The 144179-nt window shown below is 44.9% G+C and overlaps 1 protein-coding gene across 3 annotated transcripts; it reads left to right on the forward strand.

Moving 5' to 3' along the window:
* Positions 1–2154: 2154 nt before the first annotated feature.
* Positions 2155–118487, forward strand: USPL1 (ubiquitin specific peptidase like 1). 3 transcript variants are annotated; one of them, XM_073583167.1, is made up of 19 exons: positions 2155–2388; positions 59007–59038; positions 60606–60650; positions 60834–60872; positions 61726–61772; positions 62088–62391; positions 63813–63854; positions 68697–68738; positions 68929–68994; positions 70412–70450; positions 70701–70758; positions 86618–86786; positions 89982–90110; positions 90227–92828; positions 101963–102052; positions 104834–104963; positions 111451–111576; positions 113369–113523; positions 113773–118487. In XM_073583167.1, exons 10-19 carry the CDS (start codon positions 70420–70422, stop codon positions 115353–115355), a joined length of 5073 nt encoding a protein of 1690 aa, XP_073439268.1. In that variant the 5' UTR covers positions 2155–2388; positions 59007–59038; positions 60606–60650; positions 60834–60872; positions 61726–61772; positions 62088–62391; positions 63813–63854; positions 68697–68738; positions 68929–68994; positions 70412–70419; the 3' UTR covers positions 115356–118487. The 3 variants fall into 3 exon arrangements, with proteins under 3 accessions (XP_073439268.1, XP_073439269.1, XP_073439270.1); XM_073583168.1 differs by lacking the exons at positions 2155–2388; positions 59007–59038; positions 60606–60650; ... (6 more) ...; positions 70412–70450; positions 70701–70758 and adding an exon at positions 80152–80287; XM_073583169.1 differs by lacking the exons at positions 2155–2388; positions 59007–59038; positions 60606–60650; ... (7 more) ...; positions 70701–70758; positions 86618–86786 and adding an exon at positions 80159–80287.
* Positions 118488–144179: the final 25692 nt, after the last annotated feature.

Genomic DNA, 144179 nt, shown 5'->3' on the forward strand with positions numbered 1-144179 from the left:
CTAAAGTCGGCGTTTTTTGAATTTGACCGACCCGTTTTGCTCAACTCTACTGATGACCTCTTAACATACTTAGGCTTGCGGTTTACAAAAAATATTAAATCCATGATTCCCACAAATTTAGAAATCCTTTCTACTACCATAAATAAAGTCTTAAATGCCCTGAAAGATAGAGACTTATCATTGTGGGGAAGGATCGTGACTGTAAAATCATATATTCTACCAAAAATCTTATATGTGCTCAGGTCGCTCCCACTGAAAATCTCCTCCTCATTCCTGACCAGTTTGCAAAGCTCACTTAATCATTTTATTTGGGGTAGGAAAAAAGCCAGAGTTGCTCAAAATGTTCTTTATAATCATAAACTTTATGGTGGAGTTGGACAACCTCACATTTCGGCTTATTACTCTGCTTATTACTCTGCTAATCTGATCAAACAGAGCCGTTTTTGGTGGCCTCATATGTTCCGGCCTGGTACGATTTAGAACTCTTTTTAAACAACAACAAACCTCCCCATTTGTTAGTATTAGGTTTTCTCTTAACACAAGCAAATTCTTTCTAGTTCGCACCCAATTCTCCAGCCCTCCATTGAGGCCTGGAAAAGGCTTGCTAAACCAAAAAAGGGTTGTGATAAACTCCATATCCTCAAGAATATTCCATTATCTCTTATCCATGAATCTAGGGGATTGGTTTTGGGACCCTCTCTGGCTCAAATTGGGTATTAAAAAACTGGGAGATATCTACGATGGTTCTAAATTCTATTATTTTATTAAACAACATTTCCCTTCATCCTCCCTATCCTTTTTTCACTATGTTATTCTCAAGGAACAAACTAATGTCTTCCTGCACGTGCGCCCTTGGATTTTTGAATCGGTTTTAAATTTACTTTGCAACTTAGATCATAACATTTTTTGGAGTCTTAACTACATTTACCAGTGGTTTAACCACAGCACGCAGTTGGTCAAAACACAAAACATGGTTAAATGGGAGACGGAACTTCATTTAACATTTGACCACTCTGAATGGGAATATGCATGTAGCTTTCCTATGCATCTTGTCTCTCTATAGCCCTTCAAGAATCATACCACAAACTCCTCACAAGGTGGTATTTTACTCCTGCTAGATTATCTAAAATTAACAAAATTCACTCACCTAATTGCTGGAGAAACTGGTCGTTATGGTAATCTCCTACACATTTTCTGGCAATGCCCCAAAATCCGTCCCCTCTGGAAGAAAGTTTCGGGTCTTATTAATGCCACCACTTCTAAACAAATTCTACTACCACCTCAATTGGCCCTTTTCACATTACTGAAAAAATTGACCCACATTTGAGATTATTAATAGTCCACATAATATTGGTAACCAAAAACAGCATTGCTCTCTACTGGACAAAATCAGAGTCACCCTGTTTTCAAGACATTGTTGATAAAATCACACTTCATAAATCGTTGGAATATAAACTAGCATTGGTTAATAACCACTGCGATAAATTCTTCAAAAAATGGTCCAAATGGATGGAATTGTTTCCCTAATATATGAAATGTACTTGTCTGTTTTCTTTCTTATTAGTTCATTTTATGTTATGAACTTTGTCACTAGTGTACTCCTTCACCCCTTTCCTGCTTTTTCCTTTCCCTTTCCCTTCCTTATTCCCTATTGTTTCCCTTCCCGTCCTTGAAAATTTGAAAACTTGAATAAAATTATTGGAAAACAACATCAATAATACCACTTCATCTTCACTGCCCGTGCTGGCTTTGCTTAGATTTTTGGTCTTCCAATGTTTGCAGTTTAATATATGGTTCCGTGCTCACCATCTACCAGGAGTTAAAAATGTTTGTGCTGATGCCCTTTCATGTTTTTGCTGTCAGGATTTTCATCACCTTATGGCAAAGGCTTCCAAAGAAAGCAGGACATGACCCCCCGATTCCGATGAACTCATGATGTCGTTGGTTCGTTCAGTAGCTCCATCCACATGGAATAATTTTGGTAAGGCGTGGTGTCAGGATCCTAGGACTTTCCGGTCTGTTTTGAATGAACTTTTGCCCTTGGTTAAGATGGAGTTTTCGGTCCTGTCGCATCACTTCCTCTTAGCTGCCCTTAGTTAAGATGGAGTTTTCGTTTACATCACTTCCTCCCCAGCTGCATAAAAACCCGCCCCTAAGCACAAGCAAATCGCTTGAGTATATTGATTCCTGGTGTGCTCCTGCCTTGCCACTCTCCCAGATCTTGTGACTCTGGAACAACCCTGCTTCCTGCTTGAGACTTCACCTCTCTGGACTTCTGGCTACCGTACCCGGTTAGTGTTTGTGCCCACTGAAGGTCCCCTTACTGGATCTCCACCGGACTCATCATACCAGAGGCTCGCTACAACTGGGCTTCTGTTTGCTATACTGGTTAGTAGCTGTTACCCGGTGCCCGCTGAACATTATCCTGCTGGACATTTGTTATACTCTGGTCTTTGCCTGCAATACCCGGTTATATTCCGTACTCAGTGACTCTTAATAACTTACCATCCTTGCTGAACCTTTTGCTATGTGCTGCTGTATGTCTGTGCTCTGAACCCGTTACGTATTTCCACGTTTGTTGTGCACAATTGTATATAAATCACTTGCTTCACTAAGCGTGTCTCTGCCGTCATTGCCCTACGCCATTGAAGTCCTTATACCATACATAAGTATTATACCCACTTTGTACCTCTCCCCGCGTTACCATCTGCTGAAACCCTGGCCCACTTATTTATGCAGCATATAATTCGGTTGCATGGAGTGCCTATGAATGTGGTGTCTGACAGAGGGGTACAGTTTGTAGCCAGGTTCTGGAGGGCTTTTTGCAAAAAGCTGGGGATTTCGTTGTCCTTCTCCTCTGCCTACCACACAGAGTCTAATGGACAGACGGAGTGCACGAACCAATCGTTGGAGCAGATCCTGAGATGCTTGGCCTCTTCCAGGCAGGAGGCCTGGTGTGAGGTATTGCCCATGGCAGAGTTTGCATTCAACGGTCATGTGAGTCAATCTACTGGGAAGTCTCCCTTTCAGATCAACTATGGGTTTAACCCACATTTTGGAGAGTTTTCCCGCATGGATTCAGGTTGTCCTAGAGCTGAGGGTGCGACACAACGTCTTAGAATTCTTTGGAGGGAGGTTCAGAGGAATATTTCCAAGGCCCAGGAAAACTATAAGCGGTTTGCTGACAGGAGGAGGGGGCCAGGTCCAGCATTTGCAGTAGGGGAGAAGGTGTGGCTATCCACCCGCAATATCAAGCTTAAGATACCATCTAAAAAGCTGGGCCCCAAGTTTATTGGCCCATACAAAGTTGTGGAGGTTGTTAACCCAGTAGCCTACCGACTGCAGCTGCCCACCTCCTTTAAAATTTCTGATGTCTTCCACAGGTCCCTGTTAAAGCCTGTGGGGACGGTGAGAGAGGATCCCTCATCAAATGCTCCGCCAGTGCTGGTAGAGGGGCAGCTGGAGTATGAAGTAGGGTGCATTGTTGACACCCGGTGGGTGTGCCGGAGACTCCAGTATCTGATACACTGGAAGGGGTACTCTCTGGAGGATTGGTCATAGGTTCCGGCCAGTTCGGTGCATGCCAATCGTCTGGTGCGGGCTTTCCACGCCAGATACCCAGACAAGCCTGGGGGTCCAGTGGCCCCGTTAAGAGGGGGGTACTGTCATGGTTTGAACAGGGTTCTTGCTCTGCACTCACAGGGTTAAGTGTTCGTGGCCTCTTTTTGGATCTGGGAGGGGTATTTATACTCACTCTTTACCAGGGATCTCTGTCAGCTATACTGTTGTTCTGGTGTGTCTGACTCCTGGTGTGTGTGTACTCCCGTGCTTCCCGTGTATGACCCGGCCTGTTCCCTCACTCTGTACTCCGTCTCTCATTTTGGTACTTTTGTCTTTTCCGGTTCTGACTTCCTGGCTTGGCTATCGTTACTCCATTACAGTTTGTCCCTATTGTACTATCTATTGCCCGTTCTGGTTTTCTGATCTATTGCTACGTCCTGACTATCCATTCTGTCTAACACTTTGGTACTGTATTGCTATCTTGTGCTTTGACCCTGGCTTGATCTGGCTTCTGTCTCTGTCTATGCCCATTGGTAACACTGTCCTGTAGTTACCTTTCTAGGAATTTCCCTGCAGCTCCTAGCTCTGTGGAGCCAGAGGCGTATCTAGGCTCTCTGGCACCCGGGGCAAGAATTCGGCTCGGCGCCCCCCCCCCCCCCAAGTACATATGCGACTTGCACACTTAGCCATGTACCCACGAGCTGCTCCTCCTAATGCTCTCAATGTTCAGTAAAAAACTGAGAGAAGCAGGAAGAGAAGCTCGTTGTCAAGTATGAAAATCGCACATGAGTGAAGTGTCCATGTGATGACTACTGGAACCTGCAGCGCTGAATCCTGACATTGCAGCTTCTGAATTCTCACAACGAATGCACTGCACACATTTAGGATTCTCCCTTGCCGATGTACAGTCATGTCAGCACAAGTATGTGATTTATATACTTCTGGCCACATTCCGACTAGACGTGCCCGGCCTCGCTCCGTTCACTTTCATTGAGTGAGGCCACACATGTCTAGTCAGCATGTGACCGCATGGATGTAAATTACCGGCATGAGAGAATCCTGACAGTGTGCAGTGAGCACTGTGAGAATTCAGACGTCTGCAGTCACATAGAATGACTGCAGACTCCGTACAAACCTGGACAACCCCTTTAATGTTCCTAACAAATAAAAACATGAGAATTAGTCAGTATCACAAATAACATTTACATCCAGGTACCTTATAGATGACGTCGTCTCTGCAGTCAGTCTCCTTTTCTTCTAGACCCCATGATGAGTTTTCTCATCCACAGCCGTCTCTGTAGACTTCCATCTTCTCCGGTCTTCTGCAGCAAATCTCCACACGACACCCTTAAAGATAGAAGTGTCATTATAATGCTCATAAATAAAAAATGTCTGCAATATACTGTCCCCTCACACTATTCCCCTCCCTCCTCATACTGTCTCCTCTAACATCCCACCTGTTCACCATACTGTCTCCTCATATATTTACCCCCTCACTCTCTATACTGTCTGCTCACACATATCCCCGACTCCCCATACTGTGTCCACTCACATTAACCCATTCGCTCCCCATACTGTCTGCACCAATCCCCCATACTGTTTCCTCATACATACCCTTTATTTGGTGTCCTCAAATCTCCCCACACATTAAATCCCCCCATCCCCAATCCCCCACATACATTAAGTACCCCCATCCCCATTCCAAATCCCCCCACATTAACCCAATCCCCACTCATTAACCCCCATCAGCACTCCAAATACCCCCACACATTAACCCCAACCCCACTCATTAACGCCCCCATACATTAACCCCCATCCCCATTCATTAACCCCAGCACACATTAACCCAATCCCCACTCATTAACCCCATCACCACTCCAAATCCCCCAAACATTAAATAACCATCTGCACTCCAAATACCCCCACACATTAACCCCCATCCCCATTCATTAACCCCCACACACATTAACCCCCATCCCCACTCATTAACGCCCCCACACATTAATCCCCATCCCCATTCATTAACCCCCGCACACATTAACCCAATCCCCGCTCATTAACCCCCGCACACATTAACCCAATCCCCACTCATTAACCCCCATCACATTAAATAACCCCCATCTCCACTCCAAATCCCCCCACACATTAACCCCATGGCATCCCCACTCATTAACCCCCATCCCCACTCTAAATACCCCCACACATTAACCCCATGGCATCCCCACTCATTAACCCCCATCCCCACTCTAAATACCCCCACACATTAACCGCCATCCCCTCTACAAATCCCCCCCATCTCCACTCATTAACTCCCCCTCATCTCCCATCTTCGGTGGTTCTTCAGCTCCACAGTGGAGCACACTTACCACCAGCGTTTGCTTTGGGCGCCGGGGAGTGACGTCAGCAGCGTGATCACATGACATGATCACACTGCTGACGTCGCTCTGGCCCGGCGGTCAGAGCTTCAATTGTACAGGCGTCTGTATAGACGCCAGTACAATTGCTCCCTGGGAGCCGGCACGGCCTCCTTCTCTGCGCCGGCTGTCAGCTTAACAGCTGACACAGAGAACCGCCGACTCTCAGGCGGGGGGCGGCAGAACGCAGCCACCAGGGAGGACACTGCGGACCGCTGCATTAGGCGGCCCGACTGCGCCCCCCTGCTGGCTGCGCCCGGGGCAACTGCCCCGACTGCCCCCCCCCTAGATACGCCACTGTGTGGAGCTTAGGCCACGCCCCCAGCAGTCACGTGCTTCAGGTCCTGATAGTCTGAAGCACGCATCGTCACCGCTGCTGCCCTGCTCCAAAGGTATCTTTGAGCACTGTTTTTGTACTCAGGACACATGCACTGGCTCAGTGAGCAAGTGCAGTAAGAGGTACCTGACACATGTGTCTGTTTTGCGTTATAACATGTAATTTAGCAGCATTTTATTTGCTATTTCAACATATTTTAATGGGAGAAAAGAATTGACATGCTGCGCCTTGGCAAAAAAACCCAGCAGAGCTTAAAATAAGTGCAGAAAATAAACGCAGCGTGTGCTTGAGATTTTAGAAATCTCATTATTATGCCAGTGATGTAAAACAAACCGTAATGCAATACGTAAAATACACAGCAAAATCGCCATGTGTGAACATACTCTTCTACATTAAATACCAATAAATTATACATCTAATTGTGTAAGCTTATTAGCCATTATCAAGATGATGAACAGAACAGTACTGCTAGATACATCTAAGAAGATGACTTCATACAATGCTGTCATGAGTGGTATAAGACAACCATTACGAAAACCACAACTAATCAAAGAATTGCATTTCTAAGCAACAAAGAGGTCCTCAGCAAATACCCCAGAGAAATCGATAATGAGTCTGACATGTATAACAAGTAATCAATGACAAGGTCCTTATAATATACTGGAAAAGCAGAAATGTGACATATACTAGTGCCACCATCTGTTCATCTAAGAAACTACTAGCCACATTTTCTATGATTTTTTTTTCCATATGTATTTACAGTAGAAGTTGCATTTACAGTGAGTCATGAGTAGTCCTATATTGGTACACCATCATGCATTTTTTAAATTATTAGCTGAAACAAATGTAAATGTCGTACATGTTGGTCTGATCTACAGTATAAAGCCGGGGTCACACTTGTGAGAAACTCGCACAAGTGTCGTGTCCCAATACCCGGCACTGCCGACGGCACTCGGACCGGAGCACTCAGCAGCACAGAAATACATGTAGCTGCACACTCCGGTCCCGAGTGTCAGCGGCAGTGCCGGGTATTGAGGTGCGAGACTCATGCGAGTTTCTCGCAAGTGTGACCCCGGCCTAATAAAGAAAATTCAGTGAGCACCTGTCCTTAGATACCATAATGTCCTGTGTGAAGCAATACATGGTGCCATGTGAATGGCTACTTTTGTTGATCTTATACTATACCTCCTGAGTGTTTTAACGATTAAAGGGACCTTCCTAAGTTTTTTTAAAGACAACTTTTTAAATCTTTTTTCATCTTTTTGCGCCAAGTTCATCAAAATGGAGCACATGGTTTATGACTTTTGTGCAGTCATAAACGGTGTTTTATTTTGTTTTTCACCATTTTTGTAATGTTTTAGAGCCAAAAGTCGCAGATTTTGCAAAATGTCGCGAAAAATGTTGGAAAATTTTGTTTGTACATAAAATAACTCTAGTGGGAAGTGGAGTACATTTGCAACAAATTTTGCAAATGATGAACTGAGGAAAAACATCTGGAAACCCTAAACTCCCGCCTATAGTGGTGGACTAAAAAAAAGATTAAAAAAAAACAAGAGAACACAAATAAAATAGACTTAAAAAAAAGTAGATGGAAAGATGAATTTGGTGCAAACCAAAAATAAGGGGCAAAACACCAAAGACTTGAAAAAAACACAGACACAAATGCAATAATGGATCGGGCCCTATGTGTCTCAATACCATTATGAATCGGCTAGATTAGTAATCTGTGATGTCTGGATGGGATGCCTGCAAATTGCCTTACCTCCCGGTATCCATTATGATTAACGGGGCTGGCACAACGTCAACATTGTGATGTGACACATGCACAACGCCTCACCAGCCCGGCTAATTAAGAAAACAGCTGAGAATGGCAGGAGGTAAGGAGATTCGTGGGAGTCCTTTCCCAAAAAATAATACTTGACAAATAAGTTTTTTTTGTATATTAAAGGCAAGGGAAAACATATAGCAATATATTTGCCGTACATTTAACAGACTAGTAGTAAAAGTTTACACACAAATTTTAACCTTCCATAAAAACGCAACCTTCTTCCAGTCTTTCAAAACTTTGTTCTCTTATTTATTTACTGTACAGACATCACAATCTCGGTCCCCATTGGGACTGACTAACAAAACTCCCTACTGTTATGTTTTTGGTGTATGGCAGGAAACTGGAGAACCCGGAGGAAATCCACGCAAATAAGGGGAGAACATACACACTCCTTGTAGATGTTGTCCTTGGTGGGATCTTAACCTAGGACCCAGCACTGTAAAGCAACAGTGCTATAACCACTGAGCCACTCACAAAAAATGTATACATTTAGAAAACAACCAAAAATGAATGACTATTAAAGAATACGTTTTGAATTAAAAATGTATTAGAAATCACACAGGGAGGTTTGTCTGGCTTACTGTATATATACAGGACTATCATTATGCATTTTGCTCAAGGTACCTTGATTGTTAAAGGGCCAGTATGCACATAATTTTTCCGCCACTAGGGAAAACATGAAATGCAACAAAATTAAAAAAAAACTAGAATAACCAGTTACATCACTTGGCTTAAATAACTGAAGCTCTTTAACCTCTTCACAACCAGGCTATTTTTGCACTATTGTCTTTCACTCTCTTTCTTACAAGGGCCATTACTTTTAATACTTTTAAAATAAATTTTATGTCCACAGCGCCAACATATTCCACAGCACAACTTTTTAATTTCTCCTTCTACATTCACATATGCATTTAGTTCGAGTGAAACTTTTCAATGACACCATCCATTTTATTATGTAATACACTAGAAAAAGAAAAAAAAATCCACATGTGGCGAAAATTGTGAAAAAGTGCAATACCGCCATTTTGGGGGGGGGATTTCATTTTACACCATACATTATAAGGTAAAAATAACCGGGTAATATAATTCTACAGGTCAATATGATTATGTTGATACCAAACTTGCACAGTTTTTTTAAATGGTGTGATAGATCGGCTCCCTCGGCTGTTTAACAAGAATGCTTCTAGTTTAAATTTTCAACTGGTTTATTAAAACAGGATTCATAAAACCAGTCCAAACAAAAGAAACTGACAAATTCAGTCTTCTTGACATAAACCAAACAGCATTCACTCACTATAGTTCTTATAACTGCAGGATTTGCCCGCACAGGAAAACAGGATTCAGCTCTGTTCGCCAAGAGTCCAGCTCTGGAGGTCTACTCCCCTCCACAGTACATAGAACATTCATTAAGTCCACCTAGGGAGGAGATATGGTGAACAGCTGCACTGCCCACCTCTTCAGGTGTTCATAATAGACCTAGCCCTGTCATGACCGTTTAACCTCTCTCAGCACATAACATGCTGGAGCAAAACTTCCAGGTTTATATCACTGAAGATAATAACTTCAGTGAAACATATCTCCCCTCCAGCAAATTACCAGTCATCCTCTTACAGTTTTTTTTTCATTTGCATGTCGCCATTTTTTTGAGAATTGGGAAGTTTTGAATATTTAATCAATGGATCCGTGATACGGCTTTAATTTTGTGCCCAGTACTTACATTTTTATTGATATACCATTGAAACATGGCATGGGGCGGTAGCTGTGGGCGAGCCACTCGTCTCTTATGCCCCGGCAAGTTACATGAAAGTGGAGGTCCTGGCTGGGTGTGTGGACTTGTGCTGTGAGGGCCCTATGCCCGTACAGGCCGCATGTAACTGATGTTGCGGGTTTGCCAGGACCAGATTTTTCACAGTTCAATGACAGAAACCACTATTCAAAAATAAACTCTTTCCTAAACAGGAACTTGGTAGAGAACATATACTGTATAAGGGATAACAGGTACAGTCTTTTGAACGTTTCCATTACAGCTCAAAGCATTTTCACAGTTTCCTTCCTTCTTAGTCTCTAGTGTTCTCTATGTCCACTGTTTCTCATTACTTCACCACAACCAAGCTTAGCATTACAGTCCTGCTGAGCAGAGTCATTTACTTGTCCTGCGGTTCCATGTCCTGTCTTCCCTTTAGGATACCAGTATGGCCAGTAAAGTTGATGCTCTGGAACTCCTTCCTGGGACACTTTACTTGTCCAATGTACTCAGTCCTGTTCAGGCTCATTATCTTTAAGCGTCATAAGCTCGAGGGTCTCATGCCTAGGTGTCCTCTTCTGGGACCCGTTCCTGGAAGATCACTGTCTCTTAGTCTCTTCTGCTCTGGATCTTGCTATCCCTTTTATTTCTGTCTCCTCTCACTTAATAAGGTCACCCCAGAATGCGGCACTGCCTACTTGGACCTTTAGTTCCACTTACTATGCACTCCCTGACAGGAAACAGTCACTTTCCCTGCAACTCAGCCCCACACACTCTGAGGTACTCCCAGACATTAACTCTAGGGCCGGCATCACACTAGCGATGAATACAGACAAGTGATATGTGATAATACATTGCAGTACTCGGACCAGTATTCATCTATGGGGCAGCTCACATCAGCGTTTTTTTTCTTGGCCGTTTTCAACGTGTGAGTGAAATCGAAGCATGCTGCGACTGTCACCAACACTCAGCTGAGTCTCGGCCCATTCGCACCCATACAGTTGTGGCCAAAAGTATTGACACCCCTGCAATTCTGTCAGATAATATTCTTCCTGAAAATGATTGCAAACACAAATTCTTTGGTATTATTATCTTCATTTAATTTGTCTTAAATGAAAAAACACAAAAAGAATTGTCCTAAAGCCAAATTGGATATAATTCCACACCAAACATAAAAAAGAGGGTGGACAAAAGTATTGGCACTGTTCGAAAAATCATGTGATGCTTCTCTAATTTGTGTAATTAACAGTACCTGTAACTTACCTGTGGCACCTAACAGGTGTTGGCAATAACTAAATCACACTTGCAGCCAGTTGACATGGATTAAAGTTGACTCAACCTCTGTCCTGTGTCCTTGTGTGTACCACATTGAGCATGGAGAAAAGAAAGAAGACCAAAGAACTGTCTGAGGACTTGAGAAACCAAATTGTGAGGAAGCATGAGCAATCTCAAGGCTACAAGTCCATCTCCAAAGACCTGAATGTTCCTGTGTCTACCGTGCGCAGTGTCATCAAGAAGTTTAAAGCCCATGGCACTGTGGCTAACCTCCCTAGATGTGGACGGAAAATAAAAATTGACAAGAGATTTCAACGCAAGATTGTGCGGATGTTGGATAAAGAATCTCGACTAACATCCAAACAAGTTCAAGCTGCCCTGCAGTCCGAGGGTACAACAGTGTCAACCCATACTATCCGTCGGCGTCTGAATGAAAAGGGACTGTATGGTAGAAGACCCAGGAAGACCCCACTTCTTACCCCGAGACATAAAAAAGCCAGGCTGGAGTTTGCCAAAACTTACCTGAAAAAGCCTAAAACGTTTTGGAAGAATGTTCTCTGGTCAGATGAGACAAAAGTAGAGCTTTTTGGGCAAAGGCATCAACATAGAGTTTACAGGAGAAAAAAAGAGGCATTCAAAGAAAAAAACACGGTCCCTACAGTCAAACATGGCGGAGGTTCCCTGATGTTTTGGGGTTGCTTTGCTGCCTCTGGCACTGGACTGCTTGACTGTGTGCATGGCATTATGATGTCTGAAGACTACCAACAAATTTTGCAGCATAATGTAGGGCCCAGTGTGAGAAAGCTGGGTCTCCCTCAGAGTTCATGGGTCTTCCAGCAGGACAATGACCCAAAACACACTTCAAAAAGCACTAGAAAATGGTTTGAGAGAAAGCACTGGAGACTTCTAAGGTGGCCAGCAATGAGTCCAGACCTGAATCCCATAGAACACCTGTGGAGAGATCTAAAAATGGCAGTTTGGAGAAGGCACCCTTCAAATATCAGGGACCTGGAGCAGTTTGCCAAAGAAGAATGGTCTAAAATTCCAGCAGAGCATTGTAAGAAACTCATTGATGGTTACCGGAAGCGGTTGGTCGCAGTTATTTTGGCTAAAGGTTGTGCAACCAAGTATTAGGCTGAGGGTGCCAATACTTTTGTCTGGCCCATTTTTGGAGTTTTGTGTGAAATGATCAATGTTTTACTTTTTGCTTCATTCTCTTTTGTGTTTTTTTCATTTAAGACAAATTAAATGAAGATAATAATACCAAAGAATTTGTGTTTGCAATCATTTTCAGGAAGAAACTGAGTATTATCTGACAGAATTGCAGGGGTTTCAATACTTTTGGCCACAACTGTATAAGCCTATGCGTGCGAGTGAGACAACGCACATCACTCAGATATCATCCGAGTGATATGCGATATACGCTGACACCGGCAATGGAGTAGACGGAGAAATTAATTTCTCCGCCTCCTCCACAGCTGTGCTCTGATCCTCTCTGTGCAAGAGGCTCGGAGCACATTCGCATGACACTCGGCTCCCGCTCATAGCAGAGCAAGAGCCGAGGGTCATTAGCATATCGCATCCGATGCCATACGCTAGTCTGACCCCAGCCTAACGGTCCCTACGGTCACACTACACACATAACCTTTAACGCACGTCACAGTTCACATTGCATTTCATAGTACATAACATTACAACTTATTTCATCAAGAGGGTAACATGGACAGCATGTCTCCTTACACCATTTTGGGACAGATACAATGTTTTGATCGGTTCTTAATGCATTTTTTACGGTGTCGCATCAGTCAAAAAAACACAATTCTGGTGTTTAGATTTTTTTTCTTCCTACAGCGTGTACTAATTGGGTTAATTAATTTTATATTTGATGGGAGGCGCGAAATGGCCGTCTTCCACCTTGTTCCACCTTCTTACCGTTATGTTTTATAAGATGAAGCAAAAAAAAGGAACTTTTTTTTTTTTACAAGGAACGGTGGGTGCCACTTTTTTCTACATATGAACATTATTTGGATTGTTGTTTCCATGGTGTGCACCCAAGATTCCAGGGGCAAGGTGATAAACGCTCTCAGCTGCATGTAAGCCACAGGTTTTACAGCGGCGCTGGTCTTTTCTGTTAGGCGTCGGGTTCCTGCAGCGGCTCAACAGGAATCCAGAGCCTCACATTCTGCGGTCTCCCATTATCTATCGACGACAGAGGAGATTGCTCAGCAGTCCCGGCGTTCGAGACGTGCTGCCCAGCCTTGCTCTGTGGGTCTGGCAGTTGCTGCCACCTTTGGGTCAGCAATAGCAATGCAGGCTGCTCAGCAGCAAATCGCTCCAGAGGTTAAGTCCCTCCGTCACTCTACTGGGCATGCTCACGAGACGATCTCCCATTGGAGATCGGGAGTCACATGCCCAGGTCCTTCTCGTGATCTGATTGGTCCATCTCGGGGATCTGGAAGCTTCCGGAAGGTCCTGGCTATAAAAGGTTTGCATGGCCGCTCGGCCATGCGCTAGTATAGACTCTAGTTGCTACTGTGTGAATGATGATGGATGCATGAACCTGCGAATGACTCATTAAGATCCCCTCCCTCTGAATATTACGAGTGTGTATAGGGACTTAGGTTTAGAGTAAGCGCCAGCCAGTGGCAAGCTACTAGCCACATTAGCATCCTCCACAGTGCTAGCGTCCGACAGTGCGCCTGCTAACGGGCATTGTCGATTAGCGGCAGTGTCTGTCGCTGCACTGCAGTCTGCAGCTCCTCTTGGCGTCCGCAGTTGCGACGCCGCACGCACGATAGGTCTAGACCAGGGGTGGGGAACCTTTTTTCTGCCGAGGGCCATTTGGAATTTTATAATAGCGTTCGGGGGCCGCATAAAATTATTAATAATGATGAGCGAGTATACTCGATGCTCGGGTATTCCCGAGCATGCTCAGGTGTCCTCTGAGTATTTTGGCGTGCTCGGAGATTTAGTTTCTGTCGACGCATGTGCATGATTTGCAGCTGCTGGACAGCCTGAATACATGTGGGGATTCCTTAACAAACAGGCATTCCTCACATGTATTCAGGCTGTCCAGCAGCCATAAATCATGCAGCTGTGGCGACGAAAACTAAATCTCCGACCACGCCAAAATACTCGGAGAACACCCGAGCATGCTCAGGAAAGCCCGAGCAACGAGTATACTCGCTCATCACTCATTAATAACTTAAATATTAGCCAACTATATTTGGTCCCCAATAGGCAGGAAAATGTCCCCAATAGGCAGGTAAATGTCCCCATTAGGCAGGTAAATGTCCCAATTAGGCAGCATAAGTCATCATTAGGCAGTATAGGTCCCCAATAGCCAGCATAGGTCCCCATTAGGCAGCACAGGTCCCCTATAGACAGGTAAATGTCACCATTAGGCAGCACAGGTCCCCATTAGGCAGCATAGGTCCCCAATAGACAGGCAAATGTCACCATTAGGCAGCACAGGTCCCCATTAGGCAGCACAGGTCCCCAATAGGCAGGCAAATGTCCTCATTAGGCAGCACAGGTCCCCAATAGGCAGGCAAATGTCCCCATTAGGCAGCACAGGTCCCCAATAGGCAGGCAAATGTCCCCATTAGGCAGCACAGGTCCCCAATAGGCAGGCAAATGTCCCCATTAGGCAGCACAGGTCCCCAATAGACAGGCAAATGTCACCATTAGGCAGAACAGGTCCCCAATAGGCAGGAAAATGTCCCCAATAGGCAGGTAAATGTCACCATTAGGCAGCACAGGTCCCCATTAGGCAGCACAGGTCCCCAATAGGCAGGCAAATGTCCCCATTAGGCAGCACAGGTCCCCAATAGGCAGGAAAATGTCCCCAATAGGCAGGTAAATGTCACCATTAGGCAGCACAGGTCCCTAATAGACAGGCAAATGTCACCATTAGGCAGCACAGGTCCCCAATAGGCAGGCAGCACAGGTCCCCATTAGGCAGCACATACTGATCTGGTGTTGGAGTGGTCCAGTGAGTACACAGTGACGGAAGTCCCGCTGACCAGGCCTCCTGGATAGCCCCCAGGCCCCACACCACACACACAGCAGCACACGGTCACCACCGCACCGGTGACCGGGGCGATGAAGAAGGCAGGCCGGGGTGATGAAGAAGGCAGGCCGCAGACAGAGTCCAGCGCAGCTCACACTGGGTAGCGGCGCGTGTTGACTCCTCCAGCTCCAGATACCCATGATTAGCCGGTATCAGTGCGCAGGGCCGCTGGGGTGTGCTTAGTCTCCGTCAGTGCATGCACATATCAGTGCGCGGTATCCGGCGGGCAGGGCTAGGAAGCAGAGCTCGGGTGCTCCTCTGGCTCCTGCAACAAGTTACCAGATCGCGGCTCTGGAGTGGCTGCGGGCTGGATCAGATGATATGGCAGACCGTATACGGCCCGCGGCCCGACGTTCCCCACCCCTGGTCTAGACGGACTCAGACCCTGTGCCTAGGGCCCAGCTCCTGTGACCATATACTGTGCATGCACTCCTCTGAGACCTGTGACGTTAACACGCTCAGCCTTTTGTGTTTAACACTTAGGCGTCTCTGTGAATAAACAGAGATCACTCAGCACACCCCGGGTGACTTCTAACCCGCGTGCGTTATATCGCCTTATTACACGTCCGCCATTATCTAGCAGCAGTGTTTACACCATCTGCACGGTGGACCCCGGGCAGCGAACGCACTTTACGTTATTTAATATTTAGTGCGTTCCGCCGTCCCTAACATTATGCTAGCGCCAGGGTCTGGCTAGTAATGGCGGACCAGCAGCAGCTACTGCAGTACATTTGGCAGCTGGAGGGCAGGTTGGCTACTCTCGAGAGTGCCACCTCAGCTGCGAAGTTTACTGAGGCTGCTGCTCAGGCAGTCGCAGAGGTTGTTTCACGTGTGTCCACTTCCACGCCTGCGCCGACAGTTCCCACCTCCTGTTGCCCGATAAATTTTCTGGTGTCAGCGCCTCCTGCAGGGGTTTCGTGAGCCAGTGCTCTATCCAGCTTGCGTTACTGGCCGCCCGATTCCCTACGGAACGGGCTAAGGTGGGGTTTATCGTTTCCCTTCTGTCGGGTAGGGCATTGGAGTGGGCCACGCCACTGTGGGAGCGTGGTGACCCAGAGGTTCGGACCGTTGCTCAGTTCTTAACATCTCTAAAGCAGGTCATCTTGAGGCCACGGGTCACTCACGACACCTCTCTCCAGCTACTAGCATTAACTCAGGGATCCCTTTTGGTCAGCCAGTACGCCGTCCATTTCCGGACACTGGCTTCCGAGCTGGAATGGTCTGATAAAACCCTCATCTCTGTGTTCTGGAGAGGTTTGGCGGAGCATGTTAAGGATGCTCTATCTACCAGAGAGGTTCCCGTAAGTCTGGAAGCGCTGATTTCCATTTCCACCCGCATCGATCTGCGTTTTTCAGAGTGCGGGCCGGAGCGTGCTCAATCCAGACAGAAGGCTAACTTGGCTCCCAACCTCTTTGAACCTCTAGAACCACCCGAGCTGGAGAGTTTACCTTCAGAGCCCATGGAGGTGTCCCGCACTGGTCTCAAGGCGCGTCCGGCACAAAGCTCCGCACGCTGTTACAAGTGACGACAGTCTGGTCACCTGGCTAACAGGTGTTCGCAGCGGCTGAAAAAACAATCGCGTCCACTGGTAATTGGTGGGGGTCTATCTTCTCCCCCAAACCGGTGCTCCAAGGGACGTTAGATAGCGGTGATTCCTCTTGGGAGGTACAGGTCACAGTGGATTCCGGGGCAGAAGGGAACTTTATGTCTTCGTCCTTCGCCCAACAGCACGCTATCCCGTTGGTACCACTTCCTCACCCAGTGCCCATCAGGGTGGTCAATGGGGCGACCTTATCATCCCAGATTACCCACCAAACAGCACCCCTTAGGCTCTCAATTTCTCCATCTCACCAGGAGACGCTTTCCCTGCTCATTATGCCAGAGGGCATCGATCAGGTGCTCCTCGGGGTTCCCTGGCTCCGTTGCCATTCCCCTCATATAAAGTGGTACTCGGGGAGAATACTGGGATGGAGCAAAAACTGTGTGGGAAGGTGCATGGGGGAAAGCATCCAAGTAGCCTCTGCGGAGGTGCCTGCGGATCTTTCCGAGCCTCCTACTGGGAGTCTGAAGACCGTGGCTCTGGTCGTCCTCGAGTCAGTATCGCCGGGCAAGACCTTTGTCCCGCCTCACTTACGGTCCAAGGTTCTCGCGTGGGCACACGCGTCCAGGGTGGGTGGTCACTTTGGCTACAAGCAGACCACAAAACTCCTGGCAAGATCTTATTGGTGGCCGCACAGGGCTCGGGACACTAAAAAATACATTCAGGCATGCGCCTCTTGTGCTCGGAGCAGCTCCTCTAAACAGAGGCTGGCTGGGTTACTGTATCCCTTGCCGGTGGCAAACCGGGCAGTGGAGGTTCGTGACAGTTTGAGTCGCACCCTACATGCCACTCAAGCCTCTAAAGAGAGAATGAAGACGCCCGTTGACACACATCGGCGCCCCGCTACAACTTCTGCTCCTGGCGACTTAGCCATCCCTGACGCCTTCTACGTGTCCCTTCTCAAACCTGTTCACATGTCCCGGTTTTCTTGTCTTCGGACGAGTCTGAGGCCTATGCCTCTGTGGGACACAAGGTGGTACATGGCAACAAAAATTTTTTTGATGGATTGGAAGGCTCAGGGGGAGGGGGCCCTAGGAGGGGGGGTAATGTTAGGCATTGGGTTCCTGCAGCAGCTCAACAGGAATCCAGAGCCTCACATTCTGCGGTCTCCCATTATCTATCGACGGCAGAGGAGATTGCTCAGCAGTCCCGGCGTCCGAGACGTGCTGCCCAGCCTTGCTCTGTGGGTCTGGCAGTTGCTGCCACCTCTGGGTCAGCAATAGCAATGCAGGCTGCTCAGCAGCAAATCGCTCCAGAGACTAAGTCCCTCCGTCGCTTTACTGGGCATGCTCACGAGACGATCTCCCATTGAAGATCGGGAGTCACATGCCCAGGTCCTTCTCGTGATCTGATTGGTCCATCTCAGGGATCTGGAAGCTTCCGGAAGGTCCCGGCTATAAAAGGTTTGCATGGCCGCTCGGCCATGCGCTAGTATAGTCTCTAGTTGCTTACTGTGTGAATGATGATGGATGCATGAACCTGCGAATGACTCATTAAGATCCCCTCCCTCTGATATTATGAGTGTGTATAGGGACTTAGGTTTAGAGTCAGCGCCAGCCAGTGGCAAGCTACTAGCCACATTAGCATCCTCCACAGTGCTAGCGTCTGACAGTGCGCCTGCTAATGGGCATTGTCGATTAGCGGCAGTGTCTGTCACCACGCTGCAGTCTGCAGCTCCTCTTGGCGTCCGTAGTTGCGACGCCGCACGCACGGTAGGTCTAGTCCGACTCTGACCCTCTGCCTAGGGTCCAGCTCCTGTGACCATATACCGTGTGTGCACTCCTCTAAGACCTGTGACGTTAACAGGCTCAGCCATTTGTGTTTAACACTTAGGCATCTCTGTGAATAAACAGAGATCGCTCAGCGCACCCCGGGTGACTTCTAACCCGCGTACGTTATATCGCCTTATTACACGTCCGCCATTATCTAGCAGCTGTATTTACACCATCTGCACGGTGGACCCTGGCCGGTGAACGCCCTTTACGTTATTTAATATTTAGTGCGTTCCGCCGTCCCTAACATTTTCATTACCTTTTTGGGACACTACTAATAAGTCAGTTCATGAACCTGTGTTAAAGTCAGGAAGCCGATATTGTATATTGTTTAAACAATGTTTAGTGGTAAATCAGGTAAAAACTATTAGAAAAAAAGAATGTCCAATTTCTAAACATGGTAAACTCGACTACACAGACTGAAAATGCAAGAAATTAATCACAGTGTCTCATGCTGAATGAGAAATTTGGCACCTCTTTACACATTTTAATTAACTCTATACTACTTTTAGTTGGCTTACTTTATACTTTACCCATTTTTTATGCTTACATTTTGGCCGAATTTGACACATGTCTCATTTTGTGCCATGGCCCCCTTTCTTTCCAAGCTATGCTCTGTGAAGTGAGCTACATTAAGTGTCTAAAACACATAATAAATACAGTTGGGAAAATAAGTATTTGATGTATTCATTCCCTTTAAAACTGAAAAACTTATGGAAACCACAGTAGCAGCTAAGGACTAACAGGAGATTAGAAACATGAGTAAAAGTTACTGTTTAGCACATTTTCTGCTATTAGATATCTTTTATAAAATCCTGCAAAATTTCTTTTAATAAATTAGATAAGAGGATTCTCCTCAAAAAAAAAGAGGCTGGATAAAAAAGGGGTCAATATTGTCAGGTTAAAATACTGTGAAATCTTGAGATACTCACCCAAAATTGCACTGAAAAAATGGCTTTCTAGGCATGTCATCTTAAAGGGTGTCATGATCCAGACCGGGTTTTGAGTCCTGTTTTACTTTTTTCCCGGTCTGGTCATGTCAAGTGTTAACCTTTCCCAGCCTCAGTCTGGGTTCAGGTTGGCTATGTATCGCCGCCGCTTCCTGCAGGTGATGTCAGTTATAGTTTTTGCCTAGTGCTGCTGTAGCTGACTCTGATTTGTTCTTCTGCGTTTGCTGTCTGAACCCGTGTCTCTGTTTTCCCCTATTCCCGTCTTGACTCGGTGTTTCATTTTAGTGTGCAGACTCCCTGGTTTTGACTTGGCTTGTATCCTGATCTGTTTCTGTCTTTTGACTTATCTTCTCCAGACCGTTACTGACCCCTTGGCTTGTCTTTGACCGTGAGTTTGCTTATTCCTTTGGTACTGCGCTACAGTCTACGATTTGACCCAGCTTTTTTGACTATTCTGGTGCCACCTGTGGTAGCCTCACTGCTGCACTGCAGGCCAGCTCTGTTTAGAGGTGGACCTGCTTCCACTCTACTGCCATCTAGTGAAGCCTGCACCTACCTGCATTGCAGCACCGTGGCAAAGGGTTTGTTTCACAAAATAGGGCGTTACTTCCTGCTTGCAAGGGTCTAATCACTTGGACCCATATTTATCCTGAGAATGGGGCGCTGCAGAGTCCCACCTGAATGGAGCAGAGATCGAGCATTTCCTCTCAATTTATTCTTTTTGAGACTGAGAGTGATGACAAAGCCATATTCTCTCGATTGGTGGGAGTCCTAGTGAATGGACCCCTAGCGATCAAGAAGTTATCTGCCATCCTGTGTATAGGGGATAACCTCCATTTTTGGTACAAAGATTTAAAGTGGTTATTTGAAACTTTTGTATTTTTTTCTTATTGGGCTAAGAACTTACAGACAGGTAGCTGCAAACTACCTGTCTATTCTGCTCAGCACCGATCTCTGCCGGCGATTCTGCTGCGTCATTTGACCTCATGTCCACGGAGTATCTCTTCCTCTTCTGGTCTTCTCTGTCGACAGGGCCTCACTGCCGACATCATAATCATTGACAGGCGGCTCGCCCGATTTACGCAGCGGGGAGCAGGCTGTCAATCAACATGACATTGGCAGTGACACCCCAACAACAAAGCAGAGCAAAAGAGAAGGTACTACTCTGCCGACGTGACATAAACGGAAGCCTCAGAATCACTAGTAGAATCTGTCCATGACCACTAAGAGGTTGCAGAGAATGTTGAAGGGACGAACAGGGAGGTAATTAGCAAATATCTGCCTGTAAGTTCTTAACTCCATAAAAGAAAAATCGAAAAATCCTGGATAACCACTTTTAAAATAAGTTGTCCAGCATGCATATTATATGGTGAAACTGAAAATGTGTTACAATAAATCTAGTGGTGATCTTCTTAACACTTTAATGACCAGAGGTATTTTTGGTTTTGAATTTTCATTTTTTGCTACCCTTCTTCCCAGAGCCATAACTTTTTTATTTTTTGGTCAATATGGCCATGTTAGGGCTTGTATTTTGCGGGCCAAGTTGTACTTTTGAACGACACCATTGATTTTACCATGTTGTGTACTCGAAAAAAATTCCAAGTGTGGTGAAATTGCAAAAAAAGTGCAATCCCACAGTTTTTTTTTACCATGTTTACTAAATGTTAAAACTGACCTACCATTATGATTCTCCAGGTCATTACGAGTTCATAGACACCAAATGTCTAGGTTTTTTTTTATTTAAGTGGTGAAAAAAAAATCCAAAGTTTAAAAAGATAAAAAAAACTTGGACCATTTTCCGATACCCGTAGCGTCTCCATTTTTCATGATCTGGGGTTGAGTGAGGGCTTATTTTTTGCGTGCTGAACTAACTTTTTTATTGATACCATTTTGATGCAGATACGATCTTTTGATCGCCCGTTATTGTATTTTATTGCAATGTAGAGACCAAGAACACATAATTCTGGCATTTTGACTTTTTTCTCGTTACGCCGTTTAGCGATCAGGTTGATTCATTTTCATATTGATAAATCAGATGATTCTGAGCTTGGCGATACCAAATATGTGTATGTCTGATTTTTTTTTGTTTTATTTTGAATGGGGTGAAATGGAGGTGATTTGAACTTTTATATTTTTTATATTTTTACAAAACTTTTTTTACTTTTTGCATATTTCAATAGTCTCCATGCGAGGCTAGAAGCTGCAGTTGTCCAATCGGCTCATCGGTGACCCGTAACGGGGGTCACTGATGGGTGAGATTTCCAGCGCATTTGCCGGAAGCGCGAGTTAAATGCCGCTGTCAGAGTTTGACAGTGGCATTTAACGGGTTAACAGTCGAGGGCGGATTGCGATTCCACCCACGGTTGTTGCGGGCATGTGTCAGCTGTATAGATCAGGGGGAGTCCAACATCGGCATACATTTATGCCCGATGTCAGAAAGGGGTTAAAGAAGTGGTCTTTTGGAGAGTTTCACTGTATGTATGAAATCAATACATAGGAATGGCACATGATTCATTCCGTACAAGTACTGTACAAAGGACCACAATATGTAACATATGAGTGAAATAAAGTTCTTAAAAGTGAAGGAAATGAAACACCAGTAAAGGAAAGGGTTCTTTACAGTTAGAATAGCTGAGTTATAGAATGTTCTAACTCAAACGTTAAGCCAACATTTAAAGTGTAACTACAATTTTGCAAACCTTTTCATACGATAGGGCCTCTTAAAAGTTCTGTTGATCGATGGCTGTCTGTTCTGATACCACCAGAGATTACTTAAACCACAGGTCAGAGGTGTTCTGATAATGCATGAAAGTCTATGGATCAATACACCATGAATGAGCTAGGCACATCTGTCCAGTGGTTGGAGCAATCCTTGGGCATCTCAAGACTCGGACCCTCACTGAACAACCTAAATTTTAAGGGGACATATATAAAGCTTCTCCAAACAGAGTTAACAGGAAGCTCCATGGTGGCTTGTCTTCTCACTTATTCCCTGCTGGTTTTCTCACTGAACCGCACTTAACCAAGAAGTATTTATTACAAGAAGTGACTTGTACTTCCTACTACACACACTCTTTGAACATTGTCTGAAGACAGTATCAAGCAGATACAGTACCTGTCACATGTGAAAATCAGGTATATATTAAACAAGACATTACCATGACAGGCTTTCCTAATATGAGGAAGGGGAACCAATTATATCTTACAATTAAAAGGAATATGTCATGCAATTCATGCTACCCAAACTGTAGGCAGCATGAATCAGAGGCTGACTGCAAAATTTTAGCCAGGTATATTTTTCTCTGAAACACATCGACATTTCAGAAAATATGTAGTTTGGATATCCAGTCGGGGACCATATTCAAAGATGAGATGGGTGATTGACAAATCTCTCGCTATGAGAGAGACCTGTCAATCACCTGGACTAGTCTTGTCTGTGGCTATGGTCCTCCACCAGATCTTTTTTTCTCACTGACAGACACACACAGAAAAATTGGTCATCTAAGCAGTCCTATTGGATAAGATGGGTCAGTGTTCTGTCCTTGTGCTATCCGATCAAAAATCAGACAAGCCCATAAAGTGGAAGCAATGTCTAGGTCATCTAGAACTTAAGTGGTCTGTCAATATCCTGTTGGCTTATCAATTATGGTGGATCTGTAGCAGCCAATTTCAACGAGCTAATACATGAATTGTGACTGTCACAACCCATCAGGTTACGATTTCTTTTTAAACCGGATAAGACCCTATGGAACTCAGTGTCGTTCCAGTTTTACTTCACTCGTATCACTCAAGGGTGACAGTCAGCGTTCAGCTGTAAAGAGAAAGTGATAGGATGCTGATTTGAATAGCACACTATAGGCCAGTTTACGCAATGTAATGAAAAATCACAATGGCCAATCACTTTTTCACACAGAACCCTGTAGGTTTGGATTTCTTTTTCCCTTAATAATAAAGATCTTCATTTAAAAACTGTGTTTTTTGATTACTTGTGTTATCTTTCTTTGTCTAATATTAAGATTGGTTTGGTGATCTGAAACATTTAAGTGTGACAAACATGCAAATGAATCAGGAAGGGGGCAAAAACTTTTTCACACTACTGTATGAGGAAACTGAGCTCCTGAGTGAAGCAAAGAAAATATTTATGCAATCCAATAAATTAAAAAAATCAATTTAGAGAATTATTAACGTTTCAGCCCTGAATCTAAACCTTCATAAGAATGTTGCAGATTGCTGATGTAGCTTCATATGAAAAATATATATACTGCTGTAGTTTATGCAATATGTATGGCTGGATGAATGGCGCTGTCATTCACCCAGAGATGCATGTCGCACCAACCACAGCGGTATATATGTTTTTCATATGCGGCAACCTCAGGAATGCACAACATTCGCTGTAGTCGTGATGACTTCACTGCAGTTGTCAGCAATGACGAGTGGCAGCACTGGAGCATATATCCCTAAGCCTATGTCATGAAAAATTTAATCATTCAGTATTTGGTCAGCAGTTTAAATCTGTATTTGTATGCCAAAATCAGGAGTGGAACAATCAGAGTTAAAGTGAACCTGTCGGCATTTTTGGTGGATATAAGATGCAGCTGCTGCCTTTCAGGGCTTATCTACGGCATTTTATAATGCTATAGATAAGCCCCCGGTCCGTCCTGCAAGATAAGAAAAATAAGTTTTATTATAGTCACCCCGGGGGGGGGTCCGGTCCGATGGGTGTCGCAGGTCCGGGTCTGGTGCCTCACATCTTCTTGTGCAGCCGCCCTCCTGCTTGCTTCATCACTCCCCAGCATCACGTTCCTGCTCAGGCGTACTTATCTGTCCTGTTGAGGACAGAGTAAAGTACTGCAATGCGCAGGCACTGGGCCTCTCTGACCTTTACTGGCTTCTGCGCAAGCTGCATTCTTCATAGGCAGCTTGTCTAGCATAATGTACTCCCCATAGGCAACCTGTATAGTATAATTTACCCCCATAGGCAGCTTGTATAGTATCATGCACCCCCATAGGCAGCCTGTATAGTATACTGCACCCACCCCCATAGACAGCCTCTATAGTATAATGCACCCCCATAGGCAGCCTGTATAGTATAATGCATCCCCATAGGCAGCCTGTATGGTATAATGGACCCCCATAGGCAGCCTGTATAGTATATTGGACCACCACAGGCAGCCTGTATGGTATAATGGACCCCCATAAGCAGCCTGTATAGTATATTGGACCACCATAGGCAGCCTGTATAGTGTAATGCACTCCCCATAGGCAGCCTATATAGTATAATGCACTCAGATAAAAAAATAAATCCAATACTCACCTCTCTTCCTCCTTGCTGTTTCCACGGTGCTCTGAGCGCCTGCTCATCTCCAGACAGTGGGCAACAAGTACTGACATCATCGCGACCCCCTGTCAGTGTCGGTGACTTCAGACACTGAGAGGGGGATGATGGGAGAGGGAGCGTAAAGCTCCTCTCATCAATGCAGTCAGCTGTATTGGCATCTAGCCGATACAGTTGACCCTGCAATAATGAGCAGGAGGCCCACTGGTGGCACAGGGCCCCCCACCGTCTCCTCAGGGGCCCCATAGCGACCGGGTGGCAGAGCAGGGAGATCGATTCTCCCTGCTCTGCCACACAATGTAACTGTATCGGCGCAATGTGCTCACTGATACAGTTACATAGCGTAGCTCTGGGTGGGCCCTCTCAGAGTGCGGGGCCCAGAGCCACTGCCCCTTCTGCCCCCCAGTAGCTATGCTACTGCCCCCCTCCCCAAGACTGTTTTCACTTTCATGACCTGGCCAAATTTAAAAATTCTTACAAGTTTCACTTTATATGAAAATAAACACTTTATGTGGTAATTTTCATAAACCTGCAGAAAGACACAATGATCTGCAGGTGGCACCTCAACCAGAAAACATTTTTTGGCCTCTACTTAGCAAAACAATTTATTGTATTACCAATCTACATATATAAATATCTGTCTATGTTCATCAGCTCTTGAAATACATTTACATTTGACCAGCTTGCTTTTTCTGAAATTGCCTGCGCCCCCGATGACCAATGTGCGAAAATTTTGCACGGGCCAAGCTAGTAGTTAATAAATAACATTTCCCACATGTCTATTTTACATCAGCACACTTATTGAAACATAATTTTTTTTGTTAGCAAGTTTGTTATGAATGGGTCACCGAGGAGGATAGCAGGAACAGGCTAAGCCACCAGAAAACCGGAGAGTTTGGTAACTAAGCGGATTGCAGACCCCTAATCCTATCCATAAAACTAGCAGTAGCCGTGGAGCGTACCTACGATGCCCTAGACGCCTCGGCACAGCCGGAGAGCTAACTAAGTCTAAAGCAAGAAAGGTGAAATCTAAACTGCCCCGGAGCAGACCCCAAAAGAATAGACAGCCCCCAAACATATAGTGTCGGTAAGACAAGATGAAACACAAATGCAGGCAGAAAATAGACTTAGCAAATGATGGGGCCCAAACTGACTAGATAGGATAGGAAAGGAAAGACAATGTCTGCAATCACGCAAAAACCCTGAAAAATCCAACACGTCTGATGTACAAAAAAAACACTGAAGTCTCATGACCTCGCCCCCACTATATCAGCACTCCGGTATAAACTGGAAGCAAAGCAAAACAGACCAATATAACAGGGAACTGAACAAACTGACACAAGCTGTAACATATGGAGCAGTGGTCCAGCACCCCCCAGCAGGGAGCAAGCTGAACCCGCACAACAAGCAGAAAGAGACAAAACCAGATCAAATGCAAAGGATTAGCAAATGCACAACTTAGCTGAACAATGCAGGATCAGGGCAGGAGACATCAGACCTCAGAATGCACAGGAAAGAAATCACCAGCAGGGATTGAAGGAAGTCTGCTGACTTAAATACTCCAATCAGTAACCCCAGATCTCCAATCGTCATGATCATCATCAGGTGGCAGAACTCTGTCAATCCGGCCAGCTCCACTACCTCCAGTAACCACCAGAGGGAGCAGGGGAGCTTCAGCTCAGAAGTCTGAGCCAGGGAGTTCACAACAGAAGTTATAAGGTTTAAAAATTGACCAACGATTTCTCATTTTTCAAGCAAAATTTACAAAACCATTTTTTAGGGACCACATCACATTTGAAGTGATTTTCGGAGGCCTATATGTCAGAAAATACCCAAAAGTGACACCACTCTAAAAGCTGCACCCTTCAAAACCACAAGAAGTTGATTAACCCTTCAGGTGCTTCAAAGGAATTAATGCAATGTGGAAGGAAAAAATTAAGATTTTACTTTTTTTTACCAAAAATTTTAGCCCCAAATTTTTTATATTCACAAGAGTAACAGGAGAAAATGAATAACAAAACTTGTTGTGCAATTTCTCCTGAGCATGACAATACCCCATATGTGGGGGAAAACTACTGTTTCGACACATGGCAAGGCTCGGAATGGAAGGAGCAGCGAAAAATGTTTGGAATCATTAGTGGATGCGAAGCTGCGTTTGGAGAACCTTTGATATGCTTAAACAGTGGAAAACCCCCACAAAGTGACCCCATTTTGGAGACTAGACCCCTAGAGGAATGTATCTAGATGTGTGGTGAGCACCTTGAACCCCCAGGTGCTTCACAGAAGTTTATATGCTGAACTGTGAAAATAAAAAATAATTTTTTTCCCACAAAAATGTTGGTTTTGCCACAAATTTTTAATTTTCACAAAAGTAAAAAGAGCAAAATGGACCATACATTTAGTTGTGCAATTTCTCCTGAGCACTCCGATACCCCACACATGGTCAAAAACTACTTTTGCTGCACAGTGCAAAGCTCAGAAGGGAAGAAATGCTATATTGGAGTTCAGATTTTGCTGGAATGGTTTGAGGGTGCCATGTCACATTGGCAGAGCCCCTAAGGTTACAGAGCTGCAGAAACCCCCCCATAAATGACATCATTTTTACAAACTACACCTCTTAATGAATTCATCTAGGGCTGCAGCGAGCATGTTGACACCACATGTGCCTCACAGACATTTATACCATTGGGCGGTGAAGAAAAATTATTTACATATTTACCACTAAAATGTTGTTTTAGCACCAAATTTTTAAAAGGGCTAATAGGAACAATGGACCTCTTAGTTTGTTGTGCAATTTCTCCTGAGTACGCCAATACCCTACATGTAATCAGGAAATACTTTCCAGGCCCAGAGTAAAGCTCAGATGGGAAGGACCGCCATAATTTAAGGTAGATTTTACTGTTACGGTTGCGGGTGCCATGACTCACTAGGAGAGCCCCTGAGGTGCCAAAACAGCAGAACCCCTCATAAGTGACCCCACTTTACAAACTACACCTCTCAATGAATTCATAAGGGTGAAGTGATCATACTGACACCACAGTGTGTCACAGAATTTTACACCAATGAGCAGTGAAGAAAAAAAATACATTTTTACTACAAAAATGTTGTTTTAGTCCCAGATTTTACATTTTCACAAAGGGAAATGGGTAAAAATGTCAGCCATTTATCCCACAATTTCTGCTGAACGTGGAAATACAGTACTGCTTAGCCATATGGTGAGACTCAGGAGGCACAGAGCGCTATTTGACTCATGAAGAGATTTCCCTAGAATGGTTTGCGGACTCCATATACAGAGACCCTAAGTGCTAGAAGAGCAAAATACGCCCCTCAAGTGACCCCACTTTGGAAATTCTACCCCTTTGGGAATTTACTTACTGGTGTAGTGATGATTTGACTCTATGGGTGTTTTCCAGAAACATTATTTCCGTTAACAGATGACGCACCTGAGTGGGGACTTGTTTTTTTGTGCCATCGAGTTGAAGCTTTTATTGGGAACATATTACATAACATTTGGAATCACATTTATCATGCACTGATATTCATATTCACTGTTGTCCTACTTTTCAGAGGTGTACAAAAGTGATTAAACAAATTGATTCTTCAGGCCGGTGTGATTACAGCGATACCAAAAAGTATGTCAGTTTTTATGTTTGGCTGCTGTCACACACTAAAGGATGCTAGTTTTTGCATGGCCATATTTTGAGAGATATAATTTTTCTATATTTCTGCGGACTAGTGTTTTTTGCAGGACAAGTTTCTGTTTTTATAAGCACATTTTCGGGCACATTTTTTTGTTTAGTATTCCAATTTTTGGAGGCAAAATAAACAGAAACCGGGAATTCAGGAATTGTTTTTTTTTTTAATGCTGGCAGCTTTATTCTTCGGGTCAGTATGATTACAGCGATACCCCATTTATATAATTTTTTTTAAGTTTTGGTGCTTTTACACAATACCTGTTTTCTAGAAAAAATAATTATTTTTGCACCGCTTTATTCTGAGAGCTATAACTTTTTTTTCCTGCCGATAGAGCTGTATGGCAGCTTGCTTTTTGCGGGACAAGATGTCGTTTTCAGTGATACTATTTTAATTTAGATTCGCCCTTTTGATCTCGTTTCATTCCATTTTTTGTTTGGTGGTATGATGATAAAGAATTGCTTTTTGCCTTTTTTATAGTGTTCATTGAAGGGATTAACTAGAGGGACAGTTTTATAGGTTGGGTCATTCCGGACTCAGCTATACCAAATATGTGTACTTTTTTTTATTTATTTTTTTTCATAAAAATATTTATGGGTACAATAGTTTTTTAAAAATTATTTTTATCAACTGTTTTTTTTTACTTAGTCCCTCTATGAAACTTTCACTTTTGGTAGTCTGTTTGCTTTATGAAGCAATGTATGAGCATTGCAATGGTTTGTAACTCAGTGCTGCACTGACACAAGCTAGTTAGACCATGCACTGCGCATAATCTAACTAGCTTGCTAGCCCTTGTGACCTGGATGTCGTCATGATGACATCGGCTCAACATGGCAACGATCGACTCCACGCGATGACGCCGATTGGAGGCGAGATGGAGCCCCCTCCCTGCTTGTAGGTGCTGCAATCAATATCGATTGCAGCATTTAGAGGTTTAAACTACCAAGTGTCAGCTGCACTGAACACCCAGCAGCGATTGCGCGTGCACAGCTTATGAGAGCGCAATATCACCAGGACCTATCCATATGTTGAAATTAAGGAAGTCCGTCCCAACCTGGACGTATGGCTACTTCTAAGGTCGTGAAGGGGGTTAAAAAATGGGCTGGGAAAATAAATTGAGCAGAGGCTCAAGTATTCAATTTACAGCCACTGTCTGCACCAATTACGTCATGTCCATCATTTGTATAAGTGCTCCATCCAATTGTTGTCTAAAGGCCGGGATCACACTTACGAGTCAAACAGTAATTCTTGCATCTATTGCGTATGACTACAGAGGTGAATGACTGGTTGCAGCAGTCACATGAATGATGGATGTGACATCATTGCTAAACACCATAGACAAGTGGATATTGTAATTTACACTGTACAAACATTTTATTCTGGGAAACATAGTTGCATGACAACAGCCTGTCTTCTGTAGCAATTGCTTGGTTGTCCTCACTATAATCACAGGCTGTCGTAGAGAAATGCATCATCCATTTATACAGTGTAGGAGAGTGGCTGGAAAGTACTGGGATCCTGGGTCCAAGTACAATAGTAATACATGCATCTACCCCCACGGTATATTTTTTAGACCATTTATACAATTTAGATAGTCATAAAATGTCTGATACTACAGTGTTATTACATGACCACTTCAGTATTATTTTCAGTGCTGGAGTGGCGTTTTAGATGTAAGCCCACTGCCTGCGGTCATATACTCCACTTCCAGTGTCATCACCGTTTTTTCGGCACAATCGTGTGAGCGCAGCTTCTGAGTGGCCTGAAGGAAGATGCTAAGTCACAAGCTCGCAACGCAAGTCCATAAGAGCCAGAACGATGAACTCATAGACTTGTATTGAAAAGTGACCTCCTGCATGCTCCATGAAACACTGGAGCTGCAGGCAAATAACTTTTCACCAGAGATCGACGGTGAAGGTGGCGGCAGATGAGTATGAGACAGGGCCCAGAATGACAGCTGAGTATATTTCTATGAAGGCGTCACGCTCGGGTCATGAGATGTGTGCACTGAGATCCAACATCGCACTGATTATATTGGACATCTGAAACAACCCTATACACGTATTTTCCAGGCAAATAAAGGCTTTTTAATTATGAGATTTGGGAGAATTTATACACTGAAAATCAATTCCTTTTTAGAAAATTCGGCAAAGTCAGAGAACTAAGATTCAGAAAAAATCTACTCATCTTACCGAAATAAGGAGCCTTGTTATTATTTAGCACAAACCTAATGAACTAGCATTCGCTGTTTTAAATAGTTTGGCAAAAAAATAAGCAAACGAATACAAGACAAAAAGGTTAGCAAGTAAACAAAAAAAATACAATGATGAAAAGGGCACTAAACCCACTGTGGACAGACGCTGTACACGGCCCGGTGACTCTCCCTCTTTCCCATTATTCCCTCTTATGAGGTTTTGTATTTTCCTCACACTTTTATCCCTTTCTTCTCCTCCTCTCACCCACCATAACTACTAATCTTCATCCCTCCATGATGCGACCCTCTGGTTTTTCCTCTTTCCGTGCCTCCTGCATGACTTTCCCTCATTGTCCACCATTCTATCACAGTTACTAGTGATGGACAGTCCGGCTCTTTTTAGTGATATGGCTCTCAAGGCTCACCAAGAAGAGCCGACTCTTTTGAATCCTAAATGGATCCCTATTAAATATGTGTTCACAATAAAATGACGAGAACGTGGCCGAAACTCTGCTCACCCATGACCGAAACCCCGCCCACTTGCAGTCAGCCAATTAAATTGATGAACGGGCAGCGTTTGGGTTGGGCGGGTGGAGTTACGTCCGCCGAACACCGGGATTTTTACGCCCAGTGAGAGTCACTCAGAGAATTCAGTGGCTTTCACTGGGGTGCCGCTTCCCATTGTTCACAGCAGGGAGCTGGCTCTTTGTACTGGATCATTCACAAATGACCCATCACTAATTTGGGCAGCAGCCGAAGGTATGAGTGGTGTGTGATCTGTCTCTCACAAAAGTTCAGGCAAGTGAACCATAGGAATACAAGATTCCATTAAAGAGTGAAGCTGGGCTAACCTCTGTACTGCTAGTAGATGAAGTCTATCAGGAGCAGGAAGAAAAGAACTCAAAGAAATTGTGTCACAGGGATCATCTCCCTCAGCAAACCCTCCACCCCTCCTCCATCTCACTGTGCTAGAATTAATGCTGTGTAATACTGTGCCTTTGTAGAGAGTCTTGATCTGTGCTGAACTGTGCTATCAAAAGAGACTGTTAGTCAATGTGCCGTTAAGAAGCAGCTGTACTGTTTATGAAGCCTGTGCTTAAGAGACTTGAATTGCACTGGATGTGCTGTGATATTAAGCTTCACTGTTCATCTGTTCATGAGGACTCTATCAATTGTGTCTGTGTGAGCAAGTGGATCCATTTTGTGTCTGAGGAAGCTGCAGTACATGTTCGCCCTGAGTAACGATTCCCCGAGAGTTCCAAAGAATTCATGAGATCTGTCCCGCCCCTATCTGAACCTAGTGGCGGGCACGTAACCTCGTCCCCAAATTAAGGAAAAACTTATGAAACTCTGGTTATAAACTGACACACTGACCAAACTCAGATACAGATGCTTCTCACAAAATTAGAATATCATCAAAAAGTTCATTTATTTCAATTCTTCAATACAAAAAGTGAAATTCATATATTATATAGAGTCATTACACACATAGTGATCTATTTCAAGTGTTTATTTCTGTTAATGTTGATGATTATGGCAAACAGCCATTGAAAACCCAAAAGTCTTTATCTCAGTAAATTAGAATAAATAACAAAAAACACCTGCAAAGGCTTCCTAAATATTTAAAAAGATCACTTAGTCTGTTTTAGTAGGTTCCACAATCATGGGGAAGACTGCTGACTTGACAGATGTCCAAAAGGCAGCCACTGACACATTCCGCAAAGAGGGTAAACCACAAAAGGTCATTGCTAAAGAGGCTTGCTGTTCTGTTGTGATTTCTCTCACTGGCTTCCCTCTGGTGATTACTAAAGATAGTGGAGCTGGTCAGATTGAGAGTTCTCTTTCTGGGCTCCTTCTGGTGGTTACTGGAGGTAGTGGAGCTGATCTGATTGACAGAGGCTTGCCACCAGATAATGAGGAAGACATTTGGAGATCTGGGGTTTCTGAGTGGGATTTAAGACAGCTGACTCCCTCTATCATCTTGTCTCACCGACAATATAAGTTTGGGGGCTATCTATTCCTTTGGGGTCTGCTCCGGGGCAGTTTAGATCTCCCCTTTCTTGCTTTAGGCTGTTAGCTCTCCGGCTGTGCCGAGGCGTCTAGGATCATCGTAGGTACGCTACACGGCTACTGCTAGTTGTGTGGACAGGATCAGGGGTCTGCAATCCGCTTAGTTACCAACCTCTCTGGTTTTCTTTGGCTTAGCCTGGCCTGCTATCCTCCTCGGTGACCCATTCATAACAGAATCACCAGCCTAACTGTAGACTCTAGGGTACTCTAAAGAAGGAAAGAATTTAAAAAAAAAAAAAGTGTCAGAATTTTTTTTCATATATTTTTTCCTCTTTTTTTTCTGGGGCTGTAGGAGGATATTTTTTGTCTAAATGGAGACTAAGCAATTGTCTGATCGTGTTGAGCAGCTCGCTGCTGAAGTGTGGGGAATTTCTGCCTATTTCGCTGATGTGTTTTCTGGGGATCAGTCTACATTTTTGAATTTTAAGAATAATTGTAAATAATTTTTTGCTTTGAAACCTAACTCAACGGGGAGATCTGTGCAGCAGGTTAAAATTGTCATCTCCCTGCTACGCGGTGATCCCCAGGATTGGGCCTTTTCTTTGACACCCGGAGATCCTATTCTGGCTAATGTGGATGCGTTTTTTCAAGCCTTGGGCTTGTTGTATGATGAACCTAATGCTATTGATAAACCTGAGAAAACTTAATTGGCAGTGAACCAGGGTCAGGATTCTGCAGAGTTATATTGTCAAAAATTCCGAAAGTGGGCGGTCCTTACTAAATGGATTGATGATGCCCTAGCAGCTCTCTTTAGGAAAGGTCTGGCAGAATCCGTAAAGGATGTTATGGTGGGATTCCCTGTCCCTTCTGGTCTTGACGACTCTGTCATTGGCCATTCAAATTTATCGGCGTTTACGTGAACGTAAAACTACACGAGAGGCGTTGCCGCCTTTCGAACGAACTTCTGAACCCATGCAATGTGATAGGGTTTTGTCTAGGGTGCAACGTCAGGAGTTTAGAAGGCATAATAAGTTGTGTTTTTTCTGTGGGGACGCCTCTCATACTATTGCTGTCTGCCCTAAACGAGAAAAGCGTTTTACTCACACATTTGCGGTGTGCAGTGTACAGCCTAAGTTCCTTTTGGTGATAAACCTGATCTGCTCCTTGTCTACTTTTTCCGCTAAGGCTTTTGTTGATTCAGGAGCAACTTTGAATCTGATGGATTTGGACTTTGCTAAACGTTGTGGTTTTCCCATGATATCCTTGCGGACTCCTATCCCTTTGAGGGGTATTGATGCTACTCCCTTGGGAGAGAATAAACCCCAGTTTTGGACCCAGGTGATAATGCGTGTCGCCCCGGACCACCAAGAAAATTGTAAATTTTTGGTGTTGCACAATTTGGACGATACTATTGTTCTGGGATTCCCTTGGTTGCAAACTCATAATCCTGTTGTCACGGTCACGCGTGACTGGACACAGCGCCTCTAGCAGGGAGGATTTAGATGACACACGTGACCCTGGATACACCGCCTCCAGTTGGGCGAATTTAAATAATAAAACGTGCAGCTGGATACACCGCCTCCAACAGGCGAATTTCGGAAATACAGGTATGTCTGGAAACCCCGCCTCCAGTAAGGCGAATTTAAACAATAAAAGGGGAAACCTGTGTAACAATAACAATGGTGGCCCTGCGATAGGGAACGGGGAAGTGGAGACCTCCTGCACTCCCCTGAGTCAGTGTCTCTACACTCCTAACGTTCCCTAGGCCAGTTCCGCACCGGGCGACGATCAGGAACCTAAAAACCCTGATTCGCCCTGCACCTAAACCCTCACTAGTGAAGTGGACGGTGCGGAAACTAATCCCACCACTGCACTAAAACACACACAAGGAAAAGAGACAAAACAGGGGAACACCACTTAGCTTTGCTCTGTTGCTTACGCTCCCAGCAACAGAGCCCACCACCTGCGTGCATCTTTTCCTCCGACCGGATCCAACACCATAGCGCAGCCTTGGAGCAGAGTCCATCACCTGCGTGCAGCTGTCCAGAAAGAGTCCAGCATATGAGTCCAGCTTTCCTGCAACCGAGTCCAGCATCATGAGTGCAGCTCTACACCATAGCTGCCACTCCACCAAGCCATGCAAGAACTCCTTGCCGACACCTTAGCTGCCACTCCACCAAGCCATGCCAGCCTTCCTCGCAGACACCATAGCTGCCACTCCAGAACTCTCACTGAGCTGCCCGGGACTCTCCTTCAGCTCCATCCTTCACCCAGGCTTGCTTGTAACTGAGGACTATCACCAACAGTGATTACCTGACACTCTTTTATAGAGCAATCAGACCTATTTTATAATTACGTGCACAAAACTAAAGAAACCAAAGTGCAATGACCCTAATGGCCACCGGGGGGAAACTAGAACTGAAACACACAACCAAAGGAAAAAGAAGGTTACTTGTGCATTTTCTCTGTCATATCCAACCTGGATCATGACACCTGTTTTAGATTGGAAATCTGTGTCTGTGGTGAGTTGGGGTTGTCAATGTGTTCTTAGTGACACTCCTGTTTTCTCCACCTCTCCCCAGTCTCATGATATTCCTGACTATTTGGCTGATTTTTCTGATGTATTCAGTGAGAGTAAGTCTGCGTCTTTCCCTCCTCATAGGAGTTATGACTGTGCAATTGAGTTAATGCCCGGGTGTAAATTTCCCAAGGGTCGGCTTTTCAACTTATCAGTCCCCGAACATGATGCTATGCGATCTTATATCAAGGGGTCGCTGGAGAAGGGTCAAATTAGACCATCTTCTTCACCTTTAGATGCTGTTTTTGTTTGTGGCCAAGAAAGATGGTTCAATAAGGCCATGTATTGACTATCGCTCCCTTAACAAAATCACTGTTAAATATCAGTAACCGTTACCCCTGATTTCTAATTTATTTTCCAGAGTTAAAAGTGCCTGTTAGTTTACCAAGCTTGACCTCAGGGGGGCGTATAATCTTATTTGCATCCAGCACGGGGATGAATGGAAGATGGCGTTTAATACTCCGGAGGGACATTTTGAGTACCTGGTGATGCCTTTTGGGCTCACTAATGCCCCTTCTGTCTTCCAGTCTTTTATGAACGATATTTTCAAGGACTTTGTGGATAAGTTTTTGATCATTTATCTGGATGATATTTTGATCTTTTCTAGTGATTGGGATACTCATGTGGAACATGTCCGGACTGTGTTCCGGATTTTGAGGGAAAATTCTCTGTATGTTAAGGGATCGAAGTGCCTCTTTGGTGTACAGAGGATTTCATTTTTGGGATTCATTTTGTCCCCGTCGGCTATTGAAATGGTCCCGGCCAAGATACAGCCCATTTATGATTGAGTTCAGCCCACTTCTTTGAAGGCTCTCCAGAAGTTTTTGGGTTTTGCTAATTTCTACCGTAAATTTATAAGTAATTTTTCTGGTATTGTTAAACCACTGACTGATTTGACCAAAAAGGGCGCTGATGTGGTGAATTGGTCTCCAGAGGCTGTTTCGACATTTCAGGAGCTTAAGTGGAGATTCACTTCTGCTCCGGTTCTACGGCAACCTGATGCCTCACTCCCATTTGGAGGTAGATGCTTCTGAGATTAGTGCAGGAGCCGTTTTGTCCCAAAGAGATCCGGTGACTTCTAAGATGAATCCCTGTGCCTTCTTTTCTCGAAAATTCTCCCCATCTGAACGTAACTATGACGTGGGGAATCGGAAATTGTTGGCCATGAAATGGGCATTTGAAGAGTGGAGACATTGGTTGGAGGGAGCTAGACATCAAGTTGTGGTCCTCACCGACCACAAGAATTTGATTTATCTTGAATCAGCCAAACGCTTGAATCCTAGACAGGCTAGGTGGGCCTTGTTTTGCACGCATTTTAATTTTGTGGTCTCTTTTCTTCCGGGCACTAAGAACGTTGCCCTATGGGAAAATTGTATGTCCCTGACCAGTGGAGGAAAAGAGTAATGTCTGAAATTCATTGCTCCGCGTTGGCTGGTCATCCAGGTATTTTTGGTACCAGAGATTTAGTGAGTCGGTCTTTTTGGTGGCCTGCCTTATCTCGTGATGTCAGGAATTTTGTGCAGTCCTGTGGGACTTGTTCTCGGTCTAAACCCTGTTCTCGTTCTAGTGGGTTGCTGATGCCCCTGCCAGTGCCCAGGAGGCCATAAACTAATATCTCAATGAATTATATTTCTGATCTTCCTGTCTCTCAGAGAATGACTGTTATCTGGGTGATCTGTGACAGATTTTCTAAGATGGTCCATCTTGTACCACTCCCAAAGTTGCCATCTTCCTCTGAGTTGGTGCCCTTGATTTTACAACAGGTGGTTCGGTTGCACGGGATTCCTGAGAACATTGTGTCGGACAGTGGAGCTTTTTGTTCCAAACTGGGAATTCAGTTATCTTTCTCCTCTGCATTTCATCCTCAGACCAATGGGCAGACTGAGAGAACAAACCAGACTTTGGAATCCTATTTGAGATGTTTCATATCTGCTGATCAGTATGACTGGGTCTCATTTTTGCCCTTGGCCGAATTTGCGCTAAACAATAGGGCTAGTTCTGTCACTTTGATGTCGCCCTTTTTCTGTAACTTTTGGATTCACCCTCGATATTCTTCAGGGCAGGAGGAATCTTCGGCCTGCACAAGTGTGGATTCTGTGGTAGAGAGAATGCAGCAGATTTGGGACCAAGTGGTGGATAAATTGTCCCATTCTCAGGAAAAAGCCCAACGGTTTTCCAACCGGCATAGGACCATTGGTCCCCGGTTTAAAGTGGGTGATATGGTTTGGTTGTCTTCAAAGAATATTCCTATGAAGGTTGCGTCTCCAAAATTCAAGCCAAGATTCATTGGACCTTATAAGATTTTGGAAATCCTTAATCCCGTTTCTTTCTGTTTGGCTCTTCCAGTTACGTTTAAGATTCATAACGTGTTCCACAAATCCTTGTTGAAGAGGTTTGTAGAGCCAGTAGTTCCCATGGCAGCGCCTCCTGACCCTGTATTGGTTAAAGGTAATTTGGAGTATGAGGTAGAGAAAATATTGGATTCTCGTTTGGCTAGACGGAGACTCCAGTACCTGGTCAAATGGAAGGGTTATGGCCAGGAGGATAATTCTTTTTTTTAAAATTCGTTTATTGAATCTCAGGGCACAAAGAGTGTACAACATACATATTGGCATATGATAACAAGCAATATACATAGCACACATGTTCCCATCCAATGTAAAATACAATGCAAAGAAGTTGCACACTCTTATAGACAAACAAGACCATATGTACATCCTTCCAAACATAAATAAAGGACAATTGGTTATTCATTTTCCAGCATGTATATCAATCCAGTTTCACAAGCCTTGACGTATCTTTCAGAAATACAGTCTATCTAAAATCAGGAGGATAATTCTTGGGTCTCTGCTTCTGACATTCATGCCGAAAGATTGGTTCGTGCTTTTCACTGGGCTCATCCTGACCGGCCTGGTGGTGTGGATGAGGGTTCGGTGACCCCTCCTCAAGGGGGGGTACTGTTGTGAATTCTCTCTCTGGCCTCCCTCTGGAGATTATTGAAAATAGTGGAGCTGGTCAGATTGAGAGTTCTCTTTCTGGGCTCTCTGGTGGTTACTGGAGGCAGTGGAGCTGATCTGATTGACAGAGGCTTGCCACCTGATAATGAGGAGGACGATTGGAGATCTGGTGTTTGTGATTGGGATTTAAGACAGCTGACTCCCTCTAACCCTGCTGATTTTTTTCCTGTGCCTCCTGAGGTCTGATGTCTCCTGCTCTTTCCCTGCATGTTCAGCTAAGTGGTTCATTTGCTATTCTGTTTGCATTTAATCTGGTTTTGTTTATCTCTGCTTTGTGCGGGTCAGCTAGCTCCGGCTGGGGCTGTGCTGAATTACATGTCACAAGTTATAGCGATATTGCTAGCGATATCTCTTAGTGTGACATGCCCTTTAAAGTCTGCCGGCTATAGCGGTCGGTTCAGAAGTTAGTGACATTTAGGTGGTAAACAAACACTTTTTCATTCCGGCTATACCACTTTGCATTAATTCCTGAAAATCATCTGAAGGGTTAATAAACTTCCTGACAGCAGTTTTCAATATGTCAGGGGGTGCAGTTTTTAAAATGATATCATGTTTGGGGATTTCCAATATGTAGAACCCCTAAAATCACTTCAAACCTGGATAGGTCCCTCAAAAAAATGAATTTTGTAAATTTCCTTGAAAAAATTTAAAATTATTGCTACATTTTTAAACGTCCTAAAAGGCTACAAAATAAATTAGCGTTTTAAAAATGGTGTTAATGTAAAGCAGGCATGTGGGAAATGTTATTTATCAATGCTTTTCTGTGGTATGACTATCTGGATTAAAGGGATAATCATTCAAAGTTTGAAAATTGCAATTTTTTTTTCATTTTTGTCAAGTTTCTGATATTTTTTTATAAATAAACACAAAATATATCAACCTAAATTTACCACTATCATAAATTATAAAGTGCCACGAAAAAACAGTCTCATAATCACTGGGATTTGTTGAAGCATTCCAGAGTTATGACCACATAAAGTGACATTGGTCAGAATTTAAAAAATTGGCCCGGTCACGAAGGGGTTAAAATCATTTTTCAAGCTGTTGTTATAAATTATTCTAATTTACTAAGATAATAACTTTTGGATTTTCATTGGCTGTAAGCTATAATCATCAACATTAACAGAAATAAACACTTGAAATAGATCACTCTGTGTGTAATGACTTTATATAATATATGAGTTTCACCTTTTGTATTGAAGAACGGAAATAAATTAACTTATTGATGATATTCTAATTTTGTGAGAAGCACCTGTGATTTTATGAAAAATGTGCCCACTGTGCATCTAAATACAATGCCGAACTGTGTGGTTTTGGTGCTCTCTTTTCTTCAAAAGTATTCTATGTGGAGCCGATAATAAACGCATGGAAAAAAAAACTTAGTTACTTTTTTTAAGTGCAGAACAAAAGCTTTTCTGTACTATAAAAAAAACCTAAAAAAATTCTGCTCCACATATGCACCGAAAAAGCATAAAATAAGGGTGAAAAGGCATAAAAATTGCAGCAAAAATGCAATAAGCAAAGAAGATTGGGTAGTTTGGTGCAGACACCTGCAGAAAACAAAAAGCACTGTTTATGCAACAAGTCAACATGGCCTTACAGACACAAAAAAAGTCCTTGGTGCTGTGGCTATGAATGAATGAACAAAAATAAATCCTTAAAGCTCCAACTAGAGATGAGGAAGACGCACAGATGATGTCTCATTAGCCCTGGCTAATCAAAAGTTGTGCCGGGGACGCCGGAAGGTAAGAGTTTCACGGCCTACTGTCCAGCCACCTGGTACTAATGACCTGGACTTCTGGAGTGCCGTGAATCAATTTGGCATTTCTAGTCCAAAACATCTTGGATACAGTGGGACAGTCCTGTATTTTGGTCTGCACTCTGAAGACTCGGGTGTCTGCTGAATGTCCCTCACTGCCCCACCACCTCTGACATCTGCTCTGTCAGGACTCTGAACATTTTTACCTTTTTGCATTACTGCCCTTTTCCAAGATGGTGTCCTTGGTCTCATGTGCATTGTGTCCTCCTGCTATAAAACTCCACCACAGCCTTCAGTCTGTGCTTGAGTATTCTGCCTTGCATCCAGCTCCTGACCTCTGATTGCTCCCTGGCTATATACCGTCTCCTGTGAACCTGTGTGGTGATCCTGCTGCTCTGCTCTGAGTTCCTGCTGCATACTCCAGTTTCCAGAACTCTTCTTCCTCTGCTGCTCGTGTTTCACTTCCATCTGCATTTGCTGGACATGTAAGCTGTTCCTGCTCTGCAAGAGCCTGAGACTATTTTCCTGGTCAAGCTAAGATAAGATTTGAACTGCCTTTTAAGCTTAGCTATCTGTGTCTGGACTAAGACAAGGATTTATTCATGCCAAGTATCCTGAAGAAATAACTGTGCTTCATAGACTTTTTGCTTGATTGCATCTTCCTCTGAAGTTCCTATAGACTGCTAAGCTGCTTCTTATATTTTCTCCAAGTGTTATGGACTTGAGTTTCTTTCTGCATCTGTTGTATCACCGTGTGTTAATATAGACTTTATCACTTATAAAGCTGTGTCCTGTAGTCATCTTGTTCCACGCACAGAGTCTCCTGAGTTATCCCCTATAATTATTACAGGATACTCAAGCCATATAAAAAGGAGACTGCTGGAACAATGACTGCAGAAAGCAGACTAGAGCAGGTGTTTTCCATAATTAGATCACTGCAGAAAGATGTGGAAGGTCTACAAAAGAAGTTTGGAAGCTTTGAACAACAAGTGTTTGGACAGACTTTGCAGGACTTAAGCAACCGCATGGCAGCCCAGGAAAACAAACTTGCTGGCATAGAGTCCCAGTATGGACGGGCTTTTCAGGACATAAGCGCGCAAATAGCTGCACAAGTAACTTTACCCGCTGGGCAACCGCCACCAGCTAGCCCACCCAAGTTGCCCCCATTCAGATTTAATGGTGATCGCGACAAATTTCGTGGCTTTGTGAATCAATGTATGCTATATTTTGATGTGCATGCCGACCGTTTTCCTACTGATCGATCCAAGGTATTGTGTGTAATAATGCTACTGACCTCACGAGCGCTCGCCTGGGCGAATCCAATGATTGAGTCTCGTGACCCACGGTTAAATAACTTGGATGATTTCTTGGCCGCTATGGCATTAATGTTTGATGACCCTAATCGCCGTGCAACCGCCGAATCTGCTTTGTTGTCTTTACGCCAGGCTAAACGTTCTGTTATTGAGTATGCCACTGAATTCAGGAGATTAGCGGTAGATACCAATTGGGACAGTTATGCACAATTGCCTATTTTTAAGAGGGGTCTGTCTAGTGTTGTAAAGGATGAACTAGCTCGCTCTGAGTCACCACGCTAGAGACATTTATACAGCATTGTGTGCGCATAGACATTCGCCTTACTGCGTAGGCAGGAGAAATTTGCTGCATATAACCGTATTTCTAACTTTTCTCTTCCTTCCAAAGAGCCTGCAGGTAAAACCTCTCGGGAGGGGGAGGAGGTGCCCATGCAAATTGATTCCGTTCAGAGGCGCGAGAGTAATGAGCGCTGGGAGCATCGCCTTCGTGACAGTCTATGTTTCTACTGCGGTCAGTCTGACCACTTTTTAATCAACTGTCCCAAGTGTCCCAAGCGGCCTAATAAGGTGCTAGCAGCAGTAGGAGAATATGACAACTGTGATGATGAATCTGACATCTCTGAATGTAGCCTGCCTCTACACGCTGTATTTCATTCACTTTCTATGACTTCACCCCCCAAGGAGCTGAAGGAGAAGAACTCTCACTGTTCTCTCCCTATTAAGATCCTGTGTTCAGGAGAGTGGATTTCCAGTGCAGCTATGATTGACTCTGGTGCAGGTGGCAATTTCATGGATATCGCATTTGCCAAGGAACATGGTATTAAAATTCAGCAAAGAGCCTCTCCACTTACCATGGAAACAGTGGATGGGTCACCTCTAATCTCTGGGCCTGTGGATCAGGAGACCGTACCCCTTGAAATTTTGTTGGAGCCTAGTCATCAGGAGCAACTTTCTTTCTTGCTAATTTCTTCTCCTCATTTTCCTGTGATTTTAGGCATTCCTTGGTTGCGTTCTCAGAACCCAAGTATCAACTGGGAAACCAAGGAGATCATCTTTCCAACAAGGAGCAACGCAGCATTAACAGAAGCTGTCCCTGAGTCCATAGCGATAGAACCACATGTACAGGTATTTACTTTACCTTCAGCATATAAAGAGTTCTCTGACATCTGTGACAAGAAGAATGCAGATCAGCTTCCTCCACACAGGCATTATGACTGTCCCATTGAGCTGCTTCCTGGGGCAGCTATTCCTTTTGGTAACGTATACCCTTTGGCGGCACCTGAGCTTCAAGCCTTAAAGGAGTATATTGATGAAAATCTGGCCAAAGGCTTCATACGTCCTTCTTCCTCACCAGCAGGGGCACCTATATTTTTTGTAAAGAAGAAGGATGGGACCATGAGACCCTGTGTTGACTATCGGGAACTTAATAAGGTAACCATACGAAATCGTTACCCTTTGCCTCTGATTCCCGAATTACTGGAAAGAGTCCGCCATGCTAAAGTGTTCTCTAAACTAGATCTTCGTGGGGCTTATAATTTGGTGCGTATTCGTCCAGGGGATGAGTGGAAGACAGCATTCAGATGCCGGTATGGACACTTTGAATATCTTGTGATGCCCTTCGGCCTTTGTAACGCCCCTGCAACGTTTCAACACCTTGCTAACGACATTTTCAGAGATTTGTTGGACCAGTTTGTGGTGATCTATTTGGATGATATACTAATCTTTTCTGACTCTCTACAGGAACATGAAATACATGTCAAGACTGTTTTAAGACGTCTGAAAGAGAACCATCTGTATATTAAGCCGGAGAAATGCGAGTTCCATCGTTCTGAGATACAGTTCTTAGGGTATATCATCTCTCCCCAGGGGCTGAACATGGAATCCGGTAAGATTCAGGCTATCCTTGACTGGCCGGTACCCAAGAACGTTAAGGAGGTCCAACGTTTTATTGGTTTTGCAAATTTCTACAGACGCTTTATTTGAAATTTTTCTGATATTGTCCGTCCCATTACTTCCTTGACAAAGAAGGAAAAGCCCTTTAAGTGGTCATCACAGGCTCAAGAAGCTTTCGATCGGCTTAAGATCTGTTTCACCTCAGCACCACTGTTGATACACCCAGATCCAACACTCTCTTTCATTGTGGAGGTGGACGCTTCCGATAATGCTTTGGGGGCGATTCTCTCCCAAAGGACTGGAGAGAAGGGTCTGCTACATCCTTGTGCTTTCTTTTCCCGTAGACTAACCTCAGCAGAGAAGAATTACGACATGGGAGACAAGGAATTGCTGGCCATTATTGCGGCTTTCAAAGAATGGAGACATCATCTGCAAGGAGCTGCACAACAGATCATAGTGCTAACTGACCATCGCAATTTAGAGTTCCTTAGATCCGCTAGATGTCTTTCTCCTCGTCAGGCTCGTTGGAACTTATTTTTAAACCAATTTAACTTTGTTATCTCGTACCGTCCAGGTTCTCGTAATGGGAAGGCTGATGCTTTATCCCGAATCCATGCTGCGGATTCCGTACCTGGAGCCCCGCCCAAGACCATTCTATCGGATGCCAATTTCATCGGAGTTATCCACGACCAGGACTTGTAGAAGGAGTGCAGGGAGGCTTATGACGGTGATGTATTTCTGGCCAACCCACCAGTGGATATTAATCTTGTCTTTAAGGGTGGCATGTGGTTCAGAGATCGACGTATCTACGTCCCTGAGGTCGTCCGTCTGCAGATCCTCAAGTTGGTACATGACTCCAAGTTGGCTGGTCATAGGGGGGTACAGAAGACACAAGAGTTCCTGAGCCGATTCTTCTGGTGGCCAACGTGCCTGAAGGATACCAAGGACTATGTGCTCTCTTGCGAGGTATGTGCTCGTTACAAGACTCCTCATGTGGCACCTACGGGTCTTCTACAACCATAACCTGTTCCATCTCGCCCTTGGGGGTCTATATCAATGGACTTTATCGTGGAGCTGCCCACATCGGGGGGCATGAATACAATCATGGTGGTAGTTGATCGCCTGACCAAAGCTGCCCATTTTGTTCCGTGCACCGGCCTACCCTCAGCTAAAGATACAGTGAACTTGGTTATACAGAATGTCTTTCGGTTACATGGGGTCCCGGATGAGATCATCTCTGACCGGGGAGTACAGTTCACTTCAAGATTCTGGAAGGGGTTTTGCTCTGCACTCAATATTAAGGTCTGTCTCTCTTCCGCTTACCATCCCCAGACTAATGGTCAGACGGAATGGACCAACCAGACGCTGGAACAATATCTAAGATGCTATGTCAGCCATCTCCAGGATGACTGGTTGGAGTTGCTGCCATTAGCCGAATTTTCATATAACAATTCTCAGAGCGCCTCCACTAAATTTACACCTTTCTTTGCCAATCTGGGTTATCATCCGTGTATCTTACCTAGGTCGCCAATTAATTCTCCGGTTCCGGCAGTGGAGGAAAGACTGACTGCGCTGAGGCAAAATCTGGAAGTTCTGAAGGAATCCCTGACCACAGCTCAAGAACGTTATAAGAAATCGGCTGATAGATTCCGTAAACCTGCACCCATGTTCAAGGTAGGAGATTCCGTGTGGTTAGCAACTAAGAATCTGAAGTTAAACGTTCCTTCACAGAAACTTGGACAGAAATTCATTGGCCCTTTCAAGATCAACGGTATTGTGAGCTCTGTGGCCTGCCGGCTGAAGCTGCCTAGGACTATGAAGGTACACCCAGTTTTTCATGTATCTTTACTAAAGCCTGTATCTCCTAATACCTTCCAGGGACGTGTTGTGCCACCTCCGCAGCCTGTGGTGATTGGTGACCAAGAACAATTTGTGGTGGAGGAAATTAGTGATTCCAGGATTCGCAGGAATCGGCTCCAATATCTGATAAGATGGCAGGGATATTCCCCTGAGGAAGACTCTTGGGAACCTGTGGAAAACATCAATGCCCAACAGAAGATTTCTCATTTTCATCGGAGATTCCCTGACAAACCAGGTCCAGGATCGTCCTGAGGCCGCTTCTAAGGAGGGAGTAATGTCAGGACTCTGAACATTTTTACCTTTTTGCATTACTGCCCTTTTCCAAGATGGTGTCCTTGGTCTCATGTGCATTGTGTCCTCCTGCTATAAAACTCCACCCCAGCCTTCAGTCTGTGCTTGAGTATTCTGCCTTGCATCCAGCTCCTGACCTCTGATTGCTCCCTGGCTATATACCGTCTCCTGTGAACCTGTGTGGTGATCCTGCTGCTCTGCTCTGAGTTCCTGCTGCATACTCCAGTTTCCAGAACTCTTCTTCCTCTGCTGCTCGTGTTTCACTTCCATCTGCATTTGCTGGACATGTAAGCTGTTCCTGCTCTGCAAGAGCCTGAGACTATTTTCCTGGTCAAGCTAAGATAGGATTTGAACTGCCTTTTAAGCTTAGCTATCTGTGTCTGGACTAAGACAAGGATTTATTCATGCCAAGTATCCTGAAGAAATAACTGTGCTTCATAGACTTTTTGCTTGATTGCATCTTCCTCTGAAGTTCCTATAGACTGCTAAGCTGCTTCTTATATTTTCTCCAAGTGTTATGGACTTGAGTTTCTTTCTGCATCTGTTGTATCACCGTGTGTTAATATAGACTTTATCACTTATAAAGCTGTGTCCTGTAGTCATCTTGTTCCACGCACAGAGTCTCCTGAGTTATCCCCTATAATTATTACATGCTCCTGCCAGAGTAGAAATAAATGGTAAATGGGTGTTCCTCGGTGTGCAGCTAGGAGCGTGGTCAAAATTTGCTGCAGCATGCTACATTTGCCATATTATTTGCCCAGCTTTCTGTTCTTCAAAAGTTGGGAAGTATGAAATAAAGCTTAAATAATTAATACTGCATAATGAACGCTATAAAAACAAAACACAATAAAGAAAAAAGCATATCTCTGTTTATATCTGCTCCTCCCACAAAAGCTTACCAAAAAGGTATACAATACATGCTACTGTATGTAGGCAAAGTGACATAAATAGAAAAATAACAGGTGAAATTAGGATGAGGAGCCCAACCCCACAATCCCACCAACACTGGAAACACTGACCAAACCGCAAATAACCAAATGTGGAAAATTGTAAGTAGAGATAAGGAATGGCCTGCTCTCAAAGTGATTTGAATGTATAAATCATTGCAAAACAATACATAAAATATATACAAATTTTCTAAATAAACATATTTCTAAAGATTCTATTAACATGAAATTCTCACCAGATGTTGGTGAGAATCCAATCAAACACATCCAATCCACAAAGACAAAAAAATCAAATCATAGCTGTCCATAAATTAAGTTATGTGTGAATATAACTTATTGTGTTATAGTGTTGCTATTGTGAAAAAATGGTAAATAAACAATGAAACAAATAAGACATGAATATAATATCACCTCAATCCAAGAGAAAAGAAAAAAAAGGGGAATGTCACAATTTAAAAAAATCATACATTGAATGTTGTTAAGAAATATTATTTGTGTATATGGCAGTAGTGAAGAGTAATATTGCATATATGTATAAGTAGCTCACAGTGTGTAATATTGTTGATGCACACTATGTACCCACATACACACTATTTGTTACAGTGTAAGGGAATGTGCACGTCAACCTTTTGCCATGAAAACCTGAACATCTTACTGTCCCAGCAAAGAGAAGTGCAGTAAATAAAGCAAAGCTTTTTGATAAATAAAAGGTATTTAGAAAAATGTTTAATATTTAATGTGTATTATTTATTTTATTACATTTCTCAAAGAACCCCTTTAAGGCCAAAACCAGTTGTGTCCATAAGGGGTTAGAAGCCCATTTCATGTATAGAGCATTGGCTGTAGGTGACTGCCGGTTATGAGGTCGCGGAATCTTGTGACACAATGGTGACATAGAATCAACTGTCGAGCGGAACTCCTCTGAGGGTTTCAGTTAGTGGAGTGTGAGTAACATCATTTATATTAGCTCCTGATTTATGTCCTATTTTATCCCATGAGTCTGTGACTTTAGCTCCTGATTTATGTTCCACCACAGACCCGGGCAAAGTGTGGCCCATAGGCCGCACCGTGCCCTCCCACCTGCGCCTGCTCCTTGTTCCACTGTCTCTATCTGCGCTTACTTCATCAATCAATCAATCAATCAAATTTATTATCGCCAAGTACATATTACATATATACAAGGAATTCTTTGTGGCAAAGAGGCAACATAATATATAACAACAGATACAACAAGTAACATCTAACAAGACAGATACAGTATATAGTCTACACTTGACGATTTAATAGTTGAACAGAGAATGGATAGAAGCTGTTCATATGGCGGTTAGTGCTGCATTTGGGGACTCTGAAGCGACGTCCTGAAGGGAGTAGTTGGAATGAGGAGTGTCCTGGGTGAGAGGGATCGGATGAAATTTTCAATGCGTGGGATCGAATACTCTTATAAAGATCCTGGATTTTAGGCAGGGGGGAACCTATAATTCTCTCTGCTGTTCTGAAAGTCCTTTGTAAGCGGAGTTTGTCATGCGCAGTGGCTCCCCCATACCAGACTCTCAGAGAGGAACAAATCACAGATCTGATGACAGCATTAAAGAATAAGATCAGCAGATTCTTAGACAAACCATATCTTTTCAGCTGACGCAGGAAGAACATCCTCTGTTGTGCTTTTCTTATAACAGCATCCACGTTTTTCCCCCATTTAAGATCATGAGAGATAACACCAAGGAATTTGGTCTCTGTGACCCTAAGAACCACTTCGTCATGGATGTAGATTGGAAGTATCTCATGTTGATCTTTCCTAAAATCCACAACCTTCTCAGCAGTTTTTTTAGTGTTGAGTACAAGATTTTTGGCTTTACACCAGTCACATTCTTTTCACCTCACTCCGATACAAGTCTTCAGCATTTCCCCTGATGAGACCAATCAGTGTCATATCATCGGCAAATTTCAAGATTTTTACTGAGTCTGCTGAAGAGATGCAATCATTCGTATAGAGAGAAAACAGTAACGGGGACAAAACACACCCCTGAGGTGCCCCGATGTTTGTGACCAAGGTGTCCGAAGTGAATGGTCCAACTTTTACACTCTGTATCCTGGCTGTCAGGAAGTTATAAATCCACAAGCATAAGTTGAGAGGGACTCCAAGAGCTACCATTTTCTTATGAAGTAAATTCGGATCAATGGTATTGAACGCTGAGCTAAAGTCCATGAAAAGAATTCGGACATATGAGTGCAGTTCATCTGCACTCAGTTCATCAAGCTGTGTCCTGTAGTCATCTTGTTCCACGCACAGAGTCTCCTGAGTTATCCCCTATAATTATTACATGCTCCTGCCAGAGTAGAAATAAATGGTAAATGGGTGTTCCTCGGTGTGCAGCTAGGAGCGTGGTCAAAATTTGCTGCAGCATGCTACATTTGCCATATTATTTGCCCAGCTTTCTGTTCTTCAAAAGTTGGGAAGTATGAAATAAAGCTTAAATAATTAATACTGCATAATGAACGCTATAAAAACAAAACACAATAAAGAAAAAAGCATATCTCTGTTTATATCTGCTCCTCCCACAAAAGCTTACCAAAAAGGTATACAATACATGCTACTGTATGTAGGCAAAGTGACATAAATAGAAAAATAACAGGTGAAATTAGGATGAGGAGCCCAACCCCACAATCCCACCAACACTGGAAACACTGACCAAACCGCAAATAACCAAATGTGGAAAATTGTAAGTAGAGATAAGGAATGGCCTGCTCTCAAAGTGATTTGAATGTATAAATCATTGCAAAACAATACATAAAATATATACAAATTTTCTAAATAAACATATTTCTAAAGATTCTATTAACATGAAATTCTCACCAGATGTTGGTGAGAATCCAATCAAACACATCCAATCCACAAAGACAAAAAAATCAAATCATAGCTGTCCATAAATTAAGTTATGTGTGAATATAACTTATTGTGTTATAGTGTTGCTATTGTGAAAAAATGGTAAATAAACAATGAAACAAATAAGACATGAATATAATATCACCTCAATCCAAGAGAAAAGAAAAAAAAGGGGAATGTCACAATTTAAAAAAATCATACATTGAATGTTGTTAAGAAATATTATTTGTGTATATGGCAGTAGTGAAGAGTAATATTGCATATATGTATAAGTAGCTCACAGTGTGTAATATTGTTGATGCACACTATGTACCCACATACACACTATTTGTTACAGTGTAAGGGAATGTGCACGTCAACCTTTTGCCATGAAAACCTGAACATCTTACTGTCCCAGCAAAGAGAAGTGCAGTAAATAAAGCAAAGCTTTTTGATAAATAAAAGGTATTTAGAAAAATGTTTAATATTTAATGTGTATTATTTATTTTATTACATTTCTCAAAGAACCCCTTTAAGGCCAAAACCAGTTGTGTCCATAAGGGGTTAGAAGCCCATTTCATGTATAGAGCATTGGCTGTAGGTGACTGCCGGTTATGAGGTCGCGGAATCTTGTGACACAATGGTGACATAGAATCAACTGTCGAGCGGAACTCCTCTGAGGGTTTCAGTTAGTGGAGTGTGAGTAACATCATTTATATTAGCTCCTGATTTATGTCCTATTTTATCCCATGAGTCTGTGACTTTAGCTCCTGATTTATGTTCCACCACAGACCCGGGCAAAGTGTGGCCCATAGGCCGCACCGTGCCCTCCCACCTGCGCCTGCTCCTTGTTCCACTGTCTCTATCTGCGCTTACTTCATCAATCAATCAATCAATCAAATTTATTATCGCCAAGTACATATTACATATATACAAGGAATTCTTTGTGGCAAAGAGGCAACATAATATATAACAACAGATACAACAAGTAACATCTAACAAGACAGATACAGTATATAGTCTACACTTGACGATTTAATAGTTGAACAGAGAATGGATAGAAGCTGTTCATATGGCGGTTAGTGCTGCATTTGGGGACTCTGAAGCGACGTCCTGAAGGGAGTAGTTGGAATGAGGAGTGTCCTGGGTGAGAGGGATCGGATGAAATTTTCAATGCGTGGGATCGAATACTCTTATAAAGATCCTGGATTTTAGGCAGGGGGGAACCTATAATTCTCTCTGCTGTTCTGAAAGTCCTTTGTAAGCGGAGTTTGTCATGCGCAGTGGCTCCCCCATACCAGACTCTCAGAGAGGAACAAATCACAGATCTGATGACAGCATTAAAGAATAAGATCAGCAGATTCTTAGACAAACCATATCTTTTCAGCTGACGCAGGAAGAACATCCTCTGTTGTGCTTTTCTTATAACAGCATCCACGTTTTTCCCCCATTTAAGATCATGAGAGATAACACCAAGGAATTTGGTCTCTGTGACCCTAAGAACCACTTCGTCATGGATGTAGATTGGAAGTATCTCATGTTGATCTTTCCTAAAATCCACAACCTTCTCAGCAGTTTTTTTAGTGTTGAGTACAAGATTTTTGGCTTTACACCAGTCACATTCTTTTCACCTCACTCCGATACAAGTCTTCAGCATTTCCCCTGATGAGACCAATCAGTGTCATATCATCGGCAAATTTCAAGATTTTTACTGAGTCTGCTGAAGAGATGCAATCATTCGTATAGAGAGAAAACAGTAACGGGGACAAAACACACCCCTGAGGTGCCCCGATGTTTGTGACCAAGGTGTCCGAAGTGAATGGTCCAACTTTTACACTCTGTATCCTGGCTGTCAGGAAGTTATAAATCCACAAGCATAAGTTGAGAGGGACTCCAAGAGCTACCATTTTCTTATGAAGTAAATTCGGATCAATGGTATTGAACGCTGAGCTAAAGTCCATGAAAAGAATTCGGACATATGAGTGCAGTTCATCTGTATGATCCAAAATGTACTTCAGTGCCAGATTGACAGTGTCATTTGCCGAACGATTCTCCTTATAGGCAAACTGAAGCGGGTCTCATAGCTTCTGCGTGAATTTTATCAGGTGGGACATCATAATTCTTTCGAAGACTTTCATAGCTACAGATGTGAGTGCTACTGGTCTATAGTCGTTCATTGGTGGAGGAAGGGCCTCTGGCTGTGTATTGCTCATGCAGTATATAGGGAGGCTGTGTGGGGCTCATGCTGTATATAGGGAGGGTGTGTGGAGCTCATGCTGCATATAGGAAGGCTGTATGGGGCTCATGCTGTACATAGGAAGGCTGTATGGGGCTCATGCTGTATATAGGGAGGCTGTATGGGGCTCATGCTGTATATAGGGAGGCTGTATGGGGCTCATGCTGCATATAGGGAGGCTGTGTGGGACTCATGCTGTATATAGGGAGGCTGTATGGGGCTCATGCTGTATATAGGAAGGCTGTATGGGGCTCCTGCTGTATATAGGGAGGCGGTATGGGGCTCATGCTGTATATAGGGAGGCTGTATGGGGCTCATGCTATATATAGGGAGGCTGTGTGGGACTCATGCTGTATATAGAGAGGCTGTATGGGGCTCATGCTGTATATAGGGAGGCTGTATGGGGCTCATGCTGTATATAGGGAGGCTGTATGGGACTCATGCTGTATATAGGGAGGCTGTATGGGGCTCATGCTGTATATAGGTAGGCTGTGTGGGGCTCATGCTGTATATAGGGAGGCTGTATGGGGCTCATGCAGTATTTAGGGAGGCTGTATGGGGCTCATGCTGTATATAGGAAGGCTGTATGGGGCTCATGCTGTATATAGGAAGGCTGTGTGGAGCTCATGCTGCATATAGGAAGGCTGTATGGGGCTCATGCTGTATATAGGGAGGCTGTGTGGGACTCATGCTGTATATAGGGAGGCTGTATGGGGCTCATGCTGTATATAGGAAGGCTGTATGGGTCTCATGCTGTATATAGGGAGGCTGTATGGGGCTCATGCTGTATATAGGAAGGCTGTATGGGGCTCATGCTGTATATAGGGAGGCTGTGAGGGGTTAAGGCTGTATATAGGGAGGCTGTGTGAGGCTCATGCAGTATATAGGAAGGCTGTATGGGGCTCATGCTGTATATAGGAAGGCTGTATGGGGCTCATGCTGTATATAGGGAGGCTGTATGGGGCTCATGCTGTATATAGGAAGGCTGTGTGGGGCTCATGCTGTATATAGGGAGGCTGTGTGGAGCTCATGCTGCATATAGGAAGGCTGTATGGGGCTCATGCTGTATATAGGGAGGCTGTATCTGGCTCATGCTGTATATAGGAAGGCTGTATGGGGCTCATGCTGTATATAGGGAGGCGGTATGGGGCTCATGCTGTATATAGGGAGGCTGTATGGGGCTCATGCTGTATATAGGGAGGCTGTGTGGGACTCATGCTGTATATAGGGAGGCTGTATGGGGCTCATGCTGTATATAGGAAGGCTGTATGGGGCTCATGCTGTATATAGGGAGGCTGTATGGGGCTCATGCTGTATATAGGGAGGCTGTATGGGGCTCATGCTGTATATAGGGAGGCTGTGTGGGGCTCATGCTGTATATAGGGAGGCTGTGTGAGGCTCATGCAGTATATAGGAAGGCTGTATGGGGCTCATGCTGTATATAGGAAGGCTGTATGGGGCTCATGCTGTATATAGGGAGGCTGTATGGGGCTCATGCTGTATATAGGAAGGCTGTGTGGGGCTCATGCTGTATATAGGGAGGCTGTGTGGAGCTCATGCTGCATATAGGAAGGCTGTATGGGGCTCATGCTGTATATAGGGAGGCTGTATCTGGCTCATGCTGTATATAGGAAGGCTGTATGGGGCTCATGCTGTATATAGGAAGGCTGTGTGGGGATCATGCTGTATATAGGAAGGCTTTATGGGGCTCATGCTGTATATAGGGAGGCTGTGAGGGGTTAAGGCTGTATATAGGGAGGCTGTGTGAGGCTCATGCAGTATATAGGAAGGCTGTATGGGGCTCATGCTGTATATAGGAAGGCTGTATGGGGCTCATGCTGTATATAGGGAGGCTGTATGGGGCTCATGCTGTATATAGGAAGGCTGTGTGGGGCTCATGCTGTATATAGGGAGGCTGTGTGGAGCTCATGCTGCATATAGGAAGGCTGTATGGGGCTCATGCTGTATATAGGGAGGCTGTATCTGGCTCATGCTGTATATAGGAAGGCTGTATGGGGCTCATGCTGTATATAGGGAGGCGGTATGGGGCTCATGCTGTATATAGGGAGGCTGTATGGGGCTCATGCTGTATATAGGGAGGCTGTGTGGGACTCATGCTGTATATAGGGAGGCTGTATGGGGCTCATGCTGTATTTAGGAAGGCTGTATGGGGCTCATGCTGTATATAGGGAGGCTGTATGGGGCTCATGCTGTATATAGGGAGGCTGTATGGGGCTCATGCTGTATATAGGGAGGCTGTGTGGGGCTCATGCTGTATATAGGGAGGCTGTGTGAGGCTCATGCTGTATATAGGAAGGCTGTATGGGGCTCATGCTGTATATAGGAAGGCTGTATGGGGCTCATGCTGTATATAGGGAGGCTGTATGGGGCTCATGCTGTATATAGGAAGGCTGTGTGGGGCTCATGCTGTATATAGGGAGGCTGTGTGGAGCTCATGCTGCATATAGGAAGGCTGTATGGGGCTCATGCTGTATATAGGGAGGCTGTATCTGGCTCATGCTGTATATAGGAAGGCTGTATGGGGCTCATGCTGTATATAGGAAGGCTGTGTGGGGATCATGCTGTATATAGGAAGGCTTTATGGGGCTCATGCTGTATATAGGGAGGCTGTGTAGGGCTCATGCTGTATATAGGGAAGCTGTGTGGGGCTCATGCTGTATATAGGGAAGCTGTGTGGAGCTGATGCTGTATATAGGGAGGCTGTATGGGGCTCATGCTGTATATAGGAAGGCTGTATGGGGCTCATGCTGTATATAGGGAGGCTGTATGGGGCTCATGCTGTATATAGGGAGGCTGTATGGGGCTCATGCTGCATATAGGGAGGCTGTATGGGGCTCATGCTGTATATAGGGAGGCTGTGTGGGGCTCATGCTGTATATAGGGAGGCTGTGTGGAGCTCATGCTGCATATAGGAAGGCTGTATGGGGCTCATGCTGTATATAGGGAGGCTGTATGGGGCTCATGCTGTATATAGGAAGGCTTTGTGGGGCTCATGCTGTATATAGGGAGGCTGTGTGGGGCTCATGCTGTATATAGGAAGGCTGTGTGGGGATCATGCTGTATATAGGAAGGCTGTGTGGGGTTCATGCTGTATATAGGAAGGCTGTATGGGGCTCATGCTGTATATAGGGAGGCTGTGTGGGGCTCATGCTGTATATAGGAAGGCTGTGTCGGGATCATGCTGTATATAGGGAGGCTGTGTGGGGCTCATGCTGTATATAGGGAGGCTGTGTGGAGCTCATGCTGTATATAGGGAGGCTGTGTGGAGCTCATGCTGTATATAGGAAGGCTGTGTGGGGCTCATGCTGTATATAGGGAGGCTGTATGGGGCTCATGCTGTATATAGGGAGGCTGTATGGGGCTCATGCTGTATAAAGGGAGGCTGTATGGGGCTCATGCTGTATATAGGAAGGCTGTATGGGGCTCATGCTGTATATAGGAAGGCTGTGTGGAGCTCATGCTGTATATAGGAAGGCTGTATGGGGCTCATGCTGTATATAGGAAGGCTGTGTGGAGCTCATGCTGTATATAGGAAGGCTGTATGGGGCTCATGCTGTATATATGGAGGCTGTGTGGGGCTTATGCTGTATATAGGGAGGCTGTATGGGGCTCATTGTGTATATAGGAAGGCTGTATGGGGCTCATGCTGTATATAGGGAGGCTGTGTGGGGCTCATGCAATATATAGGGAGGCTGTATGGGGCTCATGCTGTATATAGGAAGGCTGTATGGGGCTCATGCTGTATATAGGAAGGCTGTGTGGAGCTCATGCTGTATATAGGAAGGCTGTATGGGGCTCATGCTGTATATATGGAGGCTGTGTGGGGCTTATGCTGTATATAGGGAGGCTGTGTGGGGCTCATGCTGTATATAGGGAGGCTGTGTGGGGCTCATGCTGTATATAGGAAGACTGTATGGGGCTCATGCTGTATATAGGAAGGCTGTATGGGGCTCATGCTGTATATAGGAAGGCTGTATGGGGCTCATGCTGTATATAGGAAGGCTGTATGGGGCTCATGCTGTATATAGGAAGGCTGTGTAGAGCTCATGCTGTATATAGGAAGGCTGTATGGGGCTCATGCTGTATATATGGAGGCTGTGTGGGGCTTATGCTGTATATAGGGAGGCTGTGTGGGGCTCATGCTGTATATAGGGAGGCTGTGTGGAGCTCATGCTGTATATAGGAAGGCTGTATGGGGCTCATGCTGTATATAGGAAGACTGTATGGGGCTCATGCTGTATATAGGAAGGCTGTATGGGGCTCATGCTGTATATAGGAAGGCTGTGTGGAGCTCATGCTGTATATAGGAAGGCTGTATGGGGCTCATGCTGTATATATGGAGGCTGTGTGGGGCTTATGCTGTATATAGGGAGGCTGTGTGGGGCTCATGCTGTATATAGGGAGGCTGTGTGGAGCTCATGCTGTATATAGGAAGGCTGTATGGGGCTCATGCTGTATATAGAGAGGCTGTGTGGGGCTCATGCTGTATATAGGGAGGCTGTATGGGGCTCATGCTGTATATAGGGAGGCTGTATGGGGCTCATGCTGTATACAGGAAGGCTGTATGGGGCTCATGCAGTATATAGGAAGGCTGTGTGGAGCTCATGCTGTATATAGGGAGGCTGTATGGGGCTCATGCTGTATAAAGGGAGGCTGTATGGGGCTCATGCTGTATATAGGAAGGCTGTATGGGGCTCATGCTGTATATAGGAAGGCTGTGTGGAGCTCATGCTGTATATAGGAAGGCTGTATGGGGCTCATGCTGTATATAGGAAGGCTGTGTGGAGCTCATGCTGTATATAGGAAGGCTGTATGGGGCTCATGCTGTATATATGGAGGCTGTGTGGGGCTTATGCTGTATATAGGGAGGCTGTATGGGGCTCATTGTGTATATAGGAAGGCTGTATGGGGCTCATGCTGTATATAGGGAGGCTGTGTGGGGCTCATGCAGTATATAGGGAGGCTGTATGGGGCTCATGCTGTATATAGGAAGGCTGTATGGGGCTCATGCTGTATATAGGAAGGCTGTGTGGAGCTCATGCTGTATATAGGAAGGCTGTATGGGGCTCATGCTGTATATATGGAGGCTGTGTGGGGCTTATGCTGTATATAGGGAGGCTGTGTGGGGCTCATGCTGTATATAGGGAGGCTGTGTGGGGCTCATGCTGTATATAGGAAGACTGTATGGGGCTCATGCTGTATATAGGAAGGCTGTATGGGGCTCATGCTGTATATAGGAAGGCTGTATGGGGCTCATGCTGTATATAGGAAGGCTGTATGGGGCTCATGCTGTATATAGGAAGGCTGTGTGGAGCTCATGCTGTATATAGGAAGGCTGTATGGGGCTCATGCTGTATATATGGAGGCTGTGTGGGGCTTATGCTGTATATAGGGAGGCTGTGTGGGGCTCATGCTGTATATAGGGAGGCTGTGTGGAGCTCATGCTGTATATAGGAAGGCTGTATGGGGCTCATGCTGTATATAGGAAGACTGTATGGGGCTCATGCTGTATATAGGAAGGCTGTATGGGGCTCATGCTGTATATAGGAAGGCTGTGTGGAGCTCATGCTGTATATAGGAAGGCTGTATGGGGCTCATGCTGTATATATGGAGGCTGTGTGGGGCTTATGCTGTATATAGGGAGGCTGTGTGGGGCTCATGCTGTATATAGGGAGGCTGTGTGGAGCTCATGCTGTATATAGGAAGGCTGTATGGGGCTCATGCTGTATATAGAGAGGCTGTGTGGGGCTCATGCTGTATATAGGGAGGCTGTATGGGGCTCATGCTGTATATAGGGAGGCTGTATGGGGCTCATGCTGTATACAGGAAGGCTGTATGGGGCTCATGCAGTATATAGGAAGGCTGTGTGGAGCTCATGCTGTATATAGGAAGGCTGTATGGGGCTCATGCTGTATATATGGAGGCTGTGTGGGGCTTATGCTGTATATAGGGTGGCTGTGTGTGGCTCTTACAGTATATAATGGACTGTTGCGGGGCTCATGATATTTAGAAGGGGTTGTATTGGAATTCAAACGATATATAGGGGGATGTCAGCATACTAAATTCTTCTCAATATTAAGTGATACAATTAATATTAACATAATTATCAAGAATATAATAATTATAATCAATACATTGATATTAATATTGAGCAGAATTTCACGGTCTATCATGTGGCCCCTAGGGAAAATTAATTGCCCATCCCTGTCTTATCACATCCCATGTGTCTGTGACTCACGATCCTCATTTCACTCATTCTCTAATAATATCTCAACTTTTGTTTTGCTAATGTGCAAACTGTCATCTATCCAACCGGCCTTCTCTCTTTGTATCCATCATCCATCCATGCGAACAATAGAGTGCAATGTATAGGTTAGGTTTAATTAGGAATATAGAAATAATTGCCATAATTTAATTTTAATTTTTACCATTTTTTCACATATTGCATAATATTTAGAGTGTCTAAAAAGTAAAGTTTTTGCTTGTGGAGGCGCCAAGTTGGTGTGGGGAGACTTATAGGCCAAGTAATGCTCATCTGAGAATTTTAATATGCAAGGTGCCTGTTCAGAGGAACATTTGCACTGATAAGAAGCAAAAAAGCACAAAACCATTGTCTGTAAACAGAGCTTCTGGTTTGGCTTCCTATCCAAAGTCATGCGCCAAGGCTCATTAAAGGTTCGATATTGACTTTTAGGATTGCCGCCTCTAATGGGTGGCTCTAGAGCTCCTGTCCTCTTCTTCTGTGAAGAGGCTATTAGCTTGATATTTAGATAATTACATTGATATCTCATAAAGTTTGGACTATAGGTAGGGAATATAAGAGGGTTATACAACATTTGAAAAATTCTCTCTTTTCTTCGAAAAACAGCGCCACATCTGTCTATTGGTTGTGTCTGGTATTACAGTTCAGCTCTATTCATCTCTAAGAAGCCGAGTTACAATGCCAAACACAAGCTGTGGACAGGAGCGGCGCTGTTTTTCAAGGAAAGATGTTTTTATAATCTTGCACAATTACTTACAACAGCATTTCATGGATACTGGATTGGTTGTAGGTTTTTGCCACTTCCGACAGTTGCTGTTGATTTGTAATCCATGAAATGGGATGACACCATACAGTGACATCATGGTACCTGCCGAGGGGACACTCAATAGAGGGCTGCAGATGGCAGTGAAGTGGAAAGAAACTTTGTATTAGCCTCTTTTTATGACCTTTATTATGTTCTGCTAGTTTCTCCTCTATAGGTGTTAACCCTGTAATGTCATGATGTGATTTTCCCATCCTTATAGATTTTCATTTTCCTTAAAAATTGAATCTTTATGTAGTTAATGAGCGGAGGTGCCAGTACCCGACCCTTCCCCTCTGCAGTTCTTCTCAAATATCAAAACAGGAATGTATGTAATACAATGTCTGCTATAATTTTTCTTTTTCTATCATTTTATAGTTTATGAGCGAGAATCTAGTGCGGAAAATGAGGTAAATGCTTACTTACTCTATATCTGCAATTAATCTGATAGACTAGGGCCACTGGATGGTAGAGAGTCACCTTCCATGTCACCCATAATCTCCTGCAATTCTGCTTCCCACAGGGAAACATTGCAGCTCCATGTGAGAATGGCTGATGACTCTGTATTACTGCCGAGCATTAGCCGAAGGGCACGTTCAGATGTGGTAGACTTATTGTGTCTAAATTTTTGGAGATTCATTCATGGGCCCCCTTCACACGTCGGTATAATATCAATAGTGGAAAAAACGATACCGGTGTCATCACTGTTTTAGATCAGTGTGAAATCAGTAAGCCATCAGTGTGTGTCATCGATATGGCTTCCGTGTCACCCAATGTGCCATCCGTGTTTTAGATTATTGTGTCATCCGTGTGCCATCAGTGTGCCAGTGTGTTATTGTGAGCCATCAGTGTGCCGTCAGTGTGCCATTGTTGGGGTGATCTCTTAAGGTGAGATCTTAGTGATTGCCTGCCCCTAACCTGATAAATATGAGCCAAGTGCATGCATAAAAGAAAGACATCGGATGCAGGGTCAGATGTGTGCTCCTCTCTAGGCAAGAGCTGGCACAGAACTGAACTTTATCAGTATAAACAAATGTTCATTTAGCAGACAGGAAGAGGCCGTTGCAGTTTCTCAACAGCCATTGTATCAGTCTGTGTTAGGTCCGTGCTAAGTCTATTCCATATATGGTCTTCAGTGTATCCACCTCACATTCCAAGGATTCCAGGGCATAGTTCCATGATGTAGACGCCATCTTGCCACACCACATATATTAATAGCTTATGTAAGGTTAATAATTTATTTCATTAGCCATTCTCTCCTTCACACCATCAGTGAGCCATCAGTGTGTCTCCCAATGGACACGTTTCGACTGCACTAAACAGTCTTACTCATGAGTAAGACTGCTTAAAGCAGTTGAATTGCGTCGACTGGGTCATGTTGACCATGAAATTTTATTTTGTACGCACTATATTTTCTTTTGAAAAATAAAAATCCAGTTCTGTTGAGCAGGACTCCAATTTTTTCTATTATCCTTGATGTGAGGTCAGAGCGAGGCCGGTGTCTGAGCCCCAGGTGGATGAGCATAGAGCAACTGGGTGAGCTGGAATCAAGTTTTTGTCTCCCAATGTACCATCATTGTTTTGGATTAGTGTGCCATCAGTGTGTCACCCATGTGCCATCTGTTTTTTCCCAGTATGGCTTAAGAAAACATTTACAGTACACAGATGCCATCCGTGTGCTGTACGTGTTGTACATGGACCCATAGACTTGTATTGGTCTCTGTTGTCTGTGCTGCTGGTAAAATGCGGACATGTGAGTAGTCCACTAGGTTATAACGAGTATGCATAGGTATGTGTCTCCCGTACGGGTGAAAACGGCTGCCAGACGCACTGGAAACATATAGATGTGAGGGGGACCTTACACTACGCCAGTTTTCTGGCAAACAAAAGTTGTACATTTTAGTGACCATTGACGATCTCCTGTTATCAGCTATGGAGCAGATACAATCATTCCTATTTGTCTTCCTTACTCTTCAGTAGGATGAAGTTAATAGAGCAGTATGAGGAGTACCTGTTTGAGAAGTATGTATATCATATATTATTGACCCCCTAGTCTCTCCCTGTAATGATCCACCACAGAGATGTTCGCTATGAGTCTGCATTGGTTATATTAAGGCTCAATAGTATCATTTATCTTCCTACCATCATGGTGAAAGTGTATGTGTAATATTATTCATTCTGTTTTCTTGGCTTTTTCTTTAATAGATGGATAAGGAGCATAAAGAGATGGGAGGTAGAATTCAAGTAGGTATCTTATTACATCTTCCTTCCACATTCACATAGGAGTAGTATGTGTACCAATAAGAGGAGGACTCCATGGTGGTGATATCATGGCATTACTGATCACACTCATGGGAATTTACAATGTTTCCATAAGGATAACATTGCTTTCAATAATAAATTAGACCCAAATTAATTCTTCATACTGTTTCTCATCCCTTTTATTCGTAGAATAACAATAAGGTCATGAGCAAATTACAGTAATGCTGCAAATTTATCTGGACTCTTGACTGACCAAGTGTTGTCCTGGAGCCGTAAATTAAAGGATCATCCTTCTGTGTAGTACAATCTATGTGATCGCAGAGCTAGAGAGATTTTGGAGGTTATGTCCATGCTGTTATCTTATTTTTTGTCTACTTTATAACTAGTTTTGTGTGTTTTATACTTTTTTGTTGTTTTCACCCCAATTACTCTATTTGTGCCTTTTTTAAGTCTATTTTACATGTGCTCACCTTTTTTACTTTGTTTTACGCTTTGTGGCCATAGTTTGGCAATTCCAGATGTTTTCACCTGATTCAACAATTGGGACTTTCTAAAAACTCATAAAATTTGGCATAATTTCACTCTAATCTTCCCCCTCATCCCTCTGATGTATTTTTGAGTATGCCAAAATGTGGGACCAAAAGTCACAAAAGCAATTCAAGAGAGATGAAAAACGTCCATTTTTGACTTTGAATTGAGCGCAGCATTTTGATTAATTTTGTGCCAAAACTGTAACTAACACCACAAGACAAAAAAGGAAAGTGACTTAAAAAAAGCCACAGATGATGAGCCAATGTGTTATTGATTCTAACCAGAGCTGTATGTTCTACTACAGGAGAGATTTCAAAGAGCATCCAGAGTGCCTTCCCTGGAGACAATCTTGTAAGTTGGTATAACAAACGGTAATATTTGTAAGCGGTTCTCCTATACATTCTATTGCCATAATCAATGCATCTATAAGGGGGATTGATGTAAGAAAGAGTTAGAAATTCATGAGGATTTCACATACCCTCATTGTCACTTTGCCACCATCAGCAGACACAGGCACACTCATGTATAAAAACTCTTCTAATACAAAATATTAGTGTGGTCCATCAACGCCAACCAGAATCCAGATTTCATCATCTCAGTTTCCTTTGAAATGATAGCGAAGATGCGACTGGTTGCTGTGAATAACATGGACACTTTTTCTTACAGCGATTTTCATGGATTATGCTTGGGAGTTTTATGAAAACCATTTCGATCCTCCATTCCCAGTCCACCATAAATAGCAGTCTTCATTCTGTTAATCGTTGGCAGCTGGAGGATAACAGTGATGATGGACAGAAATTCAGAAGTTTTAAGAACCATTTCTCATATAAAATGAATGATTATAACCACATTGGTAGTTTATGAGAGTTAGTAAATAGTGTCTATGTTATATATCCAATAGTGAGGAGGAGGAGGAGGACGTGATGGACAAAACATCTGAAGAGGAGGACATCAATGAGAACATCCGTTTGTAAGTAGTGAGATTATAACGTACTCACCGCTCCCAGAACAGCCCTCAGTCTCCTGGAAAAACTTACAAGGATACATCCATAGCAGTTGCATACAGTCAGATAACTTTATCTGTAGGCTTCCTAAGTGTCGATTGTTCTGCGAATGGTTGGCAACTAGATGATAGCAGTGACAATGGATAGAAATTCAGAAGTTTTTAGAAAAATTTCTCATATAAAATGAGTAATTGTAACGATAGCTTACGAGAGTTGCTAAATATAGTCTGTTATATATCCAATAGTGAAGAAGAGGAGGAGGAAGAGGAGGTAGAGGATGTGATAGACACATCAGAAGGCAATGAGAACATCAGATTGTAAGTAGAGAGGTAGTGAGATTATAACATACTCGCCAACACTCCCAGGACTTTCCTGAGTCGCTTGGAAATGTTACTCAATCATAAATCTATATCAGTTGTATACAGACTTTATCTGTAGATTTCATGTAGCCTCTTCTTCAATGTCGCCCTCATTTTGTCCCTACTTCATACCATGCCCCTCCCATACTACCACTTCTTCATCGTGAGCCTCCCCTCTCCATTCTCCTTTTCGAGCCTCCCCATGCTACCCTTTTTCCATACTGAGTCCTCAATTCTCCATAATGAACCCTTCTACACTAGCACTTTTCCATACTAAGAAGCCCCAGATTCTCCATATTGAGCTTCCTGTTCTCCATACTGAGACTCACCCAATTCTCCATATCGAGCCTATCTATACTCCATACTAAGTCCCCATTCTCCATACTGAGCACCCCCACACTTCCCCTTCTACATAACAAGCCTCCCAGGCTGCACCTTTTCCATATCGAGACCCCTCCATTCTCCACACTGAGATCACCCTTTCTCCATATCGAACCCCCTATGCTACTTATTCTCCATATTGAGCCCCCCCATGCTAACCTTTCTCCACACCAAGACCCCCTCTATTCTCCAAACCGAAATCCACCCATTCTCCATAATGAGCACCTCTCACACTACGCCATTTCCATATCCAGACGCCTCAGATTCACAACAAACTACCCCATTCTCCATACTGAAAAAATACAAGAAGTCAGCCCACCACTTTTAGTCCATCTAGATGTCCAGCTTGCGTCATATAGTGCTCCGCATGGACATGGGTGAATCAACCACAGTAGGATCCAATAATGAAGAATAACGTCCAGTGAATAATTCTCCATACTGAGCCCCTTCGGCTGCCTCCCTGTATCTTCAGTACTGCAGGGACATCTGCAATGTGATGAGATGACCTCTTTGTGCTGCCGTAATGACAGTAGTGTGAGCTTGCCGCTGCATGTTGAGTTATACAATTGATGGCAGCGGTGGGACCTGCGTGACCTCTCAGGTTGCGATCTTTGACACTTTCTAATGAAAACTTTTTTTTACTGTAGATATGAAATAAAGACAGCATGGGCCGAGGCAGAACCAATCCCGTAAGTAATAAGAGCAATTATGGCCGCATTTACTCCAATGTAACCTTGAACTTTTGAACGATGTCGTCATATTGTGACATAAGCGCAGGACATTACACAGGACAATATCACTATATAAATCCTCATAGACTGATCACACTGATAATGTGAACTGTATGTGTCTGAGCTAATAATTAGCATTGACACATATCTATATCATGTGGTGAAGTATATAAGACAAGTCATATCGGGCTAAGTTTGGTTCTATTATTTTACATGGAATTTGTGATAATTTCTTCTATTTCTCCAGCAGCAGAAGTGATAAAAAAAGAAAAAGTGAGCCCCCCCACCAAAGAAAGGAAAAGCTTCCCCCATTTTAGATAGAATAGATATTTGTCCAGTAGATATATAATTTCTCAAACCCCTACATATAGTAAACTTGCACACTTTAGTGCCTTTCATTAGCCTTGTTTAACCTAATAAATAAATAAATGACGTGGGGGTTTTCCCTATTTTGATAACCAGCAAAGGTAAAGCAGACAGCTGCAAGCTTATATCAAGCTGAGGTCCCTGGGTATTTGGCCTTTCCTAGCCTAAAAGCACCAGCCCACACCAGCCACATTAGTAATGCATCACATGAGATATGCCAATTTTGGCGCTTTGACTAGCTTTTTCCGATTTCCCTGGTGCGGTGGCAATCGGGGTAATTGTAGTTTGGGTTGATGTCAGCTGTAATTTGTCAAAACTCACAGCTGGCATCAAGCCTTGGATTTAGTAACGGAAATGTGTGTATCAGACACCCCCATTACTATCTCAGTAATTGAAAAATAAAAAACACACACACCACAAAAATACTTTATTTAAAAAAACACTCCAACACACTTTTCCTGGTTCACCAATTTATTACAAATTTTTTTTTAAAAAGCCATGCAGGACGGCAGTAATTCTCAGCAACACATTGACCTGTGTACACATGTGCTGCTGAGAACAATGCTTTTCTATGTGCACAGGATGATCATGTTAACGATTGTTCTGTGATCATGAAAGTGAGGTCATATCCAGTCTAAACATGCTATTAAGCGACTGCTGATCGGCTTCTTATAACAGGTCAGCGATCGTTTAAAGGCTGCAACTGACCAATGTAAATGCACCTTAGAGATCTAAGTGACTGACTCCGTGAAGACTTTTCTCAGCCACTGTTCATCTCTTCCCTCTTCTCCAGTCTTCAGCAACACATCCTGACACGGTTACCTTAAAAACAATAGTGTAATTATAATGCTGCCTGAATAAAAATAACCACCCATGTTGAGCCTTAAATAAGCCCTATGTTGTGCCCCTGAATAAATAACTGCCTCTCCTTGTGCTCCCTGTAAAAAATGACTCCACACTTTTGGTGCATGTTCTCCACTATTCTTTCCTAGAAATTATTTGCACCGCACTGTCTGCCCTAGTGAACTATGAGTGACAGCCGCACTATCTCCTCATAAATGAAAACCACCACACTGTCCGCTAAATTATAAATTCTACCCACCATATCTTCCTCACTTAAGTATGATCTCCACTGTCCTTACTTCACTGTCCACCTCATGTTGTCCACACTCGATACCGAGCCCCTCCCATGTTACCCCTTCCCTATACAAAGCCTTCCCTCCCCATTCTCCATACCAAGACCCCTTCATTCTCCATTCTGAGATCCCACACACTACCCTTTCTTTATTTCGAATTCCCCCATGCTACCTCTTTCCTTTATCGAGACCCCACATGCTAACCAGTCTCGATGCCAAGCCCACATCCATTCGCTATACCGACACCCACCATGCTACCCCTTTTCCATACTGAGCTGCTCCTGATTCTTAATACCTCGCCCTATTCTCCATACCAAGCCCCCATTTTCTATACTGAGCCCACCCCAAGCTTACCCCCTGTATCTTCGGCTCTATGAGCACTTACTTGCACCAGGCTCTCTTTTCCTCCTCTGCGGCACTCTGCAGTGATGACTGCAGTGTGATGAGGTGACCTCTTCGCGCTGCCTAGATGTCAACAGTGTGAGCACGCTGCTTATTGGTTTAGGAGCTCCACTGAACCAAGAAATGCTAGCATGCTCAGAAGTTCATTTGCATTCACATCACATTTATTGCCCCTTTAATTATGCATTTTATTTCTATTCATTGCCCGAATGCCCCCAATTATTCACCTGAAGCTCACGATGACTGACTTAGGCTTCATACTTGTTCAGTCCTCTTTGGCCTGAGACGGCTCCTGTATCTTACACCTGAAGTCCTAGTGCCAGCGGCGTGATGTCATCATTGCGCTACGATGTATCACTATTTACTACTGTAGTGCTGCGGTAGCACCGTACGCAGTGAAGAGGCAGTGACCCACAAAATTCAAACACAAAAGTCTTTTTATTATGTTATCTTCACACACAAAAGTCCAATCCACACAAGTGCATATAACGTCAGTGCATATAATTAGTATCCATTTCACCATTTGCAGAATATATATTACACGGCAACGTTCATTTTACAGACACTAAACACGCAGTCTTCCTCTGACTAGTTCCTGTGGGTGTCTATGCGCCGTATCCAAGACTCTTCACACAGCATTACATGTTGCAGGCACTACACACGCTAGTCCTCCTCTGACTGGTCCCCGTGAGTGCCCTGCACCGCGGTATCCCAGTCTCTGTTCACACAGCATCTCGTGTTGCAGACACTGCACACGCCAGTCTTCCTCTGACAAGTTCCCGTGGGTGTCCTGCACCGCTGCATCACAGTCTCTTTACTCTCACAGCCGTACACAGTCCAGGATATCCACCAGATCGCAGCCGGGCACCATATCCACCTGTTTTGCAATCATTACACACACCAGCCTTCTTTCGGGCACAGGACTGTCCACCTCCGAGACCAGTCACCGTGGACAACTTGCATCTCTGTGTACACTGCGGGTGCCAGGCTATTCAGCTGCCCTGGCTGCTGGCTCCACTGGCCTGCGCTGCTTCACACACACAGCCACCACTCTGCAGGCCTCTGCTCTGCACATCAGCACACAACAGACTGACACTGATTCTGCACCTGACACTCCCATACCCCTTACTACAGGGATTTTAACTCAGAACCTGTGGCCTTCAGCCACATGGAAAATCCGGGCCGGAAATGAAATGGACTGCACCACTGACATACTGCAATCAGTTTCAAAATACCTATTCCAGAGCAGGTTTTCCTCTCGTCTGTCTTGGACAATAGCCTGTCCAAGACTATACTTGTTTTTTTATTATTATTAAACTGCATTCCAATCACCAATATGCCCGTGACTGCCATGCACAACCTGGGGAGAACACACAGCGACCCATACCTGTGATGTCGGTCACTGCTTGACCATTGCAATCCCAGGTATGCCTGTGAACGCAATACATTCCCATAGCATCAATACGCCTCCGTGCGTATCCTGGGGAGACTACACAGCGCTCCCTAGCTGTAACAGGGGTCACTGCCTCACACTACATAGCATACTATTTTTAGGCCTAAAAGTGCCTCCTGCTGGAGCTGTGCAGTACTGTGCGGTGTCCTCTAAAATTCTGAATTTGTCAAAAAAGTCTTATACCTATCCGTGAATGGTGTATCTATCCGCACTGCGGTGGGTTCTCACAATGTGATCACAGTGCATCTTTTGGCAAGTATTTTGAAAATGCAGCAGTTTTCCTTTGATTTTGGGAAAACATAACAGAAAATGCACCATTGTTGCATTGTATGAACCCACTGTAACACTCCCTATAAAAGAGCAATTACAATACTTCATTGGTGAGATCTATTCATTTATTGCTGCATCTAATCCGTGTTATGTGTCCAGTAGTGAGGGAGAAGTGGGCAGCGATGACATAGATATTTATTAGTAACTGATGAATGACTCGATATAACTGTGTAGAAAGGAGACGTAAAACATTGCTGTACACATTGATTTCGGGGTACCCTACACCAGGGTTATAGTGGGCACAATTCTCTGAGCTCTTGTCTGAGCAGCGCTGCTGCCGCTTCAATGTGGCCATGGGGAACTGACAATGGTTTTGCTAATGGCCACAGTGACTGTCCAAGATGAAGGTAGAGGTGCTGGAGGGTGGTGCAGGGGAGGGAGACATCATATTTATAATTACACATTCATTCTCTTGGGATACAACATGGATGTTAAACTCAGGACAATGGGCCAAATCTGGCCTATAGTATGATTATACTTGGCCTCTTAGAAAAAAAACAAATGTCCACTAGAGCTGGCCTGCCAGTAGACAGCACTAATACTACAAATCCTGAGTTTCTGCTCCGGCACGTTCCCTGGTTATTACAAGGCTGTTTACACATGGCCCCGTAGTAATGTGCTCTGCCATCCCCACAATCCTAACTTCTCCTGCAGTATTGGGGTTCTCCCTACCTAAGGAACATTCCCCAAACACATTCCCCCCTTTTCTCCCTTTTTTTCCGTCAGGATTAATAATATAAATATCAAGGTTGGCCCACAACTTGGTCTAAGTTCTTAATTTTTGCCCATTGTGTCATCCTTGGATACAGCATGGCTGTATATACTGTACTGTACATAATGATAACTGATGTTAAAAGAGTCCAAAAACAAAAGGCATGTGAGGATAAAAACCCTCCGTTTGTTCTGAGGCTTTCACATGCGGATGTAAAGGTTCTTACATAATAGGAGTGAAGTTTATGGACTCCATTGTTGGTTATGTTTTTTTATCTACTCTCTATATCTGCATCCCTGATTGCTACAACTTCAGTCACTGCATTTATTTAGGAGACACACTGCACAGATGATATTTTCTAACTATCTCTATTTCTAATGAAAACTTTAATTTTATTATAGACATGAAATAAAGACAGCATGGGCCGACACAGCGCCAATCCCGTAAGTAATAAGAGCAATCATGGCCGCATTTACTCCAATGTAACCTTGGACTTTTAAACATTGTTGTCATATTGTGTCATAAGCGCAGGACATTACACAGGACAATATCACTGTATAAATCCTCACAGACTGATCAGAATGATAATGTGAACTGTCTGTGCCTCAATTTGCTATTTTGGATTTTTTTAAGACAAAAACGGAAATGGTGGATGCCAAAGTGCATGCGAGGAAGGAACAGCAGCCCTGTCAAAAACATGTAAGTATTTTAACCCTTCCCACAAATGGACTAATTGCTAATTGCTGTCTTCTACACTTTTCCTTCCTCCCCTGCTCAGGAGCTGTGGTATAATCAGACCATGTTCCTGCAAGGTCAGACACAGCCATTACACAGTACACAGCAGGGGCACATTTATAAGATAATCTCAGCACAGGGACATTATTGTTAATCACATCCAATTGTGTAACTTATTTTAATTAGAAGATCTATTGATTAAGAAAGAGGCACCACTAACCAGAGTCCGGGTTGGGTTGTTAAAAAAAATCCTAATCTCTCATGATCCCCTGTCGCACCATCAAATCCATTATTATTAAATGGAAAAATTATGGTCCCATAACAAACCTGCCAAGAGAGAGCCGCCCACCAAAACTCTCAGCCCGGGCAAGGAGGGCATTAGTCAGAAAGGCAGCACAGACACCAAAGGTAACCTGAAGGAACTGCAGAGTTCGCAAGCAGAGACTGGAGTATCTGTCCATACCACCACAATAAGCCATACACTCCATAAAAAAACCTTTACTTACACACAAAAATTGTCTTGTTTTGAGTTTCCGAAAAGACATGTGGGAGACCGCACAAATGTATGGAGAAAGGTGCTGTGGTCAGATGAGACCAAAATTTAACTTTTTGGCTACCAAGGTAAACACTATATCTGGCGTCAAACCAATACAGCTCATCCCCCAAAGAACACCATCCCTGCTGTGAAACGTGGTGGCAGCATCATGATGTAGGGATATTTTTCAGCAGAAAGGATAGGAAAAATGGTCCAAATTGAGAAGATGGATGGTGCAAAATACAGGGATATTTTTGAGCAAAACCTGTCTCAGTCTGTAAGTGATTTGAGACTGTGACAGAGGTTTGCTTCCAACAAGACCCAAAGCATACTGCAAAAGCAACACAAGTGGTTTAAAGGAAAAAATGTAAATGTTTTGGAGGGGTCTAGTCAAAGCCCAGACCCTAATCCAATTGAGAATCTGTGGTCAGCTTGAAGATTGCTGTTCACCAGAGGAGACATCTAACTTGAAGCTGAAGCAGTTTTGCCTTGAGGAGTGGGAAAAAGTCACAGTGAAAAGATGTGGAAAGCTCATAGAGACTTATCCAAAGCGACTTGCAGCTGTAAATGCCACAAAAGGAGTCTCTACAAAGTACTGAGTTTAGGGGGGTGACTAGTTATGCACACTGAAGTTATTTTGTCCCATTTGTTGTTTGCTTAACAATAAAAAGAAAACCAAGTGCTCACAGTTGTAGGCATGTTATTTACATGAAGTGATGCAAACCCTCAAAAAAAAACACTGAAATTCCAGCTGGTGAGGTAGCAAACCACAAAAATGCCACGGTGAGTGAATACCTTCACATTTTACATGGTATTTATTTGAGATTTCTTCTATTGCTTCAACAGCGAAGGTGATGAAAAAGAAAAAGAGAGTCGTACACCAAAGTAAGGAAGAACTTCTCCCATTGTTATATATGACATATTGGTAAACTAAGGCTCATAGTAGCAGGGGTAGATATACTTTGTGTCTTCCCTTTATAGCTTTACACTATATTTATCATTCAAATGGAAAAAAACAATATATTTAGGTGTCTATCTATGTGTCCCATAATGAGAGAAAAGCATTTCCCTTTTCAGTTCCTGTTTTCCAAACTCACTTACCTTCCTGTCTTTTCTTCTCCATTCTAAACACTAGGCTCCTCAGAAACTTTTTCTGCTGCTTCAGCAGCGCCATGGCATAATAAAGAAAAAACGTAAGTATATTTTTTTTATTGAAAAATTTTAAGATTTACAAACTCTAATCTGTATCATCTTAAGTGTTGATTTATTTTCATATAAACAACCGGGTGGTGACAAATAAGTTTAATTCTTTTGAAAAAACACAGAATTATATGCTGATGAGGGCAGGTAGGTTGGTGTGTAAGAGGAGAGATAGGACACAATTATTTTTCAATCAAAGATAGATTGTTTTTACAGAAGCAAGGCACTGCCATGGGTATGACCTGTGTGCCATTATATGAAAATTTATTTCTTGGCCTATGGGAGAGGGAGATTTTTCAAGGTGTCCCCCAGTCCACTTCCCATGTGCAATGATGATAAAGGGACATCGATGACCTGCTAATAATTTGACAGGGCACCAAATTGAAAAATGTTATGACTGTGTTGAACAGCAACAACTTTAATAACAGGCTCATGTACAAGTTTCATAAACGTAATAGAAAAAACTGACGGCACATCTAGAACTAGTCTGAATAGGTGCATTCATCTTTTGGCCAAATTTTGTGCTAAGTATCTCATATGTTTTTCTAGATTACAAAAGCCATTTTGCTATTCATATTTCACTTATTTCATATTTGATATGCCTTACAAAAGCCATTATGAAATGTATTACTAAAGCCATTTTGCTATTCGTATTTCACATATTTCATATTTGGTGTGCTACCATTTTCTAATTTAATATGCAAGTTTCATAAACAACATATTGATATTTTGGCTATCCAACTCACATCAGGGGATGGCCTAATACAGATGTATTCAGAAAGGAGATATCAATTCATTATTGCACACATCTTTAGCCCATATTAGATTAACTATACCGGCCATTCCCACTGATCGGTTCCTGTGGATGAGGAGGATCTGTTCTTCTGAGGAAAGTTTTGAGACAAGCAGATGATCTGAAAAATAAGATTTTTGGCTCGAAGTTATAGAAAAAGGACTATCAAATATGGCTATTGCCGTGCTAAATCTACATCCCGCTTGAATTTATTGACCTCCACTTCGAAAAAATCCCACATTGAGATTTCCACCTATTTATAATTCTCAATGGGAGGTCATCTGTGACATTTTGCAAAAACAATGGCCTATCAAAAAAACTGACCCAACGTTGGCTGTGAAATCTCCTAAAGTTCCCTTATTGACAACTAAAAGGAATAAAAACTTGAAGGATTTGCTGGTCAGGAGCCACTATGTGGCCAGTGTATTCAATACTGAATGCAGGGGACGGAAGTGGGGTTGTTTCCCCTGCAGAGACTGTATTGCATGTAAAAACATCATTAACTCCTTTACATTTGATTCTACAGATGGGAAAAAAAATTTACATCACAAACTACACATCATGCGGCACTACACGATAATTACTTATGTAGGTTTAACTTCCTGGGAACTACATATATACGGACCAGAGAGCATGTCAGAGATACCCAGGCAGAACATAAGGCCACGTTCCCACGTTCAGTATTTGGTCAGTATTTGACATCAGTATTTGTAAGCCAAAACCAGGAGAGGAACAATCAAAGGAAAAGTATAATAGAAACACGTCACCACTTCTGGATTTATCACCCACTCCTGGTTTTGGCTTACAAACACAGATGTAAAATACTGACCTAATACTGACCGTGTGAACGTGGCCTAAGATTGGTGACATCTTCGTGCTCAAGTATATTCCAAGGCACTTCACCTCCTGTCATAGCTGTGACCCTACTGGTTTTAAAGATGCGAGACGTCGCAGGCTCCACTGTGGCAACAGGGGGGAGGATGTCAAACTTTGGGAACCATGGAAAAATATTCTTCCAGTTTCTATTTATTATTTTTTCATTACTTTTTATCATTTTTTTATTTTTTCTACAAAAAAACATTATTTTCTTTTTAAATTATTTCAAGTATGATTTTTGTATAAATTGGTTACAACAAAAGATTACATAGCAGTGATATGTCTTATCATGCATGCTCCTAGGCAGAACCAGTCTATGTCCATACATCGCTGCCGTTCCCGGCTCAGAAACTGGCAAATCCTAGTAGCACATGTTGTGTGCGCTGGGGGATTCAGGTCCGCCACACCCTCCAACCCAGCAGCGTTCATCTATTATTAACCCCTTCACGTCCATTGACGGACACAGTCCATCATGGCCGGGTGTGTTAGGCGTCGAGATTCCCCCACTGCACAGGGGGAATCTCAAGCCATGTCTTCTGCGGTCTCCATTTCCTCTGCGGCCGCAGAGATTCCTGCTCAGCAGACGTTGGCCCCGGCGTCTTGCCCAGGCTAATGCTAAGCGTCTGGTTGCTCCTTCAGGCTCTGCTGTAACACCAGGCTTGAGCTAGCAACAAACAGACTCTCCAGGGACTAAGTCCTGTATTTTGCCCACTGAGCATACCCGTGGGACGACCTCTCATTGGAGGTCAGAGGTCACATGCGCAGGTCCCGTTCCTGCTCTGATTGGTCCACTGGGAAGGTCCTGGAAGGACGCCGCTATAAAAGATAAGAGAATAAACCGTAGCACTACTGTGAAGGTGCTCAAGTAGGTTCCCAAGCCAGTAAGATAGAAGTAAGAAACTTGGCACTCAACTTATAAGGAAATCCAGATTTTTTATTTAGGCAGTCACAAAAACAGAGGACGTTTCGGTCCCAGTTGGACCTTCATCAGCCCGACTGCTGTATGAATAAATATAGTTACAGGGCTAAATGTGCCTGTAGGTGAAGGTGGTGTAGCAGCAACCGTAATTAGAGTTTAGTCCTGCAACTATGAGAAGGGGTGTATAGGTCAAAGCTGACCAAAAGCATGGATTGGAATCTGACTACGGTGGATTCCGGGTCAGTGTAGGAGAGGCTAAACACAGCGCCTGCTTTTGGTCAGCTTTGACCTATACACCCCTTCTTATAGTTGCAGGACTAAATTCTAATTATGGTTGCTGCTACGCCACCTTCACCTACAGGCACATTTAGCCCTGTAACTACTTCATACTTATTCATACAGCAGTCGGGCTGATGAAGGTCCAACTGGGACCGAAACGTCCTCTGTTTTTGTGACTGCCTAAATAAAAAATCTGGATTTCCTTATCATAAGTTGAGTGCCAAGTTTCTTACTTCTATCCACCGCTATAAGAGTCGCACGGCCATGCGCTAGTATAGACTCTTATGGGTAGTTGTGTGTGTGAAGATGGATGCATGAGACTGCTGACTCATTATGATCCCCTCCCTTTGGTTGTGTATGGTATAGGGGTCACAGAGTCAGAGTCCGCACCAGTAGTGGCATAGTCTATGTGCCAGAGCATCCCGCTCTCCACACGAGCGTTAGCGCCATATAGTGCCATCCAGCACAAGGCACCTCTGCACCGCAGCGTTCCTTACAGAGGCGCTATGCGCTAGTTAAGCGCTTTTCTCCCTGCTCTGGGTGGTTAGTGGCGTCCTCCGGAGTGGTGCAGTGCGCGCTTGGTGCAATTAATATTTATCTGTTCTCTTCCTGGCACCGCAGCTGCGGCGCCAAGCGCTAGTGGTCTAGAGGGACTCTAGCCCTGAGTCTCTGGGGCAGAGTTCTGTGACTGTTAGCTAGTGCTCACCCAGCTGAGCCCTGTGAGTATTAACAGGCTCCGGCATTTGTTTCAGCAGCTCTGTGAGGTAACAGAGTTCGCTCCTGTGCACACCGGGTCAGCGAATATCCCGTCGGTGTTCACTTAGTTCTCCGCCATTACCGAGCAGCAGTTTACCATCTCTTCTCGGTGGACCCCGGGCTGCGAACGCACCTTATTCCATCGTTATTTGGTGTGTTCCACAAGCCCGTAACAGGGTGTCAGTTCCCGCACCAGGATGGACGGTGTCCGTCATGCATTTAAATTATCACTGCATGTAAGCAGCAGTGATAGTTCAGTGCCGACAGCTGTCTGTGACAGCTGAGAGACACGGCAACGGGTGCAGGGACTCATGCCGTCGGTCCCTGCACCCAGATTGTTGTGATCGGTCAGTCAATCTGACTGACCAATCACAGCATGAACGCGCAGGACATGCTGAAATATTAGCACCTCCCGCCCGGTCAGTGCAGGAGCTCAGCGATGCCAGTGGCTGAGCTTCTGCACTGACAGCCAAGAGCAGTGTCCGCGCCGTCCCTGGCTATTAACCCTCTAACTGCTGCGATCGAGCGTGATCGCAGTGTTCAGGAGTGAGGCAGAGGGACGGGAGCTCCATCTGAATTCCGATCGGCGTCATCACGGGGCCCGATCGTTGCCAAGACAACCCCGGGTCATCAAGCTACGGAAAGCATCTGAGACCATGCTCACAGCATGGTCTCAGATGCTTTAAATATAGGTATAATGCACTGCAATTCTAGTGCATTGCAATGCATTATACCTTCAATCAAAGTGAAAAAAGTGACAGTACCATAAAGGGACTTGGTAAAAAAAAAACCACCACATTTTTTAAAAAATATGTAAAGAAAAAATATTACAAAATAATAATAATTTTAAAAAATCCACTAATAAATACCCAATTCTTTGTAAAAAAAAAAAAAAGAAATAAACAAAAAAAGTACACTTTGGTATTGCCGCGTCTGTAAAAATCTGATCTATAAAAGTGTCACGCTAGTTAACCCCTTCAGTGAACGCTGTAAAAAAAAACAAAAAAGTAGCAAATTATGCTTTATCATCATACCGTTTGGAAAAAGTGGCATAAAACGCAATCAAAAATACGAATGTAAATAAAAATAGTATCACTGAAAACGCCATCTTGTCCTGCAAAAAAAAAAAAAGCCGCCATACAGCTCCATCAGCGGAAAAATAAAAAAGTTATAGCTCTCAGAATAAAACAATGCTAAAATTATTATTTTTTCTATAAGTTTTTATTATTTAAAAAAGCCAAAACATAAAAAAGATATAAATGTAGCATCGCTGTAATCATTCTGACCCGAAGAATAAAACTGCCTTATCAATTTTACCAAATGCAGAATGGAGAGAAAAAAGAAAAACAATTCCTCAATTTCTGGTTTTTGCTCATTCTGCCTCCACAAAAATCGGAACAGAAAGCGATCAAAAATGTCATGTGCCCAAAAATGGTACAAATAAAAATGTCAGCTCGTCCCACAAAAAAGAAGCCCTCACATGACTGTCGGCCGAAATATGGAAAAATTATAGCTCTCAAAATATGGCGATGCAAAAACTTCTTCTTGCAAAAAAAAAAGTGTCTTTTAGTGTGTGACAGAAGCTAAACATAACAAATGGATATAAATCTGGTATCGCTGTAATCGCACCGACCTGAAGAATAAAGTCACCTACTCACTTATACCGCTCGAGGAATGGCGTAAAAAATAAAACCAATTATTCACCTGCTGTGAATTTGTTCATTCTGCCTCCCAAAGACGCAGTAAGGTTTGGCGCACACTTATCTTGTGCTATACGCTGAGCGCTTGCATTGGGGTTTCCATGTAAATCTCTGAAATATGTGATTCAGACAGAACCACTGGCAGAAGATTCCCTATAATGAGGCAGATGGAGGCACTGTGAATGTCATAGGACCTGTGATCCGGCGGTGTCCGTCTTTTTCGGTGTGCATAAAAACGCAGTCCACCATAGTTTTCTGCACCTCTGACAGGAAGGACGACGCTGAACAGAGGCCAGACGGAGTCCAGAGTAAGGCCGGGGTCACACTTGAGAGTGCAATGTGAGAAACTCGCGCGAGTTTCTTACCTCAATACCCGACACTGCCGCTGGCATTCGAGACCGGAGTGTGCGGCTGCATGGTGTTATATTCAGCTGAACGCTCCGGTCTGGCCCACCGGCGACAGTGCTGGGTATTGAGGAGAGAGACTCATGCGAGTTTCTCGCATTGCACTCGTAAGTATGACCCTGGCCTAACTCTGCTGCTTCATTACAGTGATTGGATCCCTCAGGGGTTTCATCTGTCACGTAGCTTGGAGATTTTGATGGAAACCCCAAAGCATGTGCTCAGTGTAGAGTGCCAGATAAATGTGATCACAAACATGTTCCCAAAAAAAGCTTCAACTGAATCCACAAAAAAAGTCCTCACTCAGGTCTGTCATCTGTTAACAGAAATATAGGGGGCTTCCACGTTACTGGTAACACAAAGGCTCTGGAAAAGCCAAAAGAAATTCTGTAAATTTGTATTAAAATGTTAAATCTGGGGCTAAAACAAAATGGTTCTGGTAAAAATGTATTATTTTTTCTTCACTAACTAATGGTATAAAATTCTGTGACACACCTTTGGTATCAATATGATCATTACACCCATAAATTAATTCATTGAGAGGTGTAGTTTGTAAAATGGGGTTACTTATGGGGCGTTCTACTGTTCTGTCACCTCAGGGACTCTCCCAGTGGGTCATTGCACCCTCAAACCATAAAAGTAAAATTTGCACTATAATATGGCACTCCTTCCCTTTTGAGCTTTGCACTGTGCCTCAAAAGTAGTTTTCACCCACACATGGGGCATTGGCACACTCAGGAGAAGTTGCACAACAAATTCTGGGGTGCATTTTCTCCTGTTGAGAAAATAAATAGCATGGGGCTAAAAGAAAAATTTTGCAGGAAAAATGTGTTTTTTTTAAATCTTCTTAGGCGGGTTTCACATTAGCGTTCGGCTGAGCTGCATACTTCCTCCATTAAGCTTCACCTACTTCCGCACTTCTTCCGTTTAGCTCTGCCTACTTCTGCACATTATAAACCTCAAATGGCGCTCCTTCCCTTCCGAGCGCCTAAAGATTGGTCTTCCTCCACACATGGGGTATCGGTGTACTAAGGAGAAATTGCACAACAAATATTGTTGTTCATTTTCTCCTGATACCCTTGACAAAATAAAAAAAAAGTGTCCGAATTAAAATTTTTGTGAAAAAAAGTTAAATGTTCATTTTTTTCCTTCCACATTGCTTCAATTCTTGTGACGCACCTGAATGGTTAATAAACTTCTTGAATGCGGTTTTGAGCACCTTGAGGGGTGCAGTTTTTAGAATGGTGTCACTTTTGGGTATTTTCTGTGATATTAATCCCCGAAACTCACTTCAAATGAGAGGTGGTTCCTAAACAAAATGGTTTTGTAAATTTTGTTGAAAAAAAATGGGAAATTGCTGGTCAACTTTTAACCCTTATAACTTCCTAACAAAAAAATTATGTTTCCAAAATAGTGCTGATGTAAAGTAGACACATGGGAAATGTTATGTATTAACTATTGTGTGTGACATATCTCTCTGATTTAAGGGTATACAAATTTAAAGTTTGAAAATAGTGACATTTTCAACATTTTTGTCAAATTTACATTTTTTTCACAAATAAACACAAGAACTTTTGAAGAAATGTTACCACTATAATAATGTAAAATACGTCATGAAAAAACAGCCTCAGAATCAGCGGGATCCGTTGAAGCGTTCCAAAGTTACAACCACATAAAGAGTCAGAATGGAAAATTAAGGCCTTGTCATTAACCTACAAATTCGCTTGGTCCTTAACGGGTTAAAGGACTTGTCCGGTCAAAACCGGTAAGCCTGCCGAAATGAGCGGTAGGCCGGGGTCACACTAGAGAGGAATACGGACGAGTGAGAGGCGTTAAAAGCACGCATTACACACCGACAAATTATTCTCTATGGGGCAGCTCCCATCAGCCGTATATTTCTCGTCTGTATTCTACGCTCCGTGCCAATCGCAGCATGCTGCGATTGTCAGCGTACTACGGCCGTAATACGCCAATGCAAGTCTATGGGTGCGCAAAAAATACGGATTACACACGGACCACCCATGTGACTTGCGAGAAATACGCACCCGGTGTCTTTTAGAAAACCCGGCAATTCAGTGTGCAACACAGTAAACTCACACTGACAGGTTTTATAACACAGACGAAAGAATAAATATAGACACAGAGAATACATATATATATATATATATATATACATGTCATTGACACACATATATATATATATTTCACAGAGTTCTTCACAGCAGAAATTTATATTTCACAGAGTTCTTCATAGCAGAATAGCCGCTAATTCATTGACAAATTACCCCGGGAGCCCGCACATTTTTTTTTTACAACGAATTAACTCCTTAAATTAATACCTACACCTCCCAAATTTTACACATCAACCCTCATCTAATTACTAATGAAGGACATACAAAAAAAAAACCATGAAATGAAATGCTTTACTGTATGTAAACCATGTGTCATTTCATGTCGGGTTGGGGAATGATTTAACAAAAGTCGGCAATTGAATTAGCGGCTATTCTGCTATGAAGAACTCTGTGAAATATAAATATATATATATGTGTGTGTCTCAATGACATGTATATATATATATATATGTATTCTATGTGTCTAATCTATTCTTTCGTTTGTGTTATAAAACCTATCATAGGGCTCCATTATATGTCCATTTTGCAAGCCGGCGAGAAAATCTCGCCATACGGATTGCATACTGATTACATACGGATGCAGACATGCGCAAAATACGTGACCACACCTTGCTTACGGATGACATACGGAGCACTGTTTAGAGGTCATTAATCAGTATTACGCCTGTAAACTATGGACCGTATTTTGCGCCGGTTAGGCCAGGGTCACACTAACCGACGCAAAATACAGTCAGTATTTTACATGTGTAATACGGATGAATGACCCCTAAACAGTGCTCCGTATGTCATCCGTAACCAAGGTGTGGTCGCGTATTTTGCGCATGTCAGCATCCGTATGGCGAGATTTTCTCGCCGGCTTGCAAAATGGACATATAATGGAGCCCTATGACAGGGTTTCTAACAGAAACCAAAGAATAGATATAGACAAATAGAATGCATATATATATATATATGTATTCTTTGTGTATATATCTATTCTTTCATTTCTTTATTAAACCTGTCAGTGTGAGTTTACTGTATCGCGCACTGAATTGCCGGCTTTGCTAAAAGACACCTGGTGCGTATTTCTCGCAAGTCACATGGGTGGTCCGTGTGTAATCCGTATTTTTTGCGCACCCATAGACTTGCATTGGCGTATTACGGCCGTAGAACGCTGACAATCGCAGCATGCTGCGATTGGCACGGAGCGTAGAATACGGATGAGAAATATACGCCTGGTGCGAGGGACCCCATAGAGAATCATTGGTCCGTGTCTAATGCGTGCTTTTAGCGCCTCTCACTAGGCCGTATTCCTCGCCAGTGTGACCCCGGCCGTACACATACGCTAGATTTGCTTTGCAGGCCTGAGGTAATTACGCGCCAGTGACCTCTCATAACGGCGGAGCCTTCCCCGCACTGCTTTTCTGTCAGTTGCCTCTCATTTTCCTATATCGTCTCACTCCCCGCCCTCACACTGTCTCTGCTGTACTCTGGCGCGCGCTGCCATAGCGACCCGTCCCAGCCAATCACGTTCCGGCGCGCAGTGGCTGACGCACTTCCGGTGCCTTCGGGATGACACATTTCCGGTGCGACCATCATTCATCGCAGGTACCACGTTATCGGCCGCCATCACTACTTTTCTTCGCAGACAGCGCTGCCTTCTTCCCGGTACCTACCGGACATCAGGTACTTTGGCCCCTGGTTAGGTTCGTAGTTCGGGCATTGTTATTCTCTGTCGGTCCTTCTCCATACATTTAGTTGCCATGCTTTTATGGTTTTCTTTCTCTTATGTACTTTTTTTTTACCATTTTCTCCTTCCTATCCTGATACTTCATGTGCAATTCAAGAGAATGGGCTATAAGCTGCGGTATTAAACAATGTGCAGGGCTCCACCCCGTGTGTCACTTAAAGGGGTTGTCACCTTGCAATGTTCAGCCATGGCTGCAGACCGGTTATACCATGTATACTCCCCTTCCCCTGGTCCATCAGCGATTCTCCTCCACTGCAGTGCTAACGTCATGTCACCACCAGCAGCAGTCAGTCAGTTGGTGAGTTCTGCCTGTGTAGACACAATGCTTCCTTCAGAGCCGAACAGCTCACTGATTAGCTGTTGACATGACGTCAGCACTACAGCTATGCCCATTACCGGGGGGATCGGTAGAGACTCCCACAGTTTATTTTTATTTTAACAATCTTCAGCTGGGTCAGGACTTTGTCTTTAAAGTGGACAACCCCTTTAAATTAAGTCTGTTACCCCCCCCAATGCACTAATTGTATCACTTATAAAGGTGTATAAAATCATATGTTTAATATAGATTTTAGTGGTTTAGTTCCCAGCAAAAAGATCTAATAAGCTAATAAAGGGGCTTCAGTGCACAGTTACCCCACGCCCAATTTGCATGCTGAGCACTGTCATGTCTTGATTTAAAGAAATCTGTCACCAGGTTTTAGCTATGTAATCTGGGAGCAACATAATGTAGGACTAGAAACCCTGATTACAGTGATGTCACTTACTGGGCTGGGTTTTGCAGTTTCCATACAATCAGTGTTTTTTCAGTAGGAGATTATCACTGTGGGACAACTTGGCACGTGCAGGGTAGTCCATCACACTCCCAGCACGGATTAGTAGCTCTGTACAATGTACCCAGAAAGCTGTGCTGCGTTCGGGGTTATACACAAATCAAAAACCGTGTTCTGCCCATTCTGCAACAGAGAAAACTGTGAGTCTATCATACCTGCTGCAAACCAGTAATCTAAGTGACACATAGCTGGAATTGGGGTCTTTGTCCCTACCTCATCTTGCTCTCCGGTTACATAGAAAAACTTGCTGACAGATTCCCGTTAATAAGAACGAAATCAGAGCTGTGGCTGCAGACATTGCTGACTCCTATGTGAGCACGACTGGGCTCCTGTGTTATCCGTGCAGAGCCGCTGAATGTGTTCTGGTGGCACTCTGAGTGCTCTCAATCAGGATATCAGAGTGCCCAGGGTGTAATTGTGCTTTGAGCACTTGGCCATTCTAAGGGGACATCAAACCCATCCCACTTGCGTATGTAATAGTTTTCTTTTTCTTGCAACTAAACCACTGAAATATATATACTACATGTATGATTTTTTTTTTTTATGGTGGATACATTCCTTACATTCCTCTATTAGTGGTTTAATTTGGGGTACTTCCCTTTAAGGTGCATTTATGCCATCTGACTTTGTATTAATAGACCACTGATTGGTAAATATTTTGGTGCAGGCTGGCTGCACTTCAGATACAAACTTAACTAATTAGGATAAGTAATGGATAGGTGTCTTATAAACGCCTCTCCATTAGTAATCCATAGGCTTGATGTCGCCTGACAATACAAAGGTGACATCAACCCCTCAAATATGAACACCACTTTCCAACGCTAAAGGGCAAGTGGGAAGGGCCAGGCAAAGCGCCATAATTGGCGCATCTAATATGTGCGCCCTTTCTGGGCGGTCGCGGGCTGCTATTTTTAAGCTGGAGGGGGGGAGCCTAGCCCTTTATCAATAGCCCCTTACCAGCCTGAGAGTTCCAGCTTTAGCAGGGCTGGTTTTCAAAAAATGGGGGGGGAACCTACAATGTTTGTTTTTTTTTCAATTTATTTACTTAAAAAAACCAGCGTGGGGGACTCCTCTATTCTTGATAACTAGCCTTCCTGAAGCTGACAGCTTAGGGTTGCAGCCCCCAGCTGTGAGTTTTGCTTAGCCAGTTATAGAAGATAGAGGGGAACCCATGCCAGATTTTTTTTTCTAATTCTTTATAGAGCAGGAGCTGCTGATGAATACTCTCATTAGCCGCTGCTGCTGTCATTGTTATCACTTGAATATAACTGTCCTCAGTCTCCCCTGCTCTCATTCTCGATGTCAGAGCATGTTCAGCACCCGGGGCCAGGGAACAGTGCTTACTGTGGCGCTTTTTCCCTGGTGCCAGTGCATGTCACACGGATGACATGCATGTGTGTTCTCCGTGTGCATGTGTGCGGGACGTTTTGCTGCCCGTGCTGACGGTAAAAAACTGACATGTCAGCATATTTTGCCTATGGACACACGGTCTGTGGAAACAGTAACATGTGCACAGACCCATTCACTTAAATGGGTCTACGTGTGTCAGTGTCTCCAGTGCATGTCACCACATGTCCCGGAGACAGACGTGTGAAAGTGCGAGTATACGCTGCTCATACAGACAACAATGAATTTCTCCCCTGAGATTGAGCCTTCAACCGGATTTGTGCCCTATTCTTTTTCCTCTGTGTGCAGTAGACATTAGCTGCTGTGCGATGTAAAGCTGGCCTTAGAGAACACCATTTTTGATATGGTCTTATATCTATACAGACCATAGAGACCCTTTGAAAAGCATCAGGGTTCAGTTTTTAGTGCAAAGTGTTGGTCTAAAGTCTGCAGATTTTAAGGGGAACCCGGCACCATGAAAATGCAGTCTGAAGTGCAGGCATCATGTTATAGAGCAGTGGGAGCAAAGTAGATTGATATATAAGAGAGAGGGGATTATGAGCGCACCATGCCATGCTGTCTAATGCTGGAAATCTGTGTGTCGGGTGAAGTTCAGCCAAAGATTAAAAAAGAGGAAAGTAATCAGCAAATCCATCTAACAATGCATACAATTTATAACAAGCTTTATTGGAGATTCATTAAAAACATGGAGTCCAAGACTATAGATACCTGATGCGTTTCTGGCTTCCGAAGCGCACTAAATCATAGGATGACTTAGAAACATAGTATGGATATCTAAGGTTCTGTAATGCCCTGCGCATGAGGAAAGAGACATAGCCAATCAGGAGAACTGTACTACATTTCTGATTGGAAGTATTTGCTAATATTATTATACCTACTTCATATTGTGGGATAGGATCTTGGAGATGGGAATATCCACTTAAAGTGTAGCTGTCAGTTTTAATTTTTATTTCATAAATAAATAATACACATGAAAATCGGTATCTTTGTAATATAGCAGAGAAATCTGATTTTCTTTCTCTTCCCGAACTGATCATTCTCAGTTCTGGGGTAAAATCTGTATTCAGTGAAGTCAGACTTTCCCATCATTGAGCTAGGAGATGGCAGCTGAGATTCTATGTCTCTAGCTTCTCCCTCCTTCCGTCTACGTAGAATCTCAGCAGTAGCAGCTGCTATCTCATATCTCAGTAATGGGAAAGTCTGTCTTCACTGAATACAGATTTTTACCCCAGAACCGAGAATTTGGATAATGACTGATCAGTTCTGACAGAGAAAGAAGCAGATTTATCAGTTAAGATATATTACAAAGTTTCTTATTTTCAGCTGAACGATTCATTTATGATATAAAAATTAAAACGCTGATTACTCTTTATCCCCTTGCTGACATTGGGGTAATAGTACACAGAATTCGGACTCCCCCCTATTTGGTGCGGGCTCCGGCCCTGAGCCCGCACCTTTCTTGACACATTTCAGCTGATATATACAGCTGACATGTGGCCACAACAGCTGTGGGTGGAATCGCGATCCGCCTGCGGCTGTTATCGAGTTAAATGCCACTGTCAAACTCTGACAGCCGCATTTATCTCACGTTTACCGTTATGTGCGTCACTAATCCTGCCCATCGGTGACCCTGTCACATGATCGCGGGTTACCGATGAGTCGGCATGACAACCAGAGGTCTCCAGCAGACATGTATGGTTGTCATAGTTGGATTGCTAAGAGTGCTGCCCTGTGGTCGGCACTCATAGCAAGTGAGCATTTCTTCTACACACAGGCAATCTGATCATCGCCTGTGTGTAGCAGAGGAGATCAAATTAGTGCAGCTTCTATAAAGCATGCAAAAAGTAAAAAAAAAAAAAAAAAAAAAAAAATTTAAAAAAATATACCGTAAGTTCAAATCACCCCCATTCAAAATAAAAAAAAATTCAACATACACATACTTGGTGTCGCCGCGTTCAGAATCACCTGATCCAATATATAAAAAAAATGTAAAGAGAAAAAAATTAAAAACATCAGAATTAGGTTTTTTTTGGTCTCCACTATATTGCAATAAAATGCAATAAGGGGTGATCAAAATATTGTATCTAAGCCAAAATGGTATCAATAAAAACATCAGCTCGGTGCACGAAAAATAAGCCCTAACATCACCCACATATCCCAATAAATGGAGACGCTACAGGTGTCAGAAAATGGCACTTTTTTAAAAAAATGTTACCGAACTTTGAATTTTTTTTTTCACCACTTAAATGAAAAAGAACCTAGACATGTTTGGTGTCTATGGACTCATAATGACCTGGAGAATCATAACGGCAGGTCAGTTTTAGCATTTAGCGAACTTGGTTATAAAAAAAACCCTCTGGAATTGCACTTTGTTTTTGCAATTTCACCACACTTGGGTATCTTCCTGTTTTCCAGTACACAGTATGTTAAAACCCGTGGTGTCATTCAAAAGTACAAGTCGTCCCGCAAAAAACAAGACCTCATATGGCCATGTTGACTGAAAAATAAAAGTCATGGCTCTGGGAAGCAGGGGAGTAAAAACGAAAATACCCCTGGTCATGAAGGGATTAAATCTCTGATCTCACATTCCCGTGAGTGTTATCTTGCTGTCGTTCTGCCGGACGGGAGAAGTGTGAAGCTATGTATGAAGCTATGTAAGTCGGGTCTTGTGTAAGTTGCAGCTGTCGTATCGTGAACCTTCGCACATATTAATAGTTTCGGATGGTGAAATGCACATCTAAACTGCTGGTGTAAAGTTACCTCCTCACAGCAGCAAAGGCTCCAGGAGCTCTCAGTGCTGCTTGTATCTCTCAGATTTGCTGTTCCATATATGTAGTAGTTGTCATTTCTATGGTTCTATTTTGTCGTAATAGTTATATTGTCGTTCATTCTTAGTGCCTTTAAGGCTTGGTTCACATTCGAGGCGGATGTCTAAACTGAAATCTACAGCATGCGGATGATATTAAGTTAACTCGCCCCCTTTACTGTTGATGTAAAATACTGCTGAGCAAAATTTTACCCTTAAATTCAAGGACAAACGCTTCACAATGCTAGATTTACTGCTTTTCTTATGTGGGAATAAAACGACCAGGCATGTTGAATTCCAACATACTCGACTCTTCTTTTCTCTGGTATCGGCTATCTGGGGGGAGTCCTGGCCCTCACATGTAGATTACATTATTGGTTTCTCCCACCAAGATTATCTAGTTTATCTGATATTCGTTATATGCAGGGGTCGGCAAATCTGCAGCACTCCTGCTATTGTAAAACTACAACTCCTAACATCCCCCCCGACAGCCTGTGCCTGTGAGAATTGATGGAAGTTGTCATTTCATGTGGCATGGTGAAGGTTTCGGACCCCTCATGTGGACCTTTAAGGGGACCCTGTCAGCACAGAATGACTGTTCAAACCAAGTACAGACGCTTGGTGTATCATGACGGGGCGAATCCTTTACATGCACCCTCCCACCTTCTTGTCTTCCCTCTATCTCCACCCCCCCTTCGTTGATTGACAGCTCTGGCTTCATAGGGTCAGCTAAGGGTGGAGATAAGTGGAAACCAAGCAGGGGGTGTCATTCTGTGCTGACAGTCCCTTTCAAAGGATTTGCCAACCCCTTTTCAAACCACAGTAGCCACAAATGCAATCAGCTTTAGGGTGCGCTCACACTCGCTGATCATGGCAGTCAGTTTGTCTACATATAAGCTTACTTGCCACTTAATGGCCTGTTTAGACTGGCCGACTGCAGTGCACATCCCATGTGAACAGAACGATTGTTAATACGTAGAATATTTTTTTTTCTCGGCAGCACACGTGCTGTTTATATTGGCCAATGTGCTGCCGGTAATTATAAAATAAATGTTCTGATAATCCACATTCTTGAGCAATGTAAATGCACGTAATATTTTAGATGGTGACCGGTAATGTCCTAAACATTTAGACAAAGTATCTGTACCTTTGTCGTCAGCTATGTGCCTTTCCCATTGTATGAACATGATGTTAATAACCTGTTCCACTCGCTTGTCTTTCAGAGTTCTGACATGTCCTATATGGTGCTGGCAGGTTACATGTGCTATGACAAAATTTAGCCAATGGGTCACCACAATGGCTTCCAAGACTCCAGGATCTACAATGTCATTGGTTGGACAAGAGTCATTTTTAGATAAGCCCTCACTTCAAGTGGTGGGGTACTTGGGAAAAGTCAGTGAAACGTTTAATTTTTTTTGTTTTGTTTTTCTGCGCATATGTTTAATGTTCAATTTTTTTTTCTTCTTATCCACGGAAATCTTTAAAAAAGAAAGTAAAAGGCGAAAGATAACCACATACAATGTTACGATTGGTGGCTCCAGTTTGTTACAGTTCTGATATTAATGGTGACAGCTTGACAGCTGTGTAAATGTATCTAAAAAACATTGGTTCTCTGTACGAGTGTTTATTTGTGAATATACCGAGCTTTTAGTGTGAGCAGATTAGTAATTTACTCTTGCTAAGGTTATATTCACACCCGTATAATACATGTGCAAATCATGACCAGATTGTGCGTCTCATCAGCAGAAATAACGACACCATGGGTCCTTACACTGCTGTGACTTTGGTTAATCTTTTGCACTGTCAGATTGGGATTGTTGTATTACTGTGATGTGAATTTGGTTTAAAGCTCCCCATATACATTACACAACAGTCTCCTTAGCCCACCAATATCAGTGAGCTTGTCCGAGCGGTCTCCTGACTCTCCCGGCTATTGGATGATCTTCTTGTGCCTCGGGAGATAATCCGTCACCAGAGGAGTCTGTCAGTGGTGGTCTCATAGAGGACACAGGGGTACTTGGCCGTGTATGGTGCAGACTGGAGAGAGCGCTGTCAGCCGAACAATGACTCAGACGACAGTTGTCTAATGTGTATGACACGTAACACAAAAGAGAAAACCATTGCAGAGCTGCTACCTGTCGGCATCGGTCTACAAACAGCTATTTCAAATGTTTAACACTGTTATTTAGCAACAGACAATGCAGAGTGAAGCATTGCTGACCTGTTACATTACCCACTTTATCTAGCATTGATCCCCCGATGATTAACGCCGGTTTTAGTTTACTTTCCAGTGGCAATGATGTCTGTTCATTCATATGACGGCTGACTCCAGTGATTAGCTGCAGTGGTCATATGCTTAATATTAGATGCATTGCCGCTGAGGCCAGCAGTTCGCTGTATACGTCTGTCACATGGATGAACGGCATGTCACTTCTACATTAAAGTAAACAACCACCAATGGGCTCCACCAAAGCTTTTGCTCTGGAGAATCTGGGAATTTACAAGCTACGCAATGTTTAATTTTGTATTTCATAACATTTCCCGCTGCCAGAATAAAGTGTTATTTCTGCTTTATTTCCATATCAGGAGGTGCGCGGGGCTGGTGCTGTCATGTGTACTTATACTATTGGTTCTAAGTGATGGGTAGCTGCAAAAGTGGTCCCAGATAATGGATTCCCTCACCAAAAAAATGTGAGCCTTTGTTAAAGGGGTTGTCCGGGCTTTTCACATAATCTCAGTGCATATCTGGGCTGCAGAATGTTGACAATAAGTAATTTACCTTCTGTGGCCATTTTGCAGCGTTTGCTAGATATCATCTCTTGCTTGTAAGAAAAACGTCCAGGGGGGGGGGGTGTTCTGGCATTGAAATGAGAACTGGTCATTTCCTCCTCAATAGTTTCACTTTCCATAGATCACTGTTCAGCCTGTGTCTGGGGGAGGAGCAGCTGCTCTCTGCACTGAGGCTGCTAGAGGTGGAGGATTTGTTACTGTGTGAGGAGGGATGGGCTTGTTCATGTGGTCGGCAAGGGCCTGTTGCTATGGAGGGTGGGGTTGTTGCTATAGAGGGCAGGTTTTTAGTAGAGTAGGAGGAAACTACCAGTTCTCATTTAAATGCCAGAACACACCCCCTTGGCCGTTTTTCTTACAAGCAAGAGATGATATCTTGGAAACCATGCAAACTGGCCGCAGAAGGTAAATTGCTTATTGTCAGCATTCTGCAGCCCAGAGATTATGTGAAAAGCCTGGACAACCCCTTTAAAGGGGTTGTCCACCACTCACACAGTAGCATCTCAATTGCTATATTCTCCTGTGTAAAAGAATCGGCCTATACTTGCCTATGGTGCCAGAGCCTTTCCTGCAACACCAGCGCATGCTCTCGCTTTATTTTTAAATTAAATCATTTTTATTGAAAAACTATAAATAGAACTTTTCCATCTTTTGAATAGCATAATTCCATAGTATAAAGCATAGCCAAAGTAACTCAACTTCAATCTTTCACTCACTTCAGTCCAAAGTTCGGTTAGAGTTCCATAACTTTACCTGAACCCCATCGAAATCAATGAGAACCTGGCTTTTGAACTGGAATCTTAGTATCGCGCTCGCTCCTTTTTATTTCATGCTCGTTCCTTCTCTTCTGACAAAACTGACACCCAGTAGATCTGGAAGCTGCTGCTGCTCTGACCACCTCCGAATGTCACTTATGTCCAGAGGAAGTGAGAGTGAAGCGGCAGCTGACTGGCTGCAGGGCTCACATGACCTCACATCACATCAGGCACTAACATTGCAAGAATGACACCAGAAGGAAGTATCGACAGTTATTTTTTCACAATGGAATATATGAATTGAGAAGAAGTTGTCTGAGTAGTGGACAATCCCTTTAAGTCTTGCAGATTTTTATGTACACACTGAGCTCACCCAAGGCATAATTGGGTGTATTGCATATTTGGCTTAGTTGTCCAGATCACACGTATCACCCGCCACAGAAATTAATGTTTTGGGTTTTTTTTTCCCTAAGGCATTATTCGCACATCAGTACTTTGCATCAGTTCTTTAGATAGAGAAATTATATTAGATTCTCTCCTGTTCTGTGGATTGCTACCATTCCATGTTATGGTTTATCAATACTGATCAAAAATGCTGGCGTGTGAATAAGCCTTTATACAGATAACTGCACCTTGTAGCTCCACCTAATAATTTTAGATTGGCCATAATTCACAAGGATGTTTACACGTTATCTGATGATTATGATGTTGGGGAGACTTATCAAGAAGAGTTTAGAGGAAGATTGGAGCAATAGCAGACACCACGGTGGTAAAACCAGAAGGTGGCGGACTCTTTGTCGTAATAAATCATGCTCTTTTTCTTCCAGTGTTGCTAAATCTCCTCCTTGACCTCTAACACCGGCAATGCTGTGTGGTTCTGATCACTTACAGAAGGGTTATCCATTTTCATATTTGTTTTATGTTGCATATATAGGGTTTTTCTATGATACCACTGTTTGAAATTATGTCAGAGCAAAACAAAAATGTATTCTGTGAAATGTATGTCTGCATTGATTGAAACTTACACATTTCTTGTCCACTCCAGACCTCTCTTAACATCAACTCTCTGCATGATGAATGGTGCCCGGTGTGCAAGACCAAGGGCCAAACACAAGCCCTCAAGACATACCGCATCAATCTCAGTCAGTCAATATTTCTCTGTACTAACCCTCAGGTATGTCTCCTTTATCTTTTGGTGATAAGGTGTTTAGAGTTTGGGGTGTCTAAATTTTTATCAAATACGCCGTTAACTTTTTTCCTTTTTTTTTTCTTTTTTTTTTTTCTTTTTAGTGTATTTACCCATTGGGATATACTCCCTTGGATAACATAATTGCAAATACTGCTGACCTTAAGAAGACTGACAGCCCCAGAAAACATAAAAAGCGCAACAGCTCGAATTTGTTCCCAACCCCACTCATAGGCGAGAAAAGAGCAAAAATTGATTTGCCTATCTCTGGTGACTGTCTCTCTGTTCAGGATAAGATCTGTAACACAGCACTTGACTCTCCACCACTGGAATGGGAAATGTGTTCTCCAACAAGATTACAGCATGATCAGAAGGAAGGCACCGATCCTCCTATGCAAAATGGCTCGGGAACTACTAACCCTTTAAGTAGTTCAGGTTTGTGGGATAAGTCTGGCATTCCAGTACTACCTACGGATTCTTTTAGTAGACATGCACTTGATCAACCTGATGTGTTGCCTGCAGTAGAAAATGGACATCGAGAAGTATTAAAGAATGGACAGCTAGAAGATAATACATTAAATAATACTTCTCTCCATCTTCCACTGGAGCCTGACCTAAGAGCAAACAAAGTGGTGAATACAGAGGAAAAGGTAAAGACTGATACTTTAAATAAAGATCATAAACTGAGTGGTCCAGGCTTCAGCTCAGACAGTATGTCCTCCTGTGTCTCTCCACTTACAGAGCAGAACAGGGCGCAAGAATGCCAAATAAAAGAAATTTCCTCCAAGAAGACGCCCATTCCTCCATGCTGTATTAGCATGTTTAATCTCGAATCTGAGTTGCCACTGGCATGTAATGAACAACCTACAGAATATTTTGAGAAAATGGATGATTTAAGTGATAAAGGAGATGTGGTTTCTGTCCTACCTCGGGACACTCCTATAGATATAAGTGGAAATGCCGTCTTCTCTGAATTGCTGCATGAAGAGTCTGACCAACAAATTAATTTAAGCTCATTGTTGGCCATATCGCATCTGATGTGTCCAGAGGATGGTGTGCAAGATGACAGTTTTGGAATTGCAAATTTATCAGAGTCTCTCGAGTTAGTACAGGAAAGTTGTGAAAAGACAGAAGATCGATCAGATGGACTACAAGAGTGTCCAGAAGAAAGTCGTCATTTGTGCAAGCCAGTGTCCTCTCCGTTGTCGGCGGACAGTGAGAAAAGTCAGCCTACCATCACATCGAATGAGTTCGAGAAGCGACTGCCAGAAAGTTTGTCTAAAGACCAGTCCGATACAGCCCCTCCAGAAGCAGACAGATCTATGGTAACCACAGAAAATTCATCACTACCAATTCCTAATTTGTCACTGCTGCAAGAGTTGGTTCAACAGTGCCAAACAACTTATTCTGAAGAAAACCGTGCCTCTAATTTTTTACAAGATGTTGTGCCCGAGAGTGAAGTAGAAGAGAACTCTTTGAAGAACATGTGTGATAGCCATTCAACGTCTGCCCCTTCTGTAGAAGACCAGGTCTCTGCTGAGGCTGCAGTGATATCCTCACTGGGAAATCAGTTGTCCAAGATACTTGATACAACTCAACCATGTCAAGACCGTGACATGGCATCTCCAATTGTCTCTTTACCAGATCATGGGCCTGTTTGTCATCCAGATAAGGGTTCCTTAGAGAAAGTGTGTGAAGTTCATGGCCCTTCAGCGTCTATAAAAGATGACGATCATAAACACACAGATGTTAACTCTCAGAACAAAATGTCATTGCTCAAGCCGCAAATTTTATTAAAGGATTTCATGACGTGTCATTGTGAAAAGAGTGTACCATCTCCGAGTTTGCAGGAGGACTCTTGTGACAGTCCTCCTTCACCTATTTCTGTGGCGGTAGATCATTCCTATGCCAAACATCCGATGACCGAAGTGCAGGTCTTGTTACGGGACTTCTTGAAGTGTCACTGTGGAAATACACTGACGCTGGACAAAATTTCTACATCTGAGGTTTGCAGTACCATGTGTGGGGCAAGGACAGTTACTGACCAAGAGATGGTATCGGCACAGTCAGACAGTCCTGAGGATTGTACTGCAGTTGCTACTGTTAATAATACAGCAGCCGTCCTGCCACCTGATTGTGAATTACTGACATCCAAGAAGCAGCAAACGTTTTCTGAAAATGCAGTTTTACCTGACCTATTACTGGACATTCAGTCCAAGCACCGAATTGAAGAATCTATGTCCACGGCCCCCAGTCCGGCGTACGATGCTACCAAGTCAGATACGTGGCAGGATGGAAAAGTCAAGGTGCACAACAGTGCAATGGAAATATTAAAAGACATTATTCAAGATGGCAGCAAAGCATCCGATACTTTGGAAACATCATTAAACAGTGATGGAGTGACGGCTGAAGATAGCGATGACGACATGGAAGCAGAAAGTGAGGGTGCAGCACAAGGTGATAAAGTGCCGACGGCTAAAAAATTAAAACCTGAACAAAGAATGCTACAATGGAAGAACAAGCATAACTTGTGCTGGTTAGATTGCATATTATCATCCTTGGTCCATTCAGAAACTCTCAATAATTTTGTTGCCGGGGACTATTATACCAGCAAGGAGTCACTGATTCCCGATCTCTTCATGAGATATAATGAAGCCACTGGAATGTTTCTAGAGGGTCTTGCGCTGAAGAAGAAATGGAAAGCAGGTGGGTGAAGTGGTGTAAACGTTGGCGAGATGTGCAAATTCCGACTCCCTCATAAACATGTAGTCTCAGAATGACTGAGCGTGCATGATTATTCTAGTGGTAGATGTTACTTATGACTAATATTGCAGTGCTTGCATTTCAACTTGTGCATTGAATAGATTGTGGTTGGTGGATTAAAAAAATTGACTTGGCCTTCAAGGTAAGTCATATACTGCAAATGATTTAGTAAATACTTCAACACTTTCACACAGTACAACCTTCAAAGGCCTATGAATTTATCATCTGTGCTCTTAGTCCTTCTACATGCGCCATGTTAAAGAAACCCTCCTCCTGTCAAAGTTTTTATCCTGTTAATATATTGCAGTCATTATATGACACTGTGTACTTACAATTGCTCATTTTGCCTTTCTACCCAGTAAATTCTTGTTTTCCATTAGGTCTATGTAGAAACAAAGTCTCTTGCCCCTGCAGAATCATTCCTCTCCAACTCCTAACCCAGCTGCTCCCTCCTCCTGCCTGGGACTTTTGCAGTGATGACTGCTGTGGGGAAAATTGACCTCCTGTTTCTATATAGAGATACGAAGGATTCTGCTAATCCATTTTTAATGACGTGATTTGCTAGACCTAATGGAAAACAGAAGAATTAGCTGGGTAGAAAGGAAATGAGCAATTGTAAGTGTGCAGTGCTGTATAATATGATGACTGCAATTTATTAAGAGGATAAAAATTTTAATTTGCATGCTTCTTTAAGTAATACTGCATATTTTACAGTAAAATCACATTACTACAAAATATGTCCTTATTTAAAAAAGAACAAAGCCTCTCTGCTGTACCTGCAAGAATACACACATGCACTCAGGCCTCATACAGTATATACACTCCATGCATACATGGAAGTAAATCACATATGCATTCATTCAAAGCTGGAGTGGTGGCTGTAATTTGCCAATGGAGGCCTGGATTTGGAGTTGCACCCAAAATTAAAGTGGGATGTAATGTCCTTAAAACAAGTCAAAATGGTGCTCAATATTGTGTGTGGCCTCCATGTGCCTGTATGACCTCCCTACTGTACAACGCCTGGGCATGCTCCTGATGAGGCTGCGGATGGTCTCCTGAGGGATCTCCTCCCAGACCTAGACTAAAGCATCTGCCAACTCCTGGACAGTTTGTTGTGCAACGTGACGTTGGTGGATGGAGCGAGACATGATGTCCCAGATGTGCTCAGTCGGATTCAGGTCTGGGCAACGGGCGGACCAGTCCATAGCTTCAATGCCTTCGTCTTGCAGTAACTGCTGACACACTCCAGCCTCATGAGGTCTGGCATTGTCCTGCATTAGGAGGAACCCAGGGCCAACCGCACCAGCATATGGTCTCACAAGGGTTCTGAGGATCTTATCTCGGTACCTAATGGCAGTCAGGCTACCTCTGGCGAGCACATTGAGGGCTGTGCGGCCCTCCAAAGAAATGCCACCCCACACCATTCCTGACCCACTGCCAAACCGGTTATGCTGAAGGATGTTGCAGGCAGCAATTCGCTCTCCACGGCGTCTCCAGACTCTGTCACGTCTGTCACATGTTCTCAGTGTGAATTTCCTTTCATCTGTGAAGAGCACAGGGCGCCAGTGGCGAATTTGCCAAACCTGGTATTCTGTGGCAAATGCCAAGCGTCCTGCACGGTGTTGGGCTGTGAGCACAACCCCTATCTGGACGTTGGGCCCTCAGGCCATCCTCATGGAGTCAGTTTCTAACCGTTTGTGCAGACACATGCACATTTCTGGCCTGCTGGAGGTCATTTTGCAGGGCTCTGGCAGTGCTCCTCCTGTTCCTCCTTGCACAAAGTCGGAGGTAGCTGTCCTGCTCCTGGGTTGTTGCCCTCCTACGGCTCCCTCCATGTCTCCTGGTGTACTGGCCTGTCTCCTTGTAGCGCCTCTGGACACTACGCTGACAGACACAGCAAGCCTTCTTGCCACAGCTCGCATTGATGTGCCATCGTGGATGAGCTGCACTACCTGAACCACTTGTGTGGGTTCTAGAGTCTGTCTCATGCTACCAGGAGTGTGAAAGCACATCCAACATTCAAAAGTGACCAAAACATCAGCCAGAAAGCATTGGTACTGAGATGTGGTCTGTGGTCCCCACCTGCAGAACCACTCCTTTGAGGGTGTCTTGATAATTGCCAATAATTTCCATCTGTTGTCTATTCCATTTGCACAACAGCATGTGAAATGGATTGTCAATCGGTGTTGCTTCCTGCGTGGACAGTTTGATTTGACAGAAGTTTGATTTACCTGGAGCTATTTTCTGTTTAATTGTTCCCTTTATTTACCTCCGAACTCTGGACATACCTGTTTCCTCTGTGTTGCACGGACCAAGACTGGGAACAAGTCCAACAATGTAGAAATCAAGGCAGAAAAGTCCAGCAAGTGGAAACTTCAGGTATAATAAAATCCAAGAATTTTTATTGCAGAAAATTTAAAAAATCCAGAGTTCAGTAACAAGATGCAGACATAATGCTGAACAGACGATGCGTTTTGGCGGTAACAACTGCCGCCTTCTTCACGGTCTCAAACTGCTTCTGGAATACTCCATCATTCTTAAGTAGAAAAAACATTTCTTAACCTCATAATCAAGAAGTAGTAACAGGTGTGGATAACATCCTTCAATGTTAACTCTATAGCTTCCGGAAACAAGTAGAGAAAAAAAGCATCAGTGTGAACAGTACCTGCCCTAACAAAGTTATCTGACCAGGATAAAGAGATAATAATTAAAAACACACATTATTACATTAATACAACGGTGTTATATAATGAAAACATTATGACTGAGATATAATAGCACTACTTGGAAAAACATATCAGAAATTATTTATAATGTATTGCTAGATCCATTCTATTAATGAATCCATGTGGTAACCTTGTATCTAAAAGAAACATCCATTTGCTTTCTCTTGTAAGAATTTTTTGGTGATAATTCCCCCCTCTTTCTGTTTTTTTAACAATTAAATAGATAACATTGGCGGTGTTACAATTAATATATGAAACAATATCAAAAGTCTTATTATTGTGCATAGACATAAATGTTTTAGATTTTTTTGGCATGCTTGCAACATTTGCACACATTAGCTCCACACCCATAGAAACCTTTGGTTTTTAACCAGTTGGTATCCTGTGAGATAAGAGACAAGGGATCCCTGAAAAGGCTAGAAGATAAAAGTGAACTTAAGGGGGTTTTACACATAGCGATATCGCTAGCGATATCACTATGTGTGATACTTACCTCCGACCGGCTCCCCCGCTGTCCATCGCTGATCGCGCGAGAATGTCCGGCTCCATTTCTCGTCGTCAGCTTCCTGCTGTGACGACGAGCGACGTGTGGAGGCGGGCGGGAGGACGTCAGGATCACTGTGTGTGAAAGGTGAGTATCGTGCGCTGCGTCGCTGCTGCATCGCTGTGAGGTCTTCCTGTGTGACGGCTCACTAGCGATCATTTAGCGATGCACCAGCAATCCTGACCGGGTCGGATCGCTGGTGCATCGCTAAATGTAAAAGGGCCTTTAGAGTGGGGGCACGTTTAGCAACAAACAAAATAGATCACTAGCTACCAGTGTTTTTAAGATTGACACAGATTGGGCAGATATTTCTTAATAATCGCAACAATATTATGATACTGGGGACTAAAAGATGTAGTGAAAGTAACTTTATTTGAACCATTACCAATATTATTGCATTTTGTCTTTTTATTTTTAGAGTACAACAAATGGGCTCTATCCATATTATCTACCATTTCTTTTGCTCTTTCCATATAATAACTGGGATAACCTCGTTCACTTAATCTGGTGCAGGCTAAATCCGCTTCTTTTTTTATAGATGGATTCTTGTGTGCTATTTCTTTTTAGCCGAATCAGTTCCCCAAGAGGAATGTTTTTAATATTATGTTTGGGATGATTGGAATTAGCCGTTAGAATACTATTACAATACGTATTTTTTCTGTATGGTGAAATATTAATCTTTGTGATCAAATCACCTGTTAGTCAAGTCCAGAAAACTGGCCGAAAAATTATGTACTGAGCTGGTAAATTTAAGATTGTAGTCATTAGTATCTAGATAGTTGAAAAAATCACTAATAAAAGTATCTCCCAAAACATTTTTATCCCAAATAAACACCAAATCATCAATATATCTTCCTAGCCAAACAATACCATCTTTGTAAGGGTTAGCATCACAAAACATAAAATTTTCCTCCCATGTAGCCATGACTATATTAGCAAGGGACGGGGAAAAGCGTGCTCCCGTGCTAGGGCCCTGTGTTTGTAAGAAAAATCTATTGTTAAATGAAAAATAGTTGTGTTCAAGGAGAAACTCTATTGCAGAAATAATAAAATTTTGAATGTTTATATCATATGAGCTGTACCAATGTAAATAGTACCTAATGCATCTCAAAGCTATATGATGTGGGATAAGTCCCCCCCCCCCCCATCACATAACAACCAAACATACGTAATTCTTCTGCCACTGTATTTTCTCCAAGACTCCAACAACATCCCTGGAATCCCCAAGAAAACTAGGTGTAAATGGGAATAGAGGTTTCAAAAAATGATTCACCCTTTCTCCAAGCCTTTCACTAAAGGAACCTATACCAGAGACTATAGGTACCTATACCAGAGACTATAGGTCTCATAGGTGGAGGAAAAATGTCCTTATGAACCTTGGGAAGTGAGTGATAATAAACTGGAATAATGGGATTCTCTACATACAGATACTTCATAATTTTGTTTGTAATGGCACTTGTTCCTAGCCCTTCATGTAACAAGACATTCATTTTTTTTTTATTGAAATCTGATGTAGGATCCTGTCTCAACTCAAAATAAGTACGTCAAAAGGATCAGAAAACCTCTTTCTGATGCAGTTAATTTGCCACCAGCAGGAGCCGCTGTAGTTTCCCGACATTTTTCACAAATACATGGGGGTGATGTCAAGGGTTTTTCTTTTATAGGTATTGAACAGGTTAAAAAAACAAAGAGGAGGGAATTATCACAAAAAAATTCTTGCAAGAGAAAGCAAATGGGTGTTTCTTTTAGATACAAGGTTACCGCATGGATTCAATAATAGAATGGATCTAGCAATACATTATAAATAATTTCTGATATGTTTTTCCAAGTAGTGCTATTATATTATAATGTTTTCATTATATAACACCGTTGTATTAATGTAATAATGTGTGTTTTTAATTATCTCTTTATCCTGGTCAGATAACTTTGTTAGGGCAGGTACTGTTCACACTGATGCTTTTTTTCTCTACTTGTTTCCGGAAGCTATAGAGTTAACATTGAAGGATGTTATCCACACCTGTTACTACTTCTTGATTTATGAGGTTAAGAAATGTTTTTTCTACTTAATGTTAGAGTATTCCAGAAGCAGTTTGAGACCGTGAAGAAAGCGGCAGTTGTTACCCCCGAAACGCGTAGTCTGTTCAGCATTATATAGAAAGAACACAGTGAGCACAACTCAAGATGGTGCTAAGGTTAGGTTCCCAAACCGTTAAAGCAACAAATATGAACCTAGCACTCAACTTAAAGGTATTTGTAAGGTGGTTAATTGTAGGTGGACACCGCATCTGGAGGCACGTTTGCCCCTCTCCTATATACTGACAAGCTCATTACCTTAGATTCAAAGGTGGAACTTTTATGGATTAAGCGTGCGCTACCAGACCATCACTCCTCATCAGTTGTGTGTTTCATATATTTATTGCCCAACGCATTTCGAGGTAAAAAACCTCTTCCTCAGGGGATGACATGTCATCCCCTGAGGAAGAGGTTTTTTACCTCGAAACGCGTTGGGCAATAAATATATGAAACACACAACTGATGAGGAGTGATGGTCTGGTAGCGCACGCTTAATCCATAAAAGTTCCACCTTTGAATCTGAAGATTTTATGGCCACGGCGTGGTCATTTGGATGTGCAGCAGGCTGACCTTGTTCCTTTATGTCTATTACTCTCCTGCATAGGGTGAGTATAATTATTTGGTTTACATCTTTATCTTCTCGGGTAAGACCCTATTGCGCTCTTTTCTTTTCAGTTTCCACTAAGCTCATTACCTTAGAGAGATCATTCTCCTCATAACTGAAGAAGGTCACATTGACCGAAACGTCTTTTTTCGTGTACTACAATTAACCGCCTTACAAATACCTTTAAGTTGAGTGCTAGGTTCATATTTGTTGTTGAGCATTATGTCTGCATCTTGTTACTGAACTCTGGATTTTTTAAATTTTCTGCAATAAAAATTCTTGGATTTTATTATACCACCTGAAGTTTCCACTTGCTGGACTTTTCTGCCTTGATAGATATATATATATATATATATATATATATATATATATATATATATATATATATATATATATATATATATATATATATATATATACACACACACACCCTGCCTATTCCCACCTACAAAGAATGGAGAGGTTTGTAAATTTTATCGTAGCTGCACTTCAGCTTCGAGAGACAGGATCTTAAAAATACAGAAAATCACATTGAGATTTTTACATAATTTGTATTTTATTGAGTAAAATAAGTATTTGATACAATAGAAAAACAGAACTTAATATTTGGTACTGATACATTTGTTTGCAATTACAGATGTCAGATGTTTCTGTAGTTCTTGACCAAGTTTGCACACACTGCAGCAAGGATTTTGGTCCCCTCCTCCATACAGATTTTCTCCAGATCTCTCAGGTTTTGGGGTTGTCGCTGAACAACATTGAGTTTCATCTCCCTTCAAAGATTTTCTATTGGGTTCAGGTGTGGAGACTGGCCACTTCATGACCTTAAAATGCTTCTTACAGAGCCAGTCCTTAGTTGCCCTGGCTCTGTGTTTCGGGTCATTGTCATGCTGGAACACCCAGCCACAACCCATCTTCAATGCTTTTACTGAGAGAAGGTGGTTGTTGGTAGAGTTGATCGAATTTGTTCTGGTTCCCTCTTATTCGGCAAGCTATTCGCTCAACTCTAGTTGTTGGCCAAAATCTCTCAATACATGACCCCATCCATCCTCCCTTCAATGCAGTGTAGTTGTCCTGTGCCCTTTGCAGAAAGGCACTCGCAAATTGTTTTCCCCCACCATGCTTCTCAATTTGGGATGATGTTATTGGGATTGTACTCATCCTTCTTCCTCCAAACATGGCGAGTGCAGTTGATAACAAATAGTTCCATTTTTGTCTCCTCTGACCACATGACTTCCTCTGCCTCCTCGGAATCCTCCAGATGGTAATTGGCGACTTCAATTAGGGACTGGATGTGTGCTGGTGTGAGCAGGGGGACCTTTTGTGCACTGCAGGATTTTAATCCATGCCTGTGTAGTGTGTTACTAACGGTAATGTTTGAGACTGTGGTCCCAGCTCTCTTGAGGTCATTGACCAGGTCCTCCCATGTAGTTCTGGACTTATTCCTGACCTTTCTCAAAATCATTCTTACCCCACGAGGCGAGGTTTTGCATGGAGCCCCAGACAAAGCAAAATTGACAGTCATCTTGTGTTTCTTCCATTTCCTCATAATTGTGCCAACAGTTGTTGCCTTCTCACCAAGCTGCTTACTTATTGTCCTGTAGCTTGTGCAGGTCTACAGCTTTGTCCCTGGTTTCCTTAGACAACTGTTTGGTTTTGGCCATGGTGGAGAGGCTGGAGTGTGATTTGAGTGTGTGGACAGGTGTCTTTTATACAGATAATGAGTTCAAACACAGGTTGCGTTAATACAGGTAATGAGTGCAGAGTAGGAGGGATTCTTAACCCCTTTACCCCCGAGGCTGACTTGCAAGTTAATGACTGGACACATTTTTGCAATTCTGACCACTGTCCCTTTATGAGGTAACTCTGGAATGGATCCCGGTGATTCTGAGAATGTTTTCTCGTGACTTATTGTACTTCATGGTAGTGGTAAAATTTATTTGATATGACTTGCGTTTATTTGTGGGAAAAAAAAAAAAAAATTTGATAATTTCTCAATTTTCCAACTTTGAAAATACTTTTAAAATACTTAATAAGTAACATTTCCCACATGTCTACTTTACATCAGCACAATTTTGGAACCAATTTATTTTTTCTTGTTAGGAAGTTATAAGGGTTAAAAGTTAAACAGCGATTTCTCATTTATACAACACCATTATTTTCAGGGACCACATCACATTTGAAGTCACTTTTAGGGGTCTATATGATAGAAAATACCCAAAAGTGACACCATTCTAAAAACTGCACCCCTCAAGGTGCTCAAAACCACATTCAAGAAGTTTATTAACCCTTCAGGTGCTTCACAGGAATTTTAGGAATGTTTAAAAAAGATCCAATTTTTTTTATTTTCCCAAGGGTAACAGGAGAAATTGGACCCCAAAACTTGTTTTGCAATTTGTCCTGAGTATGCTGATACCCCATATGTGGGGGTGAACCACTGTTTGGGTGCATGGCAGAGCTTGGAAGGGAAGGAGCGCCGTTTTATTTTTTCAACGCAAAATTGTCTGGAATTAAGATTGGATGCCTTGTTGCGTTTGGAGAGCCCCTGATGTGCCTAAACAGTGGAAATCCCCCACAAGTAACACCATTTTGGAAACTAGTCCCCCTAAGGAACTTATTTGGCTGTGTGGTGAGCACTTTGAACCCCCAAGTGCTTCACACCGACCAAGTATAGGATTAGTAACTGCGCATGATCAACAAGCTTCCTAGCTCTGGTGACCCGGACGCAGGCCACATGGACGGATCATTATGTTCAGAAAGGGGTTAAAGAAAAACTATCAGGTCTGTGAGAGTCAGAATTCATGCTAGTTGGGTAGGTGATCAAATACTTAATTAAATTGCATTTCATTGCATGACATATGTAAAAATCATATAATGTGATTTTCTGGTTTTTTATTTTTAGATTGTCTCACAGTTGAAGTGTACCTACAATAAAAATTACAGACCTTTCAATTCTTTGCAGGTGGGAAAACTTGCAAAATCAGCAGTGTATCAAATACTTATTTTCCCCACTGCGTGTGTCTATGTATTCTGTATTTGGTGCACTGACTATATATAGTGTGCATACATACATGTATAGCAATATGTTGGCATTTGAGGATTTACTTTCCCTCCACTCTGTTTTTTGCAGATCTCAGGCGACCAAAATATGAGAAGTGTCTGCATGAGCTCAGAATAAGCATCTTTGAAAAACTGCAACCACTTTTGAAATGCAAATTGGGTATGTACAACACCAGAGAACACTTCTTAAATGTGCAATGTGCTTACATACATATAAACCTTTTGTGGACTGCACAATACATATCACTGACCTAATTTTCATAGGAACTAAATCTACATACTACTTGCCCCTGCCCTGCCCAAATATACACACTCCTGACCACTAAACTTTTGTAGCAGTGGATCTGCTTCCGATGACTATTTCCCAACATTTTAAAGTGTCTCTATTGGTGTCAAAGCTCTGGAGAATTATATAGTCCCTCAAGATGTGCTTTAAAAGACAGCGACCTGTGGCCCATACAGTGAGAGTTTAGGAGCCACAGGCCACTTTGTCACAACACAAGCGTAGAAAGAAGCCTTCTACAATCCGTGTATGGATTGTGGCTATGTATCTGAAAACGTGCAGAATGCCACCGCGTCACTTAAGTACAATATCAAGCGTAAAGAGACACACGTTATTGACCAATATTTTGGTCAGTCACTTGTTTGTGATTTTCATACTGGATACTTTCATCTTCAGTGCTGCGGAGGGATGCAGACTTCCTCCATGAAGCTCCGCCCACGGCCGCACCTCCTCCAGTCAGCTCCACCTCCGTCGGCATGTGACCTGCTTACCCTATCTTTAGCATTAGGTACGCAGGCCGTGCCGATGTATGCGGCTGCCTCCGCATGCGTCGTTTTGACGGTGCAGCGACCAAACCAAAATGCAACATGTTGCTTTCAGTGCAGGTCACCGTACTGACAAAATGACACATGCGGAGGCATCCACATACATAGTCACGGCCTGCGTACCTAATGTTAAAGATGGGGTACGCATGCCGACGGAGGCGGAGCTGACCGGAGGAGATGCGGCCGTGGGCGGAGCTTCACGGAGGAAGTCCACAGCTCCTCCATACGCAAATGTGAAACCGGTCTAAAAGGGACATTTTGGGGTGAGGCTTAAAGGGGTTTTCAGCTCTCCGGGATTTCTTTTGCTCCAGTTGGGTTTTGCATACCTGAATTGCAGTAATAGGAAAAACGTAAGGATCCGATGACCTCCACTTCTAATTTTCCCTTAAGTCTAATTATAGTGTTCTAGTTTTAGCTGTTCAGTAAATTTAAAGAAGCCCTCCTTCTCGTCTTCCCATCAAGGTTTTTATTCTCTAAATATATTTTGGCCTTTTTACCCAGTTAATTCTTTTTCCATTAGGTCTATGACCTCATGTGATTAAAAAAAACACTAACTGGATCCTTCTAACTCTATGCAGAAACAAAGGTCTCTTTTTTTCCTGCATGAGTCTTCCCCATCTTCAGCTCCTGACCCAGTTGCTCCACTCCTCTTCCCTGCCAGGAACTTTGCAGTGATGTGAAATTGTCATTCTAATGATGACTCATACAGGGAAAATTGACCCTCTGTTTCTACATAGTGTTTTTATAAGCTGTGTTGTTACACTTATTAGCTTTTGCTTAGTTATTTAGTCCTTTCCTCCATGGATAGTCGTGCTCTGGTCTATGTATATTGTATATTTGCTTGTGTATCATTTAGTTTTTTTTTTATTACTACTTTGTGGCTGCTGTTGGTTCTTCCTAGGCTGCCTTTAGTATTATGTTAGGGTAACATTGAGCACAATGGCAAAAATGGCATTGGCTGACATTTTCCATCCCCTGCAGTATATACAATATGCAATAATACATGGATAAGCCTGACGACTTGCCTTCTAATACACCAATATATTCTACAAGGCTGGCGGTCACATTTTAACCCGTTCAGCACTAGGAGGCCATCTGTCACATCGGATTAAAGCTTTCATGTGCAGTTTATTTTTAATTAGGTGGCCCCCCCTTCATTGCAGGTGTCTGAGAAGTGACTTAACGTTTTTGGACATATCGGACAGCGTTCTAGTGTAAGTAGAATAACAACTGCAAGGTACGGAAAATAATGGGCTGTAGTGTAAAGCGAGCCTCGCTGGGAGGAATCCTCCGAGAGCTGTCCCTTCTTACACTGATGGCAGATTACTTGTAAGAATGAGAGAAAAGATAGTCCTAGGTGATCCTGGGGCAGTAAATGGACCTGGAGTAACATGAACGTTGGGCACAGGGTGACTATCCCTCAGGGTAAAGTGGAATTGTGCACATTTTGACTAAGTTTCACACGGCAAAAAAAAAAAAATGTTGCTGGCGTATTCTCCTGTCCAAAGCCTGCACTGCCACCATGACTTTGAATTTAAGCTTCTTTTTTTCAGAACAGGGCTACCATAATGCAGAGGAAAGTGTGTGCTGTATATGTGCCAATTATGCATCATATTAAAGATGGGCCAATTGTCTGTGGGTGTGAAAGTTGCCCAACTACCTGGCCCCCTATGTCTGTGTGTGTATATATGCGCGTGTGTGTATATATTTTTACAATATTTTTTTTCCAAACCACCGTGGGCCTGTTTTTATCCATGACTGGAGGGATTATCCAGACCCTTTTTATTTTGGAGGAGAGAAATCGCAGGTTTTTCAGAATGTGCACAGACTGACACATTGCTGACATCTTCAGTATATATGGGAGTGAAACCTGCAGCCATTGAGGCTGCAGATTTCTACATGAAGGTGTCATGACGTGCATCATCAGATATGAGCAAACCCTAGTAACCTTTGCCACATTGCTGCCAGCCACAGTAAGGTCTCTACTTTCATGTAAATGTACGTAATAAATGTGCTACCATCTGGTGCTGACTGGTTTAAGTGCACAGTATAATGGAGAGAAATCTGTTTTTATTGCAAATTTATCTACAATTTTTTTTTTTTTCCCCCACAGGCAAGAAAGAGAGCCCGGTCTTTGCGTTTCCTTTACTACTTAGACTGGACCCCCTGACTGAGAACCTGTTCATGCATTCATTTATGTGGCACTTTCACTGTGAGGTCTGTGAGCACAGCTACCAGCAGAGGTGAGTGCGAGGGCCACAGGGGCCAGTCTGCCCTCTGTTACTGTGCACTAAACCTAATAAATGATTTGTAAACTGAAGATAAATGTTGCTCTCGGCACTGAACAGTGCAGTATTTTCTGCATTATCCTGACTTTGGGACATAACATTTAACACAATGGATAACAAAACCTTACAAACTTATACTATTCATTATCTGGTTGTAAGTTTGGTGAAGCTCCTAAAATTTCTAGGTCCTATGTCACTTTTGGACTTTTCCAGACTTAATGGATTTTTAACAAACCCTTGCATTTTCCTCCTAAAATAACAATTTTTGAGCTTATTTTAAGAGCTTTTTCAGTAGCTGTTCATCTGTTGTTCGTCCTGGAAATTTCAGGATAATTTTATGCCAAGCTGTTACCATTCCCCTTAAGGGGGACCTGAAACCTGATACAGCATACTAAAACGCCGGAAAGTACCCTTTCTCTATTGCTTCATTGGGCGACACAGAAACTATGGGGTGTATGCTGCTTCCACTAGGAGGCTGACACTATGCAGAAAAAAGTTAGGTCCTCCTCCGCAGTGTACACCCCTCCGACAGGAAGTAGGATGTTCAGTTTAGCTTAGTGTCAGTAGGAGGTGGACACGGGTCTTTCATTAAACCCTTATCTACCTAATGTGCGTCGTTTCTTTTCAGGTTTACGGAGGGATACAGTGTGGTCACTACTGTACTCCCACACAGTCTGAGTACGGCGTGTACTGCCACCCCGTATCCTCATATGTCTGGATGGCAGGACCCCAAAATCCCTAACACAGACGCGTGTTTAGGTGATCCGCAAGAGAGAGAATACCTGGGCCTGCCTACGTCTCCCACTCGCCCACCAGAGCCTGTCGGTCAAGGAGACACGGACGTCCCGCAACATGGAGAGCGGACGTCCGATTTTCGTGATTGAGGAGGTACTTTCCCCCCAGGTGCTGAAGAGGAGAAGAAAACGGCAAAGGAAGAAGAAGAAGAAGAAAGAGAGAGAAAAAAAAAACCCTTTTATTCAAAGAGTGTGGTTTGGGCGGCTAGCGCAGTTCATACCTTCCAGCTGGTTCCGGGGGGCCTCAGCACTGCCTTTCAGATCCTTTGCGGAAGAGAGGGGTTTTGGCACATAGAGGCTTCCTATTCTTTGTGCCCCATTGCACCCTGTCTAAGCGGCGTCATGGCGCTTTGTTTGCGCCACTTTTGGCACCCTGGCACCACTGTGGGGACCCGTTTGGCGCTATATTAGGACCTCCGCGGGCCCCCCTCCCGCGCTGCCGGCTGTAATCTAGGTCCCGGCTTCATCTTGGGCCTAGTTACAGCGCTGACTCTGCCACCCTTCCTCTCGGCTCCAGGCGGGCTTTTTTCCTGCCTGTCTCTTTCTCTCCTCTTCCTGTGTGGCGTCAGGCTCTGCCCACTACCCTCAGGCTCCACTGTGGGCTGGAGCCGCCGCCATATTGCTCCTCCGGGCCCCGCGTTTAGCTGAGAGCGGGCTTCCCGGTGTTCTGGCCGCCCTCACAGCGCACGCGTTCTGTCCTGCGTCTTCTAACAGACGCCATTTTCCGGCTGGGGTACAGAGGAGCCGCATCCGTCTATGGGACCTGCCTGTTTCTCTCTGCAGGACATCTGCCGTAAGTAGCTGCACTGCAGACTGACTCCCTCCTCTGCTCTCCTGTCCCCTAACCTTCTGGCAGCGCTTAGTGGGATTGTTCTCATGTCTAATTCTAAGTCACTCCATCTCCTCCTCCTTCCTCCACTGTGGTCCTCTCCCTCTGTCCAGGAGCCCCCAGTTGACCCAGTCGTACAGTCTCTGGAGCCGTACAGTCACTAACGTAATCTTTTTTTCTAGAGCCGTACGGTCTCCGAAGTAATTGTACTCTAGAGCTGTACAGTCACTGATGTAATAGTACTCTAGAGTCGTGTATTTTACTGGCGTAATTGTAATCTTCTGCCGCGCAGTCTCTAGTGCATCAGTATGTCTGGCGGAGATCTGATTTTTCACACGATTGTTGTGTTTTCGGCCATTACAGATAGGTGCCTGGATTTTCAGTAGAGCAAGTCTCAACCATTGCTTCACATAAAGACGTTGTGGTCCTGGCATAGCAACTGCTCCCATATCTACGGCTCACAGGCACTCGCCCTTCATTTTTCTGCAGCCCCCTCCGGACGCTTGATTAATACTATTATAAGCAGAATAAGGAGCTGCTTCTATCTCCAAGGTTGGGCCGGACTTCTAGTTAGATAAAAGTCCGTGTTACCTGGCAATTGTCTGCTGTGGCTCAGCGGATAAAGAAGCAGATCACAACTCGCAGGTCCAGAAGTTGGAATCGTGGCGCATAACAGAGAGTAGTGTTTAGTCTCTTTCTGATCCAAGGCCTACTGTTCTACCGTCAGAAGAATTGACTGGTCACAATCTACTTTACTACAGACTTCATGGCACGGCTTACTACGCGTGAAGCCATTATTCTATCTGACGTCGTCAGGTATTCAGACCTAGACCGCAACACAGAAGCCATTATTCTGCCTAATACCGTCAGGTACCCAGACCTAGACCGCAGCACAGAAGCCGTTATTCTGCCTAATGTCCTATACCCTTCTCCGGGTTCTCTCCACGCTGATTTGTACACAGGATACTGAGAGCTGATTGCAGCTGGGCTATATCCGCTATCCAGGCTGCAAAAGCATCACCTACCAGGTACAGTAGTTCAAACGGCCGTATTACTGTGGAGACGTGTCTGGGGTTGACTGCTTCAGTGGTACTGGTGTTTTGTACCGGATTCAGGTGAGTCATACGCTCTAGCCTTCAGGTTCCTCGCGTTCTATTGCAGCAGTACTCTATCCCTTATCAAGCACTTGAATAGTCCTCTACCAGACGTGTTTAGTCAATACATGCCGTCTTCCTGGTAACTCAAACGTACCCGAGGCCATCAACTACACCGATCCGGCTATACTAATACCGTTTTCAGGTGAGTCGGAAGCGTCTTCTCTCGCCTCCCTCAGTCTCTTGCAGCCTTTGCCTAAGTTCCCGTCTAATCGCCACTCGAGGTGAGGTCCCGGCATTTATTGCTCATGGCGGGCTACAGCTGTGGTTACAAGCCGCTTTCAGGTTAGTCAAAGACACCTCTCAGCTACATATTTCATTGTCAGTAACATCTGTGGCTTGTTAACAGTTAAACGTAAGCACTACATGTCCAAACAGAACGGATCTCGGTCTCACAGAGCGGATCTTGGTAGCAACATAACTGGATACTCCACCTTTAGGTGGGTCAGACTCTCTCGTGTCAGGTACGGATGGTCGCGGTTTTACTGCGGCATGCTCTGTACCCTAAGTGTGAGTTGCTCCACAGGAGTTTTTTTGCCATCTTCTGATCAGTTTACTGTCCAGAAGCTATCTTTACTGCCGGAGTGTTCCGCCTATCTTTAATGTCTGGCTAACAGTAGTTTATAAGTTCTAGCCTGCCCTAAGGGCCTTTGAGCTACCACAATACCTAAGCTCCTTATCTGTCGGAACTTACCTATTCTTTCTTACAGACAAGTAAAGCCTCCAGCAGCTCAGACATGTGACTTCTGACAGGAAAAGTATCCCACCTAAGACAGGAGTGGGATCTAACTCTGCGCAAGCATCGACCGGAGTAGAAAGCTGCTCCAGTCTAGGATCCAAGGATGAGTCTGGTGATAACGCGTTTCTTCCTTCGGCTAGTATTGTATCTTTTCACTGTTATCCTCGGGCGCGTGTTATATTAGACTTAGGCTAGCGGGTCTACACACCGTAATCTCCTCCTTCCTCCAGAGGGTCCAGGATGGATTCGATCGTTTACATCGTCATACAGATTGACCTGCCTTTCGTCAGCCTAGTTGTCTTCTGGTGTCTATTTGATCTACCTAGACCCAACTTTCCTTACAATTGACATAATCCATGTTTTGCATGGACTTTCCTTGCTCGACTAATCACTTTTCTAAGTCCAGCTACACTATTTTTTTTTTTTTTTCCATATCCACCCTCATCCCGGTATGCTGGGTTTATCTTCCTTTTGCTCTCAAAGTCATCCAGTAGTCTTCGTTCTACCTCCTTAGTCGAGCAATCAGTTGTCTTTTCATAGCCATCCTGAGCCTACTTCGCGGCGATGAGATCCCGATTATCCCCTGGTTCCATTCAGTACGTTTTCAGTGTTCAGCTCTTTCGCAGGTTCTCAGTGGCCTGTTCTCAGGTCTTGTCATTTTCTCACAGAACGGACTTCAGCCGTTTCCAAACAAGAGGGCGCCTTAGTATATCTCTTTCCTCCCGAGCCCTTCGCAAATTAGACTACTTTTGCGACTACGAACCCTCCGCTTCCAAGTCTCCCACTTCTACGGTCCTTCCTCTCCCAGAAGTGCATCCCTCAGAGATTCCAACGGCAAATTCACACAGTAGTTGGCAAGGTCAACCTTGAAACCATCCGCCTCTATATCGTGTCCTGCGTTAGTCTCCACCCGTGCTACAAAGTTCTATAGACACGTGGTCTAGCTTGCTTATCAGAGCATTCTTGCTGGGGACCGGTCAGAAAATTTGACCGTCCTCACTGTCCAAAAATTTTCTCTTGCAGGAAACATGAGTTTTCGCCTCATCGTTCCCATCTAGAGGTTCATTTGGTTTTCTGTTTCACAAGCGAAATTCTCTCCAAAGAAGTCCCTCACCAGCTTCCCGTTCCTTCCGTATGGCTCCAATACGCTAAATTATTGGAGGTCACCGGAAGGACAAGCGCTTTCCTTCCTCAGGCTGAACCTCGTCGTTCTTCAGCGCATTTTCCTTAGCGTGCCTTTTCGGGATCTAGGATTGGGTTCATCCTTATTCTCAGGAAGAAATTCTTCGTTCAGCATTTGCCTCCTGTGAATCGCTTGATTTTTCCATGGAGCTCTTATCCAGGTCCTGATTTTTTTCAGGACTTTGCCGATATCTGCTTTTGCAACGGACGGGTTCATTTTCCTTTTCAGTTGGTAGCCTTCCCTTTCAGGCTCTCCACCACTCCTAGGGCCTCACAGACTCTATAGCAGCTGTGGTACACTTCCTGTGGATCAAGGGTCCATTCTACTTCACTCTAAATTCCCTTTCTTTCGTCCGCCTCGAACTTTCGTTCGTGGCGCCCTCTCATCAGGCTATCTGGCCACAGCAACGGTACTTATCAAGCTCTGGCTTGAAGTATAGAGGTCCTCTGGCCTTCAGGTCAGCGTCTGCTCGCAGAATCTGGTCGACATCAGTAAGGTTGCCGGCTCAGGAACGACTGCGCTCCTTTCAGTACGACGCACACTACCCGGGCAGTGTGTGTCCTGGCGGTACTCTTTGGGCCTTCTTCTGGCACCTGTGCAGTGCGATCATATGTCCTCCACAGGTCCATATGCCTACCTTCGGCAAGTGCCGGTCGGGGTGAAAAGACCTCGCAGGTGACCTTGCAGGTGACGAGGATGACTTCCTCGTCCCGATTGGAGTTGTTTGCTGTTCCCTCCCCTTGGGGACTGCTTTGGGACGTCCCATGGTTTCTGTGTCCCCCAATGAAGCGATAGAGAAAACAGGATTTTTAGTTGCTTACTGTAAAATCTGTTTCTCTGAGCCTTCATTGGGGGACACAGCACCCTCCCAAGTTGAACAGCACGGTTTACTGTATATTATTGTTACAGTATGGATTTGTGTTTCTGTGGTTTTTATCTCGTTTACAGATTGCTTCTACTGCTTTCTCACTAACTGAACATCCTACTTCCTGTCAGATTGGTGTACACTGCGGAGGAGGAGCTAACTTTTTTCTGCCTAGTGGCAGCAGCATACACCCCATGGTTTCTGTGTCCCCCAATGAAGGCTCAGAGAAACAGATTTTACAGTAAGCAACTAAAAATCCTGTTGTTCAGTCTGAAGATCCCAAAAAGGACCATTTATTATACTCATAGACGGCGCCGACCAGTCCGATAAATGTCTCTGGGCTTGATCCGGAGTCTTATCTCTTCTTACGATCACCATCCTCCTTCCCTGCTTTTTGTCGATGATGCATCCTACGTCATCCACACAGTGTCCTCCATCGCGCTCCTGCACAAGTGCACTTCTCTCCACCTTGCCGAGGGCAGAGCAAAGTACTGTAGTGTGCATGTGCCGGCTTTACTACTGGGTCATCGGCACTCTTTAGCCTTTCCCGGTGCATGTGCATTACAGTACTTTTCTAAGTCCTTAGCAAGGCAGAGAGAGGTGCACAGGAGCGTCATCTGTGAGTATAATGAAAGGTCTTTTTGTTTTGGATCTGCAGAGTGGATTGGGGACTTCTTTACAGCATTGCAGAATGGTGTAAACTGGAGGCAGTACTTTATGTGGAATGATCCTGGTGACAGGTTCCCTTTAAAAAAAAGCAAACAAAAACAGCACTCCAATATCACACGTACAATTATATTTTAATTGTATGCATTGTCTGGATTTCATCAAACTTTATCAGTATTAATGCTGATATGTCATTTCTTCCTCATTTGTAGATGCCTAAAATCATTGACTACGTTCACAAAAGTAATTCCAGAATGGCATCCTCTGAATGCCGCACACTTGGGGCCATGCAATCGGTGCCGACATCCAAAGCAGAAACGGACAATGGTTCTGGAAAAGTAAGATGTTTCTCCTTTTTGTTTGAACAATACTTTTTAATTTAGGAAGCTTGTGACCTTGCCGAATCACTTTGTACCTTTGGTCACTGTTTGCGTGCAATAAGGGGACTTTTTGATGGACATCTTTTAGGACAACATGTTGCACTCGGGCTGCTTCCCTGTTGTAATAGTAGCGCTCCTCTAGTTTTGTGATTCCCTGCACTCTCGTGATGTTCTCTGGAACTGTAGAACAGGATTTAATTTGAGCAGGATCACTTCTGGCTACTTCTGTAGCCATGCTGCCTATCACTAATGTGCTGAAATAATCCACTAGTGTCTGAACTCTTGCCTTGGTGGACAAAGCAGATTAGAAAATGTGTTACTTCATGGGCAGTTAATGATTGGCATGCATCATTTTATATATCCATCACATCAGCTAATTTGCTACAATTTTCAGAAAAACTGCAACTTTTTTTATGCAAATGTTAAATCTTGACTAGCAACGTAAATATTGGTAAAAATAGCTATAAATTGGTGCACGTTACTATATATTTGAAAGGCAGGTAAAGTGGTGCCATGCAGAGGCAATCTGATGGAAGAAAATTTTCAATCGACAATGCGGTTTCTGGATCGCTATTCCATGCTTTTGAAAGAAGGCAAGAAGTGTTAGGGTACCGTTACACCTAGCGACTCACCAGCGATCCCGACCAGCGATATGACGCGGTCAGGATCGCTGGTGCATCGCTAGGTGGTCGCTAGTGTGCTGCCACACAGGCAGATCTCACTAGCGACATCGCTGGGGACGGGGATCGCTACTTGCCTGTCAGACGCGGCGATCCTGCGTCCTCCCGCCCGGCTCCACGCATCGCTCATCGTCACAGCAGGAAGTGCCCGACGAGGAATGATCCAGGAGCTTCTCGCGCGATCAGCGATAACCAGCGGGGAGCCAGTCGGAGGCAAGTATCACATGCAGCGATATCGCTAGTAATATCGCTGCAACGTCACAAAATCGGTGACTTTACAGCGATATTGCTAGCGATATCGCAGTGTGTAACGGGGGCTTTAAAGAGAACCTGTCACCTCAGAAAATGCTATTTAGCAGTAGATAACTGGTTTATCTGCAGGTAAAATAGCATTACAAAGCAGCCCCACAGAAAGTAAGGCTGGAGTCACAGGAGCGTATGTTCTCTCGTATCAGAGAATTGGATTAGTTATGCTAATGACACTCAACTCAAACTCTCAGAATTTGAGCCAAGTGTTATCTGAGTGTGATCTGATTCTCTCACATGAGAATCGCAGTACAGGTACGGAGAAAATGGAGAAATTAAATTACATGTGAGCGCAGTCTAATGTTTCACTTGCACCCATAGACTTGTATGGGTGAGTGCGATCCAATTCTCAGAGCCAATCACAGTATGCTGCGATTTGTTTTCTTATGCCGAATCGATGCAAGAACATAATTGTAGATCCACTCTGCCCCATTGTATAACACTGGGCCAAGTGCTATCCGATAAAACATCAGAGAGCACTCAGCCGTGTTATACGCCAGTGAGAGCGAGCCCTAAGCCAGTGGCTCCTGGGGAGCCCCCCTAGACCATGCAGGACATACCTCTAGATATCATGAAAGGTTCATACTAAACTACATTATAGTTTGTCTGTTTTCAAACCTCGCACTAAATACTGCCCCATTTGGGGGCAGAGGAGATTCTCTTCTCTGGAGGTGTGACCTCATTCTACTGAATATGAGATATAAAATGGTAATGCTGCAACACAGTTATGCTTCTATTTTCAATATTTTTATTTATTTTTTTAGGTTGAATTCGCTATTCATGGTTCACTTTGTGGATGGATTGCCGACCAATGATCTGGACAAATATTCATTTCAGTTTAAAGGCCATTTATATGAAGTGAAGGCCGTAATTAAGTATAAGAATAATCACTTCTCTTCTTGGGTATTAAATACTGATGGTGAGTGTCAGAGGAAGAGCGAAAAAAAGCTCATCATCATCCTTTTTTATTTCAGTTCGTATAAAAAAACAAGTACGCCATTCTTTTCCAGGAGCTTAGTCTGCTTTAGGGCACGCAACCCCTTATGTATTGTCCTCGTTGCCCATTTACTTTCCATACTTGTTTGGGTCCGGAACGATCATACACATCTAATAACTGATGGCAACATTTTTAAGTTTCTGAAAGCATTCCTTTTTTTTTCTCTTTTAGGTTCCTGGCTTGAATCAGATGGCCTTCGAGGTTCGTTTTGCAGAAGATACCGTAAAATTAACGTACGAGCTGATGCCATTCATATTGTCATTTGGGAGAGAAGTGGTGGAAAGTCATTTGAGGAGAATGTGCAGTTTGTTGCGGTAGAGCAAGCTTCAGAGCTTAATTCAGCCAATATCTCCACCACAGCTCAAGATCCTAGCTTTTCTTCAGTGGAGACTACTAAGCTTTCTCCGCAGGTTGCTTCTACGGTGCCGTCCGTTGATTTAAACACCTCAGATCCCCTTGCAGGAATGGAAGGTTATGCCGATGATGACGTGATAACGCTAACCCTAGTTGCGATACCCACTGATGTAAATGGCTGCCCTGTTGACATTGCTGATAATCGTCAGGCAACTGATACTTGCAGGTCTAACAAGGACCCTAGTCAAGGGGAAGGGACTAGCACTGCTGTCCTCGATATGTCATCTAATGTGCAGCCAGAGGGTGAAGAGGATACTACACTTACATCACCTGTCTCCTCGGACTCGAATGCAGAGACTGTCCCCCTTAGGAATTGTAGTGCTGAGCGAAGTCCTTTGATACAAAGCCCCTTAAATCCAGAACGTGAAGCCATTGCAACCAGCGCAACCTCTCGGCAACCTTACAACCACGAGAAGAGCATAGTTGGCAACTGGATGAGTCGATTAATGAGAAAAAATAATTCTGTTCTAAATTCTGATCTACTTGCTGCAAATGGGAAAATGCAATCACGCAAAGCTCTTCCTCCACTGAAGACAATGAATTCAAGCGACGCTCCTAAGAAGGCTCAGAACTTTAATGGTTTTCAAGGCCGATCAACAAATAAAACTGATTTTTTGTCATCTAATATATTTCCATCAAAAATTGTGAATAAATCGTCCACTAATGTTATGAATGAAAAGGGAGCAGTTATAGGTAAGCCGTTGGCAATGCCTGCAGCTTCAGATTTTAAGACACTTGGCAGCAATGGCTTAGATTATAGCAAAATGATAAAAGAAGGGAGCTCATCGAGTGAGGATAAAATTCGTAGACTGAGACTGAAATTATTGAAAAAGCTTAAAGCCAAGAAAAATGAGCTGGCTGCATTAGAAAAGTTAGCAAAAAAGCAAGAGAGTGGCCCCACTGGAGCCCAAGCTAATGGTGCTCCCCATGGCAGCTTTAATCGGAAGGATCATCTACGAGGATTTTTACAGGAGCTTCAGGAGCACATAGACAATGCCGACAATGAATCAGTATGCACCATGAGCTCAGGCACTTCTTTATGTAGTAGTCCTGGAGATGCTGAGTTCTTCGCCGAACTTTTCTCGCCATCTGCTGACAGCCAATCAAATGACAGCAGGTATCTGGAGATGTTAGCCGATGGCTGTGGAATAGCGGATGATGGCCACTTACCTGAGGGAAGTGGTGGCCTCCTACATTCTGCCTCGGGAAGTAATTCCTGCCTTACAGTTGACAAGCTGAGCTCTTCTGCTGAAGATGGCTCTTTAAACCTGATGTCAGACTCTGCTGTAGCAGTTCGGTGTGAAGACAATAACTATTTTGATTTTGATGATTATTTCTAGGACACTATTTCTGGTACACACAGTGCACTGATGTCGCAGTTTTTCAGGATTTTTCTGTTTTGATAAAACTAAACTGAATCCTAGTGGAGGATAAAGGTTTTAGGGTTCCCCTGATCAACTAGGTCTCAACCTGATCGGTGAGGTGGCCATTACGTTGAATAAAATACATGTATGGATGAGATTCCATATGCACTGACCTCACTTAGTGATGAGCAAAACGTGCTCAGATAAGGTGTTTTCAGAGCATGCTCGGTTGCTAAACGAGTGACTTCTGCATGCTCGAAAAATATGTTCTAGTCGGCAAATGCAGGGATTGCCTAACAAACAGGAAACCCCTGCATGTGTGGTGGCTGTCGAACAGCCACGAGACATGCAACCACGGGAACTTGCCCAAGACACTCGGTTAGCACCAGAGCATAAATAACACTTTATTCGAGCATATTTGCTCATGACTAATCTCAGTCCCTTCCAAGGCAGTTACAAAAATGGTCGAGCAAACACGTTTACACAGATCCACCATTATGGCATATCACGTCAATGACAAATATATAAGGGGTTTCTCCTCTTCACCTAAAACTTGAAATTCTTTTCAAGGCTGGGTCGTCTGTGCGTAAGTAAAATTGTGGCACACATACGTCTTTCATATTTCCTAATGAAAATAAAGTAGGGTTAAAGGGCTTGTCCTGCTCCACTCTCTTCTGCATTGCAAGAAGAGCTGGGTAGGTGCCATCACATATACTGATACTTGTCGTGATGTGTGAACAGTTGGCAGGTATTGTATACCTTTCTCAATCATTAAGGTGGAACAGACGTATGATACATCCCCGCACACACGCGTCTTCTCGTGAATCTATATGCATGGCCACCTGCCACTCACCACCTCCTGGGGAGGTTAGCCGCACAGGACGAACACTTTTAAATTTGTGCAATCGGTGCATGATTGTTTCCCTCAAAAGCTGCAGTAATGCTTCAATTTTACTACACCTGACAAGTGGCTGGAAGGCGCCATGGAGCCCTCTAGCCTAGTAATCCTCTCTTAAAGGGCTTGTTCACCTTTTTGGAGACTTTTTTTCTTACTTGAATGGTTATTATTGGGGTTAAGAACCATTTTTGATATTGGGTTTCTTTAAAAATGTTTCACCATTTGCCTCTTACAGCCTCTGTTTTACACTGTATATTTGCCGGCTGCAGAATGAGAGAATGGTGGTCTGCCACATTATCTCTACTTTCAGATCTGTTGGGGACAGGATTTGTGGCACTGACTATTATATTGATGACAGGTTCTCCACCTGTTAGTGCAGTTTTCCTCACTGCACAGCTGTCCAGTCTATACAATGGCTGCTGGTGGAGGAGGAACATGTGATAATTCCTTTCCACCAGTCTCCTCCAATAGAAAACCTCACATGAGGAACCAGATTATCTATAGGAGGAGATTGGTGGACAGGACTCGTCACGTGTTCCTCCTCCACCAGCAACCATTGTATGGACCTGAGAGGTGCGCAGTCTGTGAGGAAAGCTGCACCAAGAGGAGGAGGAAGAGAACCTGTCATCTATATAATAGGAAGAGCCACAAATCTTGTCCCCAACACATCTGATAAAGGAGAGCGGATGTGGCCGACCTCATTAACGCATTCTGCAGCCGGCAATGCACAGTGTAATACAGCCGCTACAAGTGGCAAGTGGTGCAAAATGTTTAATGAAACCCTAATGCAAAATTGATTTTTAGCCCCAATTGCATGCATTTAACTAAGAAAAAAATGTCCCAAAAGGTGAACTGTGTTCCTGCCGTGATTGTGACTTTACCAGTATTTAGGGATTAGAGATGCGTGAACATCGTCGGCTCCCTCCTTATTCGGCAAGCTATAGCGCTTACCAAAGAAGCTGCAGCGGGAACCCGGCTACCTGGATCGCTCCGACTGATCAGCTGTTCGGCGCCACAGCTGCATGCTTCACGGCTATATGACAGTCACAACACACAGGCTCTCCATGCATATGTTGTGACTGTCACACAGCCCTGACACATGCAGCTGCGGCATCAAACAGCTGATTATCCGGAGCGCTCCAGGTATCCGGGTTCCCTCTGCAGCTTCTTCAGTAAGCTTGTCGAATAAGGAGGGAGCTGATGATGTTCGCTCATCTGTAGTAGGGATTGCATCCATACTGCTCCGTGCATCTCTTCTGCTGTTTATTGGTTGCGGTCTACCCCACAATAGTTCAGTGGAAAGTGTCCTTACAGGAAGAACAAGTCTCCTCGTGTGTCAGAAAAGGATCAAGGCAAATCAGATTTTTTTCCTTTTGAGACCTTTTCACTCTTGCACCTTATAGTTTGACAATGCGCTTCAAACTGATGTATCCTGAAATGAAGTATCCTCCGCAGCCAGCCGTAATACTCCAAGCACGTCGGGGGTATGTTCCCACGTAATGTCACCGGACCGGCCTTGTGAAAAGCTTAACTAGCTCTCACTCCCACTCCGGAAATCCACCTGCGTTACAGATCTGAGATCCCGCATGGTAACTTATGCTGCAGAAGGCAGTGCAGACGACACCTTTCACAATGTATTAGGGAGAAATAGGCATACAATGCAAGTCGTAGGCACAGCATTATTTACCACTCAGTGAAATCCATCTTTTATTTTTTTTTTTATGGTGTGTAAATCTGCACTGTATGAACATGCACTTAAAGAACAAAATGTTCCCACTGTAGGGCCATGTAGTGCTGTGTAATTATTTGCATTGAGTTGTGGCAGCATTTTTAGGGATTCAGATTAATTAATTTTTATTTTTTTTTAACTCATCGCACATTTACATTATTGGTATGGAATGCCTTTGTCTAGCCCGAGTGTGAACCCGGCCTTCTTGTGACATTTGATTGTAGCGCCTCCATATTATCCATTCCCTGTGTCGCACGGTTGATTGTTTCCCCATCCTCGGCGCGATCTTGTACATTTCCTGACTTGACTTGAAAATTTGTATATTTTATTTGTTTGGCGGCTTTTCTTTTTGTGATGGACGTCCTGCTCTATTAATGTGTAAATTATTACTGCGTCTTTGTTTTATTTGTAAATAAAATACAGTTTAAGTACAATTTGTGAGATTTTATGTATAATAAACATTAGAATAATGATAAAATGATGGCAGCGTCCGGCGCATTCATGGGTTAGATCACTTGTATGGATATGGTCTCAGAGTTCACCCCATGGTTTACTCTTATAAAGGCGCCCACAATCCCTGTGACCGGTATCTCCAAAGTGGTGCAAATAGACATCAGTGCTCCTATTCTATGTATTGAGAGCAAGGATATGTGTGAACATGTATTTAATAAATTATACATACACACATACATGTTTAATTAACTATAGTCGTTTTTTTTTAGATTTGCATACACTGACAAATGAGTGTGCTTGAAGGGGCTTTCCACTTATGGCCAAGCGATCACCAAAAATATTGAAGGGATGGTCAATAACAAAGGCAGGTCAGTGATTGGCTGCAGTGGTGATGCATGATCTTTGTGAGATTTCACCGCTGGAGTCAAAAAGCAAGAGACCGGAGCAGCAGTGGTGAGCCAGGGAATACGAGTACTATCTCGCTTTATGAATGTGGAGAATCCCTTTAAATTTCATGTACCCAAGCTGTAGACAAATGAGCATACATGTCCCAAACAGATGCCGCTGGCTCTTCTAGTTACTCTGCCACCCCAAAAACGCACAACTCTTGTCCATGAGCTCATATTGCAGCTCGGCTTTGTTTACGTGACTGGTTGACAATGCTTTCTGCAAGAAAAATCCAACCTGTCATTTTAGCCTTGTCATCCGCTTCCCTTTTTCGATGAGATGTGCTCACGACGACTGTTCGCTTTGAGGGGACGATCAGCCAACGAAATGCTCTCTTGGCAAGTGGTCGCTGCCGTGATTAAACCGATGATCATGGGTTCCCTCTAAGAGCCTAAAAATCGGTGGAATGAGTGTTCAAAAAGGGCTTTAATGGGAAGTAAATCTATTGTTAAAAAGTACAATTAACATAAAAACTTGGTCTAAAGTGTTCGAACAACCCCCTTTACCCAAAAATATATATCCCAGATATACCGACAGCATAGGCTATCAATAGGCGGGAGTCTGGGGCCCCATCCGGTCAGGTGGTTCTTGCATCAGCGGAAGCTGGATGTGAACCCATGGGGCCAGATACTTGGAGACCGGCATTGTCCACAGCGGTCTTGATGAGGAGATGGGCTGGAGTTGGGAGCCATTGATCTGCTATTGACCTAATCTGTGGAGATCTTCCCAGTATTGTATGCCTGGACACGGCCATTCATTCTACATTTCACCGTTTTAAGTGTGAACAATTTTTTTTTTTTTCTTTAACGTAAAACTTTGATTTAAAGGGAGCTTGTCATCCGATTTGGCTGCCAGGAACACATCACTATGAAACATACAGAATTTCAGAGAGCGTAGTTTGAAAATTCTGGATGGGTTTATTGGGAAATATCAGACCAGTCCGATGCAGAACCCCGCCGGCGCTTGCCTGCTCTGCACCAGCTCACTGCCAGGTGTCTATACACATTCATAAGGAGAGAGCAGGCAATGAGCTGAATGTGGGGGGAGTCACTGAGGGGGCATCATACTGGTGGTGTACGTGCACGGGGTAACTGGAGTAATCACTATGTATTCACTGAGGGGGCATCATACAGTGTGTGTTGTCACTGAGGGGGCATCATACAGTGTGTGGTCACTGAGGGGGCATCATACAGTGTGTATGTGGTGACGCTGGGGGCATTATACTGGTGGTGTGCGTACACGGGGTAACTGGAGTAATCACTATGTATTCACTGAGGGCATCATACACTGTGTGTGGTCACTGAGGGGGCATCGTACACTGTGTGTGGTCACTGAGGGGGCATCGTACACTGTGTGTGTGGTCACTGAGGGGGCATCGTACACTGTGTGTGGACACTGAGGCGGCATCGTACAGTATGTGGTCGGTCACTGAGGCGGCATCGTACAGTGTGTGGTCGGTCACTGAGGCGGCATCGTACAGTGTTTGGTCGGTCACTGAGGCGGCATCATACAGTTTGTGTTTGGTCGGTCACTGAGGGGGCATCACACTGTGGTCACTGAGGGGGCGTCATACAGTGTGTGTGGTGACGCTGGGGGCATTATACTGGTGGTGTGCGTGCACGGGGTAACTCTGGGGTAATCATACTGTACAGTATGTGTGGGGTATTTACTGAGGGGCATCATGCAGTGTGTGTGGTCACTGAGGGGGGCATCATACAGTGTGTGTGGTCACTGAGGGGGCATCATACAGTGTGTGTGGTCACTGAGGCGGCATCATACAGTGTGTGTGTGTGTGGTCATTGAGGAGGCATCATACACTGTGGTCACTGAGGGGGCGTCATACAGTGTGTGTGTGTGTGTGTGGTCAGTCACAGGTGGCATCATACAGTGTGTGTGGTCATTGAGGAGGCATCATACACTGTGTGGTCACTGAGGGGGCATCATACAGTGTGTGTGTGTGGTCAGTCACTGAGGTGGCATCATACAGTGTGTGTGTGTGTGGTCACTGAGGCGGCATCATAGAGTGTGTGTGTGTGTGTGTGAGGTCACTGAGGCGGCATCATACAGTGTGTGTGTGTGAGGTCACTGAGGCGGCATCATACAGTGTGTGTGTGTGAGGTCACTGAGGCGGCATCATACAGTGTGTGTGTGTGAGGTCACTGAGGCGGCATCATACAGTGTGTGTGAGGTCACTGAGGTGGCATCATACAGTGTGTGTGTGTGAGGTCACTGAGGCGGCATCATACAGTGTGTGAGGTCACTGAGGCGGCATCATACAGTGTATGTGTGTGAGGTCACTGAGGCGGCATCATACAGTGTATGTGTGTGAGGTCACTGAGGCGGCATCATACAGTGTGTGTGTGTGTGTGAGGTCACTGAGGCGGCATCATACAGTGTGTGTGTGTGTGAGGTCACTGAGGCGGCATCATACAGTGTGTGTGTGTGAGGTCACTGAGGCATCATACAGTGTGTGTGTGTGAGGTCACTGAGGCGGCATCATACAGTGTGTGTGCGTGTGTGTGAGGTCACTGAGGCGGCATCATACAGTGCGTGTGTGTGAGGTCACTGAGGCGGCATCATACAGTGCGTGTGTGTGAGGTCACTGAGGTGGCATCATACAGTGTGTGTGTGTGTGGTGTCAGTCACAGGTGGCATCATGCAGTGTGTGTGTGTGTGAGGTCACTGAGGCGGCATCATACAGTGTGTGTGTGTGTGAGGTCACTGAGGCGGCAACATACAGTGTGTGTGTGTGTGAGGTCACTGAGGCGGCATCATACAGTGTGTGTGTGTGTGGTCACTGAGGCGGCATCATACAGTGCGTGTGTGTGAGGTCACTGAGGTGGCATCATACAGTGTGTGTGTGTGTGTGTGAGGACACTGAGGCGGCATCATACAGTGTGTGTGAGGTCACTGAGGCGGCATCATACAGTGCGTGTGTGTGAGGTCACTGAGGGGGCGTCATAGTGTGTGTGTGGTGTCAGTCACTGAGGTGGCATCATACAGTGTGTGTGTGTGAGGTCACTGAGGCGGCATCATACAGTGTGTGTGAGGTCACTGAGGCGGCGTCATACAGTGTGTGTGGTCACTGAGGCGGCATCATACAGTGTGTGTGGTCACTGAGGCGGCGTCATACAGTGTGTGTGGTCACTGAGGCGGCGTCATACAGTGCGTGTGTGAGGTCACTGAGGTGGCCTCATACACTGTGTGGTCACTGAGGCGGCATCATACAGTGTGTGTGTGTGAGGTCACTGAGGCGGCATCATACAGTGTGTGTGTGTGTGAGGTCACTGAGGCGGCATCATACAGTGTGTGTGTGTGTGTGTGTGTGAGGTCACTGAGGCGGCATCATACAGTGTGTGTGTGAGGTCACTGAGGCGGCATCATACAGTGTGTGTGTGAGGTCACTGAGGCGGCATCATACAGTGTGTGTGTGAGGTCACTGAGGCGGCATCATACAGTGTGTGTGAGGTCACTGAGGCGGCATCATACAGTGTGTGTGTGTGTGTGTGTGAGGTCACTGAGGCGGCATCATACAGTGTGTGTGAGGTCACTGAGGCGGCATCATACAGTGCGTGTGTGTGAGGTCACTGAGGGGGCGTCATAGTGTGTGTGTGTGTGTGTGGTGTCAGTCACTGAGGTGGCATCATACAGTGTGTGTGTGTGAGGTCACTGAGGCGGCATCATACAGTGTGTGTGAGGTCACTGAGGCGGCGTCATACAGTGTGTGTGGTCACTGAGGCGGCATCATACAGTGTGTGTGGTCACTGAGGCGGCGTCATACAGTGTGTGTGGTCACTGAGGCGGCGTCATACAGTGTGTGTGTGAGGTCACTGAGGCGGCATCATACAGTGCGTGTGTGTGAGGTCACTGAGGTGGCCTCATACACTGTGTGGTCACTGAGGCGGCATCATAGAGTGTGTGTGTGTGAGGTCACTGAGGCGGCATCATACAGTGTGTGTGTGTGTGTGAGGTCACTGAGGCGGCATCATACAGTGTGTGTGTGTGTGTGTGAGGTCACTGAGGCGGCATCATACAGTGTGTGTGTGAGGTCACTGAGGCGGCATCATACAGTGCGTGTGTGTGAGGTCACTGAGGTGGCATCATACATTGTGTGGTCACTGAGGCGGCATCATACAGTGCGTGTGTGTGAGGTCACTGAGGTGGCATCATACATTGTGTGGTCACTGAGGCGGCATCATACAGTGTGTGTGTGAGGTCACTGAGGCGGCATCATACAGTGTGTGTGAGGTCACTGAGGCGGCATCATACAGTGTGTGTGTGAGGTCACTGAGGCGGCATCATGCAGTGCGTGTGTGTGAGGTCACTGAGGTGGCATCATACACTGTGGTCACTGAGGCGGCATCATACAGTGTGTGTGAGGTCACTGAGGCGGCATCATACAGTGCGTGTGTGTGAGGTCACTGAGGTGGCATCATACACTGTGGTCACTGAGGCGGCATCATACAGTGTGTGTGTGTGGTCACTGAGGCGGCATCATACAGTGTGTGTGTGTGGTCACTGAGGCGGCATCATACAGTGTGTGTGTGTGGTCACTGAGGCGGCATCATACAGTGTGTGTGAGGTCACTGAGGCGGCATCATACAGTGTGTGTGTGTGAGGTCACTGAGGCGGCATCATACAGTGTGTGTGTGAGGTCACTGAGGCGGCATCATACAGTGTGTGTGTGTGAGGTCACTGAGGCGGCATCATACAGTGTGTGTGTGAGGTCACTGAGGCAGCATCATACAGTGTGTGTGTGTGAGGTCACTGAGGCGGCATCATACAGTGTGTGTGAGGTCACTGAGGTGGCATCATACAGTGTGTGTGTGTGAGGTCACTGAGGCGGCATCATACAGTGTGTGAGGTCACTGAGGCGGCATCATACAGTGCGTGTGAGGTCACTGAGGTGGCATCATACAGTGTGTGTGTGTGAGGTCACTGAGGCGGCATCATACAGTGTGTGTGTGAGGTCACTGAGGCGGCATCATACAGTGCGTGTGTGTGAGGTCACTGAGGCGGCATCATACAGTGCGTGTGTGTGGTGTCAGTCACTGAGGTGGCATCATACAGTGTGTGTGTGTGAGGTCACTGAGGCGGCATCATACAGTGTGTGTGTGTGAGGTCACTGAGGCGGCGTCATACAGTGTGTGTGGTCACTGAGGCGGCATCATACAGTGTGTGTGGTCACTGAGGCGGCGTCATACAGTGTGTGTGTGTGAGGTCACTGAGGCGGCATCATACAGTGCGAGTGTGTGAGGTCACTGAGGTGGCATCATACAGTGCGAGTGTGTGAGGTCACTGAGGTGGCATCATACAGTGTGTGTGTGTGAGGTCACTGAGGCGGCATCATACAGTGTGTGTGTGACGTCACTGAGGCGGCATCATACAGTGTGTGTGTGAGGTCACTGAGGCGGCATCATACAGTGCGTGTGTGTGAGGTCACTGAGGTGGCATCATACACTGTGTGGTCACTGAGGCGGCATCATACAGTGTGTGTGGTCACTGAGGCGGCGTCATACAGTGTGTGTGGTCACTGAGGCGGCATCATACAGTGTGTGTGTGAGGTCACTGAGGCGGCATCATACAGTGCGTGTGTGTGAGGTCACTGAGGCGGCATCATACAGTGCGTGTGTGTGAGGTCACTGAGGCGGCATCATACAGTGTGTGTGTGTGAGGTCACTGAGGCGGCATCATACAGTGTGTGTGTGAGGTCACTGAGGCGGCATCATACAGTGTGTGTGTGTGGTCACTGAGGCGGCATCATACAGTGCGTGTGTGTGAGGTCACTGAGGTGGCATCATACACTGTGTGGTCACTGAGGCGGCATCATACAGTGTGTGTGTGTGTGAGGTCACTGAGGCGGCATCATACAGTGAGTGTGTGTGAGGTCACTGAGGCGGCATCATACAGTGCGTGTGTGTGAGGTCGCTGAGGTGGCATCATACACTGTGTGGTCACTGAGGCGGCATCATACAGCGTGTGTGTGTGAGGTCACTGAGGCGGCATCATACAGTGCGTGTGTGTGAGGTCACTGAGGCGGCATCATACAGTGTGTGTGTGGTCGGTCACTGAGGCGGCGTCATACCGGTGGTGTGCGTGCACGGGGTAACTGGGGTAATCAGACTGTATGTGTGGGGTATTCACTGAGGGGCATCATACACTGAGGGGGCATCATACAGTGTGTGTGGTCACTGCGGCGGCTTCATACAGTGTGTGTGTGGTCACTGAGGCGGCATCATACAGTGTGTGTGTGAGGCCACTGAGGCGGCATCATACAGTGTGCGTGTGGTCATTGAGGAGGCATCATACACTGTGTGGTCACTGAGGGGGCGTCATACAGTGTGTGTGTGTGTGTGTGAGGTCACTGAGGCGGCATCATACAGTGTGTGTGTGTGAGGTCAATGAGGCGGCATCATACAGTGTGTGTGTGTGTGTGAGGTCACTGAGGCGGCATCATACAGTGTGTGTGTGTGAGGTCACTGAGGCAGCATCATACAGTGTGTGTGTGTGTGAGGTCACTGAGGCGGCATCATACAGTGCGTGTGTGTGAGGTCACTGAGGTGGCATCATACAGTGTGTGGTGTCAGTCACTGAGGTGGCATCATACAGTGTGTGTGTGTGAGGTCACTGAGGCGGCATCATACAGTGTGTGTGTGTGAGGTCACTGAGGCGGCATCATACAGTGTGTGTGTGTGAGGTCACTGAGGCGGCATCATACAGTGCGTGTGTGTGAGGTCACTGAGGGGGCGTCATACAGTGTGTGTGTGGTGTCAGTCACTGAGGTGGCATCATACAGTGTGTGTGTGTGAGGTCACTGAGGCGGCATCATACAGTGTGTGTGTGTGAGGTCACTGAGGCGGCGTCATACAGTGTGTGTGGTCACTGAGGCGGCGTCATACAGTGTGTGTGGTCACTGAGGCGGCGTCATACAGTGTGTGTGTGTGGTCACTGAGGCGGCATCATACAGTGCGTGTGTGTGAGGTCACTGAGGTGGCATCATACAGTGTGTGTGTGTGAGGTCACTGAGGCGGCATCATACAGTGTGTGTGTGAGGTCACTGAGGCGGCATCATGCAGTGTGTGTGTGTGAGGTCACTGAGGTGGCATCATACACTGTGTGGTCACTGAGGCGGCATCATACAGTGTGTGTGGTCACTGAGGCGGCGTCATACAGTGTGTGTGGTCACTGAGGCGGCATCATACAGTGTGTGTGTGAGGTCACTGAGGCGGCATCATACAGTGCGTGTGTGTGAGGTCATTGAGGTGGCATCATACAGTGTGTGTGTGAGGTCACTGAGGCGGCATCATACAGTGTGTGTGTGAGGTCACTGAGGCGGCATCATACAGTGTGTGTGTGAGGTCACTGAGGCGGCATCATACAGTGCGTGTGTGTGAGGTCACTGAGGCGGCATCATACAGTGCGTGTGTGTGAGGTCACTGAGGCGGCATCATACACTGTGTGGTCACTGAGGCGGCATCATACAGTGTGTGTGTGAGGTCACTGAGGCGGCATCATACAGTGTGTGTGTGAGGTCACAGAGGCGGCATCATACACTGTGTGGTCACTGAGGCGGCATCATACAGTGTGTGTGTGTGAGGTCACTGAGGCGGCATCATACAGTGCGTGTGTGTGAGGTCACTGAGGCGGCATCATACACTGTGTGGTCACTGAGACGGCATCATACAGTGTGTGTGTGTGAGGTCACTGAGGCGGCATCATACAGTGTGTATGAGGTCACTGAGGCGGCATCATGCAGTGTGTGTGTGAGGTCACTGAGGCGGCATCATACAGTGCGTGTGTGTGAGGTCACTGAGGTGGCATCATACACTGTGTGGTCACTGAGGCGGCATCATACAGTGTTTGTGTGTGAGGTCACTGAGGCGGCATCATACAGTGCGTGTGTGTGAGGTCACTGAGGTGGCATCATACACTGTGTGGTCACTGAGGCGGCATCATACAGTGTGTGTGTGAGGTCACTGAGGCGGCATCATACAGTGCGTGTGTGTGAGGTCACTGAGGTGGCATCATACACTGTGTGGTCACTGAGGCGGCATCATACAGTGTGTGTGTGTGAGGTCACTGAGGCGGCATCATACAGTGTGTGTGAGGTCACTGAGGCGGCATCATACAGTGTGTGTGTGAGGTCACTGAGGCGGCATCATACAGTGTGTGTGTGAGGTCACTGAGGCGGCATCATACAGTGTGTGTGTGTGTGTGTGTGAGGTCACTGAGGCGGCATCATACAGTGTGTGTGTGAGGTCACTGAGGCGGCATCATACAGTGTGTGTGTGTGTGTGTGAGGTCACTGAGGCGGCATCATACAGTGTGTGTGTGTGTGAGGTCACTGAGGCGGCATCATACAGTGCGTGTGTGTGAGGTCACTGAGGTGGCATCATACAGTGTGTGTGTGTGTGTGTGGTGTCAGTCACTGAGGTGGCATCATACAGTGTGTGTGTGTGAGGTCACTGAGGCGGCATCATACAGTGTGTGTGTGTGAGGTCACTGAGGCGGCATCATACAGTATGTGTGTGAGGTCACTGAGGCGGCATCATACAGTGTGTGTGTGTGAGGTCACTGAGGCGGCATCATACAGTGTGTGTGTGTGAGGTCACTGAGGCGGCATCATACAGTGTGTGTGAGGTCACTGAGGCGGCATCATACAGTGTGTGTGTGTGAGGTCACTGAGGCGGCATCATACAGTGTGTGTGAGGTCACTGAGGCGGCATCATACAGTGCGTGTGTGTGAGGTCACTGAGGGGGTGTCATACAGTGTGTGTGTGTGTGGTGTCAGTCACTGAGGTGGCATCATACAGTGTGTGTGTGTGAGGTCACTGAGGCGGCATCATACAGTGTGTGTGTGTGTGTGTGTGTGAGGTCACTGAGGCGGCGTCATACAGTGTGTGTGGTCACTGAGGCGGCATCATACAGTGTGTGTGGTCACTGAGGCGGCATCATACAGTGTGTGGTCACTGAGGCGGCGTCATACAGTGTGTGTGGTCACTGAGGCGGCATCATACAGTGTGTGTGAGGTCACTGAGGCGGCATCATACAGTGCGTGTGTGTGAGGTCACTGAGCGGCATCATACAGTGTGTGTGTGTGAGGTCACTGAGGTGGCATCATACAGTGTGTCTGTGTGAGGTCACTGAGGTGGCATCATACAGTGTGTCTGTGTGAGGTCACTGAGGCGGCATCATACAGTGTGTGTGTGAGGTCACTGAGGCGGCATCATACAGTGTGTGTGTGAGGTCACTGAGGCGGCATCATACAGTGCGTGTGTGTGAGGTCACTGAGGTGGCATCATACACTGTGTGGTCACTGAGGCGGCATCATACAGTGTGTGTGTGTGTGAGGTCACTGAGGCGGCATCATACATTGAGTGTGTGTGAGGTCACTGAGGCGGCATCATACAGTGCGTGTGTGTGAGGTCACTGAGGTGGCATCATACACTGTGTGGTCACTGAGGCGGCATCATACAGCGTGTGTGTGTGAGGTCACTGAGGCGGCATCATACAGTGCGTGTGTGTGAGGTCACTGAGGCGGCATCATACAGTGTGTGTGTGGTCGGTCACTGAGGCGGCGTCATACCGGTGGTGTGCGTGCACGGGGTAACTGGGGTAATCAGACTGTATGTGTGGGGTATTCACTGAGGGGCATCATACACTGAGGGGGCATCATACAGTGTGTGTGGTCACTGCGGCGGCTTCATACAGTGTGTGTGTGGTCACTGAGGCGGCATCATACAGTGTGTGTGTGAGGCCACTGAGGCGGCATCATACAGTGTGCGTGTGGTCATTGAGGAGGCATCATACACTGTGTGGTCACTGAGGCGGCATCATACAGTGTGTGTGTGTGTGAGGTCACTGAGGCGGCATCATACAGTGCGTGTGTGTGAGGTCACTGAGGTGGCATCATACACTGTGTGGTCACTGAGGCGGCATCATACAGTGTGTGTGTGTGAGGTCACTGAGGCGGCATCATACAGTGTGTGTGAGGTCACTGAGGCGGCATCATACAGTGTGTGTGTGAGGTCACTGAGGCGGCATCATACAGTGTGTGTGTGAGGTCACTGAGGCGGCATCATACAGTGTGTGTGTGTGAGGTCACTCAGGCGGCATCATACAGTGTGTGTGTGTGAGGTCACTCAGGCGGCATCATACAGTGTGTGTGTGTGAGGTCACTGAGGCGGCATCATACAGTGCGTGTGTGTGAGGTCACTGAGGCGGCATCATACAGTGTGTGTGTGTGAGGTCACTGAGGCGGCATCATACAGTGTGTGTGAGGTCACTGAGGCGGCATCATACAGTGCGTGTGTGTGAGGTCACTGAGGTGGCATCATACACTGTGTGGTCACTGAGGCGGCATCATACAGTGTGTGTGGTCACTGAGGCGACGTCATACAGTGTGTGTGGTCACTAAGGCGGCATCATACAGTGTTTGTGTGAGGTCACTGAGGCGGCATCATACAGTGCGTGTGTGTGAGGTCACTGAGGTGGCATCATACAGTGCGTGTGTGTGAGGTCACTGAGGCGGCATCATACAGTGTGTGTGTGAGGTCACTGAGGCGGCATCATACAGTGTGTGAGGTCACTGAGGGGGCATCATACAGTGTGTGTGAGGTCACTGAGGCGGCATCATATAGTACGTGTGTGTGAGGTCACTGAGGTGGCATCATACACTGTGTGGTCACTGAGGCGGCATAATACAGTGTGTGTGTGTGTGAGGTCACTGAGGAGGCATCATACAGTGTGTGTGTGTGTGAGGTCACTGAGGCGGCATCATACAGTGCGTGTGTGTGAGGTCACTGAGGTGGCATCATACACTGTGTGGTCACTGAGGCGGCATCATACAGTGTGTGTGTGAGGTCACTGAGGCGGCATCATACAGTGTGTGTGTGAGGTCACTGAGGCGGCATCATACAGTGTGTGTGTGAGGTCACTGAGGCGGCATCATACAGTGTGTGTGTGTGTGAGGTCACTGAGGCGGCATCATACAGTGTGTGTGTGTGTGTGTGAGGTCACTGAGGCGGCATCATACAGTGTGTGTGTGAGGTCACTGAGGCGGCATCATACAGTGTGTGTGTGTGAGGTCACTGAGGCGGCATCATACAGTGTGGGTGTGAGGTCACTGAGGCGGCATCATACAGTGCGTGTGTGTGAGGTCACTGAGGCGGCATCATACACTGTGTGGTCACTGAGGCGGCATCATACAGTGTGTGTGTGTGAGGTCACTGAGGCGGCATCATACAGTGCGTGTGTGTGAGGTCACTGAGGTGGCATCATACACTGTGTGGTCACTGAGGCGGCATCATACAGTGTGTGTGTGTGTGTGAGGTCACTGAGGCGGCATCATACAGTGTGTGTGTGAGGTCACTGAGGCGGCATCATACAGTGTGTGTGTGAGGTCACTGAGGCGGCATCATACAGTGCGTGTGTGTGAGGTCACTGAGGTGGCATCATACACTGGTCACTGAGGCGGCATCATACAGTGTGTGTGTGTGAGGTCACTGAGGCGGCATCATACAGTGCGTGTGTGTGAGGTCACTGAGGTGGCATCATACACTGTGTGGTCACTGAGGCGGCATCATACAGTGTGTGTGTGTGAGGTCACTGAGGCGGCATCATACAGTGCGTGTGTGTGAGGTCACTGAGGTGGCATCATACACTGTGTGGTCACTGAGGCGGCATCATACAGTGTGTGTGTGTGAGGTCACTGAGGCGGCATCATACAGTGTGTGTGAGGTCACTGAGGCGGCATCATACAGTGTGTGTGTGAGGTCACTGAGGCGGCATCATACAGTGTGTGTGTGAGGTCACTGAGGCGGCATCATACAGTGTGTGTGTGTGAGGTCACTGAGGCGGCATCATATAGTGTGTGTGTGTGTGAGGTCACTGAGGCGGCATCATACAGTGTGTGTGTGAGGTCACTGAGGCGGCATCATACAGTGTGTGTGTGTGAGGTCACTGAGGCGGCATCATACAGTGCGTGTGTGTGAGGTCACTGAGGTGGCATCATACAGTGTGTGTGTGTGTGGTGTCAGTCACTGAGGTGGCATCATACAGTGTGTGTGTGTGAGGTCACTGAGGCGGCATCATACAGTGTGTGTGTGAGGTCACTGAGGCGGCATCATACAGTGCGTGTGTGTGAGGTCACTGAGGTGGCATCATACAGTGTGTGTGTGTGAGGTCACTGAGGCGGCATCATACAGTGTGTGTGTGAGGTCACTGAGGCGGCATCATACAGTGCGTGTGTGTGAGGTCACTGAGGGGGCGTCATACAGTGTGTGTGTGTGTGGTGTCAGTCACTGAGGTGGCATTATACAGTGTGTGTGTGTGAGGTCACTGAGGCGGCATCATTCAGTGTGTGTGTGTGAGGTCACTGAGGCGGCGTCATACAGTGTGTGTGGTCACTGAGGCGGCATCATACAGTGTGTGTGGTCACTGAGGCGGCGTCATACAGTGTGTGTGAGGTCACTGAGGCGGCATCATACAGTGCGAGTGTGTGAGGTCACTGAGGTGGCATCATACAGTGTGTGTGTGTGAGGTCACTGAGGCGGCATCATACAGTGTGTGTGTGAGGTCACTGAGGCGGCATCATACAGTGTGTGTGTGAGGTCACTGAGGCGGCATCATACAGTGCGTGTGTGTGAGGTCACTGAGGTGGCATCATACACTGTGTGGTCACTGAGGCGGCATCATACAGTGTGTGTGGTCACTGAGGCGGCGTCATACAGTGTGTGTGGTCACTGAGGCGGCATCATACAGTGTGTGTGTGAGGTCACTGAGGCGGCATCATACAGTGCGTGTGTGTGAGGTCACTGAGGTGGCATTATACAGTGTGTGTGTGTGAGGTCACTGAGGCGGCATCATACAGTGTGTGTGTGAGATCAGTGAGGCGGCATCATACAGTGTGTGTGAGGTCACTGAGGCGGCATCATACAGTGCGTGTGTGTGAGGTCACTGAGGTGGCATCATACACTGTGTGGTCACTGAGGCGGCATCGTACAGTGTGTGTGTGTGTGTGTGAGAGGTCACTGAGGCGGCATCATACAGTGTGTGTGTGTGAGGTCACTGAGGCGGCATCATACAGTGCGTGTGTGTGAGGTCACTGAGGTGGCATCATACACTGTGTGGTCACTGAGGCGGCATCATACAGCGTGTGTGTGTGAGGTCACTGAGGTGGCATCATACAGTGCGTGTGTGTGAGGTCACTGAGGCGGCATCATACAGTGTGTGTGTGGTCGGTCACTGAGGCGGCATCATACTGGTGGTGTGCGTGGACAGGGTAACTGGGGTAATCAGACTGTATGTGTGGGGTATTCACTGAGGGGCATCATACACTGAGGGTTCATCATACAGTGTGTGTGGTCACTGAGGCGGCATCATACAGTGTGTGTGTGAGGCCACTGAGGCGGCATCATACAGTGTGCGTGTGGTCATTGAGGAGGCATCATACACTGTGTGGTCACTGAGGGGGCGTCATACAGTGTGTGTGTGTGTGTGGTGTCAGTCACTGAGGTGGCATCATACTGATAGGAACTGAAGGAGTTAAATTGAGTTCTGTCTATGTTGCATTCTCTTGTTTAAAACCTTATCTGTTCTTCGAGGAGATGTCTCAGACATCTCCCTTGTGAACCAAGGTCAAATACCTCTGCTTTTTCGCCTAAGTGACTTTCTTTGTAGAAAACAAGTTGTAAAATCATTTGTACTGCGCATGTCTGTAAATGTCTAAATTCTTTACTATAAAAGACAGAAGCCTAACTGATAAGCCAGAGGCGTCTTGAGAGGCATCCCGAGTGGTATTATACAGCCCGTGTCTGTGTTATTCTTCTCGACGGAGCCTTTGATTAGAGACATACGGTGCTTCACACCTAAGAACATCGGTCCTTCAGATGAAAGAGTAATCTGAGGGATCCCGACAGTTTCCTGGCGCCCGAAACAGGGACCTGATATAGGCACCTCTCCAAGACTACCCGATCTACAGACCACTCCAGTTACTGATGAAATTGTGAACAGCAGACCTAAACACCTGGCCAGGTAAGAGATCAATTTTTCTCTTATCTGCTCTTCATAATCTATCATTATAACTAAGGTCCGTATAAAGGGGAATCTAGTAGAGGAGGGGGCCGTAAAATCAGGTCCATATAAGAACTCTGAGGAAATCGGGTGTGACACGCATATGTAATTTCTGCTCGAATGAGAGGTTACTGTAGGTTCTGTCTGTGCACAGCTATTTTTAGAAAAAGAGCTGATGCAAATCAAAATGGGAGAGGTCTGACATTACGGAATATAAGGCTGGGTGAACAGTTCATACTGCGCAGCCCGGACGGACAAGTTTTTCACAATAGACGGTTCCGCACTAGGAATAGAGGAGGTTGTTGAGTGACTGCCTTGATTTGAAGGACTGTGAAAAGTAGACAAATAAGCTGCACAGTAGGTATTCGTTCAAAGAGTGGTGATATTGCCTAACTGGGTCATGTGACAGCGTCCTTTCGAGGAGGTCACCGCCTAAGCTTAAATCAACACCCTTTACGAATAAACCTTGTGACAGATAAGAGTGTGACCGAATGAGCACAGGACCGTGAAATGAGCCTGTGACAGGATATGACTGAAGAACCCCGATAGATGGACACTTTATTTACAATCCTGTGTGTGTGGGAGTATTTCTGTTCGGATGCTACCTAGCATATAAGTACACGAAACACGTAGTACACCGAGGAACAGACACTCCATTTAGCCTGTTAGCACCTTAGGAAGAAGGTAACGAGGTATAGTAGAGCCTAGTCTTGAGCTTACCCAATACACCACCTAAGGCAGGGGACTAACAGGAAGACAACAAGAGAAACAGGATAAGAATAAAAGATAAAATGGGGAACAGTCAGGGAAAGACACCTGAAGAAGGAAATCGGTTATGTGATATAATTGAGGATAGATATGGAAGTAGTGCAGCAAAGAACCTGGAAAAAGTATTAATCAAATCCAAAGTGCAAGATAGGCAGGCTGTGTGAATCCTTGTATATATGTCTATGAGAACCTCTGAATAAGATGAGAGATGAGTAATTGAGTAAAAAAAAAAAAATCAGTGAATGAGCACGTATGAATGAATCATCACACATCATTTTTGTGTCAAGAGATTTGTGACCTTTCTAGTTGTGGTGGAATCCCGGACAGATGCGTTATAGATATTTCAAATCTACATCTGAGACTGAATGAATTGAGTAATGATATTGTTCGTGTTATATGTGGCATTACATTGTAAAGTTTCCTGAATGCATTTGGCCAGAAAAAGGGCAAGGCATGGTTAATCTCATTATACAGTTATCTGCCCTTACAGTGAAATCCCGTGATTTTGAGTTTCTTTGTAGAAATTGATTTTGATAAGTCTAAAGAACTACAGAATTCTGTGAAGGACGACGCTGCATTCTGATGGGAGGGGGGAATGATACCGCTGCGCAGTTTCTTCTCCCTTCGCTCTTATCTCTGCTGAGTGTGAGCTGTGCTCAAAATTCTCTGTAATTCTATCCGTAAGGTACACGCTGAAAGATTTGTGCATTTTAAAGCAACAGTACTTAATTGAAGATTGGAAGTTAAAAGTAAGATATGGTGCCTAATTTAGAAGGGAATTGTAAGTGATTGCTTGGTCATTAATGTGTTTGAACCTGCTTCTAGTTGTGTGATTGATTTGTATAGCAAATTGTGTCAAATTACAAGAGACAGAGAAGGAAGGAAGCAGTAAAACAAGTGGGACAAATATTGAAAAAGGCAAAAATACCAGAGTGTGAATGTTTGGATGTACAAAAAGGCACAGACAAGGGAAGAAAATAGCAAGTGAATAAATGATGCTTGAGAATGTGCAGCAGTATGGAAGGTGTATTATGAATGTTTGATTGACAAAGTGTAACCAGAGACCCAGACAAAACAGATGGACTTGTAAACACTGTGGTCAGACCCAGAGACCCAGACAAAACAGATGGACTTGTAAACACTGTGGTCAGACTCAGACAAATCCAGACTGAATAGCTACTTGTGTGACCTGTGCTACTGACCTAAGAGAATTGCACTAAATCCTATCCAGACAAGATCATAAGAAGCTGACATAATAGTGTGGATAGTGGGTAGTGGGGACATTGGCCCTTGAGGAGAAAGCTGACAGTAGACATCAGACGACCAACCCCATCAGGACCTAGAAGTGTGACTAGAATAAGAAAGATACAGGTGTATTATCCCTGGAGCCCCTCTGACCAGCTAGCTTTGCTGAAGCAGCTGCCTGCCCCTGAAGACCAACCATTCCCGTTTTACAGACACATAAAGGAAGTACAGCAGACATATAAGTGTACCTGGGCAGACCTAGAGAGGTTGGTGAGTTTAAAGGCAGGTGACGCACTAGATCATATAATTAAGACACACAGATGTGGCAAAGAATCAGGCTTGGGGCATGGATGATAAATCTGCACGATCTGGGGAGACGTACTGTGAGTCACTAAGACAATGGGCTGCAGTGGAACAATCAGAGCAGTCTGTACTCCTGACTAATGTGACACAGCAAAGAGGAGAGAGAGTAGAGATATACCTTGGACGGTTACAGCTGAAATGGGCAGACATGGGGTACATTTGCATAAACCCACTTGATGTTAGAATACTGGTGGATGCATTCATTGACGGTATGAACAAAGACTTACGAGACGCAGTACAGACAGCCAGACCTGAATGGAGACATGTAGATCCGAAAGACCTCCTTAAGGTAGCTAAAGAAATTGAGCAAACAAGGACAATAAAACGACCTGTCATGTATGCTGGAGCACAAGGAAAAAAGTGGAGACGTAATAGGGAAGGCATGTGAGATGACACTGACGTTTCTTTTGACAATCTATTCCCCACATGACATCCATGCCATACTCCTACAAGTTCAACCAAAACATCTGTCTATGGCCAGACAGCTCCGACTTGAGTGTGCTCTACTAATTCCTGAGTATGTCACTCCTCAAAAGATGTAACGTTCTGAATCCAGCCACCCTCCTGCCTGTGGATTCAGAAAAGGGGGAATTGGTGACCGTATTGGCAAGTGAGGAAGGATACTTAGACATGACGCATGAACATGTCTGCATAGAACTGATGAGTCAGGAGACAGTTGGGTTTGCACACATTCATGAAAAACCTGTTCCTAATGCAGACTTTGAGTTTCTTTTTTGTAGATGGCCCCAGATACCACCAGGATGGACGATTCTACACTGGATATGCAGTAGTATCCTCACATGAGGTAATCCGAGCGGAACCACTCTCTCCTCACATGTCGGCGCAGGAGGCAGAGTTGAAGGCACTCACTGAGGCGTGTAGAGCCGCTGCAGGTAAAGTCGCTAATATTTTCACAGATTCGAAGCCCATTAAAAATGCAGAGCTGGTGAAACAATTGATGGAGGCATTGATGTTACCAGTCCAGGTTGGCATTGTCAAGGTAAAAGCACACACAAAGGTGACTCCGTGGAGGTAGAGGGCAATAGAAGGGCGAACGAGGCTGCTAAAATAGCACAAGGCGGCCAAGAGAGAGCAGTGGACGGTGGCGGGGAGTCAGCGTATTCCAGCCACATTGGGTCTAGATGTCTTGAAATCCCTCCAGCAAAAGGCTGCCCAAACAGAGAAGGTACACCGGGGGAGACTGGGAGCTGAGCTGAACTCAAATGGAGTATGGGAGAATAAGGATAAAATGTGCCCACCAAAGTCCCTGTTCCCAATCATGGCGCAAGCAGCACATGGCCCCAATCACACCTCAAAAAGTCACATGTGTGCCATGGTAGATGCCTTCTGGATCGGTCCTGGCTTCAGTTGCGCAGCCGCGAAACTTGTACAATCATGCCTCATCTGTGCACAGCACAACCCAGGTAAAACAGTAAAAGTCCCTAAGAAAGCGACACCTAGGCCTCTCTACCCGTTTCAGAGACGGCAGATTGACGACATACAGCTACCAAGGTAGGAGTGTATGCAAATATCCTAGTATGTGTAGATCTCTTCTCTGGATGGCCAGAGGCCTACCCGGTGAAAACGGCTACAGCTCGAGCCACTGCAAAGAAACTGGTGATGGAACTAGTACCACAATTCGGTGTCCCTGAAACAATTGAATCAGACAGAGATCCAGATAGTGTGGAAGGAACTCACTGTCTACAACCTGGTGATTACGTATATGTCAAGAAACACTCCAGAAAGACCCTTGAACCCCGATATCAGGGACCTTACCAAGTACTCCTAACAACGCCTAATTCTGTTAAGTTGGAAGGACGACCAACCTGGATCCACGCATCGCATTGCAAACTAGCCACAGGAATTAACAAAGCATAAGAGTGCATAATGTTTTGGTTTGGTTTTGTTGCATTATCTGTAATAATGGTAGCTGCGTGGGATAGTTTAAATTCTCCAATGTCCTTGAATAATAAGTTTATACAACATCATGAAAAATACTAAATGATTGGTCAAATCATTTGCTGGATCTGCACACATTCACCAGTATCAGCCACTAGTATTCCGTTCCTTGTTATTCCTATGCCACCCGAGGAATTATTTGCCTGGACCAGTTGTTCTGATACACTCGCTAATAATGCCACAAATAATGTGATGTTATGGAACACAACTGTTGGAATACCTATTGTGGGATGGGTAGGATACCCTTGGTGGCAGGGTAATCTTTCAGGAAGTAATACATACCTTCAATATCTGGCATATAAAGGGGGGGCTTGGGTACCCAGGAATAGAACTCGATTAACCTACCTGGGGCAAATTCCAATGTATGGCCTACAAGTTAGTTTTAATGTAACTTCCCACTCTACTGATGCCTTCAAACCAATACTGCTAGAAAGAAGGTTGCATAACACGTCCTGGGAGTATTCCAATTTATTTCCCCAGGGCAATAATGAAACTTGTTTTAATATTTCAGGTAATATACCTTGCAACGAGTCATCTGGATATGAGAAAGGAACTCCCACCTGTGGAAATCCCGATGTAGGGTATTGTAGCCCTTTAGGACAACTTCCAAATTGGTGTATGCTTCAGAATGTATCCGCGTTCATAGACTGGTATTACAACATTCAGCCCTATGGGACCTACCTAGTGACATGTACTGGATATGTGGAGACAATGCATATAAATGGTTGCCAGTAGGGGTAAAAGGTGCTTGTACTCTGGGTCGTTTGACTCCAGCTACCTTTGTTATTCCGAATGACCAGTTGAATACTCAGAGCATACCTAAACACACGTTGTACAAAAGAGCTGCTGACAATACACCTCGCCTCTCTGGGAGACCACATATAGTGCAGATGAGTGTGGCTAATAAAATTGTCAGTTCTATTTTTATTTATCCTATGATCACTCAAATGTGGGATAAATTAGTCAGGGCTACAGATTACTTAGATGACCAAATATGGGATATATTGGATATACTGAACACCACCGTTGCTGTCCAAAATCATTGTTGTTTGTATCTTCGTAATATATGTGCTATTGAAACTTGTTTTTTGGTGTATCTCTGTATGCAAGAAAACATGTAGAAATAGATAAGGAAGTTTGACTGTAAACAACAAGAATTTAACTATTATTCCTTTGAGTCCTAGATTGACATCTCATTTCTGGCATGAAGGAGCGTACTCTTGCAATGATGGACGTGGCTTCAGTATCTGGGGGATGGAGAAGGTAGAAGACCTGTCTCCCTTGGGCAACCCGTCGGCCTGGGAGAGTACCTGGTGAACGAGCCACTATCCGCTGTTGTTGCAGGATCCAGTGTTCCAGATTGTGGAAAATGAAGATGTCAAAGGGGGGAATGATAGGAACTGAAGGAGTTAAATTGAGTTCTGTCTATGTTGCATTCTCTTGTTTAAAACCTTATCTGTTCTTCGAGGAGATGTCTCAGACATCTCCCTTGTGAACCAAGGTCAAATACCTCTGCTTTTTCGCCTAAGTGACTTTCTTTGTAGAAAACAAGTTGTAAAATCATTTGTACTGCGCATGTCTGTAAATGTCTAAATTCTTTACTATAAAAGACAGAAGCCTAACTGATAAGCCAGAGGCGTCTTGAGAGGCATCCCGAGTGGTATTATACAGCCCGTGTCTGTGTTATTCTTCTCGACGGAGCCTTTGATTAGAGACATATGGTGCTTCACACCTAAGAACATCGGTCCTTCAGATGAAAGAGTAATCTGAGGGATCCCGACAATACAGTGTGTGTGTGTGAGGTCACTGAGGCGGCATCATACAGTGTGTGTGTGTGAGGTCACTGAGGCGGCATCATACAGTGTGTGTGTGAGGTCACTGAGGAGGCATCATACAGTGTGTGTGTGTGAGGTCACTGAGGCGGCATCATACAGTGTGTGTGTGTGTGAGGTCACTGAGGCGGCATCATACAGTGCGTGTGTGTGTGTGTGTGTGTGTGGTGTCAGTCACTGAGGTGGCATCATACAGTGTGTGTGTGTGAGGTCACTGAGGCGGCTTCATACAGTGTGTGTGTGTGAGGTCACTGAGGCGGCGTCATACAGTGTGTGTGGTCACTGAGGCGGCATCATACAGTGTGTGTGGTCACTGAGGCGGCGTCATACAGTGTGTGTGTGAGGTCACTGAGGCGGCATCATACAGTGCGTGTGTGTGAGGTCACTGAGGTGGCATCATACAGTGTGTGTGTGTGAGGTCACTGAGGCGGCATCATACAGTGTGTGTGTGTGAGGTCACTGAGGCGGCATCATACAGTGTGTGTGTGTGTGAGGTCACTGAGGTGGCATCATACACTGTGTGGTCACTGAGGCGGCATCATACAGTGTGTGTGTGTGAGGTCACTGAAGCGGCATCATACAGTGCGTGTGTGTGAGGTCACTGAGGCGGCATCATACAGTGTGTGTGTGTGAGGTCACTGAGGTGGCATCATACAGTGTGTGTGTGTGAGGTCACTGAGGTGGCATCATACACTGTGTGGTCACTGAGGCGGCATCATACAGTGTGTGTGTGTGAGGTCACTGAGGCGGCATCATACAGTGTGTGTGTGTGAGGTCACTGAGGCGGCATCATACAGTGCGTGTGTGTGAGGTCACTGAGGCGGCATCATACAGTGTGTGTGTGTGAGGTCACTGAGGCGGCATCATACAGTGTGTGTGTGTGAGGTCACTGAGGTGGCATCATACAGTGTGTGTGTGTGAGGTCACTGAGGTGGCATCATACACTGTGTGGTCACTGAGGCGTCATCATACAGTGCGTGTGTGTGAGGTCACTGAGGCGGCATCATACAGTGTGTGTGTGTGAGGTCACTGAGGCGGCATCATACAGTGTGTGTGTGTGAGGTCACTGAGGTGGCATCATACACTGTGTGGTCACTGAGGCGGCATCATACAGTGTGTGTGTGTGAGGTCACTGAGGCGGCATCATACAGTGTGTGTGTGTGAGGTCACTGAGGCGGCATCATACAGTGCGTGTGTGTGAGGTCACTGAGGCGGCATCATACAGTGTGTGTGTGTGAGGTCACTGAGGTGGCATCATACACTGTGTGGTCACTGAGGCGGCATCATACAGTGTGTGTGTGTGAGGTCACTGAGGCGGCATCATACAGTGTGTGTGAGGTCACTGAGGCGGCATCATACAGTGTGTGTGTGAGGTCACTGAGGCGGCATCATACAGTGTGTGTGTGAGGTCACTGAGGCGGCATCATACAGTGTGTGTGTGTGAGGTCACTGAGGCGGCATCATACAGTGTGTGTGTGTGAGGTCACTGAGGCGGCATCATACAGTGTGTGTGTGTGTGAGGTCACTGAGGCGGCATCATACAGTGCGTGTGTGTGAGGTCACTGAGGTGGCATCATACAGTGTGTGTGTGTGGTGTCAGTCACTGAGGTGGCATCATACAGTGTGTGTGTGTGTGAGGTCACTGAGGCGGCATCATACAGTGTGTGTGTGTGAGGTCACTGAGGCGGCATCATACAGTGTGTGTGTGAGGTCACTGAGGCGGCATCATACAGTGCGTGTGTGTGAGGTCACTGAGGTGGCATCGTACAGTGTGTGTGTGTGAGGTCACTGAGGCGGCATCATACAGTGTGTGTGTGAGGTCACTGAGGCGGCATCATACAGTGCGTGTGTGTGAGGTCACTGAGGGGGCGTCATACAGTGTGTGTGTGTATGTGTGTGTGGTGTCAGTCACTGAGGTGGCATCATACAGTGTGTGTGTGAGGTCACTGAGGCGGCATCATACTGTGTGTGTGTGAGGTCACTGAGGCGGCGTCATACAGTGTGTGTGGTCACTGAGGCGGCATCATACAGTGTGTGTGGTTACTGAGGCGGCGTCATACAGTGTGTGTGTGAGGTCACTGAGGCGGCATCATGCAGTGCGTGTGTGTGAGGTCACTGAGGTGGCATCATACAGTGTGTGTGTGTGAGGTCACTGAGGCGGCATCATACAGTGTGTGTGTGAGGTCACTGAGGCGGCATCATACAGTGTGTGTGTGAGGTCACTGAGGCGGCATCATACAGTGCGTGTGTGTGAGGTCACTGAGGTGGCATCATACACTGTGTGGTCACTGAGGCGGCATCATACAGTGTGTGTGGTCACTGAGGCGGCGTCATACAGTGTGTGTGGTCACTGAGGCGGCATCATACAGTGTGTGTGGTTACTGAGGCGGCGTCATACAGTGTGTGTGTGAGGTCACTGAGGCAGCATCATGCAGTGCGTGTGTGTGAGGTCACTGAGGTGGCATCATACAGTGTGTGTGTGTGAGGTCACTGAGGCGGCATCATACAGTGTGTGTGTGAGGTCACTGAGGCGGCATCATACATTGCGTGTGTGTGAGGTCACTGAGGTGGCATCATACAGTGTGTGTGTGTGTGAGGTCACTGAGGCGGCATCATACAGTGTGTGTGTGAGGTCACTGAGGCGGCATCATACAGTGTGTGTGAGGTCACTGAGGCGGCATCATACAGTGTGTGTGTGTGAGGTCACTGAGGCGGCATCATACAGTGTGTGTGTGTGAGGTCACTGAGGCGGCATCATACAGTGTGTGTGTGAGGTCACTGAGGCGGCATCTTACAGTGCGTGTGTGTGAGGTCACTGAGGTGGCATCATACAGTGTGTGTGTGTGAGGTCACTGAGGCGGCATCATACAGTGTGTGTGTGAGGTCACTGAGGCGGCATCATACAGTGCGTGTGTGTGAGGTCACTGAGGTGGCATCATACAGTGTGTGTGTGTGAGGTCACTGAGGCGGCTTCATACAGTGTGTGTGTGTGAGGTCACTGAGGCGGCGTCATACAGTGTGTGTGGTCACTGAGGCGGCATCATACAGTGTGTGTGGTCACTGAGGCGGCGTCATACAGTGTGTGTGTGAGGTCACTGAGGCGGCATCATACAGTGCGTGTGTGTGAGGTCACTGAGGTGGCATCATACAGTGTGTGTGTGTGAGGTCACTGAGGCGGCATCATACAGTGTGTGTGTGTGAGGTCACTGAGGCGGCATCATACAGTGTGTGTGTGTGTGTGTGAGGTCACTGAGGTGGCATCATACACTGTGTGGTCACTGAGGCGGCATCATACAGTGTGTGTGTGAGGTCACTGAGGCGGCATCATACAGTGCGTGTGTGTGAGGTCACTGAGGCGGCATCATACAGTGTGTGTGTGTGAGGTCACTGAGGTGGCATCATACAGTGTGTGTGTGTGAGGTCACTGAGGTGGCATCATACACTGTGTGGTCACTGAGGCGGCATCATACAGTGTGTGTGTGTGTGAGGTCACTGAGGCGGCATCATACAGTGTGTGTGTGTGAGGTCACTGAGGCGGCATCATACAGTGCGTGTGTGTGAGGTCACTGAGGCGGCATCATACAGTGTGTGTGTGTGAGGTCACTGAGGCGGCATCATACAGTGTGTGTGTGAGGTCACTGAGGCGGCATCTTACAGTGCGTGTGTGTGAGGTCACTGAGGTGGCATCATACAGTGTGTGTGTGTGAGGTCACTGAGGCGGCATCATACAGTGTGTGTGTGAGGTCACTGAGGCGGCATCATACAGTGCGTGTGTGTGAGGTCACTGAGGGGGCGTCATACAGTGTGTGTGTGTGTGTGTGTGTGTGTGTGGTGTCAGTCACTGAGGTGGCATCATACAGTGTGTGTGTGTGAGGTCACTGAGGCGGCTTCATACAGTGTGTGTGTGTGAGGTCACTGAGGCGGCGTCATACAGTGTGTGTGGTCACTGAGGCGGCATCATACAGTGTGTGTGGTCACTGAGGCGGCGTCATACAGTGTGTGTGTGAGGTCACTGAGGCGGCATCATACAGTGCGTGTGTGTGAGGTCACTGAGGTGGCATCATACAGTGTGTGTGTGTGAGGTCACTGAGGCGGCATCATACAGTGTGTGTGTGTGAGGTCACTGAGGCGGCATCATACAGTGTGTGTGTGTGTGAGGTCACTGAGGTGGCATCATACACTGTGTGGTCACTGAGGCGGCATCATACAGTGTGTGTGTGTGAGGTCACTGAGGCGGCATCATACAGTGCGTGTGTGTGAGGTCACTGAGGCGGCATCATACAGTGTGTGTGTGTGAGGTCACTGAGGTGGCATCATACAGTGTGTGTGTGTGAGGTCACTGAGGTGGCATCATACACTGTGTGGTCACTGAGGCGGCATCATACAGTGTGTGTGTGTGAGGTCACTGAGGAGGCATCATACAGTGTGTGTGTGTGAGGTCACTGAGGCGGCATCATACAGTGCGTGTGTGTGAGGTCACTGAGGCGGCATCATACAGTGTGTGTGTGTGAGGTCACTGAGGCGGCATCATACAGTGTGTGTGTGTGAGGTCACTGAGGTGGCATCATACAGTGTGTGTGTGTGAGGTCACTGAGGTGGCATCATACACTGTGTGGTCACTGAGGCGTCATCATACAGTGCGTGTGTGTGAGGTCACTGAGGCGGCATCATACAGTGTGTGTGTGTGAGGTCACTGAGGCGGCATCATACAGTGTGTGTGTGTGAGGTCACTGAGGTGGCATCATACACTGTGTGGTCACTGAGGCGGCATCATACAGTGTGTGTGTGTGAGGTCACTGAGGCGGCATCATACAGTGTGTGTGTGTGAGGTCACTGAGGCGGCATCATACAGTGCGTGTGTGTGAGGTCACTGAGGCGGCATCATACAGTGCGTGTGTGTGAGGTCACTGAGGTGGCATCATACACTGTGTGGTCACTGAGGCGGCATCATACAGTGTGTGTGTGTGAGGTCACTGAGGCGGCATCATACAGTGTGTGTGAGGTCACTGAGGCGGCATCATACAGTGTGTGTG

This window comes from Dendrobates tinctorius, unplaced genomic scaffold (assembly GCF_039654945.1).
Source record: "Dendrobates tinctorius isolate UK_male_01 unplaced genomic scaffold, ASM3965494v1 ptg000075l, whole genome shotgun sequence".
In the NCBI taxonomy this organism is placed as follows: domain Eukaryota; kingdom Metazoa; phylum Chordata; class Amphibia; order Anura; family Dendrobatidae; genus Dendrobates; species Dendrobates tinctorius.

What these genes read in the sequence shown, in the direction of transcription:
- USPL1 (XM_073583167.1), top strand. Translation starts at nt 70,420, where the DNA reads ATGAAAAAGAAAAAGAGAGTCGTACACCAAA. An exon ending in TGGCATAATAAAGAAAAAAC is followed by an intron (nt 70,759 to 86,617) that starts GTAAGTATATTT and finishes CTTGTCTTTCAG; the next exon opens with AGTTCTGACATGTCCTATAT. An exon ending in CGGACAATGGTTCTGGAAAA is followed by an intron (nt 111,577 to 113,368) that starts GTAAGATGTTTC and finishes TTATTTTTTTAG; the next exon opens with GTTGAATTCGCTATTCATGG.